The 121,896-nt window shown below is 47.1% G+C and overlaps 2 protein-coding genes across 7 annotated transcripts; both read right to left on the bottom strand.

Annotated features, from left to right (window-relative positions):
* Window positions 1–3,151: 3,151 nt before the first annotated feature.
* LOC117068566 (tyrosine-protein phosphatase non-receptor type substrate 1-like) lies at window positions 3,152–24,224 on the bottom strand. Of its 4 annotated transcripts, XR_004431170.1 has the most exons (9): window positions 18,796–24,224; window positions 17,631–17,951; window positions 12,281–12,589; window positions 9,665–9,832; window positions 8,201–8,527; window positions 7,040–7,149; window positions 6,008–6,415; window positions 5,055–5,226; window positions 3,154–4,761 (listed from the first exon to the last, which is right to left on the bottom strand). XR_004431170.1 is itself a non-coding variant. In XM_033185922.1 (7 exons), the coding sequence occupies exons 1-6, from the start codon at window positions 19,253–19,255 to the stop codon at window positions 7,043–7,045; spliced, it is 1,692 nt and encodes a 563-aa protein (XP_033041813.1). In that variant the 5' UTR covers window positions 19,256–24,224; the 3' UTR covers window positions 5,935–6,415; window positions 7,040–7,042. The 4 variants fall into 4 exon arrangements, 1 of the variants encoding a protein (XP_033041813.1); XR_004431169.1 differs by having other exon boundaries at window positions 3,152–5,226; XR_004431171.1 differs by lacking the exon at window positions 9,665–9,832 and having other exon boundaries at window positions 3,155–5,226.
* Window positions 24,225–41,266: 17,042 nt separating this feature from the next.
* LOC117068567 lies at window positions 41,267–60,873 on the bottom strand. Of its 3 annotated transcripts, none has more exons than XM_033185925.1 (2): window positions 59,697–60,873; window positions 41,267–43,230 (listed from the first exon to the last, which is right to left on the bottom strand). In XM_033185925.1, the coding sequence occupies exon 2, from the start codon at window positions 43,081–43,083 to the stop codon at window positions 42,313–42,315; it is 771 nt and encodes a 256-aa protein (XP_033041816.1). In that variant the 5' UTR covers window positions 43,084–43,230; window positions 59,697–60,873; the 3' UTR covers window positions 41,267–42,312. The 3 variants fall into 3 exon arrangements, 2 of the variants coding, with proteins under 2 accessions (XP_033041816.1, XP_033041815.1); XM_033185924.1 differs by lacking the exon at window positions 59,697–60,873 and adding an exon at window positions 59,287–59,653; XR_004431172.1 differs by lacking the exons at window positions 41,267–43,230; window positions 59,697–60,873 and adding exons at window positions 54,184–55,782; window positions 59,287–59,662.
* Between the last annotated feature and the right edge of the window lie 61,023 nt (window positions 60,874–121,896).

The raw sequence follows: 121,896 nt of genomic DNA, 5'->3' as shown, positions 1-121,896 counted from the left end.
GGTTCAAATCTAGGATATCGCTCTCAAAACTCAACAATTAAAAACAACAAAACAAGACAAAAACTTCCATTACAAGTGGCTAAAGGTGGGAAAACTCAAACTGTTTTTCCTCTGCACTCATACAGCAACAATCAACACAGAAGACTTTGTGACCAAATGTGGGAGATTTCTTCCCCCCGAACAAGCAAGCAATCAATTCTGCAGCAGACACCAGCTGGGTGTCCTCAATCCAATTCTAATCTGATGCTATCTATCTGGAGGTAACGTCAGATACCACGGGGATGAGCACTCAGTCCCATGGAACTTCTCCCCACTTCCAATGCCAATTGCAAGGAACGTGCTTCTCACTCATTGGCTATAAATCAGAGATCTCATGACCTCTTCCTTGGGTTTAATTAATTTGCTAGAGTGGCACACAGAACTCAAGGAAACACTGAGTTTACCGGTTTATTATAAAGGATATAGATGAAGAGATGCATAGGGACAGAAACAGGGAAGGGACACGGAGCTTCCATGACCTCCGCAGGTGCAGCACTTTTCAGGAACTTGCATGTGTTCAGCTGTCCAGAAGCTCTCTGAATCCAGTCCTTTTGGGTTTTTACAGAAGCTTCATTATGTAGGCAAGATTGATTAAATCATTTGATCAGCTTACTCTTCAGGTCCCCTGTCTGTCTTTAAAAATTGGTCTTTCAGGTGACCAGTCCCCATCCTGAAGCTACGTAGGTGCTCCCAGCCATCAGTCAATTCATTAGGACACAAAAAGACATCTTTTTGGAGAGTCTAAGGATTTTAGGAGTTGTCTGGTAGGAAACAGGGTTGAAGACCAAATATATATTTCACAATATCACAATGGGTGAAAGACATAAAGAGATATTTTACCAAAAAGGATATACAGATAGAAAATAAATACATGAAAAGATGCTTACATCACTAACCATCAGGAAAATGCAAATTAAGATCATAGTGAGATATTATCACTATGTACCTAATAGAACAGTTATAGTAAAGCAGAGTGACAATACCAAATGCTGGCTAGGATGCGGAGAAACTGAATATCTAATGCATTGCAAGTGGGAATGTAAAATAATACACCCACTCTATAAAACTGGTTGTCAACTTCTTAAAAAGAACTAAGCATACACTCACCATACAAATGAACCAGCAATTGCACTCCCATGCATTTGTCCCAGAAAAATGAAAACTTATGTATACACAAAAAACTGTGCACAAATGTTTGTAGCAGATTTATTTGTAACAGCAAAACCCTAGAAACAACCAGTGTAAGACAAATTTGTCTTACAAGTGAATGGCTAACCAACAGTATGCATTCATACAATAAAATACCACTCAGCAATAAAAAAAAATTATTTATATATGCAACAACTTGTAAGGATCGCAAAGGTATTATGTTGAGTGAAAAACTCAAACTCAAAATGTTACATACTGTATGATCCCATTTACATAACATTGTCAGAATTATGGGGATATAGAAGAGATTAGCATTTGCCAGACTTAGTATGGTGAGGGTGGGTATCACTATAATGAGGTAGCACCAGGGAGACGTTTATGGTTATGGAATTGTCTGTGTTTTGACTATAGTGGTGATTACACAAACATCCACAAGAGAGACTGAACATAAGCAAAAGCTGGGAATATTACCAGACTCAGCTGGAAATAATGTTCAGCTGGGCAGGGAGGTTCATGTCTGTAATCCCAGCACTTTGGGAGGCCAAGGTGGGTGGATCATTTGAGGTCAGGAGTTTGAGACCAGCCTGGCCAACATGGTGAAACTCCATCTCTACTAAAAATACAAAAATTAGCCAGCCGTGGTGGTGCACCCCTATAATTCCAGCTACTAGGGAGGCTGAGGCAGGAGAATTGCTTAAACCCAGGGGTCAGAGATTGCAGTGAGCCAAGATCATGCCATTGCACTCTAGCCTGGATGACAGAGTGAGACTCCATCTCAAAAAGAAAAAAAGAAAGAAAGAAAGAAAGAAAGAAAGAGAGAAAGAGACAGAAAGAATATCCAAACAGTTATTACAATATAGACATTGACTCTTAAAGTATCCCAAATTACTATATAATCATATTCAGTTGATGGGGAATAGAAAGTGTTCATGTATGGCATTAAATCAGCAATGATGGGGCATTATATTACCATCTGCAATCATGGGAGGTCAAAAATAATGCCTATTACAGAAAAATGAAGAAGTGGTGATATAAACATGTTATATGAGATATGGCAATAACAATCTAAGATAATCCATTAAAAGTTGAGAATAGTTGCTTCTGGGAGATAGAACATGGTTGGATGTTAGGGAGACTCCAATTTTTGTATGTAAAACTTATATACTATTTATTTGACTCTTAAATAGTGTGTACATGTAACTTTGACAAAGATAAACACTAATTTAGATCATTAGATGAGTGTTATAGGAGTTACACATAAAGGCCAGGTGTGGTGGCTCACACCTGTAATCTCAGAACTTTGGGAGGTGAGAAGGGTGGATCACTAGAGATCAGGAGTTCACTATCAGCCTGGCCAACACAGTGGAACCCTGTCTCCTGGTGTGGTGGCGTGCGCTTGTAATCCCGACTACTTGGGAGGCTGAGACAGGAGAATCGCTTGAACCTGGGAGGCGGAGGTTTCAGTGAGCCAAGATCACACCACTACACTCCAGCCTGGGCAACAAAGAGAGACTCCATCTAAAAAAAAGGGGGGGGAGTTATATATAGAAAGAATATCCATACTATTAGCACTAGTAAGAGAATTTCATAAGCTTTCCAGCTATAAGATTGATGTTCAAGGCCCGGCGCGGTGGCTCAAGCCTGTAATCCCAGCACTTTGGGAGGCCGAGACGGGCGGATCACGAGGTCAGGAGATCGAGACCATCCTGGCTAACACTGTGAAACCCCGTCTCTACTAAAAAAAATACAAAAATTAGCCGGGCGAGATGGCGGGCGCCTGTAGTCCCAGCTACTCGGGAGGCTGAGGCGAGAGAATGGCGTAAACCCGGGAGGCGGAGCTTGCAGTGAGCTGAGATCCGGCCACTGCACTCCAGCCTGGGCGACAGAGCGAGACTCCGTCTCAAAAAAAAACCAAAAAAAAAAAAAAAAAAAGATTGATGTTCAAAACTCAATTGCGATCCTATTCAGTAGTCAACAACCACTGAAAAAAGTAATAATAAATTTTAAGGATTCCATAAACTAGAAAATATTAAAGGCGTCTCTAACTAATGATGCATAAGACCATTATAGAGAAAAAACTGTAAAATTGTAAACTGAACTTCATAAAAGAAAACCTAAATAAATAGAAGTATACCACACCCATAAATGGGGAGGCTCAATACTGGAAAAATGTAAATGTCTCCAAAATAGTATATGAATTCCGTGGAATCAAATAATAAATCTAAAAGGATTTGTCATGAAACTTGATAAAGTGAGTCTAAAATGCATTTGGGCCAAGAATAGTCACAACAGTTTTGGATAAGAAAAGGTGAAATGATTTTCCCAAAAGATATCAAAACTTACTGTAGAGCTATGCTAAGTCAAATACAAGCATACCTTGGAGATACTGCAGGAGAATGTTGTGGCTAGTTCCATCATCTATCGAGACCACTGAAATTTTCTCCACATCAGCAATAAGTTTGTGTTGCTTTCTTATCATTCATGTGCTCACTGGAGTAGTATTTTTAATTTTCTTCAAAAACTTTTCCTTTGCATTCACAGCTGGCTGAGTGTTTGGTGCAAGAAGCCTAGCTTTCAGCCTGTCTCAGCTTTGAACAAGCCTTTTTTTACTAAGCTTCATCATTTCTAGATTTGATTTAAAGTGAGAGATTTGCAACTCTCGCTTTCACTTGAGCACTTAGAGGCCGTTGCAGGGTTATTAATTGGCCTAATTTCGGGTCACTGTGTCTTCCTGTGCCTCAGGGTAAGTGGGGAGGCCTGAGGAGAGGGAGCAAGATGGGGGAACGACCAGTAGGTGGAGCAGTCAGAACATACAAGACATTTTTCCATCAAGTGTGCTGTTTCATACGGACGTGGTTTGTGGAGCCACAAAACCGTTACAATAATAACACCAAAGATCACTAATCACAGATCATCATAATAGATATAATAATTATTATAATTTGAAATATTGCAAGAATTACCAAAATGTGACAGAGACACGGATTGGGCACATGCTGTTGGAAACATGGCACCAATAGACTTGCTCAATGCAGAGTTGCCACAAACCGTCAATTTGCGAAAAACGCAGTATCTGTGAAGTGCAGTAAAGTGAAGCACAATTTAATTTGCCTGTATTGACAGAGAGCTAGACAAGTAGATCAGCGGAACAAAGAGCTCATCAAAGGAACCGCAGATTTATAGACACTCACTATACAGCAAAGGTGGTAGTGGACATCAGGGAGTGCTGGATAATTAATCCTTCTAGAAAAAAGATAAGATTCCTACCACCTGTAAAACACATAAGATTCCTACCATCTGTAATGCATACACACACGTGTGCACACACACCACCAGAAAAATATAGCGACATGTGGTACGTGCCTGTAATCCCAGCTCGTTGGGAGACTGAGGCAGGAGAATTGCTAGAACCTGAGAGGTGGAGGTTGCAGTGAGCTGAGATCACACCACTGCACCCCAGCCTGGGCGATGGAGTGAGACTCCGTCTTTGCCTCAGCCAGTGTCCAGAAGAGCTTTTCCCAAGTTTTCTTCTTTTTGTAATTCCAGATTACAAAAAGAATCTTACATTTAAGTCTTAAAAAGATAAATTTAATAAAAATGCACAAGGTTTATATTAAAAAAACAAAGCTGTTTGTAAATGGCATAAAAGACAACATGAAAAATATAAAATTATACAGTGATCCTGAAAAAGAAGTCCCCATATTTATACCACTGTGTGTATAGTATAGGAATACTCTGGCTGTGTACATCCAATTCCCACTCCCAGCCTTTGTGCCATTGTTTCAGGTATTATATGATATTGATGCGTTATTATCATAACATCCACATTGCATTATTATTATTTTCAGTTTTAAACATTCACTTACCATCTATAGAGTTTTGTTTAAATGTCTTTTAAATTTATGCATCTATTTACTTTTTCTGTTCTTCATTCTTTTGTGTGGATCCAGATTTACACCTGGTGTCATTTTCTTTGTGCCTGTAGGGTGTCCACTAGTATTTCTTATAATTCAAGTCTGCTGGTGATGATTTCTTTTGCTTTTGTTTGATTTTAAAATATGTTAATATCAGCATGGAAGAAAGGAAAACTCCTTAACTCTTTAACTTCCTAAAAGGTATCTATTTTAAAAATGCAATAAACATTCAAAAATATTATATATATATATAGAGAGAGAGAGAGACAGATATAGCGAGATGAAAGGGATAAATGGAAAGAGTAAAACTTAAGCAACAATTGGAAAATTTTTTTATGTAACAAAAGCTCCCAAATCATACCAATACTGCAGCTTTGTGCACCAAGCTAGAGGAACAAGGCGGACTCTCCCACACATCCCCAGGGAACCAAATATAAGAATGTTTGCTGCAAAGTTGTACTAGCAAAACACTGAATGAAGCTTCAAAATCTATCTTGAGAAGAATTGATAAATTGTGGCATATTCTTACAATAGAAGACCACAGAACAGTGCAAAATTAATAAAATGTAGCTCCACATGTCAACAGGAATAAACCTCACAAACTGTGTTAAGCATAAAAAATAAAGTTCCAGAGTGCTGTGTACAGTATCATAGCATTTATATAATGTTAAAAATATAAAAGTAATACTATACATTGCTTAAGGATTTATACATATGTTATAAAGTTATAAAATCATGCTTGAGAATGATAAACAAATTCAGAACAGTGTTTTTTTTTTTTTTTTAAGAACTGAAGATCACAATGGCAAATGTTACTATTTTTAAAAGATAGGATGGTAGGTCCTTGGGTATTGCTTGTATTTTTTTTGTACATTTCAGAAGAGAAAAATGCTTATGCAACTTACCAGTGATTTCAAAATATATGTGTGTTTAAATGAAATCATATTTTCAAAAACTCTGCACAAAAGTAAAAACTGCTCTGAAAATTAAGGATTGTTCATGACCAGGGTAGAATGGAAACTTCTTTTCTTGATCAGCTTAATTCTCTTGGGTGAAAGCAGGGCCAATTTGAAGCTCAGTACATGAGGGTCAAGACATCCCTGGAATCCTTATGAAGTAAATCCGTCCCTGACTCAGCTCCAAAGCTCTGAGGGAAGGAACATCAGAAGGGTGTGCGGAAGGGAGCGTGTCTGCGATGGGGGTGGCAGGGACGGAATAAAGGGGTCTTTAGTGACCTATAAGTCCTTGCAGCTTCTCCCCGCTTGAACCCCTTCGAGAGGGCTGGAAGTAATGTATCACAGGGCATGCAGGGGCTGTAGAGAAAAAAATCATTCATTCATGTGTTTGTTTATTCATGTATTAATTTCACAAATATTTATTGAGCACATACTATATGGCAGGTATTCTGCTTGGTCTGGATTCGTGGCACAGATCAGAAGTAAGGCCCCTACTCATTACACCCCAACGCCACTTTCTGGATTCTAAACTCTCTCCCATATCCACATTCATCTTTGCCACTAGTCAGAACCTCCAAGTCCCTTGAATAGGTTCTATTCATTGATTTTAGCAGTACTTTCCTTATGCATCCCCAAAATATATCATATGAAAATTGAAACATGTAGCGGTGTATTGGGGGACTCTGGAGTTTGGGTCTCAACATTCATACCACTATCACACCTTTGATCTCCCCTACCCCCATCTCCAGGGTTCCAAAGAATAGAATTTGAAACCTTTCCACCTCCAAGGCACTACACAATGCATGGAGTTGAAAGACTCTGGGAATCGCAAAAAACATTTGGAGAAAATAAAGAGTGTTCACAACCTTCCCTTGAGGCTGGATCACTCTTGAGGGCCCCAGTGACTTTGTGGGCTTGCCCTGTAGGCCTCTTGCCAGCCTGTCACCCACTCCTGAAGACTAAGGCCCATCCTATGCTTACCTGTTACAGGTTCCACCTCCTGCAGATGTAGGTCGCTGTGAAACTCATCACCAGTAGCACCTTGAGGCCCAGGAGGAAAACCACAAAGATAAGGGCAGGCATCTCTGGACCTAAATGCCAAAGGATAGAAGGAGCCATCGCATGGGGGCTCTGTGAGTTTAAATGCCTTCTCTGAGGTCATGTAGTCAAGAAGTTCCAGAGCTTGCAGGTGGCACCTGATTCTGATTCCAAACCCATGTCTTCTCTCTACATTTAGTTCTCTCTTAGAAATAAGAGTTGACCTTGACCTATAAGCCTTACCTTGAATTTGGCTCAACAAATGCTGATTTGAATATCTGACACATATCAGCCACTGTGCAAGGCTTTAGAGGCACAAACCTAAGTATAATATAATCAGCTCCAAGTCCCAAAGGCCTGTGGTCATTTAATATAACTTTGCTACAATCCTAAGAGTTTGGTATCATTAGCACCATTTTCTAGATGAGTAAACTGAGGTTATGGGAAGGTAATTGACTCAGCTGCCTAAGTTTACAAAGCTGTAACTACTGGAAACTAAATTTTAAAATAATCTTACCTGAATTCAAATAATAGGTATCAATAGCTGACATTTATTGTAGACTGTATGTAAAGTTTACATGTATTAATTCATTTAATCTTCATAAAGACGATGAATTAGGAACCTTTTTTAGACGCTATCTACAGATAAGCAGACTGAAGCACACAGGGGTGAAGTGCCTGTGCAAGAATCAAATCGAAGAGCCTATTCTACCATTGAAGCAGACATCATGCAAGCAGGTTTTATGTGCAGGCAAGCTCACCTCCATATAACTGAAACAAATATTTTAAACAAGACAGCCTTGCTGACAACTACCTCAGAAGCACCAGTAGTGAGTGCACTAAGCTGAACTCTCTCTTGGGAATTTTGAAGGAGATCGAGCCAGGAGATCACTCTTCCCACAGAAATTAAAGAACCTTTCAGGATGGCCAGATTTAAAGGAATCCACCAGCCAGAAACCATTCCGGTTATTTAAGGAAACGCAGACTCTCAAGTGGGATAAGACCTCACTGATTATCAAGCTCTCTCTCCTCCCAGTACCTTCTGAAATCCACTCAGGATACAGAAGTGACCCCAGGTGCTCATAGAAGAAGACATGAACTTACCTGTGCTCCCAATGGGCTTATAAGCGGTGTGGGCTGCTGTGGACAGTATGAGGTTGGCCCGTTTGGGAGGCTGTCCCTCATGTTCCACCATGCAGGTAAGCACCCGCTCAGGCCCCTGCACTGATGCATTCACCAGCAGCAGGTTTTCCAGGGTGTAGGACCCATCATCATTCTTCTTGAATGTCGGTTGCTCAGTGCCTTTCAGTGTATGGCAATCCTCTAGCCAGGTGAGGTGCACGTTTTGTGGATAGAATCTTTGCACGAGGCAAGTAACGGCCACCAAGCTGGAGGAGGTGGAAGACTGGAACACTGTCACTGTAGGGGGAACTGACAAAGCCCAGAGAAAACAAATAGTTATTGTGGGAAGCCATCTGTAGGTGCCTGGAAGCTCCTTGAGGATGAAGTCATCTGCCTAGGCCTAACCAGAGCCTGCCACAGAGGAATATTTTAGGTATTGGTTAACAAATGCACACATAAGGAAATGCATGATTGAATGACAGTGCAAATTCATGAGTGAATGCATGCTTGGATGGATGGATGGATGGATGGGTGGATAGATGAATGGATGGGTGGGTGGATGGATGAGTGAATGGATGGATGGATGGATGGATGGATGAGTGGATGGTTAGATGGGATTGATGAAAGCCATTTAATCTTTCTTTTCTTTTTCACTTTGACCATTAAAGATGAAAAGATGAGGTATGAATTACACTGAAGAAGCTACAAATCATTTAACTTACTCTATGACTAGATAAATTTAAGATTTGAAGATTCACAGACTCTAAGTCTTAGAATCCAACATATTAAGATTGCACATAGGAAGGAGCTTCAGATTAGAGAGGTTAAGTAACTTGCCTGAGGGCACAAGTAGCAAAGGTGGGTTTACACCAGAGACAGCAGGTTTTACCTTTATGCTGTTCTAACACCCAAACTACAAGGCTATAAGCATTTATGATTCTAGGCTTCCAAAGTTATGATCTCATGACTTCTAGAATTTTTTCAACCAGATTTTCAGCTATGCAATAGAATGTACTCACAATAAGGAAAACTGGACAAATGTGAAATCTTACAAAACACTAAATATTTCAGTAGACTTCTTATGAACACACAACACCATGCAGCTCTAACACTAAACTAAGGGTTGGTTGATCCGGATTCTGGTCCTTGCACTGATACCATAGCCAACTGTGAGACCTATGCCAGTCACTTTCCCTCTGTTTCTAAGACTCTAAAATTATGAAATTCTCTGAGGTCAGATCAGCTCTCATGGGCCTAGTTAAGAGAGATTTCAGCTCTTGGTCTCAGGTAGAGGAAGCAACTCTTTTGGTAGTGCAATTTGAAGGAGTTACAGAAATCCAACTCCCAAATATTACTTTCTCATCCTCAACCTATCCAGACTTGTAAAATTTTATCAGTGATGTTGCTAATGGCAGCTGAGGCAGACACCCTCCCTGAGCTTATTACCTGAACTTAGTCTTTCCCTTTCAGCACACCAGGAGAGGACAGGGATCTCACGAAGGAAAGAGCAAGGCCTGAGAATGGAGGACTCCGGGTGTTGAAATCTTGGTAACTGGGGTGGTGCCCGTGGAGAAGAGGGCAGGGTAAGGTGCCTCCACACAACTGCCATGGGTTCTAGAAGGTGGCAAGGACCAAAAAATATAAAAACGGATAAGAGGCTGAGATGGCCCATTTCAACGGCCAATGAGTTTTCCTGGCTGTCTGGTGTCCGGGCCAGTGTTGGGAGGACAAAGGCCTGAGCACAGCTGATGACAACTGCTCCCATCCCATGAATGTCAATGTCTGAGGCAGTGTGCATGAATTTTCTTACTTAATTCTCACAAAACCAAATAATGTAAACACTGAAGCTACTTGGTATCAGAAAAAAAAAAAAAAGTTCCACTTAGAAGCAGCCTATACAAAATTAGGCCTCAATTTCATAGAAATTGTAAAAAAGGAATTGGTTGGAACGTCATCTTGAAAAGCATTTAAATTTTTAAAAATTTACTTAATGTGTATTTGCATATAAATATAGAATATAATTGCCAAGAGGCACCAACTCTTAGAAGAATAAGTGTTAGGAGTGGACGGAGGCTGGCATGGTTTTTTCTCAGAATTTATACTATAGTACCAACAAATCCTTCATTTCAAATCTCACACAATCATTAAAGAGTAATTTTGAAAAATCATTTGAAATTATTTGAGTGTCCTATCGATTTTCATAGGGGGCTCTGTTCATCGAAATGCTCTCTTTTGAAGTGCCCACAGTATCATTAGTATAATGAATTTTTTCTTATTATTATGTTTCCATTTTTAACAGTCAAAGGCTTTGCCTGTGATCCCTGCAGCTCCCCAATATCACCTGCCTCAACTTCTTGAAATACAACTTTTGCAAGATCTCAGATTGCACTTTGCAATGAATATGGATTCAATTTGCACAAGATAGTGTGAGGTTTGCCACACTTCAATCAAGGCAAGACCAACCCTATAGCAGAGGGTTTCTGGGCTCCACACCTCCTCTCCCAGCTGCCTGAACTCACTGCAGTGGTGCAAAGCAGTACCGCTCACACTGAGTCCCACCTTGGGCTTCCAAAACCCTTTCCTCTTCTCTGCCTCGGATTTCTCTCTGTAAACATGAAATGCCACCTCCCCACTGCAGGCACATCCGCACCTCTCCTCCTTCATGAGATAATTCTCAGGCATATTCTACCCAGTTCTTCAGAGGGTATCCAGTGTCATTGGGCCCCAGTGGTCCACAGGGGCACCCAGCTCAATAACTCACTCTTTCTTGGCTGACTCCCTGCAAAGCTAGTATCTCTCTCCCTGCCCCTGCCCCCATCCCAACCTCTCAGCATCACCCTCCAACCACCTGCCCCCAAGTCCTGGGTTCAGGCTTTGCTTTCAGGAGAACTCAAATAAAGACAGCCACAAAGATATTTCCATGAGAGGAAGCACAGCCCTGAGATGCATGCAGTGTTGAATAGGGAAGGGCTTGGAGTGGGAGCTAATTTTATATGTAATCAATTATTTTTGAAAATTTGTATTTTCTATAACTTTTGCTTCTCAACACAATTGTCCTAGCTCCAGAGAATTACATAATAAATACTCAGATAAGGAAGAATCCCTGAACTATCATTTCTCTATTTTACAGACAAAGATACTGAGGATGGGAAAACATAAGCAACTTGCAGGAGATCCCATAACTGGTAAATAGAGCAGAGTTGGAAGCTGGAATTCATGCCAAGGTTTCTCACTCACCAGCTTTACAACCTTAAGCAGCCTTCACTTCTTTGAGCCTCGGTTTCCTTCTGTAACCCACAAATGGCACAAGCAGTATAGGGCAGTTCTACACATTAAAGTCCATTCACACGAGTGTGCTTTACTGTCTGTGAGCTGTAAATGTTTGAGACATTACTACCAATATCTTCCTCCATGTAATAAGATGTGTTTACTTCCTAATAGCACACTTCTCCCCCTATTTTGTGAACGAGAAAATGAAGAGAGACATATTTTGTAGATTTTAAAGTCCAATATACTTTCAAGGAATTAATTTTACTGCTATACAAGCTTGGACTACTCACTTGCCTTCTCTGACTTTTACAGTTGTCAGAACAATGGAATGAGCATGAAGATTTCTTCTAGGCATGATACCTTATGACCTCATGGAATTCGTGTCAGCCAAGCATTGGTTCAACCCATCTAAAGACATCATAGGCCCTAGAATTTAGTTTCCTAAGCCCTCCAAATCTTCTTCATATAAACTAATGATAATAAAAAAATTGAATTCCCAGAAGATATCCTGTCTCCATTTTACAGATGAAAGAAGTGAGTTCTGAGAAGTGCTATAATTAATAATACCAATTAACAACAACAATTGCCACTTCTGAGTAGTTAGTATGAGCAAGGCACTGTCTTAAGCACTTTACAGGTATTATTTCACTAAATTCTTGCCTCAATCAAACAAGGGATGTGCTTGCTTATCTTTGAGGGCTCTTACTCATTTTTCATTGAGGAAACTGAGGCTCAGAGAAGTCCCCACCCCATCTCTGCACTGCCTCAGCTGAGCAGAGAGACAGATCTTACCCCGGAGGTACTGGTCCAGGCCAATGGTTTTCTGGAAAAACAGCGTCAACTTCTGCTCAACATGGCAAATGACGTGGGAGAATACATCATCATCCGTCAGCAGGACAAGCACACTGCTGGTCACATTGTAGGTGTGTCCACTGTACTGGATGCTGGTCTGGGGGTTTGGGAGCTCGTGTTTGTTTTTAAGCCAGGTCACAGTAACCTGGTGTGTTGCGAACCCTGAGGATGTGTAGGTCAATCGGATCCTTGTGCCGGGCTCAGATCGCTGAAGGGGGCCTTGCAACTTGTAAGGCTGCACACTCCGGCCTGCAAGGATAGACCCCTCCCATGAGAGGGCACAGAAGTGCCTGAACCCCCGTGTGAACAAATACACAGCATCTGCCAAGAAGCCCATTGCTTCCTCTTTCATAAGATGTAAAGGTTATGTTCTGATAGGAACCAGTTTCCGAATCTGGTATCAGAGGCCAATGAAACTGTAGAATGGGCAACAGCAGTTTGTAAGGAGGTAAACTCCTACAGATACTGCGTAGTGGACACTCACTTGGCACTTTACCCTGCCTACAGGCTCTTCCCTAAGTCACTGAGTTCTCACAGCAGCCCTCAGAAGTGGGAGCTGTTACTATTCCCATTTCACAGATGAGGAAACTGAGGCCAGACAGGCTAAATAACTTGTTAAGGTCCACTAGTCAGTGGCAGAGCTAGGATCTTAGCCAGGTAATCAGGCTCCACGGTCAGCATCCCTTACTGTCACTCAGCCATACCCTCGGTCTTTGAAAATGGAAGAGAACCTCACTTCTCAGAGGCCAGGTCATGGAGAAGACGTTAGAACCATAGAGAAAAGTTAGGAGCACAGGCTTTAGGATCTCACTCAACCCAAGTTTACGTTTCTAGCTCTCCACTGGAGCCCAAGCAACTTAACCCTCAGAGTTTCAGTTTTCTCATCTGCAAAATGGGGATGATTTGTTTTTTATAGAAGAAGAATGGCTTAAATTTTATAACAATTATTCATCTCATTTTGATATCTGGAGTATAATTAAATTCAGACTTCCTTTGTTTATTTAGCCATTAGGTTTGATGAAGTATATTTTTCTTTTCTTTCTTTTTATAAATTTTATTTTACTTTAAGTTCTGGGATACATGTGCAGAATGTGCAGGTTTGTTACACAGGTAAACATGTGCCATGGTGGTTTGCTGCACCTACCAAGCCGTCACCTAGGTATTAAGCCCCGCATACATCAGCTGTTGGTCCTGAGGCTCTCCCTCCCCTCACCCGCTGCAAAAGGCCTTGGTGTCTGTTGTTTTCCTCCCTGAGTCCATGTGTTCTCACTATTCGGCTCCCACTTATGAGTGAGAACATGCTGTGTTTGATTTTCTCTTCCGGCATTAGTTTGCTGAGGATAATGACTTCCAGCTTTATCCACGTCCCTGCAAAGGACACAATCTCATTCCTTTTTATGGCTGCACAGTATTCCATGGTGTATATGTACCACATTTTATTTATCCAGTCTATCACTGATGGGCATTTGGGTTGATTCTGTGTCAAGGAATTAATTTTACTGCTTTGCTATTGTGAATAGTGCTGCTATGAACATACGCATGTACATATCTTTGTAATACAATGATTTATATTCCTTTGGGTATGTACCCTGTAATGGAATTGCCGGGTTAAATGGTATTTCTGGTTCTAGATCCTTGAGGAATCACCACACTGTCTTCCACAATGGTTGAACTAATTTACATTCCCACCAACAGTGTAAAAGCATTCCTATTTCTCCATGGCCTCGCCAGCATCTGTCATTTCTTCAGTTTTTAATACTTGACATTCTGACTGGTGTGAGATGGTATCTCATTGTGGATTTGATTTGCATTTCTCTAAGAGTTAATTAATAAATTAAGGGATGTAACTAAGTAGAATATGTGGCATACAGTAATCACTATATAAATGGTAACCATCAGCACCATATATTCACAATGACCTTCCAAGGAATTATTAATCGTATTTTTAATATTAACAGATAAAGAAAAGGCTCAGGGAGGGTTAGTGACTCATCCAAGGGCCTCACAGTGAATAGAATTGACACTGTAACCCAGGAGTTCTGACTCCAAGTCAAGGCCTTTTTCCGTTACTTCATAGCTGCCTCTACTTCTGCACAGTTGGTTCCATATTAAATGACCTTTAATATTGTCCTACTTGCAGCTCAGCTCTAGGCTAGGCACCATGGAGACGACAGTCACTACAGATAACTTGCTATGGGTCCCATTGTCCAGATGCCAGGCAGGAGTCAAGGAAAAGAATCTTAAGCAGGGCTCCTTGAGGTGGGTGTAAGAATTGTCATTGCACCGAAGAAAAACTTGACTCAGAAAGGGAGTTGTGGCCAGGTGCGGTGGCTCACGCCTGTAATCCCAGCACTTTGGGAGGCTGAGGCAGGTGGATCACCTGAGGTCAGGAGTTCAAGACCAGCCTGAACAACATGGTGAAACCCCATCTCTACTAAAAATACAAAATTAGCTGGGCGTGGTGGTGTGTGCCTGTAATCCCAGCTACTTGGGAAGCTGAGGCAGGAGAATCACTTGAATCTGAAAGGCAGAGGTTGCAGTGAACTGCAATCACACCATTGCACTCCAGCCTGAGCAACAAGAGCAAAACTCCATCTCAAAAAAAGAAAGGGAGTTGTTTTGTCTTAGGTCACATGACTGGGGACACTGATCTGTTTGACTCCAAAGTTTGGCCACCTCGAAACATAAGAGCCAGTCCCTGCTTCAAGGATGTGAGAGTCTAATCATGGAAGATGGGTGTAAATGGAATAAAACCCCAGGTTAGGGGACTTTCAGAACACCCTTGTAGTTTAAGTACCAATTGTGAGAACTAAATGATATGGACAGATAAGACCACACAATTCAGGAAGAAATAAATATCAGAAATAGAGCATTTAAAATTGAGATTAGAGAAGAGACTTGAGATAACACTAAGCTTTGTATTCTCAGGCAGGATAGGAAAGAAAAATGCAGAAAAACACATTGAATTTTTGAATAGACATGCCTGCATTCTAACCCCAGCTATGCTGTTTGGAACCTCTGAGACCTTGGTCCCTGTGCTAGCTCTGGGCTCTGTTGTAGGTTCAGATAACATATCTGAGGATGCCTAATGTGCAGTAAATGCTCTACGGGTGTCAGCCAGTAGGAACAGAGACACAGAGTGGGGAGTGCACAAGAGATGACGGTGATGATGAAGGCATTTATGAGCCAGGTTGGGGAAGGATAGCTGCAATGCTTTGTTAACACCAAATAGAAAGGGGCCTAAATGCCAGAAACGGAAGGGGCTGCCCTTCCCCCTGCAGAGTACGGGGCCCCACAAAGCTACATAGGGGAGCCATATAATCAAAAGGATGCTCCCAGGGGGTTAATGTTGCAGCAGTGGGCCAGATAGACTGTATGCAGGCAAAAGAGAAAAATAAGAGAAGAAAAACCCAGCATGAGTCAATAAAGAAATATTGTAACTTGCTTCTGATCAGAAAGGACCAGTTTCCAGTTTTTCGACCAGACCTGTGTGTCCTGCTGGGTGAGTGTTTTTCTTATTTCTGCTGGACAACAGACAAAAAGGCACGGAGAAATTGAAAGCTGAGGGGGATCATTCTCCTTAAGAATTCTTACAGCAGCCAGATAGAGGCCAATTCCGTCAGGGAGAGAGAGAAGGGGAGGTAGAAGGCCCTGGTGGGAAATGGGCTGTTGTTGCTGGTCCGGCACCCGTCCACCCTTGCTCTGGCAGTGGCCTGCACTGTAATACTCGTACACAGAGGCAAACACCCTCACCGCCCAAAAGGGACAGTCCTTTCTGGCTTCATGTGGTTCCGGAGAGCTGTGAGTCCATATGCTGGCTTACTCCTAGTTCGCCAGGCCCGGCCAATCCTAATAACCTCCACCCACCCTCTCGGACACTGTCTGCCCCCACCACCCAACAGGCCCACTCTGGACCGGTAATTCATTCTCCCAAGCTGGTCCAAGCTGGACCAAAGGAAAGCAGCCCGCACTCTCTAAACCTGAACTGCCAGCAGACATCTCCCTCTTGTGGGGAAAATCGTTTGAGGACAGAAAGAGTGAGAGAGATCGGAGGTAGAGGAGATTCCGGAAGGCAAGGCCCGACAGAAAAACTATCAGCAGAGCCAACAGACATCCCACAAAATGGGAGAAAATATCCACAAACTATGCATCCGACAAAGATCTAAGATCCACAATCTATAAGGAACTTACATAAATTCACAAGTAAAAAAAAACAACACCATTAAAAACTGGGCAAAGGATGTGAACAGCTACTTTTCAAAAGAAGACATAACCGTGGCAAACAAGCTTGTGAAAAAATGTTCAACATCACTAATCATTAAAGAAATGCAAATAAAAACCACAATGAGATATCATCCTACACCAGCCAGAATGGCTATTATTAAAAAGTCAAAAAATAACAGAGGCTGTACACCAAACTCCCCCAACACACAATTTACCTGTATAAAAACCTGCACATGGGCCCTGAACCTAAAATCAAAGTGTAAAAAAAAAAAAAAAAAAAAAAACAAACAAAAAAAGGTAATATAAAAAAACACTCAAAAAAGGGAGAAAGTGAAGAGGACAAGGAAAAAGAGAAGAATGGAAGGAGAAGGAAAGTGAGGGGGAAAAGGAAGGGGAGAGGAGGAGGAAGATCTGTTCTGACCCCGTGTAAGGGTCTGCCCTGACCCTAGGTAAAGGCCTACACTGACTCCAAGGGCCTGTCCTGACACCATGTAAGTGCCTGTCCTGACCCTATGTAAGGGGCTGCACTGATCAGGTCCTGTCTGACCCCATGTAAGGGCCTGTCCTGACCCCGTGTAAGGGCCTGTGCTGACCCTGTGTAAGGGTTTGTCTTGACCCTGTGTAAGGGCCTGCACTGACCCCATGTAAAGCCCTGCACAGACCCTCTTTTCCAGCTGAATTCAGAATTCTGGCCTCTCTTTAAAGGTGCCATCCAGAAACTTTCAACTGTGCCAGTCTTGATTAATAGCCTTTCTATAAGGCACTTTGGTGCTCAGCAGTCCTTAATCTCTGCCATTTCTTTCAGTCAAGTGTTAAGATGGAGAACTTTCAACATCAAGAATGCACGGAATTAGGGAACAGGAGTCCCACCCTTTCTTCTTGGGGAGGGTGTGGAGGAAGGCATAAGGAGTGGAGTTTGGGGGCAAATGCATGAGAGTTGTATCACCAGCTGAGGGTATCCTTCCATCCTTCACCATCACCTGATGCCGCCCTGAGTCTCCGACCCTCCCCAGCCATGCTGCCCACAGGGGATGTCGAGAGGGGCTGGGTCAGAGGCTGCACCCACCTTTCCCCTGCCTGTGCACCTGGCCTTGCAGGGTGACATTGGCCTTGAGCGGGGGCTGCTCATCCTGGACAACCCAGCAAGCAAACTCACGCTCCTCCGGCGTGACCTCTGCCTGCCACGTGTGCTCCAGAGAGTATGTCCCATCTCGATTTCTGGTGGCCTGAGGGGACACTAGGGTCTGAATCATGCGCCTGTTCTCCATCCAGGTGAGTCGCAGGTGGGCGGGATAGAAGCGAAGGACGTGGCAGGTGAGATTCACTCTGTCTTGCACACGTACACGGGTCCCAGAGGTTTCAGTGGTGATCTTCAGGGTGGGGACAACTAGACAGAGGAATAGGAAGTAAGATCTGGTGAAATCAGCCCCTGCCTGTGGCCACCCACGCTTCCCTCTCCCAGGGACCAGCCTCAAGGTCTCTCGCCTTTTTGTAAAGAAATAATTTTTTCTCGTATGCACAATGTAAAGCAAATAGGGCTAAATGTTAATATTCATTAAATATGGGTAAAGATACAGGGGTGTCTGCTATATTCTGTATTTTTGGAATATTTCATATCAGAAAATGTAATTTTAAGAATTACTAAAAGGTGATGCCCATGAGGACAGGGACTTTATTTTGCTCATTGCTGCATCCCCAGCACTGAGCCCAGTGTCTGGCATACAGTGGATATTCATTATTATTAAATGAATAATAAACATTTTAATTAAAAAAAACTGTAACAATGACATTAATAGAACAAAGATGTTTAGAAACGGAGTCTGGGACTCCGTTATTGGGACTCCGTTATCTGGGACAGATAATAACAAGATGAAACATTCATAAGTAAGTTACTGCATGCCAGGCACCGTTATGTGTGTTTTATAAGGAATAATTCATTTAATCTTCACAGGACACCTATGAAGTAGGTCCTCATCTTATTCCTATTATATAAAGAAACTGGCATTAAATAGTCACATAACTCGCAAGATCCCACAAGTTGTAAAGTGGCACCGCTAGGATTAAAACCCAGACAGTGAGCCCCTGGAACCTGCGATTATAGCCACAATACACATGATCAGAAATCAGTGAGGAATTTCATTTCCCCATTTATGAAATGAGGCTTTGGGTAAAACTCCTGAAAGCTGGATGCTTCCAGGGTTAATGTCCACCCCACCCGACTGCCCACTCACCTCGGAGCACTTGGGAGAGATTCATGGTTGTTTTCAGGGGCTCTACCAGGGCCCTGTGGGTGACTTCGCAGGTGATCTCAGATGAGACATCCTGTGGGGTCAGTGTCACCCATGCCTTGCTGGTGATGAAGTCATTGCCTTCATTGTCAGGCACCAGGCGCTGAGCTGAGGCTGGATGTTCATCACTGTCCTTCAACCAGGTAACACTGAAGTCCCGGGAGAAGTCCTTGGAGATGAAGGGGCCAGCAGTACAGTTGAAAGGCACCGAGTCTCCAGGGCTTGTTCTCTGAGATGGACCAGTCAGAGAGATGAAGGGCTGTCCAGCTAAGGAAAGAGCAACTGTGACTGCACACTGAGGGTGGCACACACCCCACAGGCACCAGTGGCACCAGAGGTGTGTCAGGCCCGGGAACCTACTATGTGCTGTGTCTGGTTCCGTCTTCAGACAGCACATCAGCATTTGATCACAAGAAAACAAGCAAATGCAAATGTAGTTACGACTGAGCCCAATGCCCTCAAGAAAACCCAAAGAGTGCACAGATGGAGAATACGGGGAGGACTTATTCTAGAAGGGCAGCTGGGGAAGAATTCCTTGAGGAGGTGACATCATTGAGCTGAAACCGAGGAATGAATAGGAGCCAGCCATGGGAAGGGACAGAGGAAGGACATTCCAGACAGCAGGGATGGCAGGAGAGAAGGACCTCGGGCAGGGATAGCTTGGTGGGCTTGAGAAACCAAGAAGTCTGTAGGACCCTAGTGTCATGGCAAAGAGGTCCAGAGTGAGAAGAGCCTGGGGACCATGGTGATAATCTTGATTCTATTCTGAGAGTGATGGGAAACCAGAAGAGACTTTGATAGAGGGGCAAAGTGGTCTGATGTACATTTTTTAGAGGATAACTGGGGTTGTGTGGAGAATGGGAAGGAGGGTGGCAGGAATGGAAGCAGGGCGATCAGTGGGGAAGCTGGTACAGGCCTCCAGGCCAAGGTGATGGTAGCCTGGACTAGGGTGGTGAGAAAAGGAGACTTGAGACACATTTGGAAGATACAGCCCACAGGACTCAGTGATGGGCAGGATAGGGGGTGAGGGACAGAATGAATTATGGATCAACAATTCCCAGGTGTTCTCTAGAGCAGCTGTGTGGGTGGTAGCTCTACGTTTTGAGATGGGAAGAACTGGGGAAGGACCGGGTTGGGATAGGAAGGGAATGGTGATGAATCAGGATTTCCACTGTGGATGTAAGTTTATAAGGACTTGAATGTAAAGTCAAGAATCACTCCAACAGGGATGGTTGGCCTTCCTACTCAGGTCCCTCCCATCAACACCTCACTAGACCCCCGTCGTCTGCTTGCTTACCTCCAGTGACAGAATGCTCTCCATGAGAAGCAGCTCCATTTACCCTCACACACAGCTAGGACTATGACAAAATATTTCCTGCTTCTGGGGTATAACCTGAGACCTGTCTCCCAGAATTTTTCCAGGAAAACTGCAGGATGAGACTCACCCCTCCTCCTAAGGACAGCCCTGCAGAGCTCTGGAGCAGGAACCTCCCCAAGTCTTTGCAGCATTCCCTGAGCCCCTGCTCTGCACCAGGTCAGGAGTTGGGTGCTGAGACCACAGAGATGAGTCAGACGGGATCCCTACCCTTGAGAAGCATCTGGTCAGGTGCAGGGGAAAGGCAAATAAACAACCAATGACAAGCAGGATGACAGGCAGAGGGCAGCGCAGGAGGCCATAGGAACTCATCCTCTTAGCACACAGCTCTGGTATCTTCTGGACTGTGCTCTGCCTTTATCAACCACCCTGCACACAGCACCATGTGGTTCAGAAAACACTTTCAGCCGTGTATGCTTCTTTTCCTCCACATCCCAGCTATGGGAGGCTGGTATTATTGTCCCCACTTTCAGAAGAGGAAACAGAGACTCAGAAAGGTCTTGTGACTTGCTCAAGGTCACATAGCCTATCAGTGGCTAAGGAAGGAGGGTAAGAAGGCCGGTCTGACTTTGGGTCCAGGACTCTTCCATGTCTCCAATGCTGGAGGCTCCATCACTCTGGCAACTTCTCTCTCTCTTTCTTTCTCTCTCTCTGTCTTTTCCAACCTTACACCCTTTCTGATCCAGAACAGGTAGCCACCCAGACTAGAGTTGACATCAGGAAAACTGGGAGGTAGGCTCTTCTTTTACCTCCTGACCTCCCCTGAGCCCCTCACCCTTAGTTCACTTCCTCCTCTGATCCCCCAGCTCCCACCAACTCCCTTTATCCACAAGGTCTACATTGAAGAAAAGATGAAAAATAGCACCTGACTGGCAAGAAAACAGTTCGGTCACGTCTTCTGAGCCTGTCTCCCTTCAGGAAGACACGGTGGCTGGATTTGGTCATTCCTGGGGGTCTCCTTGCCTGCCCTGAGGGTCTCTCTGGACAAGAATGAGGACTCACCTGTGAGTCCCAGCAGAAGGGTGGGCAGGAGGGAGCCCAGGGCCCACCCAGGTGTGGTAGCCATGGTGAGAGACTCACAGTGCTCCTGGTCTGTTCCCGGTGACAACCACTGGATAAGGCCCTGAAAGAGCCCAGGAGCCACTGACCAGCCTCTGACAGCCTGGAGCAAGCCTTATACTTCCCAGTTGCTCACCCCACCCCATTCCCTGCCATGCCTGGAGCAGAGGCTTGAGCCACAGTGAGAGAAGTGGTCACTGTGGCCAAGGCCTCCTTCCAAGCCCCAAACCTTCAAGCCTGTGGTGTCTAGCCAGGGAGGCATCTGGAGCCTTTCACTGGGTTCCAACTGTCTCTGATTCCCCATGAGCAAGACAGGGAAGTGGTTGAGCTCTGCCTCAAGCTTCAAGCCACAAAGCTGGCTTCTGATAGGCTGAACCTTGATGTCCCTTCTCCTGGAGGCTCCTCCATGCTGAACAAGCAGCGTCAAAAGCCTGCCCTGTCCCGGACCCAGACACGGCTTCTGGGAATGCAGAATGGATCAGACATGGGCCCAGAGGGTTGAGAAGTGAGCCTTGACATACACAACCACGTGCAACCAAGAAAGACCCTAGACTTCGAAACCCAACCCTTGCCTCATGGCTTCACTAGGCTTGCACAATGGCAGCACGGATTACCCGTGGCCCAGAATTGTCTACTAGGCTCCAAGTTGGGGAAACATGAATTTGAAACACAGCCACCAGTTTCCCTGACCTCCCTATGAAAACAACCTCTCCCTTTGGTCTCTCCATTTGCTTACCCTGCGTTACTTGGCTTTCCAATGGTTAGCCCTGATGCATACTTATTTGTTTTTATCCACTTCCCTCATGAAAAATAAATGATTTGCCCTGAAGACTACTGATTTTTGTTCATGACTGTAACCAGCAGCCACATAGTGCTGGGCACAGAATAGATACTCGGTAATAACAAATGAACCTTTGGGGCCAGGTATGATTACAAAGCAGCCAAGCCTGGCCTGCTCCCCGGCCATCCCATCTCTTTGGGGTCTGTACACTCAGCTAAAGTGGAGGGAGAGGATAGAGAGGAGTTGTCAGCCTGGGGGAGGTTGTTACGGAAACTCCCCCCAACCTCACAACTCCCCACCACCACCCAGCCAAGCAAGGTACCCTAAAATGACTCCTAGATACTGGGTGCCTGCAGGAGGAGGGGGCTGGCTTCTCTTTTTCCAGGTGTCTCCTGAAGCAACAGTGAATTTGTTGATCCACCTTGATGTTGCCCTGAGCAAGAGAAAAAGGAACTGAAAAGAGATGGCAGGGTAGAGGGACGGGGTGGCAGGGCAGCAGCTCAAGCTTCCTCCTTGCAGAGTGGCAAGGGGGTGAGGTCCATTGAAAGGAGGGAGCTGAGCTTAGAGCATCCCACTCAAGAGAGATGACCACTGGCAAGAGGGCCTAGGAGTAAGAGACTGCAACATGGACTCTAGCGGGGAGCTATGAACCTGGATCAGATCATGCATAAGAGAGACTGTGTAGCAGACTGTGTACCCCCACAGCATACACACATGGGCACACCCACACGCACATGCATGCATGCATGCACACATGCAGGATCCTCCTAGGAATCCACACCTGTGCCCTAGGAGGCAGCTGGCTTCCAGAGTCCAGCCATAGTGAACAGAGCATTGTTGAACAGAGCATAATGAACAGAGCATTGTTGGGTAAAAGGTCCCTCGTTTTCCATCTTCCCTCCCAGGCCCTAACACACCAGATGATAGACAGACTCAATTCAGGGAAAGGAGGAGGAACAAAAGGATGCTTTACCTCCATCCCTTCCAGATCCTTCAGCAGGGACTTGGGGGCAGCATTGGGCTGGGGTGAGGGGAGGAGGTGGATGCTGAACTAGACGTAATTGTTGGCATTTTCAACCAGACTAGTTTGGACTGGCCTTAACAGGGCCTGACACAGAATATTTTGTTTTGATAAAATTATTCATCTACCCTCAGTTCCTTGGTGACACTAGCCACATTTCAGGGGCTCAATAGTCACATGTGGCTACTGGCTACCATAGCGGACAGTGAGGTCTTGGGTGAAACATTCCTTCATCAGGGAAGTCTTTTCTACCTAATGTCTTCCCGTGGGTTCAAATACATCCTTGCAGAGCATTTATCACAGTTATAATTAAATTGTTAACTTGAAACTAGTTGCATAATAATTATTTCCCTTATTAGACTGTAGGCTCTGGAGCACAGGGACCATGTTCTTGGTCACTAGTGTAAATAAGTGCTGGATGAATGTTTGTTGGATGGATAGATGGGTGGATGGATGGATGGATGGATGGATGGACGTATGGACCCATGGATAAACAAACTAGGAGGAAGGCATGTGCTACAGGGCAAAGGAAAGAAGGAAGCACTCCCACTGAGAAAGCAGAGAAGGCTTCCTGGAGGAAGTGGGCTTCTTTCAGGGTTCCTATCTCTGCCCTCCAGCTTAATCATACCATTTACATAGACGGAGTAGACTGGCGACACTCACGCTAAGCTGCAGTGGGTGGGCAGCTATGGACGGCCTGCCTTGTGAGGCTGGAAGGCTGAAGGGGAAGTGGGGAAGATGGGGTTTTCCAAGGGATGGCCTGAGGAATGCCAAGTTACCTACAGGGCTCGCTCAGGCCGGGCCTTGCATCCACTGGGTAAGGCTCGGCTTCCTCTGAGTAGAATCATGTCAGTCTCCTTCCTTATTCTAGCACCGGCAAGAATTGGCTGTCACCTACTCTATAAGCATGACCTTTTATAGGAGCTGGGGACCCAAGAGCCCTCATCATGATTATGGGCTCCTGTGCTGGCCTAACAGGCTGAGGGACCAGAAAGGACAGAGAACTGCTAGCTCTTCAGAAAAGGGACATTGGGCCAGGCACGGTGGCTCACACCTGTAATCCCAGCACTTTGGGAGGCCGAGACAGGCAGATGACGAGGTCAGGAGTTCGAGACCAGCCTGACCAACATGGTGAAACCCCATCTCTACTAAAAATACAAAAATTAACTAGGCATGGTGGCACGCGCCTGTAGTCCCAGCTACTTGGGAGGCTGAGGCAAGAGAATCGCTTGAACCCAGGAGGCAAAAGTTGCAGTGCGCCAAGATCTTGCCAGTGCACTCCAGCCTGGGGATGGAGCAAGACTCTGTCTCCAAAAAAAAAGGACATTGATACTCCTAAAATCCAACTCCTTGCTCCAAGGACCCATGGATCTTTTACCCTCACCCCATCTTCTTAGACTCATCCTCGACAAGCTGCACATGTCACTCTGAGCCTCCTGCGAACACAGGTCCATGTCTCCCCAACACAATGATCAGCCTCCTTGGGGACAAGAACCCTTCCTTGTCCACTTGCTCCATGTCTGAGACCTCAGTGCCTTGCACAGCCTCTGACACTGAAGAGCCCCTGAACATGCATGTGTTAAATCAGTTCGTTTCATTATTTATTTACTTATTCCTCCATCAGTTCTTTATAGAGTGCCAATTATGTAGCAAGCATCATTCGGGGCACAGAGCAAGTGAGCAGTGAGCAAGATAGTAAAAATAAAGGAATAACTAGGCAGTATAATTCCAGGGAGGTTAACTGGTAAGAAGAAAAATAAAGAAGGCAGGGGATAGAGAGTGGCGGGGTATATTTTAGACCGTGTGCACAGGAAGCCTTTTCTGGGCTTTTCTGTTTCATTCAGCTGAGACCTGAATGAAGGAAGTGGAAGTCACAGGGAGTTCTAGGAAAAGAATGTTCCAAAGAGAGGAATGCACTTGCAGGGCAGGCATGAGCTGGGCATACGTGAGCCACAGCAAGGTCACTGTGGTGGGAGCAGAGTGAGGGGACAGATGGTCATGGGAGAAACTGCAGGACTTGATCTTGGAGGCTGTGTGTGATGAGGTAGGAGTAAAATCTGTGTGCAATGCTTTGCGCAGAGAGCAGTACCGGAGCAGGATCCAGGTCGCAGATGGGAAACTCACACTCTGGTGGCTGTGTGTATGTGTGTGTTGGAGGAGGGACAGACTGGAGGTGGGTGAGGAAGGAAGCAGGGGAGAAGAAGAAGCAAGAGGCCACTGCAGTTGGGGATGACTGGACACAGGACTCTGGAGCTGGGGGAGAGATGAGTGATGGAGATGGGGGATAGATATTTGCAAGTTGTCAACTTGTGGATGGTTTCCACATGGACATTGCATAGGATGAAACCACCTCGGGAAAGAAGAGATCGGGGGAGAGGGAAAGGGGGAAGGAAGGTCCCGGGGCTGGGATTCTGATCTGGCTCTGCCATCAGTTTGCAGGGTGAACTTGGGCCATCTCTCTGGGCTTTGGATTCTACAGCTGGACATGGAGGGAACTGACCTAGGTGATCTCTAAGTATCCTTCTTCTTTGAATATTCACAGGCCTGGTTTCATTTCCTGTACCCAGGAGTTTCAGTCTGGGCCGGGGCTCCACTCACCCCACTGCTGAGCCTGCTGGCTGACTCCTGCATTGCACAGGGCCCCACTCTCAGAGGGACCTGCACTTGATTTACTGCTCTGCTGTTACTGTTTTGAAACATTTAATTATTCTGGGACATGCTCTGCTAATTATGTGGCCAGTGCTACCATGTGCCTTTGGTCTACTGCTGTGAGATGAGGCAGGAGCACAACATGGCTGGTGGGAGGTCCCCCAGGTTGTTGGGTGCCAGGACGAAGGGCCCTTGCTGGACCCCTCTGAGAACTCCCAGTCCCTGCTATCACCAACACCACCCTCCCAATGCCTCCCCAGACTCACCAATCCCAGAAAGATAACCTTGGCATTCCTGAACTTCCTTTTCCTCTTTTCTTCAGAAACTGAACAAATAGTCAAGGGTAAATGCCAAAACCGTGGAATTCTGATATAGACCAGGATTTCCGAAGATACGAGCCAGGTACTGACGTGCAGATCACAGCCCCACCCCAGATGTAGAATCCTACAGAGGTCCTAAAATCTGCAGTTGAACAAACTAAACAAAACAGCATTCTGACTGAGTTAAAACTTGAGAACTACTGATTTAAACTAGTGACCCAGATGAGTTCAGGATGATGACTTGATGGGGGCATTGGTGCTGCCTATATTGGGGGGGAGGAGAAGGAGGGAAGCCAGGGAGAGATTAACTACTCAGCCACAGGCTCCTTGTCCTTCAGGTCTCAGCTCAAATGTCCACCCCAGGAAGCTTTCCCTGACTCCAGCACAGAGTGAGCTGAGACCCTGCTCCAAGCTCCCTCAACTCCTGACCTTAGCAGAGCACCTATCACACCTTCTTATCATTGGTGATTGTCACTACTGCTAGACTGCATGCACCATGGAGGCCAGGAATGGGGACTCTCTTGATCTCCATGGTATCTGCAACATCTAGCACAAGATGTAGCACAAAGAAGATGCTCAACAAATACTTGTTCAATGAATGAATGAAGAGAGAGTTTGGATGTGTAGGGTCAAGGGAATCTTTCAGTCCTAAGAATCTGACACTTACCTTGGAGTGAAGGCTGGTTACTGCCTCTTGCCTGAGGAGACCCTATAGAGGGCTAGCACTATAATTCCCCTCCCCTGGCTGATCTTAAAGTGATGGAAAAAAGACTGACAGGGGAAAATTTAGACTAAGGTGTTAAAGGCTAACATACTATTTCATCCTTCAATATTGGTTGTGATTTCCAAAATGCTATTTGCTAACCCCACTGAGCATCTCACTGGGAAGATCCAAGCCTTTGAGGAAAGAAAACAAGCAAAAGAGATTTAAGGGTTAAAGAAACCCTCTTTTGATATTTCACATAATCCCAACAAACTTCTCTGCTGCAGGAGCTGAAGACTTCAGCCACTACAGGTGGACTAGCCCCAGTGACCCCTCTCTCCATGAGAGCAAGCAGATATAATAATGGGAGATGATGGGTGAATAATGCCTTAACCCCAAAGAATGGCTTTAATGGTGGACTTGTAGGTTGTCAGCATTTAGGTGGGACACATCTGTAGGAAGAGGAGAAGAAAAAGAAACTCAATGAGGTGATTTGCTTGATAACTTACAGAGAGACCAGCAAGCCAGATAGGAACAACTAGGACCAATGAGGAAGTTACAAGAGGTTCATTTCTGCTTAAGAGAAGCAAGAATTTTCTAACAATAAATGCTGTCCAGCAACGAAACTGTTTATCTTTGGGGGAAACTTTCTTTCATCAGGGAAGTGTAAGTATAGAACTCCTATTAGAGACGCTGGACAAGGAGTCTAGTTGGACTAGATAAATGATTTTCAAACCATAGGTCACAATGCTTTCATGGGGCATGAAATCAATTTAGTGGACTTAAAACAGCAATTTTTTAAATGGAAAAGATAGAAGAGAGAGGAAAGAAAAGAATGAAAGGGGGAGAAGGGAAAAGTTAGAAGATAGAATAGGAGGTGAGGGGAGGAGAGAGAAAAGAAGAGGAATTATGTGAGTTTATCCCACATAGGAAGGGCAAGAACTGTTCACCAAAACTTTTCTGTGTGTGTGTGTGTGTGTGGGCATGCACGCACACGCTGGGTGGCAATATAAAGTATATTACTAACTGTGGGTGATAGTCAAAACGATTGAACACCTCAGGAAGTTGATCTCTAAGATTCTTCAAACTTTGCAGTTATGTGACATGAGGTCCTTAGGTTTTATGTATCAAATTATGAGAATAGGATTCTAAGATTCATTTATTTATTTTTTTATTCATTTACTCCACATTTATTTAATACCTATTTTAAGCCATACTGGGTGCTAGGGGCAAAGAGATACATTAGAATCAGTTCCTGCCCTCCACTTAAGAGATGGAGATGAACATTTACACAGATCATTATAATACAATGTAGTATATGCTTCAGTAAGCATTTGGCTAACATTTATACACCTTTCACCCAGCCCTCTGTGCGAACTGATTTTCTTATCTCCATTTTACAGATGGGGGGAAAAAAAAATCAAAGCTCGAATGGTCACACAAAGGGTGAATCAAGGTCCACCCAGCAGAACCAGAATTTGAACCTAAGACCACCAGGAGAGCCTGAATTTCTAACCGCAGGGCTCCACTGGGGTGTGAAGGGCAGGTGGATGGGATATGGAGGCTCAGAGAAGGAAGGCTGACTGCAGCAGCTAGGGGTGGGGTGGGGAAGAGGCCAGGGAAGGCTTCATAGCCAAGGGATCCTTGAGCTATGTCTTGAAGGAAGAGGACTTGGATGGCTTGACAAGGGGGCAAAGGTGTCGCCTTCCATAGAGCCGGCAGAAGCCGCTCAGAGAACAGCAAAACGTGTGGGATGTAGAGCAGGCAGACCTGGTGTGAACTTTAGTTCCAGCTTTTACTACCCGTGTGACCCTGGATAAGTCGCCTAAACCCTCTAAACCTCCATTTCTTCATGCATTAGATGGGAGTTATTATGAAATGAGAGATTACGCACCTAATGCATCTAGCATTAGCACAGTGCCTGGAAAATAATAGAAGCCTCATGCTAATTACAACCTATTTATAACAGTTTGCCGCTTATCAGCTGAGTAACCTTGAGCAAATTGCTAACCTCTCTGTGCCTCACTTCCCTCATCTTTACAATGGGAATCATAATAGCACCTATCACATATGGTTATGAAAATAAAATTAATACACGTGACATGCGTAAAGAGTATGAGGCAAAAATCATGTGGATGATAGAGGTAGGTCACTGTTAATACTTCTATGTGCTACACACCGTGCAGAGAGTTTTACCACTTTATTTATTAATTACGTTAACAAATGATCATTGAAGGTTTGCTAGGTTCTAGGCAATATTCAAGGTGCAGCAGAGAATACGAAGTAGGTTAGGACAAGGCTGGAACTCTGGGCAGAATTTGTTTGCTGGGGAGTGGGAGGGAGAATAGGATTTGGGTGGGAGGTGAGATAAGTGGTGAGAAATGAGGCTGGAGAGACAGAATGGGTCAGATCATAAAAATCGTTTTATGTCATGTCGTCCTATAAACAGTGGTGAGTCCATGGAGATTTTCAATCTGGGGGATTTTTATTCTTAGAATTTATGATTCTCCAGTTGTAAAACTCTATGACTCTACGTGCCAAAGTCTTTATGATTCCAAGATTATAGTCCTATGATTTTGTGACTCTTAATATTTCTTACTTGCTGTAGTAGATTGATATTAAAACTCCCCACAGTGGGGACTTTTGGTTTCAACTCTGACATGCAAAGAACTCGGAAGTCATTACTCCTGACCTTACAACAAGAAAAGGCTGGATATGCTGAAAATCAGTCTTTCCTTGAACCCATTAGAAAACTGAGGTCGCAGAGCAAGCTACCACCTAAAAATCTGGAGAGTCAGGTGAGTCCAGATAGATGTGACCCCCAAGTTCTGCTTCCCTGGGCAATGCCTGTTGGTCAGTGGGGATGCTTACATAGTAACTCTGATGAGTTGCCAAGGCTCTGTGCAGACTAACATGAGAGGCAGAAGCCTGAGAGGGAAGACCTCATACTCTTGTAGGTTTTTCCTCCAGAAAGCTCACCAAGTTCCAATAAGAAAGCTCCCCACAGGGCCCCAGCAGGGAGAGGCAAAAGACAGCTATGTGTGAAGCCCACCCAAGATCTCTTCCCTCATCTCCAGAGGCAAGGACTTCGGCAGAGGGCACTTCTGAAACTCTATCCTCGCTAGGCTAAAGGAGCTCTGCATCACTCCAGGCCTCTCCAGACTTCCTGTCTCACCTAGGGAGGAAAAAAGTGGTGGCAGAGGAGGGAGCTCTACCCCTGCAGGAAGAAGAAAAACACTTCTAAAGTCCACACTCCTGAAGCAAGAGGCCCACCAAAGACTGAGACTTAATTAGAGGATTAGGGAATGTCCTCTGTCTTCCACACTCTAGCACATACCAATAAGGCTCCAATAGAGTACAGTGACTTACAGCTGCAAGACACAGACTCTCTGGGGAGCTGTACAAAGGAAAGCTCCAGAGCCAAGAGAAGAGAAAACAAGGACCTTAAAGGAATTGGAAGTCCCTGATGCTTATAGCTACAACAAGCATTAAATGCTGCCCAACTCCTAGCCAGATTAACATCAATCCTCACACTAAAGGTCTATTTACCTCAGTGTTTATTTTCTTATTCAACATGTCCAGCTTTCAGCAAAAATTTACAAAGCAAGCTGTAGAGGCTGCGCATCCCTAATCTGAAAATCTGAAATTTGAAATGCTCCAAAATCTGAAACTTTTTGAAGGTCAACATGACAACACAAGTGGGAAATTCTACACCTGATCTCATGGGATGGTCTGCAGGCAAAACACAGTCAAAACTTTGTTTCATGCGCAAAATTTTAAAAATACTGTATAACTGGTTGCATTGGCATGCACCTGTAGTCCCAGCTACTTAGAAGGCTGGGGGCAGGAGGATTGCTCAAGCCCAGCAGTTCAAGGCCAGCCTGGGCAACATAGTAACATTCCATCTCTCTATATACTTTATATGCTCACACACACACACATAGTATAAAATTTACACCATAATTTTATATGCATAGTACATAATATTAGTCCGTTTTCATGCTGCTGATAAAGACATACACAAGACTGGGCAATTTACAAAAGAAAGAGGTTGCATTATACTTACAGTTCCATGTGGCTGGGGAAGCCTCACAATCATGGTGGAAGGCTCCCCTTGTTAAAACCACCAGATCTTATGAGATTTATTAATTATCATAAGAACAGCATGGGAAAAATGTGTCCCCATAATTCAAGTACCTCCTACTAGGTCCCTCCCACAACACATGGGAATTCAAGATGAGATTTGGTGGGGGGACACAGTCAAACCATATCACATAGTATAAAGTTATCTTCAGGTTATGTGTGTAAAGTATGTATGAAACATAAATGAATTTTGTGTTTAGACTTGGGTCCTACCTCCAAGATATCTCATTATGTATATGCAGACATGTCAAAAAAAAAAAAAACTCTAGAACACTTCTGGTCCTAAATATTTTAGGTAAGACATACTCAATCTGTGTTAGTTCTCCAAGGCTGGTGTAACAAATTAGGACAGGCTGGGTGACTAAAAACAACAGAATTTTATTCTGTTAATGTTCTGGAGACCAGAAATCCAAAATCAAAATCACTGGGCTGATAACACGATGTCAGCGGGGCTGTGCTCTCTCTTAAGGCTCTATAAGGGAGAATCTCTTCCTTGCCTCTCCCAGCTTCTAGTAGCTGCTGGCATTCCTTGGTTTGTAGCCAAATCACTCCGATCTCCTCCTCTCTGATCATGTCACCTCCTCCTCTTCTGTGTATCAAATCTCCCTCTGTCATCCTCTTATAAGGAGACATGTAGAAAGAAGTACAAAGTAGGAGGACTCACACTCTCAATTTCAAAACTTACGATAAAGCTATAGTAAATAACACAGTATGATAATGACATAAGGTTATATAAACCAATATATAGACATATAGACCAGTGCAATAGAATTGAAAGTCCAGAAATAAACCCATAAAATATATGGCCAATTGTTTTATGATCAGCATGTTAAATCCAGTCAGTGTAGAAAGAATAGTCTCTTCAACAGGTTGTGCTACAACAACAGGATTTCCATGAACAAAAGAAATGAAGTCGGGTTCCTACATCACTCCGTATGTAAAAATTGGCTGAAAATAAATTAGAGCCTGAATGTAAAAGCTAAAATCATAAAATTGTTAGAAAAAAGCATAGATGTAAACCTTCACAACCTTGGGTTTGGCAGTGGTTGCAAAAGCATGAGCAATAAAAGAAAAAATTAATTAAAATTAAAAACTTTTGTGCATCCAATGTTATTATCAAGAGAGTGAAAAGACAACCCATGCAATGGGAGAAAATATCTGCAAATTATGTATCAATAATATAATTATTAGAATATATTAAGAGCTCCTACAACTCAACAATGAAAGAGACAAACAACCCAATTAAAAAATGGGGAGAGGACTTGAATAAGCATTTCCCTGGAGAAGATACACAAATGTCCAATAAGCACAAGAAAATATGCTCAACGTCATTAGTCATTGAGGAAATACAAAATCAGAACCACTTTATACCTAAGAGAATGGCTATTTACAAATAACAACTAAGAAAAAAAAAAAAAAACAAGTGTTGGCAATGACGTGGAGAGATTGGAACCCTTGTTCATTGATGGTGAGAATGTAAAAGGGTGCGGTCACTGTAGAAAAGTTTTCTAGTTTCTCAAAACGCTAAACATAGAATTGCCACATGATCCAGCAATTCCACTCCTAGCTTTATAGTGCAAAGAATTGAAAACAGGGACTATGATACTTGCCTGCCAATGTTCATTGCAACATTCTTCACAATAGCCAAAAGATGGAACACAAATCAAGTGTCCATCAACAGAAAAATGACTAAACAAAATGTGGTACATACATATAATAAAATATTATTCACCCATAGAAAAGAATAAAATTCTGACAGATGCTGCAAAAGGATCACTCTTGTAAACATTATTATGTTAAGTGAAATAAGGTTGATACAAAAGGACAAAAAGTGTATGAGTCCACTTATATGAAATCCACTTTGTGCATCTGCTTTGTTAAACAGTTTGGTGATTCTTTGATATGTTAAATATACAGCTACCATATGACTCAACAATTCTACTTTTAGGTATTTACCTAAGGGATTTGAAACATATATCCACACAAAAACTCATACATCAATGTTCATAGCAGACTTGTTCATCAGAGCCAAAAGATTAAAATAACCCTAATGTCCATCAACTGATAAAAAAACAAAATGGGATGATGCAATAAAATATGACATCGTACAATGGAATATTATCCAGTCATAAAAAGGAATGAAGTAGTGATACATGGCCACAGTGGCATGCAACTACAGTCCCAGCTACTTAGGAGGCTGGGGCAGGAGGATTGTTTGGACGAACATGGATGAACTCTGAAAACATTACACTAAGTGAAAAAAGCCAGACACAATATAGAATCACATCATATGATTGCATTTATATGAAATGTCCAGAACAGGAAAATTCATAGAGACATAAAGTAGATTGGTGGTTGCCAGGGTCTCCGGGAAGGGGAAATGGGAAGTAACTGCTAAAGGGTATGGATTTCTTTGTGGGGTAATTATAAGTTTCTGGAATTCGTGTTGATAATTTCACATTTTTTTTCTTTCTTTTTTGAGATGGAGTCTTGCTCTGTTGCCCAGGCTGGAGTGCAGTGGCATGATCTCAGCTCACTGCAACCTCTGACTCCTGGGTTCAAGCAATTGATTCTCTTGCCTCAGCCTCCTGAGTAACTGAGACTACAAGGCACCCACCACTAAGCCTGGCTAATTTTTGTATTTTTAGTAGAGATGGGGTTTCACCATGTTGGTCAGGCCCCAAGTGATCCACCTGCCTCGGCCTCCCAAAGTTCTGGGATTACAAGCATGAGCTGCCATGCCCAGCAATAATTTCACGTCTTTGTGAATATGCTAATCAGCACAGAACTGTATACTTGGAAAGGGTGAATTTTATGGTATGTGAACTGTGTCTCAATTTTTTAAGTAAGGGAATAGAGGAAGATACACTATACTCACACTAATCAAAAGGATACTGGAGTAGCTATTAATATATTCATTTTAGACAAAGCGGACTTTAGAATAAGAAAGAGTATCAGAACTAATGAGGTCATTCTATAATTATAAAGGAGTCAATTCTCCAAAAAGTCATAATCATCTTAAGCTTCTAACAAGTGTCAAAATTCATGACATGAAACAGACAGAACTGAAAAGAGAAATAGGCAAATCCACAATTACGGTTGGAGACTTCAATACCCCTCCTTCAGTAATTAATAGATCAAACAGGCAGAAAATCAGTAAGGATACAGATGACCTGTACAGCACTATTAATTAATTTGATCTAATTAACATTTATAGAGTATTTCATCCAATAACAGCGGAATGCACATTCTTCTCAAACACTCATGGAATGTTCACCAAGACAGACCACATTCAGGACCATCACACGTACCTTCACAAATTAAAAAGAATATAAATCATACAAATTATGTTCTCAGATCACAAAGGAATTAAACTAGAAATCAAAAACAGAAAGATAGCTGACTATAGTAGGAAATTAAACAGTGCACTTTTCAATAAACCATGGGTCAAAAAAGAAGTCTCAAGAGAAATCAGAAAATACTTTGAACTAAATGAAAATAAAAAGTATAAAGCTTTCTGTTATTTGACTAATGTAGTGCATAAAAGGAAATCTGTAGCATTCAATGTGTGTTAGAAAAGAAGAAATTCCAAAATCAGTAGCCTAAACTTCTACCTTAGTAAATTAAAGAAGAGAAGGCTAAATTTGAGACAATAGGAGAAAGAAAATAATAAAAATTACAGCAGAAATCAGTGAAATGAAAAATAGAAAAACAATTAAGAAAATCAATACAAGCCAAAAGCTAGTTCTTTATAAATAGTAATAAAATTGGTAAGTCCCTAACCAGGCTAACCAAGGAAAAGCAAGTGAGAAGACACAAATTACTAACACTGAGAAAAAAAGAGGGGTCATTACTATTGATCCCACAGAAACTGAAAAGATGATCAGGGGATACTATGGACAACCCTATTCCCATAAATTTGATAATTTAGATCAAATTAGCCAATTCCTTGAAAGACACAAACTACCAAAACTTACTTAAGGAGAACCAGAGATAACTTAGATTGTTCTATGCCTAGTAAACCAATTCATTTAGTAGTTAAAATTCATCTATAAAAGGAAATACCAGAACAACATGGTTTCATTGATGAAATCTGCCAAACCTTTAAGGAAGAAGTAATACCAATTTTATATAATATCTTCCAGAAAATAAAAGAGAAAGGAACACTTTCCAACTCATTTTATGAGGTTAGAATTACTCTAATGCCAAAATCAGATAAAGACGTTAAAGAAAAAAAGAGCTACAAATATCTCTCATAAACATAACTGTAAAAATCCTTAATAAAATATCAGGAAATTGAATCCAGCAATATTTAAAAAGGATAATAATATATCACAATTAATGAGGTCCATTCCAGGAAGAGAAGGCCGGTTCAATATTTATAAATCAATCAATGTAATACATCATATTAATAGACTAAATAACAAAAGCATATGATCGCATCAATATATACAGAAAAAGCATTCGACAAAGTGCATTGCTCATTCAAGATTTTAAAACTCTAAAAATATTAAGAATACAAGGGAAATTTCTTAACTTAATAAGGATATATACAAGAAACCAATATGTAGCATCATATTTAATGTAAAAGAATGAATGTTTTCCTAATAAAATTGAGAAAAAGGTAAGAATGCTCTCCCACACCATTTCTCTTCACCATCATACTGGAAGTCCTAGATACTGCTAGGAAATGAAATAAATAGTATGCAGTTTGAAAAGGAAGGAGCCAAACTGTCTTTATTCGTGTATGATGTGGCTGTCTACACAGAAAATCCCAAAGATCTACCAAACAAACAAAAGAAAAACTTCTGGAACAAATAAGATAATTTAGCAAGGTCATAGGACACAAGATTAATATACAAAAGTCAATTACCTTCTTATATGCCAGTAATAAACAAATAGAATTGTAAATTTAATAAACTAAATACCTTTTGAAATAGCATCCCCCAAGATGAAGTACTGAGGTATAAATCAAACAAAATATATAGAGCACCTGTATGTAGAGAATGAAAAAACAAAAACAAAAACAAAAGAAATCAAAGATCTAAATCATGGAGAGAATGAAGAGACAACTATGGAGTGGAAGAAAATCCTGCATTTATAAACCATACATCTCATAAGGGGTTAATATTCAAAATGTGTAAGAAACTCAAACAAGTAAATAGCCTGGCCAACATGGCAAAACCCCATCTCTATGAAAAATGTCCAAAAATTAGCCAGGCATGGTGGTACATGCTTGTAATCCCAGCTACATGGGAAGCTGACTCACGAGAATCATTTGAAGCCTGGAGGTGGAGGCTGAAGTGAGCAGAGATCGTGCCACTGCACTCCAGCCTGGGCAACTGAGCAAGATTCTATCTCAAAAAAACAATTTTTTTTTTTTAACATGGGATGGCAAAGTACAGCCAACACTATTCTGAAAAACAACCAAGTTGGAGGACTCACACTGCCCAATTTTAAGACTTACTATAAAACTACAGCAATCAAAGACAGTGTGGTCAAAAAACAGACACATAGATCAATGGAACAGAATGGAAGGCCCAGAAAGATATCCACACAAATATAGTCAACTCATTTTTGACAAAGATACTGGAACAATTAGATGTTTATAGACAAAAAAAAAAAAAAAATCCTTAACATAGGCCTTATACCTTACATGAAAATTAATATGAAGTCAAAATAGATCATAGACTTAATGTAAAACACAAAACAATAAAACTGCTAGAAGAAAGCATAGGAGAAATCTACTTGACTTTGGGTCTGGTGACAAGTTTTTAGATACAATACCAAAAACATAATTTTAAAAAATTGATAGTTGTACTTTATTAAACTTTTGCTCTATAAAAGAAACTGTTGGCCAGGTGTGGTAGTTCAGACCTGCAATCCCAGCACTTTGGGAGGCTGAGGCATGTGCATGATCACTTGAAGTCAGGAGTTCGAGACCAGCCTGGCTAACATGGTAAAACCCCAACTCTACCAAAAAAATACAAAAATTAGCTGGGCGTGGTAGCACGTGCCTGTAGACCCAGCTACTCAGGAGGCTGAGGCAGGAGAATCACTTGCACCCGGGAGGTGGAGGCTGCAGCGAGACGAGATCCCACCATTGCACTCCAGCCTGGGTGACAGAGTGAGGCTCTGTCTTAAGAAAAAAAAAAGGCACTGTAAGAGGATGAAAAGAGCAGCTAGGCATTGACTGTGGTGCCTCACGCCTATAATCCCAATGCTTTTGGAGGCTGAGGTGGAAGGATTGCTTGCATTCAGGTGTCTAAGACCAGCCTGCGCAACATAGCAAGACCCCACCTCTTAAAAAAAAATTAGCTGGGCATTGTAGAATACCTGTAGTCCCACCTATTCAGGAGACTGTGGTAGGAGGATTATTTGAGCCCAAGAGTTTGAGGCTACAGTGAGCTATGATTATGCCACAGCATTCCAGACTGGGTGACAGAACGAGACCCTGTTGCTAAAGAGAAAAAACAAAAAGAGGATGAAAAGATAAGACACAGGATGGGAGTAAATATTTGCAAATCACGTAGCTAATGAAAGACTGTATTAGGGCTTCTCAGAGAATCAGAATTTTTAAGTCCAAAGACCAGGGGTCTGAGAGGAGGGTACCAGCTATTATAGGACCCAGAGTTTGAAGAGCTAAGAACCAGGAGAACGCTGATGTCGAAGAAGAAAAGATGGATGCTCAGCTCAAGGAAAGAGAGAGAATTTGCACCCTCTCTGCCTTTCTGATCTATTCAGACCCTCATGGATTAGATAATGTCCATCTACATCACTGAGGGCAACACTCTTTACCTAGCGTACTGATTCAAATGCTAATTTCATCTGGAACCGATCCCACAGACACACCAAGAAATCGTTTTACCAGCCATCTGGGCATCCCTTGTGACAACCCAGACAAGTTGACACATAAAATTAACCATCCCAAAGATCATATCCAGAATATGCAAACAATGTCTAAAACTCAACAGTAAGAAAACAAACATCTGAATTTAAAAATGGGCAAAACATATGAACAGACATCTCACCAAAGAAGGTATACAAATGGCAAATAAGCATATGAAAAAATATCATTTGTCATTATAGAAATGCAAATTAAAACAACTACTACACACCTACTAAAATAGCTAAATTGCAACCAACTGGCAATACCAGTGCTGATGAAGATGCAGAGCAACAGGAACTGTCACTCATTGCTAGTGGGAATGAAAAATGGTACTTTGGAAGTACAGTTTGGAAGTTTGGCAGTTTCTTATAAAGTTAAACACAGATTTACCATACAATCTAGAAATTATGCCCCTAGGTATTTACTCAACTGATAAGAAATCTTATGTCTACACAAAAACCTGCACCCAATGTTTATAGCAGCTTTATTCACAGTAAAGTCAGATGCAATTAAGATGTCCTTTAATAGGTGATTGGATAAACAAACAGTGGAACAGTCATACTATGGAACATTATTCGGAGATAAAAGGAACAAACTGTTAATTCACACAGCAATATGGATGAATCTTAAGTGCATATTGCTAAATGAAATAAACCAGTTTCCAAATGTTTTATATATGTATATACCTATACATATATATACATATACCTATACATATATATACATATATAATTCCGTTTATACGATTTCTTTAAAAAAGCAAATGATAGAGATGGGAAATAGGTCAGTGGTTGCCAGAGGACTGAGAAGAAGGAGACAGGTGGCTAAGTAAAGCACAGTGGATATTTTAGAGCCATGAAACGATTCTATGTGGTACTGTAGTGATTGATATATCTGCTAAGGGCTTGTTATCCAGAACATATAAAGAGGTCCTACACTATCCATTTGTCACTATGCATTTGTCAAAACCATAGAATTATACAGCACAAAAAGTAAACCTTGGCCAGGCGCGGTGGCTCACGCCTGTAATCCCAGCACTTTGGGAGGCCAAGGCAAGTGGATCACCTGAGGTCAGGAGTTCAAGAGCAGCCTGACCAACATGGAGAAACCCCGTCTCTACTAAAAATACAAAATTAGCTGGGCATGGTGGTGCATGCCTGTAATCCCAGCTACTCGGGAGACTGAGGAGGAGAACCGCTTGAACCAGGGAGGCGGAGGTTGCGGTGAGCCAAGATTGCACCATTGCACGATCTTGCAACAAGAGGGAAACTCCATCTCAAAAAAAAAAAAAAGTAAACCTTAATGTATGTCATTTAAAAAAATCTACTAGGAGGATGGGGAATCACAGGATAAAATGCAGATGATGACAAAATAATCTAATTGTATTACAAATGTATGAGAGATCTCATTGAAGGGCATGGAGACTAGAGGTGCTGACCTAAACAACTTTGGAAATGACTGGAAACAAGAAGGCTAAAGACCAAAAGAGCTGTCCATAAGCGCTGTCCATAAGCACTGCCCTCCAGTTGGTAGAGCTGTTTCTCACAGGAGTAGGGCTTGACAATTCTGAAACCCCAGTACAAGTGTACTAACATTGAACAATGAAGTAAATGGATGGCAGATGGTAAGAGCCAGGTTTTTCACTGCTGAAGTGGAAGGTTATAGATAAGCAAAGGGAGAAGGATAGAATGAACAGTATGAATGTGTTAGAATCAGAGACAGCAGCATGAGCTCATGTTTAACTTAATATAGATACTGATGATAGATACAGAATCATTACAGTTATATGTGTGCACAGGCTAGGATACATACACATATTTCCTAGCCCTGCTCTCTGGTAGTCCCCAGTAGCAACATGCAAACCCACCATTCAGATCTGTTTCTAATAACACTCTCCAGTGAAAGGAACCAGGCTCCCTGGAGAAATGGCTGATTCTAAGGCTGGGAAGAAAATATGCAAGATGAGTCTGGAGCAGCTTTAGTGCCAGAAAGTAAGGAAGGGCTCAAAAACATAAAAAATTATGGCAAAGGGACACAGGAGCCAATAGAGAAAGCTCCCAGGCGCCAAAACTGGAACAAATTAAAGCAACAATGTAAATAACATAGTATTGGATTACAATGAAAAGTACAAAATAAATATCCATGAGTGCACATGGATATAATAAATGACTGAATAAACAAACAGCAGAAGAATTCTTATTATAACTTATTACATACTGCCCCCTCAAGGAAGTGAAGCATAATTCCCCATCCCTTAAGTGGAGGCTGTGCATAGCGGCTATGACATGAGGCTATTCTCATTATTAGACTGGGCTTATTATCAGACTGGTTTGGGGGAGGAAAACCACAGAGGTACAGTGTCATTCTCAACAAGTTATATCAAGAGAATATACTATCAATATCAATATCACTTAATGTTAACCTTGATCACCTGGTTAATTATTTGATCAGTCTTCTGTTGAAATTATTGTTAATTATTATTGTTGTTAATTATTTGATCAGTCTTCTGTTGCTGAGCCTTGAGGCTTGAGGTAACGTCTGTCAGGTAATGGCAAAGGTAATGTTTATCAGGTTTTTTCACCATAATGCTAACTATAATATTATAAATATATTTTTAAATGACTGCAATGCTTCAGGGCCCTTGCATCATACTCTGCAATGTGACTTTGCCACTCCTCCCTGGGAGAAGTGATTTCTATTTCCCCACCTCTCGAATCTGGGATGGCTTGTGACATGCTTGGACCAATAGAATGTAATGGATGTAAATTCACACCAGTTATAGTCTCAGGAGGCACTGCATGTTGCCAGACGTTGAGGGACACATAGCCTGAACACCTCTCTAACCCTAGCTGATAGCCAGTCGACTGCCAGACATGTGATTTAGGCCATTCCAAATACACCAGCCCCAGCAGACTCACCCTCTCTGATCCAAGATACAAGCAGCAAATGCAAAGTTAGCTGAGCTTGGCCCAGATCAGCAGTGCTACCCAGCTGACCCACATGAGCAATATGAAAAGCTTTCTGTTTAAAGCCACTGAATTTTGGAGTGGTTTGTTATACCGCAATAGCTATGTGCCTCACTGGCACCTAGGCATAACAATGCATGTAGGTGGTTATTTGTCGTAACACACTGTGATTAGAGAAGATTAGGAGCAGCCTCAAGGCTCAGCAATAGAACACTGATCAAATAATTACAGGAGAGCCAAACAACGGAATATTATGCAGCTATTCAAAAGAATGAGGCAGCCCCATGTGAATCAACATGGAACAAACTCCATGATGCATTTTTAAGCGAAGCAGCAAGAGGCAGAAGAGTATATAGGGCAAGCTACTATTGATCCTGTAAAATAATTGTATTTGCATAGACTATCTCCGGGAGGGTACACAGAAACCTGTAACAATGGCTGTCTCTAGGAAGGGGAACTGGGTGCCTGGAGAACAAGAGTGGAAGCGAGACTTCCTTTTCACGCTATCTTCTTTTTTATCTTTTGAATCGTGTAAATGTGTTATCTATTCAAAAATAAATAAAACCAGAATGTAACAACTCCTATGCCTTTCAAATTCAGAGAGCCTTATTATTCTCTTTCCAAGACTCCCAAGATCCACCGGGACGAAAAAACAGCAGTCAGGGAACCATTCCGATTTTCTCTGCTCTCTCCCCGACAGCCCCCACCCGCGCAGAGTGAAGCTGGTTTCTCTGGTAAACCCTTGTTTGTGAGCTTCGCCCAGGCGACACTACCTCGCCTGCCACTGGAGGGCAGCGCGAGGCTTCCTTCCCGGGGAGGAATTGCGGAGAGACGGTGGTCGGCCCTGAATAGCAGGCTGGCTCCTACATAAAAGGCTCTGGCTTTCCGTTTTTGTTTGCATGTTTGTTTGTTTTCTTTCTTTCTTTCTTCTTCTTTTTCCAACAAAAAATGGTCTCTACCCAAGAACCCCATTCCAGGCAGTAGATTCGCCAGCCATTGCTTGTGCGTCTTTGCGGAGAGAGGTGGAGATGCGCCGGCGCTCCTTACCGCTCACATCTACCAGGGTGGATAAAACCATCTGGGGAACTTGCCCTTCAGGCTGCTGAAGACTTGCTGCTTCACAAGCCTTACTTGTGAAGACCCGGAGGGTTTGCCTTTGACTCCGCCTGTGACCTTAAGAAAACCCCTTTCTACCCTGCGCCTGTCCCACAGCTGGAAGTGATAATTTTAAGAATGAATTAAACACTTGCTTTGTGACACTGCGGAACTAAGCACTTTCTGGACTGTGTTATGCCCCATTTTACAGATGAGGAAGCCGAGGCCTCCAGAGGCTGAGTAACTTGCCCTGGGTTACACAGCTAGTCAGCGGCGGGCAGGATTTGAATCCAGGGTTCCCCGGTTCCTAATTCTCTGCTTTTACCACTTATCCTGCCTCCAAGGGCTGCTGGGGAAAACTAGGGTTTCAAAGGAGAAGCGGCTAAGGAAAAGCTCTGGAAAGGGCCAAAGGAGAAGCGGCTAAGGAAAAGCTTTGGAAAGGGCCAACGCAGCGGATATTCACTGAGCCCCTCTGCGAGCCACGCGCCGGCACGCCTCTGGGAAGCCCGCCTCCCCCTGCAGATAGGCGTTGTGACATTCTTGCGTCCCTGTCGAACATGCGAAGAGACCGAGGCCCAGAGTGGCGCAAGGCGAGCCCGGAGGCTGCGCCCCTGTGCTGAAGGAGCCACTGCCGCCGCTCCTTCCGCTTTGCTGCGGTCCGCACGCAGGCGCCGGCTCCCCAAGGCCCCGGGCGCCCTGGCCGCACGCCTGGGTAAAACGTCCGGATGAGTCTGCAGAAGCGCGCCCACGCCCGAGACGGCCGTTTCCGCCGGCCTGGGAAGGGGGCAGAGAAGGGGGTCGCTCGGGCCGCAGCGTCCCGGTCCCCGCCTGCCGAGCCGTGTCTTGGGCCAGTCCCCACACTTCGCTTCTTCCCCACCTCGGGAAGGGGGCGCAGCAGTAGGGCACTGGAGCGCACGAAACACCCCGCCAACGGGTCCTTTCTGCAAACCGGGTTTCTGTTTTCATGCAAATGCCTTTGTTAGCGCACCGGGAACCAGGAGGACGAAACTGCAGCCGACGCGGGCTGCGCGCCGCTTTTCCGCCTTCGCTTGATTCGGCCTGAACGACTAAAACGCGCCGCGCCGGGAACAAAAACACCGGCGCCGCGGAAACCCGCAGTAGCGGCGCGAGAAGCGCGGCTCGGTTGGGGTCCGCGAGAAGCGGTGCAGGCGGCGGCTCACGCGGCGGCTCACGCGGCGGGGCTGGTGCCTGGATGCCTTCACACCGCATCACCGAGGGCAAGGAACCTCCAACTCCCCCTCAGTTTCCCCACCTGCATTGGGATGTCCTGTATAAGGAGTGCCCGCTCCTTGCTGTAATTATTTTGTCCAAGCACTGTGGGAGGCAGCGTTGAGGTGGCTGTTGTGGGGAGTTTGCCTGTCAGAGAGAAGAGGGAAATAAACAAGAAACATACAGACAAAATAATTTCAAACAGCAACAAGTGTTGATATCATAGCAAACACCACTGCAACGCTTGTGCCAGCCTGTGCTCTATGCTATATGCACATTAGGTCATGTAATCCTCACTCCCTTGCACAGATAGGAAAATGCAGGTTGAATAATCTATTCAGGGGAAATAGGAAGTTGAACAATATGTGGAGAAACAGGTTGGACAGTATGTGGGGAACTAGGTTGAACAATAGCCTCAAGTGTGCAGTAGGTAGGCTGGGCACTTGAGAATATTGGGCCCAGCAATATTCGACCCAGCCGGTCCAGCCCCAAGTGGAAGCTTTTGCACACTCCATTACACCACTTTTAGCTGTATGAGGAAGGAAGTAAAGTGGTGACACACTTAAGAGAGAGTTGGGGCTAGATAGGAGCTGCTCCTAAAAGGATGTCAATGGCCATCTCTATGCAAGGGAGTGTCTAAGCTGAGGCCTGCACAATAAGAGGAACTAGCCTTGCAAAGAGCTGGGCATGTCCAGCAGAGAAAACAGCAAGGGCAAAGGCCTTGAGGTGGAAGAGTACATGTGGGGTTTCATGAACATAAGGATGGAACTCAGTGAGCAGCAATAAGGAGAGGAGATGGTCAGGAGCTGAGAGTAGCAGGCTTTGCAGGTCTCGGCAAAGAGCTGGACTTTCATTCTAGGTGTGATGGGAAGTTTTATTGTTACGGCCACTGAAGGAGTTGGGTGGATGGAGTTCGACTAGAGGGTGGATGCCGTTCCTGCCCTACCAGCCTTGAGTTCAAGGAGGAAGTTGATTACTCAGGCCTTAAGCATGCCCCACCTCATCTGGCCTCCTGGCTTCTAGGAGATTCCTGAGGACATTCACCAAGTCTCCAGCATTACCTGATGTCAGATCAGGTAAGCCCTCATCTTACAGAAAGGGCTGAGACTGAGGCCCCGACTTCAGGGATGTGTCTTCACCTTTGAGTAGGAGAAGCAGGGGTGGTATCTGCTTCATCTACTCATGTATGTGCAGCACCTAGCACAGGCTGACCAGCCCATCCTTGGACCCAGGCAAGCGGAGCTGTGCCCTGGCCAGCCTCCAGCTGCGTACGTCCCCACAGGCTAGAGAGTCTGCAGTGCCAGAGGGATATACCCATCCAAGTCTTTGCTCCTTGTCTAGAGTACTACAGATTCCTAGGATTCCTGAGCTCCCTTCCTAAAAGTCCCAAGCCTGCTGCCAGGCCTCTTCCTGGTCTATTGTCTGGAGGCAGAACACTAAACCCAGGGTGTAGCTAAGGGGCACTGCTGAGCATGGGGTGTGGATGGAGCTTGGACCTGCAGCCTGGTATGTCTACACACATGCAGGTGAGGTGTACACGGTACAGGATGGAGCTGGGGATGAGAAGGGAAGGTGGCAGGTTATAGGCTGGGAAATAAGCAACCAGGGGATGGGGCTGGCTCTCCCCAGCACCACCACATGTCAGTGCAAGTATCTAAGAAGTCTGTTTCCAAATCGATCCTGGCCTTTCAGGCTGCTGAGAAGTTATACTTATTGAGGAGAAGGATAGAACATTTAAGAGAAGGTATTGGTTTGATTTATAACTTTTAAATATTTAGATTTAAGGGTAAGTGGCCACCAATATCAGGGGTGTGTTTGGCCTAGACCCTAGGAGATATTCAATATTTATCAAATAGATGGATTAATCTCATTTAGTTTAATCCTCACACAGACTCAATGGAGGGAAATCACGTCGTCTGTATTTTATTGATGAGGAAACTAAGGCTTAGAGATTTAATGACTGATCCTATTTGTCAAGTAAGAAATTTGTCTAGCAGAGCTGAGAGCCTGAAGCTCTAACGTGTCTGATTCCAAAATCCATTGCAATTGGTTCATGACAAGTTCACACCCATTATGACCACATTAAATATATTATAACTGTTTGATTATGTCACTCACTGATTTTCGGGGACGTGAGCACTGTTTATATTACATGAAAAAGGCCTTCTCTTCTTCATTCTTACTCTACCCTCTCAGGCACCTTTGGGAAGTAATAAGACAGGAGCTAACGCTCCATTTAACAAATGGAAAACTGAGGACTGAGCAATAGCCCAAGGTGTCAACAAGGCTTAAATAGGGATTTGTTTGTTTGTTTGTTTGTTTGTTTTTATGTAGCAAGAAATCTGGAGGTAGCTAGGTAAGGACTGGTATAATTTTTGCAACATTTTCAGCAAACAACTTCTACCTCTTGGTCTGTTCTGGCTATTTATTGCTGCAGCATAACAAACTGCCCCCAAACAACAACCATTGTATTGTCTACAGTTTTGTGAGTCAGAAATTTGGGCAAGGCTCAGCTGAGTGATCCTTCAGTGATCCATGGAGCACTGACTAGAGTCATTCAGTGATATTCAGGTGCTGATTGGGCTACACTGGAGGATCAAGATGGTTTCACTTAGATGCCTGGTGCTTTCGTGGGGATGGCTGGAACACTGAGCTCAGCTGGGTCCCTCTGCCTCTCCATGGAATCCCAGGGCTTCTCCAGGTGGGTGTCTCCAGCAGGGTAGTTTGACCTTTTTCATGGCAGCTCATGGGCTCCCAGAGGCCATAGCAGAAACTGCCAGTCCTCCTAGAGGTTAGGCCTGGAATGGGTATGGCATTATTTCCACCATAATCTATTGGTCAAAGAAGTCACAGGTCAGCCCAGATTTAAGTACAGGGAAAAATGACTCCTCCTCTCAAAGGGAGGAGGATCAAAGAATCCACGGCCATCTTTAACTCATCACATGGTCCGAGCTACTTGAGATGTAGTCATCATGTCTCAAATTCCAGAAAGTGTGGAGGACGGGTGGAGGAAGGTGTTTACCCTCCCTTTTAAGACATTTTCTAGAAGTCACACACAACATTTTCCACTGGCCAGAACTTACATGGGCATACCTAGGATATGGAAGGGAAACTGGAAACTGTAATCTTTATTTCAGGAGGCATGCCATGTACTCCAATGAAAATTGGGGATTTTGTTGACTAAGGAAGAAGGGGAGCATAGGTATTGAGGACAACTAAAATCTGTTCCATGGTTAGGTGGTTTTTTTTTTTCTTTGCTACCAACAGCCAAACACTATTCCTAGCAGAGATGTTTCAATACTAGTCTTCTCCTTCCTAACACATCCTCCACTCTGTCATCAAAATAATCTTTCCTTTTTTATTATTTGTTATGTTCCTATACCGTATATCTTTTAATCATTCCTATGCCAACAGCAAGTGTCCGAATTGTTTTGTGTTGTGTGGAACAATAATGGCGTTCGCCACACACCAGGCCCTGTGTCAAGCACTAAACGAACATATCTCACTTGATCTCCACAGTATCCCACTGAGGGAGGATCACAGATGAGGAAGCAGAAACCCAGACAGGTTAAACGACTTGCTCCGGGCCACACAGTGCGTAGGTGCAAGGCTGAGATTCAAACCCTCAACTGTCAGATTCCAGAGCTGTGCTGTGAAATCCATACATGTGAAGCTCAGGGACTGTTTACTGATGACAGTCCCGGCGCATGGGCAAGACTTGTGCCTGGTGTGTGAAGGTTACAGGCGACAAATGTGAGCCAAGAGCCTGCAGATGCTCCCTTCCCGCTGTGATCCTTCAGTAGGGAAGCCTGCATCAAGCCCCAGGGCCATGCTGGCATATTTCATGAAATTAAACTGGCACCAGGAATTCATATCATTCTATTTCCTTTACACCCTGCCTGAACCCCAAGTATGGAGGAGGCTTTGCAGAACTGGCTACATTGCTAACCAGGGCACAGGCCCAGTTAAATGAGGCACCTTTCCACTCCAGTTCCAAGCTTCTCTGTTCTGACCGCAGTCTTTCTTGCCTTCTTCTCACCCCTCTTTGAGGACATGCAGTGACTCCCTGTTCCTCTCAAGTTCAGTTTTGCCTTTCTCCAAATGCTCCTTGTAAGGACTGGGGAGGAGACAGTTCCATCCTTTTGGTGAATTTCAGTTTCTGCATCTGTCACATGGGAGGAAATAATCCCTGCTTTGCTAAGTAATTGAAATGTTGAGGACCACACAGGACAAGGAACAGGAATGGCCTTTGTAGGCCAGAGCAGGTGAGGAGCACAGTCCCACTGGAGCAGTGTGGTATTTAGAAGACTAGGCATTATCTCCTTGGAAGGCAGAAAGATCTGGGGTAGGGGGTGGGGTTGTGGGAGATCAGGGAGTGCCCTGCACCTTCTGGGGGGCTCCTGCCCACAGTCTTGCAGAGGAAGTGGCCCAGGGTGAGTGTTCACATATAGATGCCCCACTGGGGTAGGGGGGAGGGCACAGTGAGACCACCAGTTCTGAAACCAGACAAACCTGTGTTTCAGTGTCCCAGCTTCATCTTATACTAGCTGAAGGACCTTTGAATAAGTCACATCACTTCTGCCTCCACTTTCACAGCTATAAGGTGGGGCTGAAAAAAGAAACTATCTCATTGGGATTTTATAAGGAATCAAATAAGAATGTGCACCTTTAAAGCACCTCATTTAGTGCAGAAGAACTGTTCAGCCAATAGTCGTAAGAGTGACTGGTATTTTTTGAGCCCTGATTAAATTATATGCCATAAGAGTCTTCTTGATTAGTTTATATACTCCTCACCACAATGCTAAGATGTAGTTAACATTATTATTTCTCAAGTGTAGATGTAGAGATGGGGATGCAGTTAGGCTGAACAAGCTGCCCAAGGTCATAGTAAGTGGTGGGAGCTGGGCTTGAACCGGAACCCAGTCTGTCTGATGCAGTCTACATAGCCATGCTGTTATTATTACTGTTGACATTAGTGTTGTTGACCTTGAATTCTTACCCGATATCTCCACACTTCCACAACACCTGGTGGGGGCAGGAAGAGCCACCTGACCCAAAGACTGCCAAAATAGAGGCTGAGCAGCCTATGATACAGCCTGGGACAGAAGCTCCACCCAGCAGGGCTGAGCCCAGTTAACTAAACTCATCAGCAGTGATGGTGGCTGCCAGTTTGAATTGGACCACAAAGAGCTGGGATAATGCCTGCAAGCTGAAAGACCCTAAAAAATGACATAATTCAAACAAATGTGAAGGCGCAGGGGCAATGAGTAAGCCAAAATTCCAAGACAGACAAGGGGGAGGAGAAGTTTGACAAACCTCTGCTCCTGAGATGACTATGAACTAACTCAGTCCCAGAGCACTGGGTCCTGAATGATGTTCCAGTAGCTAAATTGTATTCTGTGATGTGTGGTCAAAATTCCTGCCTTCCAGTCCCTGCATGTAGCTTTACAACAACCCCCCATGGCTCAAGTTAGGAGAGAGGCTCTGCTCTTTTCAACCAAAATTAGGCTAGCTCAGCTCTCCCATTTATCTTTAGGGTAAATGCTACGAATTGGAAGTGGTGAATGGAGAGGGAGGTAGGATCAGGACATCCCTCCATCAACCCCAGGTGATGAGGCCCAGAAGACATGGCCTGGCCCAGTTCCTATTATATCAGAACCTTAGTCCACGTCTCACCGTCTACAATCACACCCTTAGTGATCTCACTCAGTATCTGGGGTGACTCTGGGCCAGGCGTCTCCCCTGTACTCCAGCCTCATGCCCAGCTACTAACTCCACAGCTCCATCTGTGTTACGCAGGCATGTCACATCTCACCTGTCCAAAATGGAACTCCTGATTGTGCCTCCAAAGCCCACCCCTTCTGCAGGATTTTCATATCAGGAAATGCCAACTCTATAATTCTAGTTGCTTAGATCAAATACCTTGGAGTCAGCCCTGATTGTCCTGAGTCATATTCCAACATTCTTGCAGTCCACAAATTCCATTGGCTCTTCCTTCTAAACGTATCCATGCCCTCCATGACCACCCTAGTCTGACCCACTATTGTCTGTCACCTGGAGTGACACAACAGCCTCCTCTTGCCTCTGGCCTGCCTTCTACAACTTGTTCTTAACTCAGCAGAGATGTCCTGTTAAAACCTAAGCTAGAGCTTGCAATCCTCTTGCTCAAAACCCACTCATCACTGCCCTTCTCACTCAAAGGAAAAACAAAGGCCTCCTAAGTCACACAGTCCGACCTCCTCAGTTTCCCCTACAGACCTGCCTCCCTGACCTCACCTCCCTGCACTCTCCCCAGCCCTTCCTCTATTCCAACCACTCAAGGGTGCTCACCCTCCTGGAAGGAGAACTCCCACCCGTGGGGCTTTGCATCTGCTGTGCCCTCTGCCTGGAATGCCCCTCCAGCAGGGCTCCCTCTCTCACTTGTGTGGGTCTGCAGAGACGCCTTTCCTGGGTACCTCATTAAAAATTACCACCCACTCCAGCAGTCCTTCCCCAGTCTCTTTCCCTGCTTTAACTTTCTTTGTAGCACTTAACACCATCTATTGACATGCGGTAGATTTGACTTACTGTTTCTTGTCATCTCCCACACTGGGATGTAAGCTACGTCTAGGGAAGCACCTTCTTCCATCAGATGTATCCCCCTTACCTAGAACACAACATCTGGCGCATAGTAGGTGCTCAGCAAATCCTTGTCAAAAGAACAAAGAAGCACACATAAGAGGACTTCCTGGAGCCATCCCTACTCAGTTCTCACGCCCCCAGCAGCTACCCTCTGGGTGTTCCAAGCCCTTGGCTAGTCCCCTCGCTTCTTTGATCCTATTCAGGGGAAATCAGCCTCAGGCCCTGTCCGAAAACAGGAGAACTAAGGAGAAGCTAGTCATGGAGGAATTAGTCCAAATAGGTGGGGATTTCTTTTTAATTAGAACTATTTTTTTTTACCCTTAATACAAAAGGACTTGTGTCCCAGTTGCTGGCTTTTCTGTTAAAGCTTGTCCAGGCTGAGAGCTGGGGCTCTGTGTTCCCACCAAGGATCTACTGTCAGAATCACTGGGGAGTGGCGTGGGCTTTACAGAAGGAAGGTTCTGGGACAGTGGGCCACATGGCCTCTCTGGGACAGGCACACACCTGGAAACCCCACAAATGGGAAGGACTCCATGTGGGTGACAGGTGAGGCTGGTAACAAGCATGTAGGGTCACTGTACTGTTGTCTCCACTTTCTGCAGTTGGAGAATTTTCTTTAGAGAGAGAGAGAAAAAAAAAAGCATTTTTCCCTGAAGTTCTCTTTTCCCAATACATGCCCAGAGGATTTCCTGTAGCCCTCCCTCCCCACTATACCCCACCCACAACTTCTCTTTTCTCCTTCCCTCTGATTGGAGGAGAGAGGCGTTCTGCTCTACTTACTAGCTGCCTATTTGCATCTGGGGACACTTACAAACCTTTGATGCCTGTTTGTTCCCCCACTTCCCAAGATTTGCGTCCAGATGGCCTGGTGAGGTGGTGCTGGACACTGATTGATGCTAAATGCTCCCTGGGTGATCCTGGCACTTGCCAGAGTTGAGCAACTACCTTGTTACCCCAGTCCCAGCCCCGACTCTTTGCCACACTCAGGAACCTCCTGTTAATAGGGTCCAGCCTCCTTAGAAGACAGTTTAACAACATATTTTGTTACCTGAGCCCATCTTTGGGGTCCACCACAGCTGCCTAAGTGACTTGAGGAGATATTTCTTCCAAACCCAGACAAAGAGCCTCATTCATTCACCACCAGCACGCCTAGTGGATGACATTCTCCCCGTTACCTTATGCAACGCGGGTTCACTGTGACCATTTGGAAAGTGCAGAGAAGCACACAGGAGCTGGCCACAGCCCACTTCAAGCCCAGGAATTTGTGAACAGAAAGGAGCCATTGTCTCCAGTCACTTGAAGGGAACAGCTCAAAAACACATTCAAAGGGCCCTGATGATAATGAATATGCTAATATGATTTCCTTTGGGCGCCTGTGCTACCTCCAAAAAACCCTTTCTGACCTTCCTCACGGATTCAAAGCTTTCATTGAAGTCGACAGGGGATTTGGGTTAAAATAACATGAAAGTTTTCACTGAAATGGACAAAACTGGGAGTTGTGAATTAAGTGTGAGTTTCACCTTGGTGCTGACACCCCTGACCTTGAAGGGGAAACACACAGATTGTGAATGGACCTTCTGGACCTTCTAACTGTTGCCTTTGGGTGGGCAGAGCTAGCAAGCACTAAGGGTCCCTTTTGCATGACAAGTGAGCTCTGGAGGCCTGGGTTTAAATCCCAGCTCTGACACTTACTAGCTGGGTGACCTTGAGAACGGCAAATCATTTCTCTGATTAAGCCTCAATTTGCCCATCTGTAAAATGGTTTGGATACTACTTCCCTTGCAGCATTGCTTCCAAGAGTAAATAAGAAGTCTGTATGTGGGAGGGGTTAGGGAAGTGGAAAACATCTTGGCGCTCCTCACCGTCTCACCCAGTCGGAGACCCAGCAAGGGTGTGAACACCTCCAGCCTCCCGTATCCCAGACCCTCTTTCCTTCATTCAGCGTATATTTATGAAGCATTTCCTGGGTGCCAGGTACTGTTTTGGGGCTGGGGATTCAGCTATGAACAAAACAGATGAACTCAGCCCTCAGTGGAGCTGCCATTGTAGTGGGAAGCACAGACATTAAACACGTGAATAGATAAATAAGTAAGTGGGCCGGCCGTGGTGGCTCACACCTGTAATCCCGCCTGTAATCCCGACACTTTGGGAGGCTGAGCGGGGTGGATCACCTGAGGTCAGCAGTACGAGACCAGCCTAATCAACATGGTGAAACCCCATCTCTACTAAAAATACAAGGGTGTGGTGGCACATGCCTGTAATCCCAGCTACTGGAGAGGCTGAGGCATGAGAATCGCTTGAACCTGGGAGGCAGAGGTTGCAGTGAGCTGAGATCACACTACTGTACTCCAGCCTGGTGACAGATCAAGACTCTGTCAGAAGGAGAAGGAGAAGGAGAAGGAGAAATAAGTGCTATGGAGAAGAAAAACAAAGTCCTTAATGAAAAGAGCAGAGCTTTAGAATTAGAGCTGAATTCAAATCCCAGCTTGCTCTTTGCTGGCTGTGTAATGCCTAGGAAAGAGATTTTATCTTCCTGACACTCTTCTGCTACATCTTTTTGTGAGACCCACTGATGATTCACCCACCCATTGAACAAATATTTATAGAACTCTGGGCCGGGCACGGTGGTTCATGCCTGTAATCCCAGCCCTTCAGGAGGCTGATGCAGGTGGGTCACTGAGGTCAGGAGTCGGATTCCAGCCTGGCCAACATGGTGAAATCCCATCTCTACTGAAAATAACCAAAAAAAAAAAAAAAAAAAAGAAGAAGAAGAAAGAAAGAAACAGCTGGGCATGGTGGCACGCACCCATAATCCCAGCTATTCCAGAGGCTGTGACAGGACAATCGCTTGAACCCAGGAGACAGAGGTTGTACTGAGCCGAGATCGTGCCACTGCACTCCAGCTTGAGCAACCGAGCCAGACTCCGTCTCAAAAAAGAAAAAAGGAACTCTGTCCTGTGTCAAGCATTGTTTTGACTGCTGGGGAGGCCACAATGAATGAAACGAAAATCCTTGTCCTTGGAAGCTTAAAATCTAAAAGAAAGAAACAGACAATTAACAAATGTACGTATATCAGGTGATGAAAAAAAAGCAAGAGAAGGAGGTCAAGAATGTGGAGGACATTATTTCAGGGAGTGGTGGTCAGGGAGGGCCTTTCTAGGGAGCTGACAGTTAAGTGAAGCTCTGAAGGATGCTGGGGAGTTAGCCATGTGGGTGTCTGCAGGAAGCCCAGTTGGAGGAGACATCAAGGGCAAAGTCCCTGAGGTAGGACAGTGCGTGGCTGTTGGGAGGATTAGGGAATTGGAGGCAATGTCTAAGATGCACCCAGCATAGCCCCTGGCTCTGAGTGGGGGTTCAATCAATAGCAGTTATTATTTGTACCCATTTTATGAAAAATGCAAGAGAAGTCATTTTCCATTATTATAAAAGTTCTTGAAGGCTTTGTGGATTGATGATTTTTTTTCCCTTTTCTTCTCTTGTTTTTCTGAATAAGAACCAGCAAGTTCAACCCCCAAGCCCACCTGCCAGCCCGCCTCTATGCCTCCAGTCTGAATCCAGCAGAAATGTTTGACATGCAGTGGTGCTGGAGGGAGGGGGTGTGTAATGAATGATGGTTATTAAATAATAATGCCAGCATCTTGAAGTTCTTTCCTCTCCACAGCCTCACAAATTAGATGCCTTGGAAATGTTGTGCCCGTCGCCAAGATGCACCTCCATCTGGGGTGTAAGCAACATCTGCTAAACAGCTGCATCTTGTTTAAGAGCTGGTACTTAATTCAATTATTCAGCTCTGATAGGGGCAGGCCAAGCCGAGCAGGAAGGGGCAGGCCCACTCATAGGCATATGCTGCTCCGTGTCTTCCCAAGTTGACCCAAACTCCTCTCCCATCAGTATCCCCACTCACAACTGTTGATTCAACCAACATAGACAGTTATACATTTCCAGAACAGGCCATGCTCACTCATGCTACCTCCTTGCTTTCTACTCAAGCTGTGTGCCCCTGCCAGGAACACTCTTCTGCTGCCTGTCCAACTCCTGTGTCCTTCAAAAGGCCCAACTCAAATATCAGCATCTCCTCCAGGACAAAGCATAGGGAATTACCTCCCATGAGCTTTCTCGGTGCTTATGCATTCCTTAGCTGGAGCATTCATAACATTACATTGCAATTTTGTGTGCCCTGCTGTTTTGTAATCCCCTTAGGCTGGGAACCATGTTTATTTCATTCTTGTTCAGCATTGTACCTGACTCCCCATAGACACAATGTGTTTAGTTAATGGATGGATGGATGCGTGGATGGGTGAGTGGGTGGATGGATGGGTGAGTGGGTGGATGGATGGGTGAGTGGGTGGATGGATGGGTGGGTGGGTGGGTGGATGCGTGCGTGGGTTGATGGATGGATGGATGGATGGATGGATGGATGGATGGGTGGGTGGCTGGCTGGATGGATGGATGAATGGATGGGCAGGTGGGTGAATGGATGGATGGATGAATGGATGGGCAGGTGGGTGAATGGATGGATGGATGAATGGATGGGCAGGTGGGTGAATGGATGGATGGATGAAGAGATAGAAGAATGGAAGAAAGGAGGGAAGAACAAAGTGGTAGACAAACAGATGGACCCACTGCCACCATCTAAATCCAAACCACCATCATTTCTCACTGAAACACTGGGGACTCTCACTGGTCTTTCAGTTTCCACTGTTGCCACCAGTAGTCTCTTCTACTCAAAGCACTTAGGAATCTTTTGAATATGGAGTTATATCATGTCACTCCCCTGTTAAAATCTTTCCAGTGGCTTCCATATTCCTAACCCTGACCTCCAAACCCCTATAGGACACAGCCCCTGCTTATCCCTCTGATATCGTCTCCTCTCTGTCCTACGCTCTGAGTACTTGGGGAACCTGCCAAGCTCTCTCTCACCTCAGGACCTTTGAATCTGCTCTTCCCCTTTGCCTGGGACTCACTTCCCTGGATTTCTGTCAACCTAGTATCTTCTTAAGTCTTCCAATCTAGCTCTAATACCACATTCTCAAAGAGACCCTTCTTTACTTTGCCAGTTAAAATAGCCACCATTGTGATCCTTAAAGGCAAAGGGGCCTGATCCAAACACCAATGCTTTGGCTGCTGAAACCCAACAGGCTCCCCAGAGCGTCATCCTCAGCTGGGGTGGTGACGCAGACCTCCCCCAAGTGCCCACCTACAAGCCTCCCTTCCCTGGGTGCTCACTCCTCCTCTCCATCAACTAAAGATCCTTCATGAATGGGCTTGTCTGGAACTGCCGCAATTAAACTATCAGAGCAACATTGGACCATTTGTTTACTATGGCACTTAGAGCTGGAATGGCTTGTTGTTTTGACTGTTTCTATTTTCAGCTCTATTTCCTAGGGGTAGTGGGGAGAGGGTAGGCAATGAATCCTGGTCTATTCAAGCAAAAAGATGCATCAGTGAAGCCTAGAATTTCAGAGTCACAGAATTCTAGCATCATTGTCATGGAATGTGAGAGCAGTGAAAATCTATAATTTTAGTTATAGGTTCCTAGATTCACGAGATTCTAGAATCTTACTCAACGAAATTAGAATCTTAGAGTCAGACAAATTTAGACTCAAAGTCCTAGAGTGATGGACTCTGAGGAGACTCTCACTTTGTCTGCTCCATATCTCTTTCCCAGAAGATCTCTGGGTACCTTATCCACAATGTGCCCCCATACTGACCCACAGCCTGTCACTCTCTGTTGTTTTAACTTTTCTTTATGGCACTGATCACCACCTGATATTTGATCTATTTCTCTGCTTATTTGCTTATTGCCTGTCTCCCTCACATGTGAGATTGAGGTCAGGAACTTTGCTTTGTTCACCGTTTAGAACAGTACTCAGAACAACGCCTGGCATGAAGTAAGGGCTAAAAAAAGAAGTGCCCATTCATCCAACAAATATTTATTGCATCCCTACTTCATGCTGGTGCCTCAGAGATGATCTTCTCTCAGGACGGGAAGCAGGTCTCATTTTGCATGCCAAATGCAATTGGCAGTAGATACCCAGAGCATGGTATTGAAAAGACTTCTTGGGGTTCATCCAAGCTCTGTGGGGAAGGGCGATTGATGAGCAATGTCTGGCATGGACTCAGCCATGGGAAAAAGTGGCCATCTCTGCTCTGGCCTCCAACCCTGCACTGAAAAAAACTGAGGTCCACAAGAAGATACAGTGGACATGCGTAGTGTGCATAGCCAGAGTTAGAACCCCATCTTCAGTCTCCCCTCAGTGTTGGTTCCTGAGCCCAAGCCTCTCTCAAGCACCTGTGTGTACCCTTCCTTCCCCATCAGCCCTTAGGCTCTCCCTCCCCTGAGGCCTTCCTGGGATGAAGGGGCTGCTGGAGTCCCTGGCCCTGAACCCCAGCCTGGGAACCCAATTCTGGAACACTGCCTGAATGCACAAGCCAGTTATTTTTAAAAATCCAAAAAGAAAAGGAAGAAAGAGAAAGCTCACTGCTTCGGTCTCCGCACCAGCCCTGGCTGAGAGAATAGAGACTTGAAAGGAACAAAGGGTTTCCTCAAACACAGCAGATCAAGGGCTTGGCTTATGTGGTAACCGGTAACCGACCACCGCGCTTTGTGACAAATCCTTCAGAAGGCAGCAGCCTCTGTTCACTCCGCAGCCTTGGCAGGAGGAGGTGGAGGAGTAGGGGACACCCTTCCCCATCGCCCCCCAGCCCCAGTTGGGCTGCTTACAATCATGGACTTCCAGAACCCCTGACTGTTAGGACCTCAAAGGCCCTCACAGAGCATGGAGTCCAACCCGCTCTGGGTCAGCCAGGCAGGCAGAAGCCCTGGACCGGCTCAAGGTCACACTTTCCTCCTCCCTGGGTTCTCTTTCAAGGAGGTGGAGACCAGGGAAGTGCACCCAAGCCTCCGTTTCCTCTTGAACCCATCACAGCTGCCTGAAATGCCCTCTTGGAACTCTCCCAGCCACCAAGACTTCCTACTTTTTTTCCCTCCTGTGGATTTCTTCTTCCAAGTTACCTGTGGGATATGGTTTGACCCCCAGGTCTCCAGGGGTCAAACCATACCCCTGGAGGGGTACACAGCAGGGGTCTGCTGGTGGACTATGAGATCGCAGAAAGACTGCAGCCCACACTACACTCCAGGTTGGACAATAGCAGCTGACTCAGGTGCTGTGCCAAGCCCTTTACAGCAAGGCGTCTTGTAGGCACCGTGGCCACCCTATGATGCAGATAGGTATGGTTGTCCCCATTTTCCAGATAAGAAAGCCAAGGCTCCAAAAGACTGAGTAAAGTCCCCAAGGGGGTTGGCAGAGATTGGCAGAGGTGATGCTTGAACTCGGAGTTGCCTGTCTTCTAAACCACACTCCTATTAACTGGTCTGCTCTGCCCCTCCCTCTGTGCATCAAAGGCAGGCAATGCTTCACCCCACTCTCAGGCACTGAGGAAGGCACCAGAGGGGCCAGGCTGGGAACAAGGGGCTTCCCTCCATCAGAGGCCATCGTGCTCAGAAGCCACACACTCGCACCTGCATGCAGGCTGCAGAACCCATCAGGTCTCCTCATCCACCCCTCCGTGTCAGCCTCTCTCCCCTGCCTCCTTCCTGACTTGCGATTTCTCTGGCTCTTTTCTACCCCATCTGTCAATCTGCGTCGTCTCCATTCTTGGGCCTCTCTCTCTCTTTATCATTTTCTGCCTCTAGCTCTGTCTCTTCCCCAGCCCTCCCCATTACTCTATTCCTATGTCTTCCCTTTTTGTCTCTCTGCATCTGTGTGCTACTTTCTCTCTCCTCAGCGTGCTTCTTCTTTCTCTCTCTTTCTCTCTTCTCCCCACCTCCCCCCGCCCATATTCTGTCTCTCCTTTAATCCTCAGTATCCAGGGTTTCAGTGTCTCCATGTCTCTTCCTCCAGCTCATCTCTCCCTCTCTATTCTTACGCATCTCTCTCTTTCTCCCTAGCATTATCTCCCTCTCCCTCTTTCTCTCCCTCTGTCTCTGCTCTATCTTCCCTTGCTTTCCCTCCTGCCTCTCTTTCTGGGTATGTGTGGATGTGTATATGCCTTGTCTCTCTCTTTCCCTCTTTCTCTCTCTCTCTGTCTTTCTCCCTGCCCCTCTCCATCCCTCTGTCACTCTATCTCCCTCTCTTTGTCCTTGTCTCTCTTTCTCCTTCCTGTCTCTTTCTGTCTTCCTCTCTGTTTTTTGTCTCTCTCTCTGTCCCTCTGTCTCTCTTTCTCTGTCTCTTCGTATCTCTCTGTATATCTCTCATCTCTGTCTCTCTGTCACTGCCACTGTCTCTGTCTCCCCTTCATCCCTGTCCCTGCTTCTCCCCGTCTCTCTCTGCCTGTCTCTCTAGCCTTCCTCACCTTCCCCTTGCCACCTTTCCTGGAGTGGCTCCTCTGTCACACCCCCACACTGACACACAATATTCCAGCAAATCCCAGCTTAGCTGTAGTGGGGAACAAGGAGGGATTGGTCAGGGGTATTCCAAAAAGTGGATTTCAGAAGGGGGGTGGGGTTGTTATGTTAAAGGAAACTGCGCCAGCCTCGTCCTTTTCTTCCTCAGAAATGACTGGTTGCTTTCCTGGGAGGCAGAAGAAAAAGTCCCTGAATAGAGATTTGAAGCAGTAAGCTCAGATTCCTTCTTTTTAATATTTATAAAGAGAGAAAGGGGATAATTTCAGGAAGATCATTTCAAGGCGAAAACCCACATATTTTCAATAGAATTATTCCAAAAGCCCCTTTCCGGCTCATTGGAGTGTATAATTTTGTAAGTTAAAGACACCGGGCCTGGTTTCCAAGTTCCCTAAAATGACGCAGCTAAGTAAGAGCCAGAAGGAAGTGAGATGAGAAGAAGAGGGGGAGGGTAGCAGAGGAGAGGGACAAGCTTGTCCCAGGGCTGAGGCCAAAGAGAGAGCAGCAACTGGCATACCTGCCCCGCCTCCTCTCCTTCACCTGTCTTCTCAACAAGCCAGCCAAACTCAGGGCAATACATGCTGTCAAATACCTGTTCCCAATCCTGAGACCTCTCCAGGTCCAGACCTACAGAGCCAAGTGCTGGTGCAGGTGGCCCATGGGTTCTTCAGGCAAGGTGTGTTCAGAGCTGTCCCCACCCCCGCCATCTTCCTCCCCAAACCGCCTCCATCCTTGACCTCTATTCAGCCATCCCATTGCCCAAGCTGGCATCTGGGAGTCACGCTTGGGTCCTCCCTCACCCCTGCCCCTTCTAGTTAGTTGTCAAGTCCTGTTGATTCTATCCCCTTCATACCTGTGGGATCTCCTTACATCTGCATTTTCACTGCCCAAAGTGGGCCTCCACACCCCTGGCCTAGACCACAGAGAGGCTCCAGCAGGTCTCTGGGCCTCTTGCCTATATTCAAGCTGATGGAGTGACCTTCACATCGTCCAGCTCTGAGGATGGCCCTCTCTTTCTCAGAAACAGTCATAACCCCCTGCCACTGTCACCTCTAAGGTGAAGGCCAGTTTCCCCCACCCTGGCATCCATGATCTGGCTACAACCTCATTTCCTTGTACCCACCATCCCATCACAAGTTCTCCACTGTGGCCAAAATGAGTCACTCTCTTCTGCCTACCCGAAAAGAATAAGAATCATTTTTCGACTTCTAAGCCCTGGCTGTGGCTCCTCTCTTCTCCTGGAATGGCATCCTGCTGTCTTGGCCTGTGTTGCTCCCGCCCAACCTTAAGGTCCAGCTCAAATGGTCCTTGTGGTCCTCCTGGTCACAGGTTATTTTTCCTTCTCTTTGACCCATGACATTTCACTTTGGACAAGAGATAGGCTGTGTGGCCTGAGAACAGGTGAGGTCCGTGGCTAAATAAGGAACAGGAAGTGGAGCTCACTCTCTGACATCCTCCCAAACCAAACCAAGTGAGATTTTGTGGTTCTGCTGGGTGCCTAAAATTGTTACCAGGGTCCCCAGATAATACTTACTCTTATCACAGTAAATAGAAATGTCATCGCAAAAATCAGTGATTGAGTACTCACTGTGAGCCAGACGCCTTGCTAAGTGCTCGTCATGTGTTATCTCACACAGTTCACAATAACCAGTGTGGTGAGGACTATCATCACCCCAGTGGTACCGATGAGGAAACTGAGACTCAGAGAGGGGGAGTGGCCAGCACAGCATCACTCTGTGAGCCAGAAAGCTCAGGATTCTGACCAGGCCAGCCCAATTATGGAATCCTTGCGTTTAACCTCAAACACACTGAAAATGCTGACATCTGAGTATTAGCAGGAACTGGGTGATGCAGTCCCTGACTCATCTCCCCCAAAGGAGGACCACATGCTGTGAGGCAATGGCCACAGCCCTTCCTTGGGCCCAGCTTCCCCATCTTCTCAAGGTCCAGTTCCTGTTTGAAAAACCTTTCAGAGGCTGGTTCTGAAATCCCAGAGACACAGTTTGTCTTCTTTTCCCTGGGGAAAGGCTCATCTGGGAGAGGCAGAGCTCAGAACTTCAAAGGAAGCCACAGGGACAAAAATGTCCCTCCTGCCTCTTGTCCCAGCACCAGTCTTGGTTTGACTTGGCCAAGAATGTTCCCTGGTCCACCTCTGAAAGTCTGCAGGGATGCTGCCAGCTGTTCCCACTAAATTCTGCTTCCTCTGACCCCTGCTAAGAACTGACCCTTAATTCCCAGACTGTAGCTTCATCTCTTGCCAGGGCCTCTACACCAGCCTCTTCACTGGTCTCCCTGCTCCCACTCTAGGCCTTACCTGCAATGCAGCCTTGTCATTTTAAACAAAAATCACAAGGTCTCTTTAGTTCTTAAAGGCCTCCGTGGGCTCTCATCACAGAATACAGGTCGAGCTGCTCATCCCAGCCCCCGGGCCCTGTGTGCTCTGATCCCCAGGCCTCCCTGGGCTCTGGCCACACCATCCTTCCAACAGGGCCTAGAACAAACCAGGTTCCTCTTCACCTCAAGGTCTTTGCTTTTGTGCTTTCCTGAATTGCTTTCCTGGCTTTTTCCTTCCTCTCTTTCAGTTCAAAAATCATACCTTCTCCAAGGCCTTTTCTGATCCCAATTATCCCTGGTACCTTCCTCCCTGCAGACATTCACACCAGTGATGCTGTTCATTTCCCTGTAATGTGCAGTTAGATATTTGAGTGCTTCTAATGTACCGTCCACTGGAGGAGTGACAGCTGCAAAATTGCAGACTAGGAAGCTCCAAGCTGTCATTCACCCCATGGAAGCATCAAGAAAACAACCAGAGACTGGCTTAGAACTAATATAGGAGCTCTGGAAAACAGTCAAAGGTTTACAGCATCCAGGTGAACACCTAATCAAGAAAAAGCTACCTTCAAACAGTAGAAAAAGTTTTTTGGCATTTTTACTCCCTTTTGCCCAATCCCCTCCCTGGCAGAGCAGCCCATTTCCCTCCCTTGAGCCAGAGGGAGCAAGCCTGCCTTACTGGCAACACTCTAACTGGTCTGAGGCCTGCCTGGAGGACAGCCCTCTGTTTTATCTAACTAAAATGTCAGGTAGAGGGAAGCTAAGGGCACTGTTGGTGGAAGCTGCAGGGAGACTATAGACCCATAGATGACTGGGATAAGAGATTATGGGTGGACACACACAGTAGACCATCTGTGGCCCTAAGGAGAAACTGAGTGCTGGGGTAAGATTCTTTGAAAAAGTAAGACATTTAAAAGCAGCTGTACATATGGAAGAATTGAGTAAACCACATTTAGGAGCAGGCAAGATTCATTCTCAGAAAAGACCTGAGAAGACCTGAAGCTTTCACCTTGGTGAAGGACTGTGTAACACAAAGCCAGTTTGCAAAGCCTGAGAGAGGAAGCTGTTTTTTCACATGTCCAGTTTTCAACAACAACAACAACAAAACATAACATAGAAGTAGAAAACATGGCTCATTCAAAGAATAAAATAAATCGATGGGAACTATCCCTAAGGAAGCCCAGACATTGAACTTACTAGATAAAGACTTTGAAACAACCGTCTTAAAAATGCTCAAAGAGCTAAAGAAAACCATGGAAAAATAACTAAAGGAAATCAGAAAAAAATGATATGTGAACCAAATTATAATATCAACAAAGAGATAGAAATTATAAAAAGGAACCAAATATAAATTATGGAGCTGAAAAATACAGTAACCAAAATGAAAAATTCACTAGAAGAGTTCAACAGTACATTGAGAGAAAACAAATAACAAAATTGCAAAAGTAAGTTCCTCATTACAAGTAATTAGTTTAAATGTAAATGGATTAAACTAACTAGTCAAAAGGTATAAATTGACAGGATGAATTTTTTTAAATATCCAACTATATGCTGTCTACAAAAGACTCATTTTAGATATACATAGATCGAATGTGAAAACGAAAAAATATATTGCATGCAAACAGTAATCAAACGAGATCTGAGATGGCTATCCTAATGCCACACAAAATAGACTTTAAGTCAAATATGTTTACAAGAGGCAAAGAACATTATATACTGACAAAAGTGTCAATTCATCAAAAAGATATAACAATTACATACATATATGCACCAAATAGCAGAGTTCTAATGTATTATTCACCCTACTCCCCAAATGTTATTCCATGAGAGCAAGAACTGGATCTGGCTTGCTCACTGCTTTGCTCTCACACCAGCCATTTATTACTAACACACATTTGCTCAATTTCCACTATCCCCACTAGGTAACCACAGCGAAAGTGGACAGGTAGGGTCTGGGAATTGTCACCAAGCTTCAGGCAGGAGCTTGAATCTTGAAGCATCCGACAGGAGCTTGAACCTGACCATCTTCAGCTGTCCCAGCTGTCACCTCCAAAAATTTGAGATCCTTTCCTTGCTATCCATGGTCCAGCCGTGAAGATAGGAGTGAAAGTGCTTAGGAATTGTGATCAACTCTAGTCTCCCCAGCCAAGCACTTCAGGGCTTGTGGCTGCATATCAGGAAATCCAGGAGACCAAGGGAGGTGCGTGGGTACACCATTGGAGTTGTCCAGGCCAGTGTTACCCATGAGCACCCTGAAGCCCAGAGAGGGCAGGGAACCCGCTGAAAGTCACACAACAAGCTAATGGCAGAGCTTGCCCACCACCTCCTGTTTCTCTAAGTTGCCTTGGCAACTACCTCAGGGACTGCCCATAGCATGCAATTTCTCTAAGTTATCTCTTCCGCCCCTCCATTTCCCCTTTCATTTCTCCTTTTCTTCATGTTATTTTTTGTTCTCCATCCCTATACCACACCAGGCCTCTCATGGCTTTTCCTAGATTTATGAGTTAGACCATCTCACTTGACCCCCACAATGACCCTGTGAAAGAAGCACCTTTTAAAGCCCCATTTTCCAGATAAGATAACTGAATCTGAGATCGAAAGAGGTCAGCCAGTGATGCCATGTGGCCCTAGAACCCTGCCCAGCCTCTTTACTCCAGGTTCCAAGGCCTTGTCTGCCCTCAAAAGTATCAAGAGATTTATTTAAGCAAAAAACATCATGTTCACTATGAGCTTCTTAAGGAATCCTTCTTCCAATCACCAAGACCCCTGGCTGTCTTTCTCCTATGGATTTCCCCTTTCATTTCAGGATGACCATGAGGTATGAATGTTACCCTCCAAGCTGTAGCATGCAGGAAGGCTTGGGCCCAGACCTCAAGCTGAAGGCATTAGGGTGGGTGTGGGGTGTGCCCAGTTCTAGACAACTTCAACCTCAACAAGCTCAGTGCATTTGCCACTTGGTAAGTGCTGAGCTGAATGGTTTGCAGGTGTTACCTCAAGTTCATGCTCATCATGCTTAATAAGGTCAAAACCCTTACTTTATTTTGCAGTGGAAGACACAGATTCAGAAGGGGAAGTGGGTTGTACAAGAGCACTGATGGTCTGCTGGGCCTTGCTCTTAACCCCTTGTCTTGGATCATGGACCACAGGGTCTATGGGTGGTGGTGCATGCAAGCCCTGAAGATGTACAGAAGGATTTTTCCAGGTTGCCTTGGCATCACTTGTTTTTTCTTCTAGGGAGTGAGGGGCAGGGAGAGTTGAGGTGGGAAAGCCCAGGATATTTTTGCTGAAACCACCTGTTCCAGGCCTACTTCTGAAGTGCCCTGATACACATAGGGGAGGGGGAAAACAGAGATTGTCGAGGGTCCAAAGTCAAGGGGCAAAGACGAGGGGCTCAGAACTCAGCATTAGGCCCATCAGTCAGGGATAGCAGCCTAAAACTGTGGTCAGCCAGAGGGTCTGGAGAAGGCTGGGTGGGATGGATGGGCAATGTTTCTAGAAGGAAGAAGGAGACTCTGGTTCACCCCCACTGTGCAGGATGGAGTCATTGTGCCTTTAGGGAAGAGTGAGCAGCTGGCTGGAGGTCTATACTCCTGCCTGCTTGGTCTGGAGTTTCTCTCACCCTGGTCACTTGATCCTCTTACTTTTCCTGTCAGTAAGGAAGCTGTTTACTCCCAGAAAGTCATTCATTCCCTGATAAGATCAATCTCATTGTTAAGCAGAATTTTCACTTCCTGCCCGGGAGTTGGCATAGGGTGAATGTCCAGCATTCAGAGCCCCATAACAGTCGGCATGAGAGAGGCCCTAGAGGCCACACTGCCCAACAGCTCCTGATGTAAAAACGGGGAAACTGAGGTCCAGAGAGAGGAAGAGCAGGGGAAGGAGTGTCAGTACTGAGCCCAAATCCAGGCCCTGCCACCCACCCCTACTCCACCATTCCTAGGTCAGGCAGTGTTCTGCATGCCATCAAAGCACCCCACAATTTCACATGCTCCCTTTTGATTTTAAGATTCAACATGCAATTCTAATAAAACTTGCTAAGAAAACATTTCAACACAATATAATATTTTAACGTAACACTAATATACAATTATACTGTTGCATTCAAATATAATGTTCTAACACAGATTAATATTCTAATTCAACATTTCAGCACAATTCTAACCAATATTCTAATCCCACACTCTGGAGCAACATACCATTCTAACACATAACATTACATAATGTCCTAATGCAATATTATAAGACATTGTACCACAACATTCCAATCTAGGCTGCTAACGCAATATGACATTTCTGTATTATTTGAATGCAATTCTAATACAACACTCTAAAATAAATTTCTAAGTTATTACTCTAATATTAAGAATTCTGGGCCGGGCGCGGTGGCTCAAGCCTGTAATCCCAGCACTTTGGGAGGCCGAGACGGGTGGATCACGAGGTCAGGAGATCGAGACCCTCCTGGCGAACACGGTGAAACCCCGTCTCTACTAAAAATACAAAAAACTAGCCGGGCGAGGTGGCGGGCGCCTGTGGTCCCAGCTACTCGGGAGGCTGAGGCAGGAGAATGGCGTGAACCCGGGAGGCGGAGCTTGCAGTGAGCTGAGATCCGGCCACTGCACTCCAGACCGGGCGACAGAGCAAGACTCCGTCAAAAAAAAAGAATTCTGGAATTTTCACCCTCTGGAATGTCCATTGGACAAGGTGATGTCGTGCCAGTTTGGGATTCGTGAGGCCAGAGCCCTTCCTAGTTCCAGGGCCCCCCAGGACCAGGTCAGGCAGGTCCAGCTGTCTAACCTTGCAGAGGGAGGGCAGGTCCTTCCCAAGGCACAGGGCAGGGACTCCTTGACCTCTGGTAGCTACCTGTCTCCTCCAAGCCACATGCTTCTGTGGGCTGTGGGCTTGGGGTAAGGCAGAAGGAGGAAGAGGCCACCCATTCTGGGCTCACTTTGAGCCTGCTGGGACAGGCAAGAATGATCCCAATATTCAGACCAGGCACTTCTTGCCAGTTTTTATTTGGGTTACTAGGGCTAAGAATAAGAAGATAGTCAGGTCCTGAGGCAGCGCTAACTCCTTCAGGCCTGGGGGAACCACAGGACGCCTCTCAACCTTGCCTCCTTTTGTTCTCTCCCTCCCCACCCATCTGCAGCCTTCCAGCCACACCAGCTGCCTTGCTGTTCACCACATTCACCATTTCCCATCCCTGGGCCTTCATGTTTGCTGTTTCCCTGTGCCAGGACTGCTTTCCCCCAGGTTTCCAATGATCCATCTTCTTGCTTTCTTTGCCCCACTCCCTGCTGCAGTATCCCCCCACCCCAAGGGGCCCTCTAGAGTAGGGCCATCCTAAACAGCAACCCTATCACGCTGGTCCCTCTTCCTAGTATAGATTTCCTTCACCGTATGCACGTATCATGGTCTGTGCATTTTGGGGATTTGTTCATTTTTCTCCTTTCCCCAAAACCATGGTTCTCCATGCTGTTAGGCTCTGGGATCACCTGATTGGCTATTTAAAATCCCAGTGCCCCATTGCAGAGCCTGGTGCGGCAATGGCTCACACCTGTAACAGCAGAACTTTGGGAAGCTGAGGCAGATGGATCACTTGAGTCCAGGAATTTGAAACCATCCTGGACAACATGGCGAAACCCTGTCTCTACAAAAGATAAAAATTAGCCAGGCGTGGTGGCGTGTCCCTGTTGTCCCAGCTACTCAGGAGGCTGAGGTGGGAAGATCGCTTGAGCCTGGGAGGTCAAGGCTGCAGTGAGCCAAGATAGGGCCAATGCAGTCACTCCAGCCTGGGCAACAAAGGGAGACCCTGTATAATAATAATAATAATAAGAAGAAGAAGAAGAAGAAGAAGAAGAAGAAGAAGAAGAGGAGGAGGAAGGGGAAGAGCAAGACGAAGAAGAAGAGGAGGAGGGGGAGGGGGAGGGGAGAAGAAAGAGGAGGAGAAGGAGAAGGAGAAGATGGAGAAGAAGAAAATGCCCCATTGCGGACCAACTGAGTCAAGATAGCTGGGGTGAGGCCCAGGCATCAATAATTTTTAAAGCTCCCCAAGTGATCCCCATGTGGTGAAAGCTGAGAGCCCCCTGAGCTAGAATGTTGGCTCGAGGCCAGGACCTCTTCTATCTCGCTTAACCCTATCTGACATCAGTGTCTGATGAAGAGTAGGCCCTCCACAAATATCTGTTGAACGAAAAAACCATTCAACAAAATATTTCCATTTAAACTTTTTTCCATATAGCAAAAATTTTAAACACAGAAGAGTTCCAGTGAAAGGTGAGCTTCCTCCTTTCCTAGGCTAAGTTGTCTTAAAAAGCCAAGCAGCATTGACCTGGTGGGGAGCGGGGAGGGAAGGAAAAGGGCATTCCCTGCAGAGGGCACAGCCAGTGCAACGACCTAGGGATATGACTACATCAGTCTCTGACCCTCTCAAGTTTTTGCACCTTGGAGATTCTCTCTCTCACCATCTTCCTCAGGATCTATCAGCCTGGGCCGCACATAACCTTACCAGGTGCCCTTCCAGAATGCCCACATCCCTGGAAATTCAGATTCTCTAAATTTCCTTCAAGCCTCAGTTTCTTCTTCAGTCCATGGGGATGATTATCCCGCCTCCACAGGTAGGGGTAGTTTTCTGAGCATCGAATGAGATAGTAGATACGAAGTGGTAAACTGTAAAGAGCTGTGCACTTGACAGGTGTGTGCCCTCTCTGTGCCAGGCATGTGCCTTGTTCCTTAGAGATGTCATTTCATTGAACCTATACCACAGCTGGAGGTGAACTATTACTGTACTGTTTTGCAGACTGGGAAACAGAGGCTCAGAGAAGTGGGGTGACTTGCCCAAGGTCGCCCAACCTGGAACCAAAGCCAAGTTTTTTTCATCTCCAAAGGCCACAGAAGCAGCAGATTTAAGGACTCTCAGCCCCGAAGTACCAGGTCTGTTAGGTTTGAGGATTCCCAGCCCCAAGAGCACCGGTGGCCAGGACAAGGCAGACAGTCCGGTTTCACAATTTATTTCACCCTCATCCAATTGTTTGCCAAAGGGAGGGGTGGGGCGGCCAGTGGCTAGGAGCCTGGGCCGCCCAGTCACAGGGTAGACTTGTCTGCCTGCCAGCCAATCCAGGCTGCCGGAGCTGGCGTTGGAAAGGCCCTGGCCCCATCTTGCCGGGACACTCTATCTTTGTCCCTGAACACAAAAGGGGCCTTGTCTTGGCCCAGCAGTGCTGATTCCACATGCTCCTGACTGCCCCAGCCCCTCTGCCACGAGAAAGACCCACTTTGTCGAGTCAAAAGACTAACTTGTTTCTTTTTCACCAAAACGTGTTGACTGACCTGGTTGATTTATCTTGGGAAAGTGGTGAATGAGGGAGGGGAGAGAGGTGACAGAGACAGGCACAGTCCAGAAGGCCTTGTATCCTGGCCTGACTTGGGGGGTGGGCACCCAGCCCTTACCTGGGACAGAGGGATAGCCACATCCTGAATGTAATTTCAGGGGATTAGTACAGTCCTCCAACCTCATTAGTAGCAGAGATTTCACCATTCGGTATTCATTTCTTTGGCTTTACCCTTTGAAGGCAGCTAAAAATAAAAACTCCCTTTGAATGGGAATGCCCTGTTGTCACAAGTGAGTGAGAATTAGTTTTTTGAGAGGTGAGTCAGAAGAGAACAGCAGCAGGCGGGGCGGGGGGAGGGGAGGGCAGGCACCAGGAGCCCAGAAGGGGAGCTAGGAGAATGAGGAGGGACTACTCACAGAGCAAGTGAGATTACCTGAGGGAGGAAACAAAAGCAGACTTCCCTTTGGTAATTTTTCCTCAAGATCAGGCCTTCTCCCTCCACATCCAGCAACACCATTGCTTAGTCTTCTTCCTTCCTTCCTTCCTTCCTTCCTTCCTTCCTTCCTTCCCTTCCTTCCTTCCTTCCCTTCCTTCCCTTCCTTTCCTTCCTGCCTTCCTTCCTTCCCTCCCTCCCTCCTTCCTTCCTTCCCCTCTCCCTCTTTCCCTCCATCTCTCTTTCTTCCCTCTTTCCCTCCTTCCTCCCTCTCTTCCTCCCTCCCTTCCTCCCTCCTCTTCTCCTTTCTTTCCTTTCTTTCTTCCTTCTTTTTTCTTTACTCCATTCAAGAAATATTTATGGCCAGGCACAGTGGCTCATGCCTGTAATCTCAACACTTTGGGAGGCCAAGGCAAGAGGATCACTTGAGCCCAGGAGTGCAAGACCAGCCTGAGCAACATTGCGAGACCCTGTCCCAACAACAAAAAAATAATAATAATTTTTAAAATGCGAGGGGCAGTGGCGTGCACCTGTAGTCCCAGCTACTCAGGAGGCTGAAGCATAAGGATCCTTTGAGCCCAGGAGTTCGAGGCTACAGTGAGCTATGATTGCGCCACTGCATTCCAGGCTGGCTGACAGTGCAAGACCTTGTCTAAAATAAAATATACAGTAATAAAATAAAATATATTTGTAATGTAATAATAAACAAAAAAGAGAAAATATTATCCCCACACTACGCTGTTAAAAGAGAGAGAGGAATATTTATTGAGTACATACTCTGTGCCAAGGACTCTTTTAGGCACTGAGGCCATAATGGAATCTCAGACTTCTATCTTCAGGGAGCATCCACTCTTCCTGGAGCTCTAGGCGATGAACAATTAAGTGCGTGACTAGCGAACATTCTGGCGGAGGTACGTGCTGTGAGGGCATGATGGGGCAGGGTGGTGGGGCAAAACACCTAGGGTGCGGTGGAAGGACTGGGTTGGCTGGGCTCCCTGAGAAGGGGATCGTGCTGAGACAGGAGGGGTGGAAGGGACCAGCCATGGGGATGCTAAGTACAAGTGTTGTAGGCAGAGAGAACAGTACATACAAGGGCTCCAGGGCAGGGCCAGGGTGGAGCCTACCAGATACACTGAGGCCAATGGGATTGGATTCCCGCCAAGTGTGTGGAGGGGCGACAGCAAGAGGAGTGGTTCAGAGTGGCAGGGGCTGGACCCATAAGGCCTGGCGGTTCCTGGTCATATCTCAGGTTTTTATTCTGAATAAGATGGGAAACTATAGGAGTGTGCAAGAAGGTAACACAATCTAATTTTTATTTTTAAAAAGGTCCCCCCTGGCTGTTGTGTGGAAAATGGACTGGAGGGAGGAGGCTACTGCAGCCATCCAGGTGAGAGCTGTCAGCAGCTAGGCCACAGGCGTGACAGTGGAGCAGGGGAGAGTGGGCAGAGTTGAGATCTGTTTTTTAGAGCCAGGACCCAGAATGAATGAATGAATGAATGAATGAGCCCCTGAGGGAGAAAATTTAGGTTCTAGTTCCTATAATGCCACTGAGTTTCAGTGTGACCCTGGGCAGATCCCTTCCCCTCTCTGGGCCTCAGTTTCTCCATCTGTAATGCAAGGCACAAGGAGCCTGGGACAGCTGATGCCAAGGTCTCCTACAGCATTCCTGAGCCTCTGATGCTCGCAGGGGCGGAGGCCGTGATCCAGTTACTAATCCAGTCAGGCCTGGCTCATCCAAGGGCAGCTGCAGAAACCTGGGGGTGACGCGTTGACTCACGCGTGATCCCTCTGCTATCAGCAGAAACTGGGACAGCCAGGGGCCTGAGACTCACCCGCAGGCTGGGAAAGGTTGGCAGGATGCCTCTACGCAGCTGGGGAAGGGAGCAGGCTGCCAGCACTGGGCTTCCTGAGCCCCTCTGGGGACTGATGTGACAGCCACTGCAGCCACTGCAGCCACCATACCTTCCCAGTTAGCCCAAGCTTGGCATGGGCCTGTGCCCAACCTCTGTGGGCTACCAGGAGGCACTGGCAGGAGCACAGGACCCACTGTGTGCCCACTCTGTCTTCTGTGTGCCAGGCGCTTGATGAAGTAGACATTACTACTCCCATCTTACTGATGGGGAAACTGAGGCACGGAAAGTTGTAGGTGGCCAAGCCAGGAGAATCTTACTACGTTTGACTAGTTCTTTCCATTGTTCTGCTCTGCCTCCCCAGTATGAAGCAGAAGGGTGTGAAAGAGAAAGGAAGAGAAGCTAAATATGTTTTAATAAATATAGAAACTCACACCCTCGTGTTTTACCAGGGCCGACGACTTTCAAACAAAAGCTTCTTCTTTTTGCAGCCTTTTTGCAATGCGGCTAAGCCGCTTGGCCATTGTTCACAGATCTTTTACTGCTCATTTATTGATGGGTAATTGCAGCAAATATTTATCAAGAGTCTTCTACACGCCAGAGACTACATGAGGCTCGGAGGAGGGAGACACAATGATTAGCAAAAAGTGACTTCATATCTACACTCACCGGCTTATATTGTATAGAGGGTGAGAGAGATATTAACAAAAAATTTGGAAACTCCACAGTCATTTTAAATTCTGCTTTGAGTAAGTTCCTTCCTTCTCTGAGCTTCAGTTTCCTCATTATAAAATGGGATGGTTAGAGTTCCTCCCTCATGAGGTTGAAGTAAACAGTTGATGAGATATTGCCTGGCCCACAATATGTGCTCATTAAATACTAGTTGTTGCTGTTATCAATTCCTGTGTATAACATAACTTCAGTAGCCTAGTAGGTAATAACTGTGTTAGGGTGGTCCACTGAAAAGCAGACGTCAAGGTTGAATTCAACATACAAGAGATTTATTGAGAGAGGGAGCAGGAGAAGACAGGTCTGGCACCTGGGGAAGGAGAGGGAAAAGGAAGGCAGATTGAGTAGGAAGAGTCTTGAACTGCAGTACAATTCAAAAAAGGTTAAGCCATGCCAATGGAGAGTCCTTGAGCCAAAGTCACTTACTGGAAGAGTTCTGCATCTCTCCAGAGTGGGCCTGCCTTTAGTATTCCTGCCATGCTCGGTGGTTGGCTGAGAGCAGCCCACAGGAAATGTGGGCTCAGCATAGACACGGCAGCACATCCCAAGGGGCAGCAGCTGGGGCCGTCAGTCAATCATGCTCCCCACGGCAGGAGATCTGAGCAGTGCACGTTCACGGCTGCCACAGTAACCAGACTTGGCCCTGGAGCCAGAGAGTTCCGAAACCCTGCACAGCCCGTCAAAATGAGTTCATGCAGTGTCCTGTGCCCTCAGTGTGATAAATTAACCAGCCAGGTCATCTATGGGGAGAATACTTGGCCAGCATCAAGAGGTGCACACCTTGGTCAAGTTTTAGATTGTGGAAGGTGGAAAATATGATGGAATCCAGATCACTGGGGGCCCACTTGGACTAGGCACTGCTGACGCCAAGAAGGGAGGAGTTGGAACTACGGTTCTAACAGTAAGGCACATCCAAAAATCTACTCAGGAGATTGCTGCCAAGAGCCTGTGCTGTTCAGAGGCAGTGAACTTTCCCCTGAGGAGAGGGGAAAGGGGCTTCAGCACCATGCAGGGAACCGTGCTGGGGCGCTGGACCCCAATCCCCTACTGGAAGGTGTTTGGGTTTCTATGGAATCTTATCGACTCAGGTGGGACGGGAACTTCTCACACATCCAGTCCAACCCTCTCATTACACAGATAGGGAAAGCGAGACCCGAATGGGAACAGGAGCTGCACAAAGTCCCCTAAGAGCCACTGGCTGAACTGAGGCTCCAGCCAGGATTCCCAGCACCCGGGCCAGGGCTGGGCCCTCTGTGGGCAACCCTGCCAGCACCTGTCAAGGAACTACTACAGGGAAGCGGGAGGAGGGCAAAAAAGAGACTGATTTCCAGAGAGGGAGGTGGGGCTCGGAAGAGAGAAAAGGATGGGGAGACCCAGAAAGGAGGCTGAGGTCTGAGAGGGGCATGAGAGCTTGGCAAGCATACGGGAGCCCTGACAGAGGGACAGGGGCTCGGAGACGTATGTTCAAGGGTTGGGCTCAGGCTCTGAGGGCCTACAGTGCCCTAGGCAGCCTGGCAGCTCTGGAAGGCAGCAGCTTCCTCTCCTCTTGGCATTTCACACCCCTGCACGGCCACCCAGAGCGGGAGGGACCGACACTCTCAGGCATTAGTCAGCTCGTGGTGGTTAAAAAAAGAAGGCTCGATGGCACTTGTGAGGAACGTCTCTTCCAGCTTTGAGCACCAATGGGCTGCCACCTCTCCCCTGCACCACTGGGCAAGGAGAGAGGAATCGGGAACAGGGCAGAGGGCCCAGAATCTGGGACCCCTACCCCAACGAGGGCTTCCTCCCAGCTCCCACCTCATCATGATGACAATAATAAGGTCAGCAATACCATTAGTAGTAGTGTTTGTAATGTAGTGTAGTAGTAGTGTTGGGCCCAGGCATGTGAGGAGGGCACTGACCCTGAACTTGCCCTGGGTCCATTCACATCCAGATGCCCCGTCTCTGGGGCCATGCATAGGCCACCCCCTGCAACAGCCTGGTCTGAAAGTCACACATGTGCAGGGGCAAGCTACAAGGGGGCTCAGAGGGCTCCCACTTCAGCCACCACCTCCTTCACAGATAGTAACACTGAGGCTCTTGGAGGGCAGCAACCATCCAATATCATGCGGCAAGTTGCCCAAGTTTCTGTCCCCAGCCCAGGGGTAATTCCAGTAAGCCAACTGGTCAGGCACCCAGGTTCAAATGTGGGCTTTGCTTTGCTTGCTGTGTGACCTTGGGCAAGTGGCACCGCCTCTCTGTGCTTCATCTAAAAATAGGGATAAAAATACCTACCTCGAGTGAGGATTAGAACATAAGGCAGGCATCCGGAATCTCTTTTTGACTGCTATATGCATGGTCAAAAGAGCTTAAACAGCTTAAAAAGCATGACCCCCAGCAAAAGTGTGACCAGTGATGGTTAACATGAGTGAGTGCTGTTTCTGCCTGGCACATGTGAAGATTCGTGTAGTCCTCAGCAATCCCACAAAGTAGGTATTTTTAATCCATCTTCCACATAAAGAAATGTAAATAAGGTACCCAAGGCCACAGAGCTGGAAACTGGTAGCATCAGAAGCTGAAGTCAGCCAGGTGAGCACTGTGCTAAGTGTTCTACACAAATGCATTTGTTCACTCATTCATTCATGTAACAAGCATTAAGCACCTACTATACACCAGGTACTGCTTTAGATACCATGCATACAGCAGTCAAAAAGAGAGTCAGGATGCCTGCCTTATGTTCTGTTTCTCAATTGAGGTAGGTATTTGTATATCTATTTTTAGACGAAGCACAGAGAGGCAGTGTCACTTGCCCAAGGTCACACAGCAAGGAGTGCAAAGCCCACATTTGAATCTGGGCCTAGCTGATGCCTCGTTTTCTGTCATGAGGGACCCTTTTCCAGCAATATCCCCAGAAGGGACTGAACCAGAGATGGATGCACTGATGTCTGTCCAGGGTTCAGGCCCATTCAGAGCCCCAGAACACTCCATTCCATGCAGCCTTAGCCTCATTTCCCAAATGGCAAGTGGCACTCAGGCCCCACCCTCTGCAAGCTGTCATGAGGATTCCTTCCTTCTTTCTTAACACTAATTGAGATGCCTCCTGACATTGTACAGATACCATAGTTTAGGAAACCCCTCCTCCTTTCCTGGAGGTTAGTTTTGCTTCAGTCTGCAGAAGAGAAAACCCGGGGTCTCAGAGGTAACATGATTCAACAAAGGCAGTGACTCTATCAGAATTCAAGCCCAGACACATGTGCCTCAAAGCAGTAGCAGCCAGGGCCTCAGCAGGAGCAGATGGCGCCCTCCAGGTGGGTCATTTGATTTGATTTTAATAAAGGGATCACTTAGGAGGGATGAGAAGAGTACAGCAAACCACAAAGGATAAGGTAGTACCTCAGAGCTGGTGCAAGTCGAACTGTTATGGGTCCAAAGGATGACAGGAGGGAGAAGGGAGAAGTTGCTGTCGCCAGGAGACAAACAGAGAGCCCCCAATAGGAGATGTGGCCTTCAGCTGGAGGACACAGGCAGCTTGAGGGGATCTCGAAGGCAGAGAACTGGGGAATAAATACCCCAGCCTCACTATCCTCTCTCTTCCCAGATCCTACCAGAGCTCCCAATGGGCCAGACCCAATGGAAAGCCAGACAACAAGGGTTCCCTTGATTGACATAATCCCTACAGGCCAACCACTCAGGACAGAGAGCAATGAAAAGGGTGGGAAGAGGATCTGGGAGGAGAACCACAAGATCTCCAGCCAAAGTCAAATACGCTTTTCTTATCTACTGCCTTGCACTTGCATAGGCACAGTAGGTTCTGCTGTCTATGCCAGCAAGGTCACTATGGAAGGTACAATTGTCACTATGGCTAGTTCGTGCTGCAGGAACAAACAACTCCCAATTCTCAAGACTTCAAACAGGTTGGCAAACTATAGCCTGCAAGCTGGTCACTCATCTTGTAAACAAAGTTTCATCGAGACACAGCCACAACCACCCATTTACGCACTGTCTGTGCCCGCTTTCTTGCTCCAACAGCAGAGTTGAGTAGCTGCGACAAGTCTAAAATATTCATTCTCTGGCCAAGAAAATTTGCCAACTCTTGGTTTAAAAAAACACAGGTTTGCTTCTTACTCCCGTTCCATGTCCATCTCCAGCTGGCAAGGCCTCTCCTCCATAATGTCCACAGTCAGGGACCCAGGCTGGCGAGCCCTCCCTTGAAGAACCCACCAGTCTCTCTGGCAGGGGATGCAGACAGCAAATTGCTCACCAGCTCTTGAGGCTCCCACCAGAAAGAGGCACACCTCACTTGTGCTCACAGATCTTGGCAGAAATCAAGTGCCAAGGCCGTGCCTAACTTCAAGAGGGCTGGAAAGTACAGCCTCTCCACACACCCCACATGAGGAGACGCAGAAATGGACCCAGATGGTGGACAGCACTCCTGACAACTGCGGCATATGAACACGGCAAACGGTTGTAAAACAAAGGAATGAGGACGCTGCTGGGTCTTGCCGTGAGTGTCTCCAGTATCCCTCCTGTGCACAGGGCTCAGGGAAGCCAGACAGGATTACACCCGGGGGTGGAGGAACTGGAGAGAATGCATGTCACAAGCACGCTCAGCCACTACCCTTTTTTATGGCCTCCGTGGAAACAGGCAGAAACCAGAGGATCCCTAGAAGCTCCAGCCACACCCACCTCCCATCCTCTGGGGACAGACATCTGAGGACTCCCTTCTCTCTCCATCAGGGTCCAGGAGCTGGCCAAGGACTGAAGAGGCTTTGGCTCAATTTATGACTTTATGACCAGTCGCCTTCTAGCTGTGAGCCTCCACTTCCCCAGCTGTGACAATCTGTAGGTCTCAAGGTGAGGTCCTGTGACCGGCAGCATAACCATCACCTGGAAACTGATTAGGAATCCACAGTCTCAGGCCCCACCCAGCTCTATTGAATGGGAAACTCTGGTGGAGGACCCCAGAAATCTGGACTTTGACAAGTATCTCCGGTGATTCTGATGCTTGAGGAATATAAGGCCCAAATGAATTGAGATGTGCAAAGCCCGAGCCCGCGCTGCTTCTCCAGCGGTCCTCCCCACCTGCATAAATGACAACTTCATTCTGGTTTAAGCCAAAAACCTGGAGCCATCCTAGAGGGTTCTCAGACCCTAATCCTGTGGCTTAGCCTTTAGAATATATTCAAGTCTAGGCCTCCGTCTCCACCTCCTCCACTCTGCGTGGCCCTAACCTCTGCCATCTGACACCCACATACTACGTTGCCTTTCTAACCCCCTCTCCCTCTTCCTTTGAGCCCTGTAGTACATCCTCACTCCAGCAGCCAGAGGATGCTCTTAAAAACTAAATCAGATGATTCCACGCCTTTGCTCAGAACCTCTAATGGCTTCCATCTCACTCAGAAGAAAACCCGACAGGGCCGCCCTTGGTCAGATTCCCACTGACCCCTCCACCTCCCCAATGCCCTCCCGCTCGCTCACTGTCTCCAGCTGCACTGACCTGTTCTCTGTTCCTCCAACATGCCAGGCACGCTCCCACCTCAGGGCCTTTACTCCCGCTATTTCCTCTGCCAGAAACACTTCTCTAGCCATCCCCACATGGCCCAAGCCCTCACCTCCTTCAGATCACCGTTCAAATGTCACCTCCTAAGAGAAGCCTTCTCCAACCCCGCCATCCTGCGCTGCCCCCTCTTCTGGCTTTGTTTTTCTCCATAGCCCTCACCACTACCTGACACACATCTTTGTTGTTTCTCTGTTTATAGTCTGCCTCTCCCCACGAGGGTATGAGGGCCACGAAGCCAGGCACTGCCTTCTTTGTTCACCGCTGTGTGCCTCCCAAAGCCTGAATATTGCCTGGCATGGAGAAAGCCCTGGGTAAATATTTGTTGAGTGTACAAATAGGTAGGTAGACAGATGGATGGACAGAGAAATGCTCATTCCCTGGGCCTCGCTGTGGTCAGCACCAGGCAGCCCCCATGGGCACTCCCCAAGAGTTACACCACAGACAGGCCCCAGGATTGAGGGCTTGGTCCTTGTATGCCGCTCTGGGATCAGCGGGTCTGGGTTCAAGTCTCTTGAATTGACCTGGAGGAAATCACATAACCTCTCTGATCCTCAATTTTCCTATCTCTAAAATGGGGATGATGCTGATAATGTATATCATGTGCCTTAACCTTATAGGACTGCAGCGCAGACTAAACAAGGTGCACGTGAAGGGCTGCAGTGTGATAACAAATACCTGCTAAGTCCACAATACACAGGAATTACTGCTGCCACTATTGTTTTGCTTTCTTCTCAATTTTGCCAATGGCCTGGGGTACTTGGGCAGCTGTAGGGCTTATTGAGAGTATAACTGGCTCCAAGGAAAGGGACCTGGGTTTGAATCCTTGCACCTACCATCTTGCTATATGACTTTGTACAAGTCACCAGCCCTCTCTGGGCCTCAATTTCTCCCTCTGAGCAATGGGAAAAGGGTATTGAAGGAGGTTGTTGTGTGATCCCCGCAACTTGCCTCCCCAAGTCCTTCTGGAGGACCAAGCCCACGCTCACCAAGCCCTCTCCTCTTCATGGCTGCACTGGGGAGGCCCTGGGGCTGAGGAGCCTGGCTGGGGCTCATGCTGACTCCTCCCCTAGCCTCACTGATTCTGCAGGGAGGGAAGAGAGGCAGTACTGGATTGTGGCTGAAAGCACCCCAACTCCACGTCTAAACCGGAGTTCTCCCTCTGGTTTCTGTGATTTGAGTGAGTCACTTAACCTCTTGTGCCTTAGCATCCTCATCTGTAAAATGGGAATAATTATCACTTGTGAGGATAAAATAAACTGCTACATGTAAAGTGTTTAGACGAGTGCTTGGCACAGAATTATCACTATTATTATAATAACTGCTATTATTTCTAACAACCACAGCTGGTCTCTGGACCAGGCACCATAAGAAGTTTTTATAAACTTTGATTTAATTTTCACAAATACTCTATGCCATTTTTGTCTCCATTTGAGAAGTGAACAAGTTTGGCTCAGAGACTGAAGCCATTTGCCCAGGGTCACACAGCTTGCAGGTGGAGCTGGGTTTGAACCCCGTGCACTCTCAAGCCTGGTTCTTTCCACTCACCACGCTGCTTTCCCTTAGCTCTCCATTTTGCTGATACGGGGACAGAGGGTTACAGAGCTCACTCCCAGGCTCACTCCTGCTGGGCCCTTTCACCCACAGCATTCCTGGATCCATGCAACATCATACCTAGAGGCAGAACTAGAGGGCCATGACTACTCCCATTCACAAAGAGGCTGCTCAGTGCGAGGGGCAGAGCAGAACCTGGCCTGGCTGCCAGCAGGTGCATGGCCAGGTCTCCAAGGGAAGTGGTCCCAGCAGCCCCCGGGCAGCCAGCCCCTCCCTCAGCTGGGCAGCCCCTGATCCTCCTCCCATCCCCCTGCTTTATGACCTGTTTTATGAGCAGGAGGCCTGGCAGCTTCCACGTTGCCATGGGAACCAGCCCAGTGCGGGCTCCTGGCAGCTCAATCAGGGATTGGCAATTTTAAGTCAGGAGCCAATCCCGGGGCTAGCGAGGGTTTCCACGGGTTGGGGTCCGTGGGCCCCAGAGATCCAGAGATGTACAGTTCCTGCCTGCCTCTCTCCTCTGCTTCAGCTCCCCCGGTGCCCAAAGAACTCAAGGACCCCGCAGCTGGAAGACGACAGGCTGTTAGAGCCCTGGAGGAGCCTGGGGCAGCAGGGAAATGAGATGGACCACCAAGTGGGGGCTGGGAGAGCTGACAGAGCTGGACTGTGGACACACACACTCAGGGACACACAGAGACCCTAGGACAACTGACATGAAGGGTCTCACAATTATATGCACATACAGACTCACACAGAGAAACAGAGATATGCACACAGCAGCCACATGCGCATAGCAAAGAAAGATACCTGCAAACACACAGACACACACAAATCCATAGGAATGCCTGGGTGCCCAGAGACTCACAGACACACAGACATCCAAAGACACACACAGAGGACACTTAGACACCCAGAAATACATCCAGACACACACATAGACACATAGTGGACGTACAGACACACACTGCTCACCGCCTGTGTGGTCCAGGCAGCTTGCCCAACCTCTCTGAGACTCAATCTCATCATCTGTCAAAAGGGCATTGCAATCCTCGCTTGTGAGGACAGGGAGGAATAGTGAGGAAAATGGCTGTGTGTGCTCAGACACCTTCATTCATCCAGCCAGACAACATTACTGAGCACCTACTATGTGCCACGTGCCTCCTCCTCCGAGCTGAGAAAAGTGAGCTAACAAGGACCTACTGTCAGGAAGCTCAGTCTCCTTCAGGAGACAAATAAATATGGGACCAAAGCAAATTTGAATAATGAGACTTACTGTGGAGATAATAAAACAGATAAGAGTGACTCGGTGGAGGAACCAGTTAGGGTAGTCAGGGAACACTTCCCTGAGGAGGTGACATTCGCCTGAGACAGAAGGAATGTGATGGAACTGACCAGAAAGGGTAGAGAGAAGAGTGTCCCAGTTAGCGGGAACAGAAGGTGCAAAGGCACTGAGGTCAGAGCAGGGCTCCATGTGGCCAAGAAGCCTCAAGGAGATCAGTGTGTCTGCAACGGAGGGAGGAGACAGACAATGAGTCTGAGAGTAACTGGAGGCCGGAGCAGGCAGGGCCTTGAAGACTGAATGACGGACTGTGGGTTTCATTCTCCACAAAATGGAACACACGAAAGGGTTTCTATCAGGGATGATCTGGTCAGAATCACATTTTAAGTAGCTCACTTTGGCTGCTGGCAGGAAATTGCCTGGATGGGGCAAAACAAGACATGGGGAAGTCCAGCGTTGGGGGCTGTTGCAGCATCCAGGGAAAGGGTGGCTGCAGGATGGACCAGGGTGATGGCAACAGCTGCGGATGGTCCTTGAAACTGTGCATTCAGCACATCTTTACTGAGCTCCTATTCTGTGCCAGGCATTGGGGATGCAGAAGCCAACAAGACAGAAATTCCTGCCTTCACAGGGCATGCAATCTAGAGGAAAGAGAATGGTAGCTGGATATAATATATGCCAGTGGTAAGTGATGACAGGTGCTGTGGAAAAAAATCAAAGCAGGGAAGGGTGGGGCAATTTGTAGTTTTAAACAGGAAAGTCAGGAAAAGCCTCATTGAAAAGGCCACAGAGGCCACAGTTCGGTGAAGATGTAAAGAAAGCATGAGATAGAATCTGGGACAGAGAGTTCAGGGCAGAGGAAACAGCGAGTGCAAAGGCCCAGAGGCAGGTCCACTCCTGGTTTGTTTGAAGAAAGCAAGGAGGTCCCTGTGGCTGACTAAGCTGGTGGGGGCGGGACAGATCATTCAGGGAAGGAAGGGAGGAAGGAAGGGGCTGAATGGGTAGAAGAGACTGGGACCTGGATGCCTATAGGAGGAAGGCCTGCTCCCCTGACCCAAGGAAGCAGCATCTCCCATTCCTCCTTTCATCCCACAGAGCTTCATCAGCCTGAAAGTGAAAACTTAAAAAGGGAAGAACTGATCCCCGGAAAGGAAAGGCGCTAAGATTTGCCTGCCCCCAGGTCAGACCGTAGCCCAGGTGGGGTGTGACTTCTGGTGGCTCTGATGGAATTCTCACTGTCCTCCTCAGGATGCATTCCTGGGCCTGAGGCACAGAAAGAAGATGCACAGCCAATAGCAGCAGTGTCAGGGCTCCTAACCCTGCTGGAGACACCCCCCGCCTCAGGCAGGGCTGCCGGGGTGGGCTTCCTAAGCTGCAGGTGAGAAGAATGGGGGCTAATTAGGGTGCTGCCTCCCTCTCACTCTTCAGGTTCCAGGGATACCCTGAGTTGGATTTCAGGCTCATTAATGTTTTGGCACAGATGCTCTGGCTGTGAGCTCTCTCCAGCTGCCCAGCCTTGCCTGGCAGGAGTAGGGAACAGAAGGGAGGCTCACAGTGCAGTCGTCTACCTCCAGAGTCAGCCCCAAGGCAGGCCCAGGGTTGAAGGACATCCTAGAGGCTCCACCAGCGTCACAGCCCAGTGACCTTGGCTGAGACACCCTCCCTCCCTGAGCCCCATTGTCCCTGTCTCTCCAAGGGGATCATAGGCCTTTTCCCACCTGACCTCCAGAGCTGGGATGAACCCGAATAAAGGATGAAAGTGAAAGTGCCCTGAATCATTAAAGAGACAGGCAGAACTCCCTGTGCCACCCTGGAGGGATCTGCTGGGTAGGTTGTTACATAAGACAAGGCGCCTTGCAACAACTGCTGCCTGGCTGGTCTCCCAGCTTCTGCTCTTCTGTGGTGGCTGTTCTCCCCTGGTAGCCCCTGGATTCTGTTACATAAAATACCAGGACAAAGAATTCCCATGGGACCCAGCAATTCCACTTCTGGCTCTATACCCAAAAAAACCGAAAGCAGCGTCTCAAATAAGTATCTGCACACCCATCTTCATAGCAGCATTTTTCACAACAGTGGAAAGGAGCAAGCAGCCCAAGTGGCCATTGGCAGATGAATAAATGGATAAACAAAGTGTGATATATACATATCATGGAATATTATTCAGCCTTAAAAAGGAAAGAAATTTTGTCACATGGTACAGCATGGATGAAACGCGAGGATATTATGCTAAGGGAAATAAGTCAGACACAAAAAGATAAATACTGCATGATTCCACTTATATGAGGCATCTAGAGTAGTCAAATCCGTAGCAACAGAAAGCAGAATGGGGCTGGGGGATGTGGGAATTCGTGTTGAATGGGTGCAGAGTTTCAGTTTTGAAAGATAAAACAACTCTGTATGTGGATGATGGTAACGATTGCACAATGATATGAATGTGCTTAATGCCACTGAACTGTACACTTAAAAATAGTTAAAATGGCCAGTTTTACGCTGTGTATATTTTACCACAATAAAAAACTATTGCACCAAAAAAAAAAAACCCCAATGAAACCAATCCTAGCTCAGTCTTCTCCTCTGCTGTATCTTCCTGAGGCTCCAGTTGTGTGCCCCAACCTGCATTCCCCATGCCACCCCACGTGTTCTGCACCCCACTTACCTGACCCATATCCTGCCCCTCCCCTTGCTCACTTTGCTCCAGCCCTGCTGGCTTGTTCACTCTTTTTCCAACCCACTAATTTCATGCCATGCTTGGGGCCTTGGCACCCAATATCCTCTCTACCAAGAATCTGCCCTGGATATCTGCAGGGCTTGTTCCTCTCCAACCTCCAAGCTCAAGTCAAATGTCTCCTCCTCAGAGGAGACATTTCCTTGACCCCCTGGACTGAAAGCAGCCCCCACAACCCTACTCCTGTCCTTCTCTATCCCTTTACCTAAATGTATGTCTTTCATAGCATCTCTTAATATCACCACCTGGAAGAATACTTTAGCTTTGTCTGCTGGCTACTCTGTTAGAGTGTCAGCTCTGGAGGGTGGGAATCTCAGTTTTTCATGCCTCACAACAATGCCTGGCACATAGTAGGTGCTCGATGAATAGTTATCGAATAAATGAAGGATGAGCTTACTGATGTATGATGCATATCTATGACACACATGTTATATCTGAGCAGACGTAAATATATGGGAAAGGCCTGGAAACATGTCCAATAGCCTACAGTGGTGAACCGAGGAGGAGGGTGGGCAAAGAGGATGGAGGAGTGGCTGCCAAGGGGCCCTTTCAGGGTTCACTCAGTTCACTCAGCTGTTGCATGAAACTTTTACCATGCAGAGCATAGGTATGTGATTTTTTAAAAAGAGCTCTGAGATATGATGCTATGTCCCATGCGGTGTCCATGAGTGATTCTCCCCAGCCTCCCAGCTACCCTGCGAGGGCATTGTTACTCCTACCCTCCTATGAAGCGAAGCACATTCTCCATTCCCCAGAGTCACTGAGCTCCTGCTACACACTAGGCATGGTTCTGGGCTCAGGAGACACTAGAGTGAAGAAGCAATCCTACCTTCATGGAGCTTACACTTTAGTGGGGCAGATGAACAATAAACAAATAATTAAAACAAATCTGCAGGGCAGGGAACAGAATGGAGAAGTGTACAGAGTGAAGGGGTGGGAGTAGAGAGAGCAAGGGAGGTGAGTGGAGGAGGTTTGCAATTTAACAGTGACACCAGGAAAGCCCTCACTGGGAAGGTGACATTTAAGACCTAAAGGAGGTGAAGGGGTGCTCTGATTTGACTGTGTCCCCTAAAGCTCATGTGTTGGAAACATAATCCTCAATGCAACAGTGTTAAGAGGGGGGGCCTTAAAGACATGATCAGGTCATGAGAACTCTGCCTTCATGAATGAATTGACGCTGTTATCACAGGAGTGAGTTACTGACAGAGTGGGTTCCTAGGCCGGGCGTGGTGGCTCACACCTGTAATTTCAGCACTTTGGGAGGCTGAGGCAGGCAGATCACCTGAGGTCAGGAGTTTAAGACCAGCCCGTCCAACATGGCAAAACTCTGTCTCTACTAAAAATACAAAAATTAGCTGGACGTGGTGGCAGGTGCCTATAATCCCAGCTACACAGGAGGCTGAGGCAGAAGAATCACTTGAATCTGGGAGGCGGAGGCTGCAGTGAGCGAGACTGCACCACTGCATTACAGCCTGGGTGATAGAGTGAGACTTCATGTTCCTAATCAAAGCATAAGTATGACTCCCTTCTTCTGTCTCTTTCTTTCCCAACCCCTTTGCCCTTCCACCTTCTGCCATGGGATGATGCAGCAAGAAGGCCCTTACCAGAAGCAGCCCCTGGATTTTGGACTTTCCAGCCTCCAACCCATGAGCCAAAGAGAATTTCCATTCTTTATAAATTACCCATTCTGTGGTATACTACTATAGCAACACAAAACAGACTTAGCCAAAGATTTATCCAGCCAAAGCAAGTGCAAAGGCCCTGAGGTGGGCACATCCCTGGTGTACAGAAGCAATGGCCACCGTGGCTAGGACGTGTTCTGGGGGAGAGTGGTGGGCTTGGAATGGTGAAATCCCTCGCCTCACACGTAGGGCAGCTGAGAGCAATATCTTGGGCCTGTCTGACTGTAAAGTGAAGCTTTTAACTGCAAAGGGCCTGACACTCTTTCTAGTGAGGAAAGCCAGAAAGGGTGAGCGTATGTTATTACCAGGCATTGCGCCAGACACGCTGGGGAATCACATGGGGGAAGCCCCCATCCTTCTGGGGCTGCTGCTGCCGCAGAGAGAGGAAGGGAAACTGAGAAGTCAGCTAAGAGCCTGAGCAGATACTATAAGAATCCATCGTGATTGCTGTTTTCCGTTTCTCTGTGTGTGTTGGTTGTGGAGGGAGTCTAAGCACGTGGTGACACAGCGTGTACATTCCTACCTCTGAGTGTGTGTCTGCCTGAGCGTTTATGGCTGCGTAGGGGTCTTGAGTCTGCTGCCCACCAGTTAAACAGTGGTTTACTTAGCGCTCCCCATCTGTGTGAATGCAAGTTGCATGGGCATCTTTGTCTTGTCTTTGTGTTTATGCATCCCTGGGAAGGTATCCGTGTTCATCAGGGGGCATGTATCCATGTCTGCATGTCCAAAATGAGTGGGTGTCACTGCACATGTGGTTCACAGATCTGCACAGCCGTTAAGAGTTCTGTCTCTGTAGCCTGACTCCCTGGGTTGGAATCTAGGTCTGCCACTTACTGGGTATGACCTTGAGAAAACTATTCAATCCCCTCTCTGCTTCACTTTCCTTATCAGTAAAATGGGCATATTAATAAAACATACCTTATAAGATTGTTGTGAGGATCAAATAAATGAATATATGTGAAATGCTTGGATTGATGCCTGGCACATACTAGAAGCCACGTGTGAGCTGTTGTGATGTTAGGGCTCTGTCTACGTGTATGTGTCTGTCTGTGTCTATCTGGCTGACTGAGCACACTTACCCCAGCTGATATGCCTCGTAGCATGCAAGTTGGCATGCCTAAGTTCACGCCTTACCTGTGTCTCTGTGTGCACAACCTCAGTCTTAGCCCTGCATTTGCAGTGCCCAGCCTCTTCTCTGCCTGACAAGAGCAAATGTGGCTGGCTGGGGTGGGGACTGGAAGAAGGGCCAGCAGGAGGGGGCTCCTGCCATAGCCTGGCCAGCTGGACTTTTCACAGCCCAGTGACTTTGTCCCTCTGATCGGCCAAGTGGCTAGACAGGCAGGCAAAGGAAGCGCCCCTCTTCCGGGCTGTCCCTGGCCTGTGCCATCTCTATCCCTGATCACAGGGATTGGGTTTACATGCCTGATGCCCCTCGGGATTGGGGGATCCAAGAGAGCAGGGTCAGGCCTGAACCACCTCTGTGTCCCCACAGCATAGCTGTTAATGATGGCTAACACTTACTAAGCACTGACCTAGAGACAGGCACTGTATTGGTTCTGTATTGATACACGGTCTAACTCACCAATCCTCATGCCAGTTCCCTAAGATAGGTCCTTCCATTGTCCCCACTTTGTGGGTTTGGAAACTGAGGCACAGAGAAGCGAATTATTTACTTAAGTCACACAGCTGGTAAGTGAAGAGATCAGAATCCAGGCTGATTAAATACATGTTAAGTGACCCAAATCATTGAATGAGACACAGAAGAGCCATGTTCGGGTTGAGTGGAGAGATGGAGAACAAGGTGGAGAGTGGTTCTGGCAGAGGAAGGGGCCAGCTTGGCTCCCTGCAGGGGAGCCCTGGGGATGGGAAGGAAAAAGTGGATGGGGCCAGATGGTAGGGGTCTGGAAGGCCAAGTGGAGAAGCTTGCATCTGAGCTGGCTCTACTCTTCAGAGACCTGGCCACAGTGAGGTGCCATGGGGACTGGCCACCTGGATCCTTCATTGTGAATAAACTGGTGAACTGAGCCTAGGTCTCTGGGAGAGCTGGTAGCTAAAGGCAGACTAACAATTGGTTAGAACAAAAGCTCTGCTGTCAGTCTGAGGTTGGAATCCCAGTGCCCTCACCCCCTGGTCACTTCCTACTATTAAACCTCCATTTTCTCATCCAATTCAATTTGTTAAAAGAGTTAAAGTCATCCATTATCCCAACATCTGATATATAGTACTCAATAAATGATCATCCACTATCAAACAGGGACTTTCAAATAATGGTAATAAATAGATTAAAGGATCTAGTAGAAAAGGTGGACAACATGCATAAACAGATGGGAGGTTTAGGAAGAGAGAAGGAAACTATGAAAAAGAAAAGAGAGAGAGAGCTGACTGGAAATGCTGGAACCAGCAAGAAAAATATGATAACAAAAAGGAAGAATTCTGTTGATGGGATTAGCAACAGACGGGACACAGGGGAGGAAAGTGAAACTTGGTGATGGGTCAAGAGAAATTCTCCAAACTGAAAAGAGAAAAGAATAAAAATTTACAATGTAGCTTTCCTAGATTTGTTAAGAAGGTGAAGGCCAGTATTAGACACATTGGGCTAAGTAGTACCATTCCTTCAACCATTTAACAGAAGTGCATCTAGCTCCTATTATGCACCAGACAGTGTTCACAGTGCTGGAATCTCAACAGTGATCAAAAGGACAAGGTCCCTGCCCTCAGGGAGCACACAACCTAAGGGAAGGATGAGACTCCTAAATAAGTAAAATACATACATAGTATGTTAAATGGTGTATTAATCTGTTCTAATGCTGTTAATAAAGATATACTTGAGACTGGGCAATTTATAAAGAAAAGAGGTTTAATTGGCTCACAGTTCCACATGGCTGAGGAGGTCTCATAGTCATGGTGGAAGGTGAAAGAGGAGCAAAGTCACATCTTACATGGTGCATGCAAGACATATAAAGGGAACTCCCCTTCATAAAACCATCGGATCTCATGAGACTTACCATCATCATGAGAACAGCACAGGAAAGATCTACCCCCATGATTCAATTACCTCCCACTGGGTCCCTCCCATGACACATGGGAATTATGGGAGCTACAGTTCAAGATGAGATTTGGGTGGGGACACAGCCAAACCATATCAGGTGGTGATGTGTCCTATGGAAAAAGAGCACGGGAGCAGGCCAAGAAGAGTAGATTCAGGGGATGTAATTTTAAATAAGGTAGTGGGCCAGGGAGGGCTTCAATAAGAAGATGACATTTGAGCAAAGACCCAAGGGAGGTAATAGAGGAAGCAGGCAAATATTTGGGGGAAGAGCATTCCAGGCAAAATGGACAGCTGCTGCAAAGGTCCTGGGACATAAATGTTCACAGTCAGTTATGCCCCAGGGAAAGCCAGAGGCCGAGGTGGCCAGAGAGGAATGATCTTGAATGATGGAAAACAAGGTCAGAGAGGAAGGTAATTGGGAGGTGGCCCCCCATCACCCCAGGAGGGAAGCAGATTACCATGTAGGGATTTTGGCTTCAACTGTGAGATGGAGGTCTTTGGAGGATTTCCTTCAAAAAAAGCCATATGACCTGACTTCTGTTTTAACAGGATTCCTCTGGCTCCTACCTGGAGAATGGACTGGAGGGGCCCAGGGTGGAAGCAGGGAAGCCAGTGGAGAGTCTGTGGTGACGATTCAGGTGAGATATGGCACCTGGGATGAAGGTGGTAGCCATGGAGATGATGGCAGCTTTTAGATTTGCATTACGGTGAATTATGATGGCTGTGCTGATGTCAGGAGAGCCCTTATTGTTATTATATGTGTTGCTGGTATTAGGGCTAGCCAGGCTCCCACAAACTTTTTTCAAGGAGCCCCCACCCAGACAAGCAGGAGTGAAGCTGCTCACCTGGCCCCTCCTGCCAGGGGAATCTTGTTGCCCTTGTTGGGTAGCTGGTAGCCATGGTCCATCTCCCCGGAGCCCAGCCCTGTAGGCTCCTCACCCTGCAGGCAGCCCAGAGCAGCTGCAGGCTCAAGGTTGCTCTGAGCAGCCCCCAGCTCCACAGCTGCAAGGTTCTAGTTGTTGGTTTACTCAGAGGCAGCAGATTCATCTGGAGAAGCTGGTCCCTGCAGTCGCAGGTGCTCTCATCTCACTCCCTAAACATTCATGGAGAGGGGAGGCGGGCAACCTCCTCAAGACACCTCAACTCAAATACCTGATTCCTGCCACTACTTCTCCACAGCACTGTGCCCTCTGGCCCCTGCCCTCCACCTGACGGCTGTCATGGGCTGCTGCTGGTACCCCTGCATCCATCCAACCATTTCCCATCCACCCCACTAAGAGCAGGAGGGGCCTTTCTGAAGAGGGTGACAGGGTCACTCAGCGAGTGCTTAAAACTCCACCATAGCTCCCCCTGCCCTGGGATAACATCTAGAACGTTAATAGTGGCCTTCAAGACCCTGTGTGATCTGGTGCCACTCTTCATGGCCTTCTTGTCCCCCCCTCCCCACCACCACAGTACCTGCCAGCTGTAAGAAGCTGTACCTAAAGCACCCCTGCAGAGCTGTGCACAGTTGCTCCTCCAGGTTGCTCTAGCATGGAATCCTCTTCCTGCCCTTCTCTACCTAGCAAATTCCCACTTCTCTGTCACCTCCAGGGTCACTGCCCTCTTCTCCAGATGGTTGGAACTCACCCCAGGCTGGGCTCCCTGGTGGCTTCCACAGCTCCCTCTGCTCTCCCTCCTTATTCAACTGCACTATATTACAAGGATAATGACGACACATTGGCAGGCATGCTCTGCTCCCTCTGTCCATGGCAGACATCACTAAATGATTAGGGTGTTCTTCCCCACTAAGCCTGGATACAGCCTCAGGAATGCAGCATTCTAGAGCTCATGATAATCAAAAAGAGGTCGGGGGCAGTGGCTCACACCTGTAATGCCAACGCTTGGGAGGCCAAAGCGGGAGGATCGCCTGAGGTCAGGAGTTCGAGACCAGCCTAGCCAACATGGAGAAACTCTGTCTCTACTAAAACAAATAAAATAAAAAATTAGCTAGGCATGGTGATGGGCGCCTGTAATCCCAGCTACTCAGGAGGCTGAGGCAGGAGAATTGCTTGAACCTGGGAGGCAGAGGTTGTAGTAAGCAGAGATTGTGCCACTGCACTCCAGCCTGGGTGACAGAGCAAGACTCCATCTCAAAATAAATAAATAAATAGATAGATAAATAGATAAATAAAATAATTAGAAAGCCTCCTGAGTAGCTGGGATTATAGGCACCCCCTACCACACCTAGCTAATTTTTTATTTTATTTTTTTAGTAGAGACAGGGTTTCGCCATGTTGGCTAGGCTGGTCTCGAACTCCTGACCAGGAGGCTGGGAGGGGGTGTAGGAAAGGCAGGAGGTGGTGGCAGCAGCCAGGTTGGCAGGGTGGGGTAGGGGGTGGGGAGGTAGGGAAGGAGGATGGGGTTGGTTATTAGGTTCTCGTCCTGAATGGCTCTGCCTCTGGCTTTCCGTGTAGCTTGGGCAGATGCCTTCTCTCGGGACCTCAGTTTTCACATCTGTGAAATGTGGCAATAGGGCCAAGTTGTCAGTAACATTCTTCCCAGATGTCTCCCAAGTGTCAGGGCTGGATTTATAAGCACATACTCAGTGCCAGGCCCTCTGTGTTGTCCTGGAGAAAGAGATGAATAAGACAGTAGGCCGGGCGCGGTGGCTCACGCCTGTAATCCCAGCACTTTGGGAGGCTGAGGCGGGTGGATCATGAGGTCAGGAGATAGAGACCATCCTGGCTAAAATGGTGAAACCCCGTTTCTACTAAAAATACAAAAAATTAGCCGGACGTGGTGGCACACGCCTGTAGTCCCAGCTACTCAGGAGGCTGAGGCAGGAGAACTGCTTTAATCCAGGAGTCAGACATTGCAGTGAGCGGAGATTGCGCCACTGCACTCCAGCCTGGGTGACAGAGCAAGACTCTGTAAAAAGAGTAGACTATGTCCGGCCTGGCACGGTGGTTCACGCCTGTAATCCCAGCACTTTGGGAGGCTGAAGAAGGCAGATCACCTGAGGCCAGGAGTTCAAGACCAGCCTGGCCAACATGGTGAAGCTCTGTCTCTACTAAAAATACAAAAAACTATCTGGGCATGGTGGCGGGCACCTGTAGTCCCAGCTACTTGGGAGGCTGAGGCAGGAGAATGGCATGAATCCAGGAGGCAGAGCTTGCAGTGAACAAGCTCCAGACTGGCCGACAGTGCCACTGCACTCCAGCCTGGGTGACAGTGAGACTCCACCTCAAAAAAAATAAAAGACACTTAACCCTGCCATCCAGGAAGCCATGGACTAAAGGCAAGGGGAGTGTGTGTGTGTGTGTGTGTGTGTGTATGTGTGTGCTGCACGTAGGCAACTGGGGATGAAAAAATCAGTTTCAACCTGTCACCCAGTTGAGGCTCTCCAGGCTACTTGGAGCTTCGTGGAATTTCCTTTGTGTCTAATTGTAATTAGCAGTCTTTCCTGGTCTAGTTGATGCAATATGTCCCTTAGGAGGAAACGCAGAGACCACTGGGGAGATGTTCCAGGAACCGAAACCTTTGCCTTCCCTTTGGACTCGCCTCCTAACTCTGTCTACATTAACCGTATGTCTAATCTCAAGTCAAAAATTTAAGGTTTATAGGGTAGGACCTAGGCTTGTCAGCATTTCCCAATGATATCCCATCCCATGATTACACAATTCTGGGGACAATACGTTCTAGAAATACTACATGAAATCTCCCCCTCTTGAAGTTTCACATTACACATTTGCATATAGAAGAATCTAAGGGAAGCAAAAAAAAAAAAAGTTCATCAAACTTTGCTTAATCTAGTTCTTCAAACTTATTTAACCACATAACTCTTTTTCTCAAAGTTCCTTTTTGCATCTCTGTCAGTTATCATTCTTTTACTTGCATCAGAAACCTCAGTCAAGCTGGTTTATGCAACCGGAAGAGTACGTTAGCTTTGTGACTGAAAGTCTAGAAAACATAAGGGCCTCAGGTAGGGCTTGATCAAGGCCTTGGCTCCATCTCTTGAGGATTCCCTTGTGTCTCTATTCCCCCTTCTGTACACTTGTAAGCATCATCCTCAGCCTGGTTTACCCATAGGAACAAAATGGCTGTAGCAGTTCTGGGCATCATATTCAAGTATCCCACTGCACAAAGAAGAGGAGCTTTCTCTTTTCATTATGGACTGGGTGTCCTGGCTCTATTTAGACCATGTGCTCATCCCTGAGCCAATCACTGGGCAAGAGAAATGGGCATCAGTCAACGAGAGCTTACCCCTGGGATGAAATCATAACATCTTCCACAAAGCCTATGACAATGTCCTCTTTCTAGTAACACATATCCCAATCATCTCAGCTATCCCATCCCATTCTTTGCTAAGGAAACTGATTTGTGCCCACAGCACTGGTGAGCCACTGATCTCAAAGAGGGTAGGCCCCTAACATGAGCTCTGGGGATGAATCTTGGTTGGTCCAAAGATCATGGTAACCTTGTTTCTCTTCACCAACGATTGGTTCAGGGATGGTCATAGGACTTGGTTCTAGCTAATGAGATGCAAGCATCTCCTGGGTGGGGCTTCCAGAAATGCTTTTGCCTTCCTGGTGCAAAAAATAGACTTAGATGGCATGTTCCTTTGCTCCTTTACCTTTCCTTCTTCTTCATACCTGGAATGAGGATTTGATACCTGGAGGTGTGGCAGCCATCGTGGGACCAGGAGGCAAAAATTGCCAGAATAAATGCCACAGTCCCAGAGACTGCAGCACAGAAAAATAGAGCCTAAAGGCTAGACGACATCGTTGGGCAGCTGTGCATAGTCTGGAATGCTATCTCTTGACATCTTATTATGAAAAATTGGATTGGAAATGCATATTTGTTTGAGTCAAAGACATTCATTCCTAACTGACACAAATCCAAGTCATTTTTTGTAAAATAGGACTTGTGAGAGCCTTGAGACACAGCCTTGAAGACACAGCTTGAGTATCCTTGAATTCCAGATACTTTCATAAACAAGTTGTGCCCAAGGATGTTATAAGAAAGCAGACTGTCCAAGCTTTGCATCCAAGCAAAGAGCTGAGTGTTCCCTGTGTGAGAGGGTCACCAGGAGCAGCAGGCTGGGAGCCCATCAAATCCCATGGTAGAGTGTCCAGTGTTGCTTTGAGGTTGATAGAGGAAGCTATGACAATGCCAACTCAAAAGCACATTCTTGAATTCAGATACTGACTGAGATGCAGCAAAATCTATCCACAGTCTTAAGCTTATCTCACTCTTCTTATATCCTAGTAATCTTGCCTCTGAGCTCTCTTCTGAGAAAATAACCCACAATAAGCGGAGGAAAAGCCAGGAACATAATTTTCATGACAGCTACATTTACAATATCCTCCTCATCCTGCCCCAGCCCCACCAAAAAAACCGGACAAATCTGAATGTCCTGTAACAGAGGAAGGATTTTAAAACTATCTGTTCAGTGGAATATTACACGATCATAAAAAATGATGTTTGCAAGTTTATAATATTATAGCATGGGGAAAAAGCCGGCTGTAGCATTACGTATATTATATATAATCTCAATGATAGAAAAATTGCTTGGGGGAAAAATCATCCGTGAAATAAAGACAGTAACATGTTAATAGTGATTATGCTTGGTTACAGTTATTATGGGTAATTTGTTGGGGAATTTTTTCTGCTGTTTTCTACTTTCCATTTTACCTATATGTTCTACTTTTGTAAGCACAAAAAATAAAATTGGCTCTTCTTTTAAAAGCTTCCAGGACCCTCCAATTTTTGAGATCATTGCTGTTGTCTCTCCTCCAATAAAGCAGGTAATCAAGGGCTGCCCGCTTCTGCACCAGGCCAAAATAAAAAGAGCTTCCAACTCCAGCATATTTGATTAACAGATTGAAATTCTTTCAAGAGGCGAAATGAATGGTAAGGAAAGGGGAAGATCAACACCCTATTTTTAAATGGTGACGTGAGCTTGCAGGAACTAAAGTCAAAAAGAGGTACACACCATTCCCGGCCTTATGCAAATCTATGCAAATGGAACACACTCTCTGGCTAAGCAAGAATTCCAGGTCAAAGCTCCCACCTGGATCCTGGGTCTCACTGAAGGGGGAAGGAAGGAGTGAGAGGAGGGCATAGCGATGACCCCATTCATTGAGCACCTACTAAGTGTCCCACTTGCAAAGCATGTTCATGGCCTGGAGCTCGTCTGCCACTCATCACCACTCGTGATGAAGGTAATATTATCATCCACTGCTTGCAGGCAAGTCAAATGGAGCTCAGAGAGGGAAGTGGCCTATACAATGTCACAGTGGGACCAGCCAACTCCAAAGCCAGTGGTATCTGATGACCAGGCTACGCAGCCCTGGGGTACAAGTGCATGTGGTGCCTCTGGTGGGATCTAGGGTCAGTCCTCAGTGTGGAGGAGAAAAGAGATGTATAGGCTGCTGGGACCACAAAGCCTGAAGGTCTGGAACTCCTGGATGCAATGTTAGACATCCAGGTGGAATGCTTGTAAGTCCCAGACAGACTTTGGTCCCCACTGGGCCTTTACACTCACTGGGCCTGCAACACACCCCCTGTAGACACCTATTGGCTCACTATAATTCCCCGTCAGCTCTCTGCTAAAAGGTTACCTTATCAGAAGGGCCTCAGCTGACTACTCTACCTAAAAGAGCATCACCTGCTCACTTTTCCCAGCTCCAACATCTCTATCCCTGCCCTGCTTTGTTTTGCAACGTCGTGTTCGACACCTTTTGACTTATTACATATGTATTTGCTTATTGACAAGAAAGTCTGCTCCATGAAGGTAGGGAGTTAACTTTTGGGTTCAGCTCTGTTCTTCCAATACCTGGTACATACTTGGTTGTTCAAGATATATGTGTCAAATGAATTAATGAATAAATAAGTGAATTTCAACTTCCCCAGAGCCTAGTTACGCAATCTTGGACAATGACCCAGCAACCATAATAACATAGATATTAATGATACATCACTCTTTATAACTAACATTTCTTAGCACTGCTTTTTTTTTTTTTTTTTTTGAGACATGGTCTCACTCTGTTCCCCAGGCTGAAGAGCAGTGGCATAATCCGTAGCTCATTGCAGCCTTTGTCTTGGGGTCAAGTGATTCTCCCACCTCAGCCTCCAAGTAGCTTGGACTACAGGCACACACCACCACATCCAGCTAATGTTTTAATTTTTTAATTTTTTTTTTAGAGACAGGGTCTCACCATGTTGTTCAGGCTGGTCCCGAACTCCTGGTCTCAAGCATTCCTCCTGCCTTGGACAGCCAACGTGCTGAGATTACAGGCATGAGCCAGGCACCCAGTCCTGAGCATATATTTGTACATTCCTTTCCTCATTTGATCTTCACATCAATCATCTGAAGCAGAGAACGTAATTATCCCCATTAGACAGCTGCAGGGATGAAGGCACTGGGAAGGCAGGTGCTGCCCAGATCAGAGAGCGTCACTAGCAGAGTCAGGACTTGAATCAAGCATGTCTGATTCTAAAACCTACTTGCCTACCCATCATGTGATGCTCAGGTCAATTCCAACAAGAGTGCAGGCACTACATCTGCCTTATTCATCGCCATATTCCCGGTGCCTGGTACCAGGTGAATTGCCCTTGGAAAAGGATGAGAGAAATCAGTGGTTCTGGAAGTGTAGCCCCAGGACCAGCAGCAGCAGCGGCACTTGGGAACTTGTTAGAAATGCTGATTCTTGATTCCCATTGCAGACCTACTGAATCACACTGATGCACGCTAGAGTGTGAGAACCACTGGGACAAATGGGCGAATGTCCCCAAGCCTGATGTCCCATCCGTAAAGCAAGGCTGAGCACTCATGGGTTGAGAGGGTAAAATGAGAACTTCAGCCAGCGCCAGACCTGCCAGGGGTTCAAGCTCTCCTGATTCCTTCCCACGAGCAATTGGAGGACAAATTTTCAGCTCTAATTTCAGGCCTTTGATTTCGGCCTCATCTGGCCAGGAAGATGCCAGCTTGTCAGAGAGAGCGGGAAGCCGGGAGTGATGGAGCTGGAGCAGGAGGATCTATTATTAATTACCATGTAACATTGATTAAGAGCCCACAGGGCACCACAGCTGTGAGGAGCTCGGGAGAGTCTCTGCTTCTGCCTGGAGGGGAAAATGATTAGCAACATTATGAAAGGAAATATTCATCCTGTAGCGGCCCTGAGCAAACACCTCCAGGGACAGGGAATTTTCCTCTCCCAGTGATCTTTCCTTCTGGAGTGGGGGTAGCTGCCTCCATGGCCTGGGACAGACTTGTTGAGCTAGGAAGGTGGAGAAGCTGACCTCTGACCCATCTGCAGGTGTCGGGTTGACTGGTCAGAGAGTACAGCTCTAGGGGGCCAGAGATGCCCAACCTGGGCTCTTGAAAAAGCAGTTTAAGGTGGCAGGATCTTTCTGATTTTTTGAAAGAAAGAGGCAATCTGGATTTGGATATCAATTCTCTTCATTTTTAAATATGGTTAAGACGGATTCTGGGTTGGCAACTTCTGTAGCTACTCAGCTGCCCTCATCACATTTAATCCTTCCAACAACTCCGTCTTTATCTTCTAGACGATGACACTGAGCCTCGAAGTGGTCACTCATATAGCAAGTCAGTGGAGCAGCTGGGATTCAAGCCTGCATGTGCTTCCTGAACCTCTGCTTTCTCTACTGAATCACTCAGGTATATTGAGGTGTCCTGCCCCTGGTGTTCCGAAGCTACCCAAACAAATTCCAAAAAGTTTACGACTATTGCCCAATCCAAGCTACATTTCTGCAACAGGATCACACCCAGATGTAACATAAAAATTCCTAGTCAGGCAACATGCATGGGTGTGTGAATTTGAGCACCTGACCATCCTAATACCCACACTGTGCTCCTCCCAGAAGCTTGGGTGTCAAGGAGCTAGCCCCAACCTCCCGGTGGTCCTGCTTCTGACCTTTGATCTCACATTTGTTTCCAAGAGGATCTAGTGGAATTAACTAGTCACGTCTCCCTTTGCTCAATGGAACTCTATTTTTTTCTGCCACTGACTAGCTGGGAAGCCTTAAGCAAGTCCCCAGCCTTCTCTGAGACTCAGTTTCTCCATATGCCAAAGAGGACTGTGGACCCAGGGATCAAGCTGCTGGCCTTATTCATTCTATGGTCAAGCCACTAACCAAGTCATTCCTAAACTCCAGAGTGAGAACAGCGACTTCATAGGTGATAATGATGATGATGATAAAAACGATGCCAAGATACTAGTTAACAATTTTTAATGCTACCTAAGTGCCAGGCACTGCGTGTGGATTATCTCTTTTAATCCTTATACCAACCCTATGAAGAAGGTGGTCTTCGTAAATGCCATTTCACAGAAGATGAGACTGAGGCCCAGGCAGAAAAATGACTCCAGAGCAGACACACAGAGCCCCCACTCCGGTGTCCACCCTGTGCCCTCTCTTATATCCACGAAATGTGAGGTTTGTTGGCTCCTTCTAGATTTCTCCATCTGGAATCCAGACCATAACAGGTCCCTGGGGGCTGAGCAAGCTGCTCTGTTTCCCAGGAAACCATTTGGAGCCTTGAGGACTTATTAAGGAATTCATAAATTTGGGGGAAAGTTTTAAAACTGGTACAGCTGGCCACAGATCCCCAGGGAGGTAGCAAGCTCCCCATCCCTGCAGGTGTGCAAGCTGAGACCAGGCGGTACATTTGGTAGAATGTTGTAGCAGGGATTCCAACACCAGATGGGAGGTGAAGAGGATGAGCTACATCAGTGGCTTTTTAGAAAAAAACAAACAAATACTTGTTAAGAGCCAGACTGCCTGGATTCAAATCCCTCTTACTTTTCTGAGTGACTTTGGGCAAGTTCCTAAACTTCTCTTTGTTCAATTTCCTTACCTTTAAAACAGAACTAATAATAGTACCTACCTGACGGCATTACTGTAAGATTACATAAAGTACTATGTGTGGAACATTTAGAAGAGTGCCTGGCACATGGCAAGTCTATAAAGTGTTAGCTATTACTTTCAAACATTTTATATTGACTTTGGAGTCCTGTCTTCCATTCAAAACTTTAGTGGATACTGATGTTACAACAAATAAAACAAAGAAAAGCTGCCTGACCTGAAGAAGTCAGGGGCTGGGAGCACTGGAGCCCTGTGAAGTCTGACCACCTCCTGCAGTAGCCTCAACACTACCATGGCCAAATACCAGCACAGGCACCTCCACCTCAGTGGCTGTGTCCTTGCTGTCAAAATCCAGTCTGCTCGGGCCTCTCAAAACTATGCATTCGGCTGCCACACTTCACAGATGGGGAAACTGAGGCCTAGAGAGGACTGCCAAGGTTACCAACCAGTGAAGAGCCAAGTTCCCTCCAGAGAGCAGAGGAGCTTCTCTGCCGCCTTCCCAGAAAAACAAACCACCACCACAACAAGGTCATAGTCCCAGGGCAAACTCCACTGCCCCTCTCGACATTGCCACGGAGGGACTCAGGGAGCCTCCTTAATGCCCCTCCCTGGTGCAGGACCTCCCGGTGCAGGACCTCCCGGTGCAGGAAGCTGGTTTTGTGGGAGGGAAACCAGCTTCTGCTGAGAAATCAGCAAGAGGAAGTAATACTTACAGAAAGGAAAGAAGGGTAGCAGGAACAAGAGCTAAGCCTAGCAGAAGCGGGGGCAGGATGAGGCTGGAGGTGGGGGGTGGGGGCAGCCCAGCCCTCTCAGAGACACAGAGAAGCTTGATTGGCCCTGGCCCAGCTCCAGACACCAAGCCTGGGATCAACAATCCTGGGAGAGCCCCCAAACTTGCCAAAATGTCCCCCACCCTGGACTCTGCTGCTTCTGCGATAAGACCCATTTTCCGGGAAGACGCGATCACAGGCCACTCTCCCTGTGAGTGTTTGAGAGGAGGATTCCATCTGAGTCCTCTCCGGGAAGGCCTCTAAAACCCAACCATTGGGATCCAGTCTCTTGAAGTACAAAGGGGACAGTGGCCCAGATAGGGGGTCATCTAAAGTTACACAGCCGGTTTGCGACACAGCTGGGACCACCCCCAGGCGTTTGAGGCCTTACTGTTTTCACTGACATCAAAGTCTTATCTTAGTAACCATAGTCACAATAATAGTAACAGCAATCATAAGATAGATAGATAGATAGAGAGATAGATAGATAGATAGATAGATAGATAGGTAGGTAGACAGATAGATAGATTTGTTTTTTGAGAGAAAAAGAATTTCCTAATTTTTTAAACTTTTTTTTTAACTTTCAGGTTCAGGGGTACATGTGCAGGTTCATTAATACAAGCAAACTCATGTCATGGGGGTTTGGTGTACAGACCATTTTGTTACCCAGGTACGAAGCATAGTATCTGACAGTTATTTTTCCTGATCCCCTTCCTCTTCCCACCCTCCTCCCTCAAGTAGGCCCCAGTGTCTGTTGTTCCTCTCCTTCTGTCCAGGAGTTCTCATTATTTACCTCCCACTAATAAGTGACAACATGCAGTATTTGATTTTCTGTTCCTGAGTTAGTTTGCTGAGGATAATGGCCTCCAGTTCCACCTATGTTCCTGCAAAGGACACCATCTTGTTCTTTTTTATGGCTGCATTATATTCCACAGTGTATATGTACATTTTCTTTATCCGGTCTGCCACCGGTGAGCGTTTAGGTTGTTAACAGCTTTATTTTTTTGAATGCCTACAATAAGGCAGGCACTATTCTAGGTCCTTCCTATGACTGAACATTTTCCACCCTCACAAAGGAACTCCATGGGGAAGGATCAGCATCCCTATTTTACAGATGAGCAAAATGAGGCACACTGAAGTTACAGAATCTTCCTGGGCCCACACAGCTGGTGGTACTCGGTACAGCAGGGATTCAGACCCGACAGCCTGGCTTCACAACCCATCTTGATCACTACACTGACAGCAGGAAGAGGACCTTCTTTCTGGAAGTTCCAGCATCACTCAGTGAGCATGGGTGAAGGGGGCTTCAGAGTGTGGGAAATCAGCCTGTGGCTGTGGAAACTATGTGTGGACAGCCTCCTGCTACACAGCTAATAGTTCCTCTCATGCTAGCCACAAAAAAGGCCAGAACACTAACTTTCCCAGCTTCCTTTTTAACTGAGAGTGGCATGTGACACTCGCTGATCTAATCAACGAGATGCAGGTAGAAGTCTCAGAAACAGGGTCCCCCACAGTTAAAAAGCCATTTCCTTTGTGCTTATCCCTTTCCCTTCTTCCTACATGGAACAAGGATGCAATGCCCAAGACCTGGCAGTCATCTTGCAACCATGAGGCACTAGGAATGAGGATAAACGGCTACATGCTAAAGATGGCAAAGATGAATAGCAAGCAGAGCCTGAGTCTCCAGTGGCATCAGTGAGAGCCACACTGGTCCCAGGTAGCCTGCCCAGGACTTACAAGACAATAAACACCAATTGGAGTATGCCTCTGTAGAAGGGTTTCTATTATTTCTAGCTGAGTTCGTTCCTAACTTTCCCAAGAGTGGGGTCAAGATAGGACCCAGGGACTGCCCGACACCAAGCCCTTGTTCCCTCTATGGAATCACACTGCCTCCCAGGGGATGTAGCTTCCCCCTTTCTATCTCTTCCAAAATGCACCAGCATTAGGTGATTTCCTGGCTCAGGGCTCAGAAAAGGGTCCTGAGCGGTTGTTCCTCAGGCCACGCAGCCACTAGACCTATCCATGTGAACCCATGAGGAGTGGGGGTGTGGTCTTGCCCTGAACCCACCTACCATGAAAATTCCAGGGTCCCAAGTATCCAACAGACTGGACTTCCAGGAAACATATTTGATTTGACCTGTAATAACCAAATGCATCCATCATTCTAAACAAATGTTTATTGAGGGGATGCCCAGTTTCAGGTGCTTATAGGTGAACAAAATTAGCAAAGTCCCTGTCATCAGAACTCATATCCTAGTGGGGGAAGCAAACCATAACTAAGTCAGCAGAGAGGTCTCTCACCTTTACAAGATGCTTTGCAGTTTACTTTTAAGAATCTACTTGTCCTTTATACTCATTCCTAGTGCCTCATGGTTGCAAGATGACTGCCAGGTCTTAGGCATCACATCCCTGTTCCATGTAGGAAGAAGGGAAAGGGATAAACATAAAGGGAAGGGCTTTTTAAGGAGACCTAACTTTGCCTTCTCAATAACTCCTCAGTTTTCCATTTTGCCAAAGAAACAAAGGCACAAAACAGGAACCAAGAAGAGGCTTCCCCAAGATCACCCAGCTTTGTCCAGGAGGGTCAGTCTGGCTGCAACTGCCTTCCCCACAGCACATCCTCTGTCCACTAGAACAATCAAATATGTCCCTCTGCTTGCTCTGTTGCTCTGGGCACCACTGAGAAAGCCACAAGAAACAACAGCCTCTACCCAAAATCAGTGTTGGGCTGGGATACAGCATTGTCAGCTACACAAAACCCCCCCATCAAGCTGTTGGCGCCTGATGGCTGCTTAATTATTCATCCCTGCTGAACATGCAGGCCCAGGCCTTCAGCCATGCTTTTTGGAGCTCACCCATAGGGGAGCCTCGGTGATGAGCCCAGACCTGTTAAGAAGTTTGGAATGTATGTGTCTGCCCACAGAATGTTCCCTGGTCCTCCTACACTAGCCTTGTCAGGCATAGTGAAAGCTGACAATGAGCCCGGAGGGTTCAGAGACACCAGGGCCCAGGCTGTGTTTGCAATGTTGGTAGCGAAAACAGCTCAGCCTGATTTCCATTCCATCTAGCACAAGGTCTTTCAGACTTTGAGCTAAGCAGAGTTTTAGGCATATTGTGACGGTCAGTGAGGGATGGGGGTGGGGAGTCATTTCTTCAGGGGAGTGGTGGTGGTGGTCGGCAGTGACTCAAAGAAGCCAATGAACAGAGACAGAAGATCTCTCTGTGCAAGATGGACAGAGCCAAACGGACCTGGCTTCAACTGGCTCTGTCATTTTCCAGCTGTGTGTCCTTGGACACGTCACTTGCCCTTTCTGATTGAATATAAAATGGAGATTCATTCATTGCATAAATGTATATTGGACCCCTGCTATGTCCCAGGCACTGTGGATACAGCAGTGAAAAGAACAGCCAAGTCCTGTTCTCACAGGGGCTTGTGTAAAGAGTTAATGTATCTAAAGTACTGTGTCCCACACATAATAAGTACTCGATTCATGGTCATTATTATGACTTTTGTTATTGTCAGAGGATTTATTACCTACCTATATGATTACTATTACCATGGCAGAAAACACCCCCTCTGCCCACCCCACACACATATATACACACATAGGCAACTCACACCTCAGCCATTATGAGACAATTTATTTCCTCCTCTCAAGTTGTCTTTGGCATTCATTTTTCCTAGTCTGGGAGTTTTTAATCTCATTCATTTCCCCTGAGTCCTAACCCATCGTAGCTTGTCCTAACCTAATCCAGCATATAGCAGAGACCAGTAAATGTTTTCTTCACCCCTTCCTTCGTTCATTCATTTACTTGACAAACATGTAGTACTTCCTCCAACATGCCAGGCCCCGGTCTGGGAGCTGGAGAAGCAGCTGTGACCCAAACAGACAATGTCAGGCAATGTCTCTGCTCTCATGGGATTGACATTCCAGAAAGGAAGACAGACAACAGGAAGGCAGACAGACGGACAGAAAATATACTATGCTCACAGGCAGTGAAGATGCTGGAAGAGAAAAGCAGAGGCTTCAAAGTGGGGGAAGGAGGACGAGGCCATTCCAGACCGGCTGGGCGGAGAGTCCCTGCTGAGGAAGTGACGTATAAGACTGGGTAGGACGGAGAAGGGAGTCCTGTGAACATCTAGGGGAAGAAAGCTCCAGGCAGAAAACACGGAGTGCAAAGGTACAAGGCAAGAAGAAGCTTGGCAGGGAAAAGGAACCCATGGGGCAGCCTGTCCTGTGTTCCCAACTTGTCACCTTGGGCAGTCAGGCGAAAGCACAAAAATAGGCTCCAATGATGCCTGGCACCTCCTTAGGCTCACTCAGATTCCTACAGTAGGGATCCAGTGGGTTACTGCAGCCTCCAACCCGTCTCTGAAGAATGGAGAGAACAGGGACCAGAGAAGGAAGGTGATTTTCCCAGGTCACACAGCCAGCAGTGGCTGGGCTGGACCCAGATCCCACATCTCTTAACTCCGGCCAGTGTTGCCTCCCCTAAACCACAGTTGTTGCCTTTCTGGATGGCAGAGTGAGGGGTCCAGAAAGATCCCTGGAGACACTTAGAGATACACAAGTTGGGAGACAGACTGGAGAGATAGGAACTCCAAACCTGCCCCACTCCCAGCCATGCTTGTCCTCGCACTCAAAGAACCACAGGAACCAGACAGCAGCCTCCATCCTGGCTCTGCATCTGGGAACCATGGTTACGGCTGCTGCTTGATTGGCAGGGGGTCCAGACACATTCGAGCTACCCCTGATTCCTAGAGGTTGTGTGAGAAGCAGGAGCAAGGGCCAGGAGAGAAGCTGGGGGGTCACCGGCCGGCCCCGAATACCACCCTCTAACCTTTCCCTCCCAAGCCAATCATCCGGGCACCTCGCACCGCCACGAAATCCTTTTTAGAGCTCTGAATTAAAAATAAATTTGCAAGCACATAACCAGATGTTACATGGGGAAAAGATAAATAACTCAGCCTGTCAAGGAACTGCCTCATCTCAGTCAACCCTCTCTCTTTCACAAGGTTTTAATTTTTAATTTCACAGCGGTAACTATAGCAACCTGCAAAAATAATATATTCCAAAGCAAAACAACTTTCTTGGCTCTGGCTTGGCATCTCCATGTTCCCTCCTTCCCTCCTCTCCACCAACTTCACGCAGGTCTGTGCCCAGAGTTAATGAATGCTCTCAGCTTTGAATGCCCTCATTCATTAAGTAATTAATTCATTCATACCCAAGTATCTCTTGCCCTCCAAATCCACAGAACTCCTAAATTCGGGTAGCGGGTATTGGACAATGGACTCAGAATCGTGTGGGATGCCATGTTGTCCTAACCTATTTTGTTTGTAGGTTTTGAGTATATAGGAAAATTTGGATAGCAAGGGACACCTGTATTCACTGGGGACCTAATTTGTCCCAGAGTCAGTGCTAGGCAGGCCCTGAGGTGAGAGAGAAGAGGACTGATCCTGCCCTTAAGGAGCTCACAGTCCTGTTGGGGAGACAGAATACAAACACATAATTATAAAAAAGTAAGATAAGTCTGGATACAAGGGAAAAATAATATACAAACGGGGCACAAAAGAAGGGAGAGGTTGTCAGTATCTAGGGTGATCTAGATAGGTTTCACAGACCAGGTGACTTCTGAGATGGGTCTTGCTGGATGAGTAGAAGTTTTCTGAACGACCAGTATAGGGAAGGGCACATCAGGCAGGTGGAGCAACACGTGCAAAGGCAGAGACAGATGAGATAGGTCAGTATGGCCCAAGCATAGGATGAGAGTCATACTTCAAAAAGATACCGGAGAGGTTGACAAGAGAGAAACATACAGAGCCTTGAATGCTGGGCTGGCTTCAGCTTGGAGGCCAGGGGAAATCAGCCACGCAGGGAGGGAGGGAAAACATAAAAGGTGACTCTGTGGCCAACGGATTAGAGGGGAAAGAGTGCAGACAAAACCTGTGGGGGAATTCAGGTGGGTGGTGGCTGCAGGGAAGAAAAGAGTGAAAAAGTCTTGGTTTGGGTTCCCTAAGAAACCAACTTTGAGCCAAGGATCCAATTTTATTTGAGATGTGACCCCAGGAAGCACTGCTGTGGGGAGGAGGGAGAGGGAAGTGAGACAGGGAAGGGAAGAAGGCTGATAAAATGTTTATTAGAAAGCCAGTCAGTACCGTGGGCCACGGGAGCTCAGTCCTGCTGGGAGTTCTGCGAGACAGCACTGAGCGTGCCTCAGAGTTGCCCACTTCAAGGGTAGGAGGCTGGAGGATCTCAATGCCAATTCCTAGAGTATTTGGTTGGAGGCTGCTCCCAGGAGGCCTCAATTCCTGGTGAGCAGGCTCCAGTGGCCAGATAAACCCTCAAGCAGAGACTCATGTGCCAGCAGCCGGACACAGGGCCCGTGTGTCCTGAAACAGAAAGGAAAGGCCAAGGGCACTCAGGTGGGGCATTAAGAGCATCTGCCCCTGTGGAATTCTGAGAGATAGTCAGTGGGCATACTGGGAGACCCCCAACATCTGGCAGAGAGGCAGATGCACTGACACACACAGCTGGGACAGGCGGGTCGTGGGCAACAGGGCTCAAGTGAGGACAGACCCATCACCATCCTGTGCCCAGGCTGCTCACGGTTCCCAGTGGGATGCCATGGCTCACACTGTCAGGAGGCTGAGGGAGGAGAATCACTTAAGGCCAGGAGTTTGAGGTTGCAGTAAGCTATGATCCCACCACTGCATTCCTCCCTGGGTGACAGAGCAAAACCTTGTCTTAAGAAAAATTAAAAAAAAAAAAAAAAGAATCCCAGTGGGGCTCAAAGGCTGGGTGACAGTCCTCAGCACATCCCCCTCCCAGAATGGGACAGACCTTCTTTCCAAATAAAGAGTCCTGTCTCAAGCAAACAGCTTCCCTTTATCCCTGATTAAAAGTGGAAAGTGGCAAGAAGGAAACGTGTCAAGTAGGAAGATGCACATACAGGATGTGTTCGTGTAGGATGTAACATTGATGGTGACCTTGTGTGAGCTACTTCACCTCCCCTGGCCTCAGTTGCCTCTTCCACAAGGTGTGGTTCATAGAGGTGCCCATTGCATTATCTTGTAAGAATGTAATTCGATGATGCATGATGATGCCTAGAAGTCACCTAATCAATATGACCTGTGAATACCATTCTTTTCTGCAATATTTTTTTTTAGCATGATGCACATGGGAGGCCCCGGGGAGACAGCAATCATCAAGCAGACTTGGTTCCTGCCCTCGTGCTGCCTCCAGCCTCGTGGACACGCTGAAATGCTTTATATAGAATGTTAAAGAGAGACGGATAAAAAAATTATGCATAGAGCATGATTCTAATTTTGTTTAAACACACACACACACTCACAAAGGCCCGAGGGATATACACCAACATATAACGATAGTTAACACCAGATGATGGAATTGAAGGTGGCTTGCAGTTTTACAATTCTTTCCTGGCTTTCTTTTCCTTTTAAAATTTTCACAGTGGATTGTATTATTCGAATAGTCATTTTGAAAAATAAAGGAAAACAAAAATGCTTCTTTCTCTGACTCTCTGCCCATCACCAATTTCATCTGTTTCCTCGGGAACCAGAAGCTTCCGGGCATTAGGCGCTGTTTGCTTGTATTTTCCAGGGTCTACCCACCAGACAGCCAGGTCTCAGGTCTTGGCCTCATTCCCTACTATGGTGCACATTTGAAAAGGGGTTGGGGGTTGGGGTGGCCTCCATCAGAGCAACAAACCTGGACTGAATGATTGGTGAGTATGAAGAGGTGAGCCCTCTCTCAACCTGGGGTCAGCTACCTGCGAAGACATGTTCTGTACCAGGAGTCAGAGGGGAGAGATCTGTGTTTATCCATCTACCTGTGACTGCAACGGTAAGGCTGTCCAACTCTGAGGATCAGTGTTAGCAGTTCCATTTGCCTGCATGCCCAAGCCACGTTCTCGAAACAGCTTTATCTGTAATAAGCTAACATTTTGTTCCTCACCTCTTGACTCCTGGGTCTCCTATTGCTTCTGAACTTAGGTTAGGGAGAAAACAACGTTATATGTTGATGCCATAAAAATCACGTGGTCCATACCTGGCTCCTAGAAATTGGCTACTAACAAAGAGATTAGACATCTATTTTTCTCACGTTTCCTCTCCCTTTTGACATCTAGGACTGTGAGATAGGCCCAATGTTCTTGGAAAGATCTAGTAATGTCTCCTGTAGTGAACTTGATGGTATTGTCTGAGTCCCTTTTTGGGAAAATGGTCCCTCTTCCACACCATGTGAACTTGGGGTTTCCATCAAGATCATCAAAACAAGAGTGGTCATGGGTCGCATTCAGGACCAAAGTGTTTTTCTGGGATGAGTATTTGGAATAGATACGGGTATATAATATATGTAGATATATGACATACATATGATAGATATATACACATGGATATCTGATGTGTATAGAGGATATATGACATATATATGATATATATAGGATATACAATATATGACATATGTGATATGTACATGGATAGATGATATATAGAGAGGATACATGATATATGACATACATATTATATATGTACATAGATACATGATATATACGCCTCACTCCTGCCAGGCTTGCTGGGCTTGTTGCATACATGTTGGGGTGCATCTGCTGGTGGCCAGCTTCCCTACCACACATTGACAGCCTGCCTGGGAGGCTAAAGCCAACCAGAGAAGATGGCCCTGTTGAGTTCCTGTATGCAGCCATTCTTGAAACCACCTTCCTAGACCAGAATCAATACATTCCCTCTTTTCCTTAAGTAGTTTGAGTTGGGTTTTTATCAGTTGAAGCTATAAGAATCCTGACGAGCATACTGCAGTTACTATATACTGATAAGAAGGCTGTGGCCACCCAGAACCCATGCCCCCTTCCTAAGTAACCCTCATTGTTTAGGAAAATCACCTCTCCTCCATTGAATTCACCTGGGGGAAGTGCTGGGCACAACACCGCTCTTTCCTTCACTCCTAGGTCACTGCCTACATCCCCACACAAGACCAGGTGAATTGGCCATGAGTCCCTTCCAGACCTGCCCATAAAGCCTCCCCCATGCTCCTCCACACCCTGCCTTTTCCTCTCCTCTGCTGGGGGATGCAGAAGATCAAAAAAGAAATCAAGATCCGGCCGGGCGCGGTGGCTCAAGCCTGTAATCCCAGCACTTTGGGAGGCCGAGACGGGCGGATCACGAGGTCAGGAGATCGAGACCATCCTGGCTAACACGGTGAAACCCCATCTCTCCTAAAAATAGAAAAAACTAGCCGGGCGAGGTGGCGGGCGCCTGTAGTCCCAGCTACTCCGGAGGCTGAGGCAGGAGAATGGCGTAAACCTGGGAGGCGGAGCTTGCAGTGAGCTGAGATCCGGCCACTGCACTCCAGCCCGGGCGACAGAGCAAGACTCCGTCTCAAAAAAAAAAAAAAAAGAAAAAATCAAGATCCCCTCCCCTGGATGCAAGGGCCTGGATCTCTGAGTGACAATGAGGAGTTGACCTATACTGGACTGTGACCTGAGTGACAAACAGATTGTGAGTCATTGAGATTTGGGGGTTGTCTGTAACAGCAGTTATCCTGCCCTAACGAACACAATAGACTGGCACATTGGAGAGCTACCTGAGAGCCATTATCCTGAGAGCTTTCCATTCAACCACGAATATTTACTGAGTATTCTGTGCTTGCAAAGCCCCCTGTGTTTCCTGTTATCCTGCGCTGCCCACGACTGACTCTCTCCTAGTCTGGTTGTCTTCTCTCTCTAGACGGTAAGTTCTCCAAGAGACAGGTCCTTATCCGTCTTCATTCTCTGCACCGTGTCCCTGGTGTCTAGTTTAGCATCAGGAACATAACAAATGCTCAGTAAGTATTGATTGATCGGATTTGCAAAATGACCAGATGCACAAAGTTGTATGAGGCTTAAGCAAGGTTCTGATTGTGAAGCATCATGGCACACAGGCAGTCCTCTGCAAATACAGTAAAAATGAGCTAAATCAAGGTGCATGTGGACTAGGCAAGGCTTTCAGTGGGAGGACAGATTTTAGCCAGGACTTACCCTGCCCCATACCCTACAGAGAGCTAAGTTATCTCTGGTCCCTGGCTGGTCCCAGGCTCTATGCAGGAGGAAGGATGGGGACCAGCTGCTTCCTGGAGGGATCCCCAGTCCCAGAGGCTTTGAGCTGTGGTAGGGGTGAGGCAACACTTCAGGAAATAACATTTCAAAGGCTTTGGCTGTGAGAGCAGACTTCTCACCCCTGCCTTGTGTGGAGGTGGGTGTGGGATGCCTGGTGTGCCTCTGGGGTAAAGCATCCTTTTCACGGTATAAAATTTCATCTCAGGAAAGCTTAACTCCTTGCACCCCGTTCTACTAGCTTTAGACAGGCTCCAGGATTTAGCCCAAGACTCCTAGGATAATGTCCAGACCCCATACCTGGGGTAGGAATGGGGGCACGTGCAGCATGTCCAAGCAGTGTAATGTAGCAGTTAACAGCTTGGGCTCTGGAAGCAGAATGCCTGGGTTCAAATCCTGGCTCTGTTCACACGGTAGCTGTGAGACTTTGGATGACCCAGCTTACCTGGACCTCAGTATTCTCATCTGTAAAATGGGATTACAATAGTAACAGTAACACACTAGAAGACTGTTAGGAAGATGACCTCACTTTGACAACCAATGGAGTTTCTTTCTTTCTTTCTTTTTTTCTTTCTTTCTTTCTCTTTCTTTCCTTTCTCTTTCTTTCTTTCTTCTTTCTTTCTTTCTCTTTCTTTCTTTCTTTCTTTCTTTCTTTTCTTCCTTCCTTCCTTCTTCCTTCCTTCCTTCTTCCTTCCTTCCTTCTTTTCTTTTCTTCCTTCCTTCCTTCCTTCCTTCCTTCCTTCCTCTCTTCTTTTTCTTCTTTCTTTCTTCCTTCCTTCTTTTCTTTCCTTTCTTTCCTTCTGTCTTCTTTTTTTTTCCAGATCTCACTCTGTGCTCAGGCTGAAGTGCAGTGGTGTGATCTCAGCTCACTGCAACTTCTGCCTCCCAGGTTCAAGCAGTTCTCCTGCCTCAGCCTCCTGAGTAGCTGGGACTACCAGTGCACACCACCACACCCAGCTAGTTTTTGTGGGTTTTTAAAGTAGAGATGGGGTTTCACCATGTTGGCCAGGTTGGCCTCGAACTCCTGACCTCAGGTGATCTGCCTGTCTCAGCCTCCTGAAGTGATGGGATTATAGGCATGAGCCACCACACCCGGCCGAGTGTGTTTCTTAAATGTTTTAATTCCTAACGGGGTAACTATCAATAGATAAACTGACATAAAATTCTTTGGGGTTCACAGTAATTTTTAAGAGTATAAAGGGGTCCTAAAACCAAAACATTAAAATCCAGTCTCATGTGATAACTTCACACTACACACGCCAGATGATTCACCCAGTGTCAATTATTCACTTCTCCTCTCCTCCCAGTTTGGACCCGGTGCTCTGTCCAACTGAGCCACTGAGGTACCAACCCAAGGAGGCCATGAGGATTCCTCCCTCCACACCCTTGAACAGCGGCTGTCTACCTTGAATTCTGTGATTGCACTACCCTTAAATAAATTGTACTTACTCTGCAAGGCCCAGTGGCTTCTGCCTCCTGCAGGAATCCTGGCTGACTGCCCTAAATGGGGCCCTTGTTCCTCTGAGCTCACACAGCACTGCCCAGTCATGAGGGCAGACGGCAAGGCGGCTTCATCAGTTTTCCTTGTGAAAGCCCATCTTCTCACTAAACTGTATGCTGCCTCTGGCTTTGGGGTCAGAATGGAACTGAACTGTGTCATCTTGGGCAAGTCACTGCCCCTCTCTGAGCCTGTTTCCTTATCTGCAGAATGGGGTAATTCCTAGACTTACTGTGCAGATCTTGTAAGGGTTGGATGAGCAAATGCACTGGATTAATTTGCTAGTGCTGCCATAAAGAAGTGTCACACTCTGCCGACCATGGTGGCTCATGCCTGTAATCCCAGCACTTTGGGAGGCTGAGACAGGCAGATCACCTGAGGTCAGGAATTCGAGACTAGCCTGGCCAACATGGTGAAACCCCATCTCTACTAAAAATACAAAAATTAGCAGGGCATGGTGGCAGGTGCCTGTAATCCCAGCTACTTGGGAGGCTGAGGCAGGAGAATCACTTGAACCCAAGAGGCGGAGGTTGCAGTGAGCCAAGATCGTGCCACTGCACTCCAGCCTGGGTGACAGAGTGAGATTCCATCTCAAAACAAAACCAAAATAAACAAACAAACAAAAAACAAAGTGTCACAGTTAGCTGTGATACTGGTGTTTCAAAAGAAACCAACCCTGCTGATACCTTGGTCATGGACTTCTAGCCCCCAGAATTATGAGACAATAAATTTCTGTTGTTTTGTGCCATGATGTTTCACCATGAAAACCTCACTTAAGCCACACAATGACTCCGTGCATCTGGTCATTTTGCAAATCCAATCAATCAATACTTACTGAGTACTTGCTGTGTTTCTGACACTACACTAGATATAAGAGACACAGTATAGAAGAAGACAGACAAGGACCCATCTCTCAGGGAACTTACGGTCTAGAGAGAGAAGATAGGGCAGGGCCTCGCCAGTCACTCTAAGGACTTTTGCTTTTCCTCTGCACACAATGCGGAGCTGCAGGATATTCCGGTGCTTCAACAACAGAATTGTCTCACAATTCTGGAGGCTAGAAGTCCAAGATCAAGGTGTCAGCAGGGCTGGTTTCTTCTGAGGGCTCTCTCCTTGGCTTGTAGATGGCTGTTTCTTTCTGTGTCTTTACCTGGTCTTCCCTCTGTGTGTGTCTGCGTCCTAATCTCCTCTTCTTATAAAGGTGTCCTTATAAAGGACACCAGTCATATTGGATTAAGATCCACCCTTAATGACCTCATTTAACTTAATTACCTCTTTAAAGACCCTGTCTCCAAATACAGTCACATTCTAAGGTGTTGGGGGGTTGGAGCTTCGACATATGAATTTGGTGCGGGTGGGAGGAGACATAATTCAGCTTATATGGCATCTAAAACATTCTGCCTAGGGCTTTCAGCTGTAAGTGAGCTGTGCTTCTCTCTCCACTGTCACCAGCGCCTAGGGCTGTGGTCAGTGGCTTGGGCTAGGCCTTTAGACCCTACATAAATCGGTCATGAGATATGAGCTGCCCAGGGAAGGGACATGACCTCAGGCAAGGCTGCTCTCCTTAACTGGGCAATCTCCAACAGGGACTTTGCTGCACCACCAACAGCTGGGCAGTAAGTCCTTCTTTCCTGAGGAGAGCTGGGCACCCACCCTGCCCCTTTACTCACTACATGACCATGGGTAAGCTCCTTACTTTCTCCGAGCCTGAACTTCCAAAACTGGAAAAAAATAAAGTGACTTGCAGAGGGATGATGATGAAACAGGGTCATTGCTGGTATTTTTATTTAGGCAACAATTTATTTTAGTGAGCACCTACTATGTCCCAGGCATTGTTCTAGGCTCTGGGGATACAGCAGTGAATAACATGGACAAAATCTCAGTTAAAGCTGCCATCATTATAGGGACAGCCAGGCACTAAACAAATAAGCAAGTAAAATACATAGCATGTCAGATGCTGATTAAGTGCTGTGAAAAAGTAGCAATTAAACCAAGAAAGGGGAAGGGAGAGTGTGAGAGGCAGGGGTGCGGAAAGGGGGATGTCACAATTTTGAATAAGATGGTCAGGGAAGGCCTGTCTATGAAAAGATTTGGCAAGGTGAGGGGGCCCTCTAGGTATCTCCGAGCAGAACTTTGCAGGCAGAAGGGCCGTGAGTGTGCCCGACGTGCTCCATAAATGCATGGCCTGAGCTCAGTGGGCAAGGGGGACCTAGACTGGACATGAGGTCAGAGGAATGGCCACTGTCAACCAGAGCAGGGCCTTGCAGGCCTCTGTCAGAACTTCGGCTTTTTGTCTGCACTCAATGTGGAACCACAGGAGCCTTCTGAGTGTAGGAGGGGGCGTGACCTCACTGTGATTTTACTAACACAGGGTAACCCAGGTGACAAGATGAGATTGCAGCCGGCTCCTTGCTGAGGCCCTGCTCCCACCTTCCAGCCCCGCTGGGCCCCACCCAGTAAGCCCTGCCCAAGCCACCACCTCCTCTCCATACACGCGCTCCATCAGTCCCACGCCTGCTTGTCCTTCAAGTCTCAGTCTAGCCTTTACCTCCTCCTTTGGGAAGCCAGCCCAGAGCCCCTGACCTGCCTCATCCCTCCCTTCCCAGAGAACCAAGAGGCAGTTAGGGGACAGGCCTTGGCATTCAAGTGCTGGATTCAAACCCTCCCTACTTAGAATCTCTGAACCTCAGTTTTCTTCATCTGTAAAATGGAGATAATAATAACAGACCATGAAAAACCCAGCCTCAGGTAGTAAGTGAAATCCAAAGATTCAATTGTACAAACTGCACCACAGTACCATCACAGGGTCAATGAACATCAGCATTATCAGCTGGTCTGTGTTGTCCCGAGAGCAAAGACACAAAGCTCACACTGCCCGCCACCAGCAGAGAAAGGCCCAATGGTCACAAGGCTTGTTTCCTAACCTCTTCCCACCCCAGTCAACCCAAGACCGCCCACACTTGAGAACAGGGGCTGGACCAAAGCTGGCTGCTCATCACCACCCAAGTTATGGTCATCATGTGACCACAGGGCTGTGGCATGGAGTGAGGAGACATCCTTGGGTGTGTGCCTGGCACACTGCATGAATGTCACCTGCTGCTGCTGCACCCATCACGCCATGTAGGAGGATCTCCTTCCTTTTACGCTGTCCCCAGCCTATCAGAGGATGTAGGTAATGAATATGCTCACATATATCACAAATGCCCAGTATACAGCAGGGGGTCAATAAATGCTTGTTAGAGGCAACCAGAGCACAGCCACATGTGTGTGTGTGTGTGTGTTCTGACTGTACCATTTTCCAGATGTGTGTCCCATGGCCCATCACTTTGCCTCTAAGCCTCTGTTACCTTATCTGTAAAATGGGAGAACTCATTCCTCCCTGGAAGGGTGAGTGGTGCACCCCCAGGGCTCCTGCGCCTCAGTCACAGGGTGAAGAGATGGCACCAACGTACCCAGAGGATATCTGGTAGATGCACAGTGGACATAATAGTCTACACAATAGTGACAACCAGAGCCACCGTAGCATCTGGAAAAGCAAACTTGGGAGTGAGCTCTTGTGAGCCACAGGTTGGGGCTTCCCTGTGTAACCTGGTGAGGCTCACAGGAGCCCAATGGCTTAGAGTGGCTGATAGGGCCATGAGTCGGGCCATTGTCTCTGTGTCGTCAATGATTCTGTGTTTGGTAGGTTTACTCTAGACTCAGAGAAGAGCAAGACTCACTGGGAGTCTCTTCCCCTCTGCTAAGTTTTGAATGTGTCCCCCAGATTTCACATATTGGACATGCAATCCCCACAGCAAGAGTGGTGACATGTAGGACCTTTAAGGGATGATTAATGCCATTATCATGGGAGTGGGTTGGTTACCGTGGGATTGGGTTCTTGGTAAAAGGATGAGCTCAGCCCGCTTTCCTCTTGTTCTCTCTTGCACAATCTCTTACCCTTTTGCCTTCCACTATGGGATGATGCAGCCCAAGGGCCCTCTCCAGATGCCAGCTCCATGCTCTTGGATTTCCCCGTCTCTAGAATCATAGCCAAATAAATTTCTATTCATTATAAACTACCCAGTCTGCAGTATCCTGTTATGGCAGCATAACATGGATTAAGACACCATCCTTTGCCCCAGTTTGGGGCAAAGAGGCCCCAAGAAACCCACCATTTGTGAGAACCTTTTATATGTTTCCTGGACTTTCTAGGTATTTACCTACAGTTAACTGTTATGGAGCACTTCCAGCACTAGGTACTGCTCTGTGCTCTTGTACCATCTCAGACAAGGCCCCACAGGAACTCCTTGAGACAGGTATTGTTATCACCATTTTGCAGGTGAGGAAACTGAGACACAGAAAGCTTCCCAGAGTCACACAGGTAGGGTGATGGAGAAAAAATTGGAGTCTAAGTCTGAGTCCCTGAGCTTTCTGCTTGGGAGGCAGCCTAGCCTGGTGGTTAAGCTGTGACCCCTTCCAAAGCCAGGCCACCAGGGGTCAAAGCTAGGCTCTTCCCCTTTGTTCTCCTCGCCTCAGTTTCCTTATCCAGAAAATGGGAGCAATAGGACCTACCTTATCAGACTGTTCTCAGGATTAAGTGAGGGCTCTGTTTACAGTGACAGGCAATCCATAATCAATAAAAATGCACGCTACCCCTGCCAGATTCCTCCTTCTCTTAGCTCAGAGGACTTCCCCCATGTGTCTGTTTCTGTCTTATTTCTCTCTCTTGCTCTCTGCCATCTCTTCTGAGGCATATCTGTCTTGCTTTGAAAAGCTTCTCTTTGTCACTTTCCTCTCTATCTTATTCCCTTCTGGGTCCTAAATCCTGGCTCTGAGTTTCTGTGCTGCATAAACTTCAGCACAGACAGGGCAACCCTCCTGACTGTGGATACTCTCAAACTTTATAGAAATTTCTCCTGGGGAACTGGCTAAATTTTATGCAGAGTTCTGGTTCCACTGGAGAGAATCAGATTCTATAGGTCCGGGATGGGGTGAGGGAGTCTGCATTTTAACCACTATCCTCTCCACAACCTTTCACCCTGGGACCTCCCAAGCTGGCTCTTGAACTATCCTTGGAGAAGCACTGCATTTGCCCTCAGTTTCCTCGTCTGTCAATTTGGAGTAAACAGAAACTACTTCCCAAGGTTGTAAAGATGAAATGAAATAATTTTTCTGGAAAGCAAACACCTTTTCTCTGTCTTGGCTTTTGTAAAGTTTATTTTGTCTCTGACTTTTCCATTCGCTATTTCTGGTGTTTTTCCTATTTCATTCTCTGTCCTCTCTCTCCCTACCCCCTACCTGGAAGTGGACCCAACTCCAGAGCCGAAATGGAAAAAAATTGAACAAATGTGGCCCTTCTGTAAGGCCTGGAGGCCCCAAGACCATCCAAATGACCTGTCCAGCTCCCTCCTACTGGCACCCCAGCAGTCCCCAAGACCAAGCATCCCCACCCCTGCAGCCCCCACAGCAGCAAAGCTGGGGAAAGATGGGGATCCAGTGTGCAGGAATGGCCCTGCTGCTATGGAAACCAGCGCTCAGGAAACGCTCAGAGATGATCCATTCTGGGGAGCGGCCTGGCCTTGGGGGAGGGGGAAAGGCCAAACTCTGCACCTTGCACTTTGCCCTCCCATTACTGGCCATGTGATGCTGGGCAAGTCACTTAACCTCTCTGAGCCCTGCTCTCCCTCACCAGGCCCCAAACAGCAGCCCCCATTATCGGTGGGTGATAACCGCCACTGATGACTGAACGCTGCTCTGCGGCTTTCAAGCCTGAAGACACGCCAAATTGCCATTTGCTTTCATTACTGCGAGCTCGAAATATTCTAGTGCCAGCTTGCTGCATGACCCCGTGCCTCTGACGGCCACCAAACGATTTCCATGATAGAATTCCCTCTCGCAGAGGTGCAGAGTCCACTCTGAGTCACTCTACAACACACACACACATCACACATGCACACACACACCGCACACACACACACTAGCTACTGAGCTAAGTTGCCCATACACTCTCCTCACCCCGGTTGTACTGCGATTCCTCTTCTAGGAAGGGAAGAAGTGAGCACAATGTCTCCTGATTACTCCATCAGCAGCGCCCAATGCTCTGCAGCTGCAGAACTTATCTCATGGTGCCTTTTCCTTCCTCAATGTCTCCCAGGGCACCTCCCCTCCGAGATCCCTCCCACAGTTCCGTGTGCCTCCATGCCTAAGTCTAAGCTCAACAGCCTGACCTTCGAGGCCCCCAGAGCCAACTGTGCCCTTGCTCCACAAGGTCACCCCTCTATGTGCAGCAGCAGTCCCTGTGAAGGCAGGGATTCTGTTTGCCATTGTAGCTGCTGGAACCCCAGTGCCTGGGTCAGTGCCTGGTACATCCTGAGGCCAGGGGAGCAGAGGATAAGGGCATGCATGAGGGGGTGGCTACTACATGCCACCCACCCCAGGGGCATCCAGTAAGACCCTTACCCTCCTTGTGCCTCAGCTTCTTACACACTCCTCACAACACACAATAACACACCACACACACACACACTCTCAAACTCACACACACACAACATAAGCACACATCCCACACTCCCCCAAACACAGACACACACACCATGGTGTACGAAGAGCATCGGACCCCCTAGCCATCTGGCCGTCCCCTGAACAAGCTACGCACTTCCCTCCCTCCTTACCTTTGCTCATGCAGTTTCGTCTTCCAAAAACCCACTTCCAACAAGTTCTTCCAGGGCTCTCAGGGATCCTCTGCACCTGACTCCTCCTCGGTAATCAATGTAATTTTTCAGAGAACAGGGTGACTTGCCCAAGATCACACAAGAAGTGTGTGGCCACAGAGCCTGTGTCAGAACCCAGGCCTTGGGGGGGATACTGAGTCCAGCTGCTCCGAAGAGCATCCGTGCATTGATTCAGCCAGCCAGGCGTCTGTTTGTTTGTTTTCCCAACACACACTTATTACGCCCCAGGCAGGCTGCTCAGTGCTGGGGACCCAGCCATGAACAAGGCCAGCACAAGCAGCCCAGAGAAGCAGACAGATGCTAAACAAGTAATTACAAGTGTGATGGATGCCACAAAGGAAAAGCAGCGAGGGCCCTGGGAGGGGACAGTGGGGGATGCCAACATCGCCCATTTGTCCAAAGTTTGCAGAACCCTTACTGCAGTGGTGGTCCTGCAGCACCTTGCATCAGAGTCCCATTTAAAGCCCCCAGGCATGTAGACCCAGCACTTTTGGGGAGGGCTGTTTCTCCCCAGGGAAGGACATTGTGAGGTTTGAGGACCACAGCTTTAGAGGCCTGGGTGAGTGGGGCTGAAGGCGGTAAATGTTTTCTAAGTATCTACCACATCTTGGGCTGATTCACTTCCTGCCAGGCCACTGAGGTAGGCAGCATTAGCCCCATTTTACAGAGAAGCGAACCAAGGCCTAGGAAACCCCAGTGATTAGTGAGTGTAAATGGGGGACTCGAACTCAGGCCTGTCAGACTCCAGATCTCAGGAAGGTCCTAAAAGATGACCCGGCTCCTGGGTGCCCAGCACACAACCCTGCCAAATGGGCTTACAGTTAAAAGGGAAACAGCTAGCACTCAGTGATCCCAGGTCACCGATAACAAGGTGCCACTTGTGCTTCACAACAGAGCATGTTAGTCACATGGGGCTAAGTGGGTCTGACATCACAGTGGGCATCCAGCCAGGTACCTCCACTGACCAGGTGTGTGGCCTCAGGCAAGTTGCTTAACCTCTCTGGGCTCAGTTTCCTGTCTGTAAAATGGAGACAATGGTGGTGGTGAGGAGTTTCTCTGCTTAGGCCTCCTTGCCTCCCCTCACTCTCTCCCTCCCTCTGCTCCAGTCACACCAGCCTCCCAGCCTTTTTCAAACATGCCAGGCCCTGTCCCTGCTCAGCAGCTTTGCACATGCTGTTCCTTCTGCCTGAACGCTCTTCCTCCACATAGCTACATGTCTCCATTCATATGTCACCTTTTCAGAGAGACCCTCCCTGACCTCTTGGCAGAAATCACCCCACACCACCATCCTGTATCCATCCCCCTGTATCCATCCCCCTGCATCCACTCCTCTGTAGCCACCCCCCTGTATCCATCTCCCTGTATCCATCCCCCTGTATCATCCTCCTGCATCCATCCCCCTGTATCCATCTCCCTGTATCCATCCCCCTGTATCCATCCCCCTGCATCCATCCCCCTGTATCCATCCCCCTGCATCCATCCCCCTGTCATCCCCCGCATCCATCCCCCGGTATCCATCTCCCTGTATCCATCCCCCTGTATCATCCCCCTGCATCCATCCCCCCCCTGCATCCATCCCCCTACACCATCCCCCTGTATCCATCCCCCTGCATCCATCCCCCTGTATCCATCCCCCTGCATCCATCCCCCTGTATCATCCCCCTGCATCCATCCCCCGCATCCATCCCCCTATATCCATCCCCCTGCATCCATCCCCCTGTATTCATACCCCTGCATCCACTCCTCTGTAGCCATCCCCCTGCATCCACTCCTCTGTAGCCACTCCCCTGTATCCATCCCCCTGTATCATCCCCCTGCATCCATCCCCCTGCATCCATCCCCCTGTATCATCCCCCTGCATCCATCCCCCTGCAGCCATCCCCCTATATCCATCCCCCTGCATCCATCCCCCTGTATTCATACCCCTGCATCCACTCCTCTGTAGCCATCCCCCTGCATCCACTCCTCTGTAGCCACCCCCCTGTATCCATCCCCCTGTATCATCCCCCTGCATCATCCCCCTGCATCCACTCCTCTGTAGCCATCCCTCTGCATCCACTCCCTGTAGCCATCTCCCTGCATCCATCCCCCTGTATCCCCCCTGCATCCATCCCCCTGTATCCATCCTCCTGTATTCACTCCTCTGCAGCCACCCCCTGTATCCATCCCCCTACACCCATCCCCCTGCATCCATCCCCCTGTATCCATCCCCCTGTATCCATCCTCTGTATTCACTCCTCTGCAGCCACCCCCTGTATCCATACCCCTCACCCCATCCTCCCTGCCAATCCATCCCCCTGCTCCATCCCCCTGTATCCATCCCCCTGTATCCATCCTCCTGTATTCACTCCTCTGCAGCCACCCCCTGTATCCATCCCCCTACACCATCCCCTGCATCCATCCCCCTGTATCCATCCCCCTGTATCCATCCTCCTGTATTCACTCTCTGCAGCAACCCCCTGTATCCATCCCCCTACACCCATCCCCCTGCATCCATCCCCCTGTATCATCCCCCTGTATCCATCCTCCTGTATTCACTCCTCTGCAGCCACCCCCTGTATCCATCCTCCTACACCCACCCCTGCATCCATCCCCCTGTATCCATCCCCCTGTATCCATCCCCCTGTATCATCCCCCTGCATCCATCCCCCTGCATCCATCCCCCTGCATCCATCCCCCTGTATCCATCCCCCTGCATCCATCCCCCTGTATCCATCCCCCTGCATCCATCCTCCTGTATTCACTCCTCTGCAGCCACCCCCTGTATCCATCCCCCTACACCCATCCCCCTGTATCCATCCCCCTGTATCCATCCCCCTGCATCCATCCCCCTGTATCCATCCCCCTGCATCCATCCTCCTGTATTCACTCCTCTGCAGCCACCCCTTGTATCCATCCCCCTACACCCATCCCCCTGTATCCATCCCCCTGTACCCATCCCCCTGTATCCATCCTCCTGTATCCACCCCTGCATCCATCCCTCTGTATCCATCCCCCTGCATCCATCCTCCTGTATTCACTCTCTGCAGCCACCCCCTGTATCCATCCCCCTACACCCCCCCCATCCCCCTGTATCCATCCCCCTGTATCCATCCCCCTGCATCCATCCCCCTGTATCCATCCCCCTGCATCCATCCTCCTGTATTCACTCCTCTGCAGCCACCCCCTGTATCATCCCCCTATACCCATCCCCCTGTATCCATCCCCCTGTATCCATCCCCCTGTATCCATCTCCTGTATCCATCCCCCTGTATCCATCCCCCTGTATCCATCCTCCTGTATCCATCCCCCTGTATCCATCCTCCTGTATTCACTCCTCTGCAGCCACCCCCTGTATCCATTCCTGCATCCATCCCCCTTTATCCATCCCCACTTTATTTTTCTCCCCCGCACTGTCACAGCTTTGACCCCCACCTCCCTGCGTGAGAATGTAAGTTGCAGGAGGGTAGACGCTTTGTTTTGTTCAGTTGTTTCCCCAGTCAAGGCTCTTGACTAGGGCCACCCAGAGTTAACAAGCATACAAGGGCTCAAGCCAGCCAGGCCTTCTGCATTACCATGGCCTGTGAGGCCCCTGGCAGCCCATTGGAGGGGTCTCTAAGGCATCTGGGAGGCTGGTTCTAAGCATCCCACCCCTAGCCTGGCAGACAGCGGGCATTGTCAGAACACGTCTGAGGCTGTGCTGACCTGCTGTCTGAGAGCGGACACTGCCCGGGCTTCCTGGACCACAGCAAAGATGCTGAAGAGAGGGGGCAATGAATTCCCCTGGGACCCCTCCCCAAATGGCCCTGAAACTGGCAGGCAGTGGGAAACCCGCCCCAGGCTTGGCAGGGGCCTGGCAGAAGCTTAGTGCCGAGGGCCAAGGGCCTGCCAACCTCACTCTCCTAAACAGCAACCAATTGTCCCAGCGGCGCCCAAGTTCCCTGAAGACCTCCCAGCGGCCACTCTCTCACAGAGACACCCGCTCTCAAAGGGGCCAGCAGTCTGGATGCTTCCGGCCACGACCACAACCAAGGAGGCTGGACTACCATGGTGGTCTCCGCTTTACAGGAGGCCCCGGGACTTCCGAGCCCTGATGGGAACTCACAGCCGGGTGCTTGGTGAGGAGCGGGCGAGGACAGATCCTGGGGGCGGGCCAGTCCTCCCGGCATTTGTATGCAGGTGCAGGTCCATGAACATGAGCTGGAATCTATCAACAGAAAATAAAACACTCAGGGACAGAAGCCTCAGAAGACAAACTGCTGCAGGGCGAAGGTGGCAGCCACCCCTGCTTGCTGGGTGTGCCACATGTCTCAGGCCCACTCCGGATAGGCATTCATCCAACCCTCAGACAGGGAGATGGGAACTGTGGGACCTTCACATCTCAGAAAAGGAAATGAGGGAAGCCATTTGCCCAGAAGAGGGAAGCTGGGATTTGAACCCAGGTCTCCTGGCAAGGCCTTGACCACTGTGCTACATCCTAAACCTCCCTTGATGGGGATGAGGAGGGGCTGGTCACCAGGAGTCACGTTCCCACGAAAAAGTCTCATTGGTGCCCCCCGAGCAGCGGGTCTGGGCCCTGCTGCAAACCACCTGTGTCAGAATGGGATGCAGGGAGCTTCCTAGAAAGCCCATTCCCAGGCACATTCAGACCTGCTGTGGCTACATTTTTCACACGATGCTACTGGATTCTGAAGCACACTGGAGTTTAAGAACCACTGGCTTAGGGACAATTCTGACCTAGACGGAACTAGCGCTTTATTTGTCAGGACAATAGACCTTGAGCAGAGCTGCCTATGTGGGATCTGGAGGTGACAATAAAAATGGCTGTGGATCAGTCATTGAGTATGTGCTAGGTGCTCTTTTAAGTGCTTCATTCTTATTTCATCCTCAGCACAACTCTATAGAAGAAGTAATAGTATTATCTTCCCCATTTTAGAGATGAGAAAACTGAGGCACAGGGAGCTTAAGTCTGTCCTGCCATCCTGTGAGATGCATGCAATTGTTTGGACGAGGTCCACCTTCCATCTGGGTGATCCAGCACCTGCTAGGTGCCCTGTACACGCCTGCATACATGCCCTGTACATGCCTGCAGCACTGAATATGAACTAGAGCATCCCAAGGGGCAAGCTTTGGGAGCACTCCTGTCCCAACTGCACCCCCTCACACACATCCACCTTCCTAGGCATAGAGTCCCACTTACCCTAGCGTGACAGAGCAAGGTGCCACCCCCTTCGTCTTCTTTGTCTATAAGTAGAACTCCTACTATGGAGCTATTAGAGAAATCGAGTCTAAATGGGGCCACTCAGACAAAGCCTTTAGGAAGTGGATAGGAGAGGGGTCAAGTTTTGGGATGTGGGTCTGAAACCCACCTGGATCCACCACTTGAGCGCTACACAGCCTTGCCTGTGCCTTTCATCCTCACATCTGCCTAGTGAGGATCAGAATTGTATGTAATCATGTGAAGGTGAAATATGCAAACTGCCTGTGCACAGTGGGCTTCCCTGTAGTATGTCATCGGTGAAACATACTAAGATTGATGCCACAACCCCGTCAGCAGAACACCTCTGACCCCTCCTTCCAGGGCTCAGGCTAGGGGGTTGTATGTGCCTGGCTGGTGCTCAGGCCTCCTCAGCTGGAGCCTGGAGTGGGAGGCTTGTTTGCTGGGTTATAGGAAGATCTGAGCTGTAGAGCTGGTGCTGGCAAGGAAAGGTATTTGCATCAGATAATGGGTAAAGTGTCTTGTTATTCCATTAACTTGTGTAGCAACGACGGCGACAGGGGGAGGGAGCATTGGAAACCCACAGGGTAGGCAGGGGATGAGCTCACTGACCCACAGCTAAGCCAGGACTTCCACAGAGGCTCATCAGCCTCAACAGGAATTATAGGGGTGGCTTTTGGGCAGAGGGGTGTGGGTGAGGTTGCCCCTTGTTCCAGAACCCTAACCTTAAGGTAGGGCCCCAGCTGGGGGCAAAATCAAACAGCACATCCCAGGCACCACCAGCACCAGTGCCTCACCCTCCCCCACCCCTAATTGACCTCTGAGTTCCTGGGGCTCAGGGGCTCTGACCATGACCACAGCATGCAGCCTCCTGAACAAAAAGCATAGATGCTGGAGCCACCCAGATGGGAATTTGAATCCCAACTCCACCCTTTACAAGTTTGATAAGTTGCACAGGCACCTAGCATTGCTGGGCTTTCTATTAAATGGGATACTACTACTACACGCATCCCTCGAGAAATCCCTTTCTATTAAATGGGATACTACTACTACACGCATCCATCGCTCCTCTGACAAATCCCATGGAGTCCCTGCCACGTGCTGGTGCCTTCTAGGCCCTGG

The sequence above is a fragment of the Trachypithecus francoisi genome, unplaced genomic scaffold (assembly GCF_009764315.1).
Source record: "Trachypithecus francoisi isolate TF-2019V2 unplaced genomic scaffold, Tfra_2.0 Lachesis_group21, whole genome shotgun sequence".
Classification (NCBI taxonomy): Eukaryota; Metazoa; Chordata; class Mammalia; order Primates; family Cercopithecidae; genus Trachypithecus; species Trachypithecus francoisi.
The sequence above is the reverse complement of the archived record's forward strand: the minus strand, read 5'-3'. Positions and strand labels throughout refer to the sequence as shown.

What these genes read in the sequence shown, in the direction of transcription:
- LOC117068566 (XM_033185922.1), bottom strand. Translation starts at nt 19,255, where the DNA reads ATGCTGATGTGCTGTCTGAAGACGGAACCAGACACAGCACATAGTAGG. An exon ending in TCTCTCCCAAGTGCTCCGAG is followed by an intron (nt 17,952 to 18,795) that starts GTGAGTGGGCAG and finishes TCCTCTGTCTAG; the next exon opens with TTGTCCCCACCCTGAAGATC. An exon ending in AAGGGAAAGACTAAGTTCAG is followed by an intron (nt 8,528 to 9,664) that starts GTAATAAGCTCA and finishes GGGCTTTGTCAG; the next exon opens with TTCCCCCTACAGTGACAGTG.
- LOC117068567 (XM_033185925.1), bottom strand. Translation starts at nt 43,083, where the DNA reads ATGCGGTGTGAAGGCATCCAGGCACCAGCCCCGCCGCGTGAGCCGCCG.